This window comes from Phaseolus vulgaris, chromosome 9 (genome assembly GCF_051622355.1).
Source record: "Phaseolus vulgaris cultivar YP4 chromosome 9, ASM5162235v1, whole genome shotgun sequence".
Classification (NCBI taxonomy): domain Eukaryota; kingdom Viridiplantae; phylum Streptophyta; class Magnoliopsida; order Fabales; family Fabaceae; genus Phaseolus; species Phaseolus vulgaris.
The window spans coordinates 21,530,064-21,674,242 of record NC_143506.1 but is presented as its reverse complement, the minus strand read 5'-3'; the positions used below and the strand labels follow the sequence as shown (position 1 = coordinate 21,674,242).

The 144,179-nt window shown below is 31.2% G+C and overlaps 11 protein-coding genes and 1 long non-coding RNA gene across 21 annotated transcripts; 5 read left to right on the top strand and 7 right to left on the bottom strand.

Moving 5' to 3' along the window:
- The first annotated feature begins 6,312 nt into the window (after nucleotides 1-6,312).
- On the top strand, nucleotides 6,313-15,381 carry LOC137822957 (wound-responsive family protein). Of its 3 annotated transcripts, XM_068627995.1 has the most exons (14): nucleotides 6,378-6,857; nucleotides 7,885-7,971; nucleotides 8,098-8,190; nucleotides 8,329-8,405; nucleotides 8,861-9,464; nucleotides 10,487-10,586; nucleotides 10,702-10,793; nucleotides 10,905-10,988; nucleotides 11,590-11,715; nucleotides 12,176-12,310; nucleotides 12,397-12,444; nucleotides 12,846-12,947; nucleotides 14,778-15,044; nucleotides 15,111-15,381. In XM_068627995.1, the coding sequence occupies exons 1-14, from the start codon at nucleotides 6,684-6,686 to the stop codon at nucleotides 15,213-15,215; spliced, it is 2,094 nt and encodes a 697-aa protein (XP_068484096.1). In that variant the 5' UTR covers nucleotides 6,378-6,683; the 3' UTR covers nucleotides 15,216-15,381. The 3 variants fall into 3 exon arrangements, with proteins under 3 accessions (XP_068484094.1, XP_068484096.1, XP_068484095.1); XM_068627993.1 differs by having other exon boundaries at nucleotides 6,313-6,857; nucleotides 14,778-15,381; XM_068627994.1 differs by having other exon boundaries at nucleotides 12,179-12,310; nucleotides 14,778-15,381.
- A 5,769-nt stretch (nucleotides 15,382-21,150) lies between these two features.
- NADK2 (NAD kinase 2) lies at nucleotides 21,151-37,562 on the top strand. 4 transcript variants are annotated; one of them, XM_068627992.2, is made up of 8 exons: nucleotides 21,151-21,458; nucleotides 21,705-23,600; nucleotides 34,526-34,647; nucleotides 34,754-34,895; nucleotides 34,990-35,214; nucleotides 35,355-35,429; nucleotides 36,703-36,804; nucleotides 37,046-37,562. In XM_068627992.2, exons 1-8 carry the CDS (start codon nucleotides 21,261-21,263, stop codon nucleotides 37,247-37,249), a joined length of 2,964 nt encoding a protein of 987 aa, XP_068484093.1. In that variant the 5' UTR covers nucleotides 21,151-21,260; the 3' UTR covers nucleotides 37,250-37,562. The 4 variants fall into 4 exon arrangements, 1 of the variants encoding a protein (XP_068484093.1); XR_011083031.2 differs by having other exon boundaries at nucleotides 21,159-21,458; nucleotides 34,990-35,197; XR_011083029.2 differs by having other exon boundaries at nucleotides 21,159-21,458; nucleotides 36,407-36,804.
- An 869-nt stretch (nucleotides 37,563-38,431) lies between these two features.
- LOC137822958 (2-oxoglutarate (2OG) and Fe(II)-dependent oxygenase superfamily protein) lies at nucleotides 38,432-40,415 on the bottom strand. The gene is made up of 3 exons (XM_068627996.1): nucleotides 40,161-40,415; nucleotides 39,845-40,071; nucleotides 38,432-39,351 (listed from the first exon to the last, which is right to left on the bottom strand). The coding sequence occupies exons 1-3, from the start codon at nucleotides 40,260-40,262 to the stop codon at nucleotides 38,754-38,756; spliced, it is 927 nt and encodes a 308-aa protein (XP_068484097.1). The 5' UTR covers nucleotides 40,263-40,415; the 3' UTR covers nucleotides 38,432-38,753.
- Nucleotides 40,416-63,525: 23,110 nt separating this feature from the next.
- On the bottom strand, nucleotides 63,526-84,426 carry SECA2 (Preprotein translocase SecA family protein). Of its 2 annotated transcripts, none has more exons than XM_068628353.1 (31): nucleotides 83,976-84,426; nucleotides 83,694-83,898; nucleotides 83,546-83,610; nucleotides 83,310-83,430; nucleotides 83,106-83,197; nucleotides 82,846-82,911; nucleotides 82,678-82,742; nucleotides 82,493-82,580; nucleotides 82,279-82,344; nucleotides 82,051-82,166; nucleotides 81,361-81,451; nucleotides 76,769-76,852; nucleotides 76,587-76,679; nucleotides 76,398-76,493; nucleotides 76,198-76,283; nucleotides 75,696-75,774; nucleotides 75,456-75,569; nucleotides 74,666-74,764; nucleotides 74,524-74,587; nucleotides 74,122-74,411; nucleotides 72,976-73,031; nucleotides 71,368-71,485; nucleotides 70,699-70,779; nucleotides 68,241-68,320; nucleotides 66,595-66,649; nucleotides 66,444-66,513; nucleotides 66,132-66,321; nucleotides 65,932-66,055; nucleotides 64,423-64,497; nucleotides 63,944-64,349; nucleotides 63,526-63,856 (listed from the first exon to the last, which is right to left on the bottom strand). In XM_068628353.1, exons 1-30 carry the CDS (start codon nucleotides 84,138-84,140, stop codon nucleotides 64,185-64,187), a joined length of 3,159 nt encoding a protein of 1,052 aa, XP_068484454.1. In that variant the 5' UTR covers nucleotides 84,141-84,426; the 3' UTR covers nucleotides 63,526-63,856; nucleotides 63,944-64,184. The 2 variants fall into 2 exon arrangements, with proteins under 2 accessions (XP_068484454.1, XP_090151110.1); XM_090294984.1 differs by having other exon boundaries at nucleotides 71,368-71,478; nucleotides 83,976-84,288.
- A 1,205-nt stretch (nucleotides 84,427-85,631) lies between these two features.
- Nucleotides 85,632-90,308, bottom strand: LOC150025214 (zinc ion binding protein). Of its 2 annotated transcripts, none has more exons than XR_016515444.1 (7): nucleotides 88,533-90,264; nucleotides 87,993-88,048; nucleotides 87,037-87,309; nucleotides 86,706-86,942; nucleotides 86,444-86,563; nucleotides 86,188-86,326; nucleotides 85,632-85,994 (listed from the first exon to the last, which is right to left on the bottom strand). XR_016515444.1 is itself a non-coding variant. In XM_090294985.1 (7 exons), exons 1-7 carry the CDS (start codon nucleotides 90,154-90,156, stop codon nucleotides 85,983-85,985), a joined length of 2,451 nt encoding a protein of 816 aa, XP_090151111.1. In that variant the 5' UTR covers nucleotides 90,157-90,308; the 3' UTR covers nucleotides 85,632-85,982. The 2 variants fall into 2 exon arrangements, 1 of the variants encoding a protein (XP_090151111.1); XM_090294985.1 differs by having other exon boundaries at nucleotides 86,188-86,316; nucleotides 88,533-90,308.
- A 3,455-nt stretch (nucleotides 90,309-93,763) lies between these two features.
- On the top strand, nucleotides 93,764-97,063 carry APPR6 (Tetratricopeptide repeat (TPR)-like superfamily protein). 2 transcript variants are annotated; one of them, XM_068626979.1, is made up of 3 exons: nucleotides 93,764-95,785; nucleotides 95,877-96,235; nucleotides 96,602-97,063. In XM_068626979.1, exon 1 carries the CDS (start codon nucleotides 94,214-94,216, stop codon nucleotides 95,654-95,656), a length of 1,443 nt encoding a protein of 480 aa, XP_068483080.1. In that variant the 5' UTR covers nucleotides 93,764-94,213; the 3' UTR covers nucleotides 95,657-95,785; nucleotides 95,877-96,235; nucleotides 96,602-97,063. The 2 variants fall into 2 exon arrangements, with proteins under 2 accessions (XP_068483080.1, XP_068483081.1); XM_068626980.1 differs by having other exon boundaries at nucleotides 93,921-95,785; nucleotides 95,877-95,942.
- Nucleotides 97,064-97,661: 598 nt separating this feature from the next.
- LOC137822077 (keratinocyte-associated-like protein) lies at nucleotides 97,662-101,489 on the bottom strand. Its single transcript, XM_068626981.2, has 5 exons — nucleotides 101,351-101,489; nucleotides 100,168-100,326; nucleotides 99,521-99,572; nucleotides 98,528-98,594; nucleotides 97,662-97,910 (listed from the first exon to the last, which is right to left on the bottom strand). The coding sequence occupies exons 2-5, from the start codon at nucleotides 100,321-100,323 to the stop codon at nucleotides 97,808-97,810; spliced, it is 378 nt and encodes a 125-aa protein (XP_068483082.1). The 5' UTR covers nucleotides 100,324-100,326; nucleotides 101,351-101,489; the 3' UTR covers nucleotides 97,662-97,807.
- Nucleotides 101,490-103,404: 1,915 nt separating this feature from the next.
- LOC137822075 (uncharacterized) lies at nucleotides 103,405-104,694 on the top strand. The gene is made up of 3 exons (XR_011082916.2): nucleotides 103,405-103,712; nucleotides 103,841-104,394; nucleotides 104,485-104,694. It is a non-coding gene; the product is annotated as an uncharacterized LOC137822075 (long non-coding RNA).
- A 1,342-nt stretch (nucleotides 104,695-106,036) lies between these two features.
- On the bottom strand, nucleotides 106,037-107,287 carry LOC137822074 (general transcription and DNA repair factor IIH subunit TFB5). Its single transcript, XM_068626978.2, has 3 exons — nucleotides 107,148-107,287; nucleotides 106,714-106,762; nucleotides 106,037-106,473 (listed from the first exon to the last, which is right to left on the bottom strand). Exons 2-3 carry the CDS (start codon nucleotides 106,746-106,748, stop codon nucleotides 106,296-106,298), a joined length of 213 nt encoding a protein of 70 aa, XP_068483079.1. The 5' UTR covers nucleotides 106,749-106,762; nucleotides 107,148-107,287; the 3' UTR covers nucleotides 106,037-106,295.
- A 3,050-nt stretch (nucleotides 107,288-110,337) lies between these two features.
- Nucleotides 110,338-116,355, bottom strand: LOC137822073 (prefoldin subunit 6). Its single transcript, XM_068626976.2, has 5 exons — nucleotides 116,170-116,355; nucleotides 116,071-116,088; nucleotides 115,822-115,946; nucleotides 111,367-111,427; nucleotides 110,338-110,514 (listed from the first exon to the last, which is right to left on the bottom strand). Exons 1-5 carry the CDS (start codon nucleotides 116,191-116,193, stop codon nucleotides 110,458-110,460), a joined length of 285 nt encoding a protein of 94 aa, XP_068483077.1. The 5' UTR covers nucleotides 116,194-116,355; the 3' UTR covers nucleotides 110,338-110,457.
- Nucleotides 116,356-123,617: 7,262 nt separating this feature from the next.
- Nucleotides 123,618-129,931, top strand: LOC137820192 (Chaperone DnaJ-domain superfamily protein). Its single transcript, XM_068624114.2, has 9 exons — nucleotides 123,618-124,454; nucleotides 124,865-125,076; nucleotides 125,174-125,427; nucleotides 125,538-125,652; nucleotides 125,738-125,832; nucleotides 126,066-126,131; nucleotides 126,274-126,363; nucleotides 128,992-129,168; nucleotides 129,401-129,931. Exons 1-9 carry the CDS (start codon nucleotides 123,967-123,969, stop codon nucleotides 129,437-129,439), a joined length of 1,536 nt encoding a protein of 511 aa, XP_068480215.1. The 5' UTR covers nucleotides 123,618-123,966; the 3' UTR covers nucleotides 129,440-129,931.
- Nucleotides 129,932-136,566: 6,635 nt separating this feature from the next.
- LOC137822768 (amino acid permease 3) lies at nucleotides 136,567-138,941 on the bottom strand. 2 transcript variants are annotated; one of them, XM_068627762.2, is made up of 7 exons: nucleotides 138,824-138,941; nucleotides 138,470-138,590; nucleotides 138,121-138,354; nucleotides 137,930-138,029; nucleotides 137,607-137,821; nucleotides 137,375-137,514; nucleotides 136,567-137,297 (listed from the first exon to the last, which is right to left on the bottom strand). In XM_068627762.2, exons 2-7 carry the CDS (start codon nucleotides 138,588-138,590, stop codon nucleotides 136,644-136,646), a joined length of 1,464 nt encoding a protein of 487 aa, XP_068483863.1. In that variant the 5' UTR covers nucleotides 138,824-138,941; the 3' UTR covers nucleotides 136,567-136,643. The 2 variants fall into 2 exon arrangements, with proteins under 2 accessions (XP_068483863.1, XP_090152037.1); XM_090295911.1 differs by lacking the exon at nucleotides 138,824-138,941 and having other exon boundaries at nucleotides 138,470-138,702.
- Between the last annotated feature and the right edge of the window lie 5,238 nt (nucleotides 138,942-144,179).

Sequence of the window (144,179 nt, the reverse complement as noted above, 5' to 3'; positions counted from 1 at the left end):
GTATCCGCATGTGTATATAGCTTAAAACCCATTCTCTCTCTTCGTTGAATTCCCAGCATCACCACCGTTTCAGCACCGGCTTCATCACCCAATGTACAAATCACAGAAACATATTTCAAAATCAGAAAAGGGATTTTGTCAGAAACGATCGTGGCGCTGAATAAGGCTTCTGCTGTGACTAACCCAATAGCCCTACACCCTCAACTGGAAACCAAATTACAAAGTAGCAAATAAAAATAATTTTTATTAACATGGTACAATTTTATCACTTAATTATTTAAATGTGTAAAATTTTAAAACTTATTAAAATAGTTAAGTTGTATCACTTAAAATTTGAATACGTTAAAATCGTGTAATCTTTTAAGACGGTTACATTTCAAATATACTAAAATTGTATTATTTTGATAAATTTTTTCATAATAAAATGTATCACCTATGATTTATAATTTATAATTTTATCTATTTTAATAATTAAAATACAAAATTTTACTGAATTGATAAAAAATGGTCAAATAAAATGTTATGAAAAAAGAAAAATACCTCGGTTGTCTTTTAATGTCACTATTGTCTTTGTTTTTGCTTTATTCTTAAGGTTGATAAAATGGGTCAGACTCATTTTGGCCCGACTAGTCAAGGATATGCAAATTCGAAATAGTAACTCACCTTGTCATAGGATGGGTTGGTTCGCCACTTTTCAATTTTTTAATTTTTTTTCTTTTTTGTAATTTTTGTTTGTTTTTTTATCTACTTATTTTGGTTAGAATAATTAATATCACTTTTTGGACGATAAAAATATAAGAAAGAAAAATCAAATAAAATCAAATTTTAATATTCTAATGAAAGAAAGTTTAATAACTAACAAAATAAAGTAAATATCAACAATATTCAACTAATCAAATGATGTATAAAGACATTAATGTATACAAAGTTCTATATAAAATATTGATCACTACCAATTTTTATTCCAAAAATATGAGATTTCACTTTAAAAGTGTTAAACGCCAACTGCCTCGCCTCGCCTGTGGTCCACCAGATTGGCGGGTTAGGCGGGTCAAGCCAATATGGATTGGCGGTTCAAAAAGTGAACTCGCCCTGCTGAAATGATGGCGGGTGATGATATTTTACAACAAGTGTACTATGTTGTCAAAAGTAATAATTTGTCCTTAAAGACGAATATCAAATCCACAAGATATAGTTGAATAATCAAGTAAAATATTCACTAAATATAAAACAAAATAATAAAAGTTTGTTGAGAATTGTTATGATGACAATGATTAATAAGAAAAAACAAGTCAAAGAGTTTGTTACTTCAAATGGAAAATAGGGATTGAGTTTCATCGTTCTCACTCTTTTGTATTTTGATTAGCATGACAATATTGTGTCATTTGATTGATATTGATGTCGGTATAAAAATCATTTATATCGATTCATCGCATATAAAATTATTAAGATGTTTCCTAAATATTGATTTCTCGTATATTTATAAAAACAACTTATTGTTGTGATTAAACGTCGATTAACGTCGATGACATGTATCGTCGTCTTATTGATTATATGAAATGGAAAAAAAAATGATGATAAAAGTTTTTCGGGTTCGGTACAAAGTCAATAAATATTTGACTTGATTTAGTTACAAATGGAATGAATCTCTTTATTAAGTTGATTACGATCCACATTTCATGGCCCATTTTTCTAGTTATTTACAACTTACCTTTTGGATTGTGCATGAAGCGAAAATATATGATGTTCACTACAAAAAAAATTGTATATTGTAACGATTTTTTCGTATAAAGTGGCGTTTATAACCGCCTCAATATACGCTTGTGGTGGTTTCCCAAACCGCCATAGAATTGACCGCCACAAAGTTTAATGTAACGGTTTTATGTTACCCACCGCAACACCCATCACTTTAAACATAGTGTAAGTAGTGACGATTTTTATATGTAAGTAGTGTCAGTTATAACTGTCGCAATTTACAATCATTGAAGAAAATTCTGACACCATAATATACGTAAGTAGTGACGTTTTTAACTGACGTAATTTTAATATTGAATAAATACTAAATCTTTATTTTAATATTGACATAATACTGAATAAATTTGTGGCGGTTATTAATAATCACCATATTAAAATCGTCACTTTTTACACATTATTTTGTAGTGATTGTCTATGATGATATCCGGTTAAAGACAGATAGAAAATGATATAAATGTTTATCCAAGTTCCCTAATTAAAGATTTAAAGTTATTATGAGATCAAGATATTAAAGTATTTGACGGGTTTACTAATGAAACTTTCAATATGCATTTCATGTTATTTTGCACCTTTAATGACTTTCTTGTATATGAGAATTTGTTAAAGTACAATGTTAACGGTCATAATAAAACATATCCAATATGCAAAAAATATACATTGTAATTATTAATTTTTATTTATTTATGAATACATTTGTACATTTAATTTATTTAAAATGTTGTTTATTTTGCAGCAAGACATCAGAAACCAATTTCTTAAAGAAATAAGCAAGCATTTTCTACTGACAATCCTATATCCGCATTATTATAGGTTGTTGTGGCTATAAGTCAAACCCTATGGATGTTTCGTGGGATGTGGAATATTACTATTTTTGGAAAAAATAATGACATCCCACTATACATACACATGTTTGATGTATTAGAGGTTGTAGCTAGCAACCAGGAGCTTAACATATCGATCATTCCGGTATGGATGATGTAAGTCTCTTAAACATTATTTGATTTTACTTTATATAATTAATCATTAATTATGCTTTAATAATTATACTTATAGGATGTATGTATTAATGTCCGAAGTATGTATTAATGAGGGAAAATAGGATGTATATGGATCCCCAATTAATTAACCATTTGAGAAATAAGAAAGTTGAAACTCATACATACATCACCAACTACTTAGTTAGAGGGGGGCAAATTTAATTTGCACCTTATATTAATGAGTAAATATAATTTTTAAGTCGTCAATTATTAGTAATCCATCACTTGTAGTTATACTAGTAATTTTCTCAATGCAGGCGTCACTAACAGTTACTTGTTATATCCATAAATATCACAATGCTATGTGGTTCTTCTTATTGCACAAGAAGTCACTCGCTTACTCAAACAAATAATTGATTGGTAATTACATTATCAACTTATGTATATATATTACTTAAATGTTCCCTAACTTGTTTTTTTTTCTTTCTAATTTTTAGCTCATATAGTAAATATAACATTTTGAGAGGTCGAGTAAGTACAAAATCTCATAAGTGTACATGTTTGCACCTAAAGGTTGTTTGTAATTTTTATTAATTAATTCCCTATCTTCATTTGTTTGTGAAGTAAATATCTTTATTAAGTATTCATTAATATTAAATTATAGTATAATAAACAATCAAGAATATATGAGTGTTGTTCTTATATAATGCAACAAATTGTATGAGATAATATTAAAAGAAGTTGAAACTAAATAATCTCGTTTAACCAATTTTTTTATATAAAACAATATTAATTTATGAATTAGTTTTTTTTTTCATTTTTAACTATAAAAAATATATAAATCAGGTCATGCTAAAAACCATCTATTAAGACAAAAAAAATAAGAATAGAAAACTATTAGAATCTTGATTTATACGCAAAATTATAAACGACAACTTATATAATTTTCTATATAAACTTTGTTTTAACAACAATAATTTTTAAGTCACGGATAATGTTTTCCGCCCAGATCCACCGGTCGAAGCCGATCTTGGGTCCAAAATGAGGGGCAGCGTCCCGCTTTCGATTTATCGAATAAGTAAAATAACGTTAAAGTAGTGGTATTTCATTTTCGCTGTTTCCAGCTCCCACTTATCCTACACCTCTCAAGTCATTTCACAAAGTCGGACTAGAGTCAAGCTCAACAGGGTCTTCTTTCCCGCTGATTCCACCAAGCCCCTTGGTTGTGGTTTTGCTGGACAGTAGACAGGGACAGTGGGAATCTCGTTAATCCATTGAGTTAACTTGTAATCCATAGTCCATTTTAACACACTCATAGTTTGAGAATGCTCGTGAAAGAAAAAAATAAAGGCCAAATGACTTATACATGTTGTTGTTATAAATAAAAAATATTAATATTTGAATGTCCATTTTTTTTATTGAACATCCAAAATTCATGTAACATTGATACTTTGGATAGCAAAAACTTTATCAAATTATTTATTTTATCATTTTTTAACATATTACATTTTTTTAATTAAAAATCTATACAATTTAGTTTTTAGTCAAATTATAATAATTAAAAAAATATACTGCAAATTTAAATTAAAACTAAATTATTTTTTATTAATTTTATTATATTGAAGTTTTAATATTTAACATTTGAATATTTTTTGGAATGTGTGATTTAATATATAGGTCATTACAATTTACAATTGAAAGTTTAAATGACCCAATTCAACAGTCAATACATTTTAAAATTGAACATATAGACTAAAGAAGTTTGATAAGAATGATCTAATATTAATGGACTAAATTTATAGTAGAATATGACGATGAATTGTTAGATTGCATTTAGTATATTAAAAGGTGAACAAATATATCTCAACTAAATTTGGTATGAACAAAATTTAGGAATCAATATATTTTGTTTTAGATTTGGTATATTTTTTACTCACAAAAACAAGTTAGATGAAAATCAGTACTAATTGATATGATGGTAAGTATTTATGCGAACATTTTTTAAATATTAATTAATGTCTTTAATTAGATAATTATTTAAATTTAATTAAAAAAATAATAAAAAATAAAAGTATTAATATTTATTATTTGAATTATAATATAAAAGTATATTTTTTTATTTTTCTATTTTGATATATTATATATAATATATAAAAGAATAAACTGTAAACAAGTTGGCATGCGGTGGCTTGGAGGTGAGTTGGCAAACAAATTGATGATTGAATAATTGTATTATATTTTAAATTTATAATTTGAAATATAAATCTAAATTTTAAATTTATAATTTGAAATATAAATATAAATCTAAATTTTAAATTATAAATTTAAAATATAAAATTTATATTTAGAATAATTTGAAATATAAATTATATTTTAAATTATATGGTTTGAAATAACAAATTTTTTTTTTCTATAATGAAGAAGTTTTTGAATTTTACATTTTTAAGAATTAAAAAAAAATCAATAATATTGTGGTATATTCATATTCGTTTTAACATGAACCCTATCAATTTTTGTGTGGATTGAACTTTTGAGAACAGGATCTAGCCAAATCTGTCCTATTATGAACCATAAAAAATCAGAAAATTTGTCCCTGCCAAGATAATTTGACAAACATTTTTTTTCTTATTCTCAATTTTTAATTTTTGTTTATTTATATTTTTCTTAAAATGCCATAATTTTAATTAATGTTTTCCTTTTATTTATATCATAAAGTGCATTTGATTTTAAGATAATCGCATTTTAGAGATAATAATATTAACAAATTAGTAAAATTTAATACATATAAGTGAAGGTAGTATTTTCTTGTTTTAGACGGAAGTATGAGGGTAGTAATATACTAGACTAATTAATAATAAAAATTATATGAATACTAGTATATGAATGTGCATACCAAATAATAATTTTGCACAGAAGTATTATTAATTAATGTTGTCGACTTAACAAGTTTTGAAAGACAGTGAGAATAAAATACAGTTTTTCAGGAATATTTGTAAGTAACAATGTGAGATAAGATAAAAATTAATTAATAATTGTAAACATTTATATGGAATTTGGAAGAATTAGTATATATGTGTATATATTCCAATACAATGTCTTATGAACGAAGGACATTAATAAATATTTAATATTAAATAAGGTTAATTATGACCAAAATTAAAATGTACTACTTTATAAAAAGAAAGTCATACATTACCAAATAGATAAAAAAAACAAAAGTAATTTTTGCCTATAGTTTAATAACATGAGATTATTAGATACCTTATATTAATAACAAAAGTATTTCTCTTTGATTTAAATTTATTAAAAAATAGAACTATCTTATTGAATGATTTTTTCTTATTTTGTAGATTTTAGTAAAAAAGTTATCAGGGAAAAGAAGTGTAAAATATGTTAAAAAAATATGGCAAAAATCACTTAGTTTTTGAATTTATTTTATAGGATAAATTTAATTATTTTAAAATAAAAAAAACTTTTATATTTGATAATTGTTAGGTCAAAAAATTTATGAGTACGATAATTGTTTGGTGAAGTTGGGCCGAGAGAATAATAAGCCTGGATGAACCATTATCTCTAGTTCGAAAGCGGCATGTGATGTAACCAAACAACACTCTTGTTGAAAGCAGACACCTCATAGTTCATAACAGTGAGAGTAAAGGTATCCAAACAAAAAACTATTATAAAGCTATTCCAATCCAGTTTTACTTTAACCCGACCCGTTTCCTTTTCCCTCCCTGTTTTTTTTTTTCTCGGAAAAGAGCGAGCAAGAATTTTTTTACAATCAAACTCGAATTGCAGTTAAAACCCCAACAGACACACTCCATTTATTCGATTTTCTTTAATTTTCAGCAATTAATTTTTGAATCCCGCGCGATTCCCTAGTTCTCTGTATAATGTTTCTCCTCGCGCCCTAATTCTTGAATCTCTGTATCGTCGGTGAATTGGATTCCCATGGCGGAGGAGAAGAGGGCGTCGTCGTCGTTCGTGAAGAAAGGCGACCGGCAAATGTTCACGGTGGAGCTCCGGCCTGGCGAGACGACCATAGTTTCGTGGAAGAAGCTGATGAAGGACTCTAACAAGCCTATCGGATCCAATTCGGCACCGCAACAAGTCGCAATCGCTCCGGTGATAATTTTCTTTCATCTCGCTTGTTTTTCTCTCGATGTTGTTCTGACAGCACTGTCAATTCGCTGTCACGTCTGAAGTATTTTCAGCTTTCGCCGTTAGTGTTTTGCTTCGATGCTTTGCATTTTGGTGCGGTGTTGTTTTTGGATCGAATTTCGGGTTTGAAAGGGGTTTTTGTGCCAAACTGGAATTTTTTGCCCTTGGAAACTATCAATCCTATTTGACTTAAGTTCGTTATTTTGAATGGTGCTGTATTTTTCGTTTTACCCTAATGTATGTTCATATTCCGGTGTTTACTGGACACCATGTAGCTTATATGAGTTGCGTAGATGTAAAATGGTATGATCAATCTGAGCTTTAAAAAAAGCAGTATAATCCGAGTACTAAAATGTGAAACAGGAATGTAAGAGCAATTGTTCTGTAAGGTGATTCTTGATGTTTACGAGGTAGTTTCGGAGTTTGGTGCTGAACTTTATTTCAGTACCTTAAGGCAATAATATTGGTTCATAAGTTAATCATTATTATTTGCAGGAATTCTCCCCCTATTTAACAAGCATCTGCTTGTTTATCATACTTCCGGGGTTCTTCCTTCTGTGCATATTTGCATAATGCTGAAAATTTTATGATATCAGTTTTACACTTTCATTAATAGATACGGTTGGATTACTAAGATCTAGTAGTCTTTAATATTTGAGGATAACGTAAGATGTAGTGGTTAGTGGATATGTACTTGCAGTTGTAGATATGCTGTACTTCACCAGAATCTGACATACAGGCTATTCTGGTTTCAAGTTCTCTTGTTTTGAATTTTTTTTCTCAATTCTTCATTATGTTGTTTGTGATTGGTTTGGTAGGCTTTTGATAAGTTCTCATTTCATCCTTCCATGCACCATCCCCTTCCCACAAAATTATTTTCCAGGCTCTTTTATATTTTATATCGCTGTAAAATCCATCTTATTGGCATTTTTGAATTATGCATTGTCTTATGTTGCACAATTCTCAGAAGTCTCTGCCCATTTTTTTTTAGGGCGAACCTGTTGATGGTGAAGAAAACGATCCCTCTCAGCCTAACCGTTTCAGTGCTGTAATAGAGAAGATTGAACGCCTTTACATGGTATTTGCTCTTTATCAGCAGCATGAATTTGTCTTCTGAACCTTTGATTAATATTGTACATGTGTGTTTTTAAGTATTAATTTGTAGCTTCTCATTGGGAATAAATGGGATACCAAATTGTTTCAGGGCAAGGATAGTAGTGACGATGAGGATCTGCTTGATGTTCCTGATGATGATCAATATGATACTGAAGACTCTTTTATAGATGATGCTGAACTGGTAGGTATCTTCACATATTTATTTGGTTTATTTATGACTCTCTTGACCTTTTATTGCTGAGACAGGAATGGTACTCTTTTTGGTGATGGGCTTTTTGTTTTCATATTTTTTTATGCTCTTAAACTGTTCATTATGCAGGATGAATATTTTGAAGTTGATAATTCTGCAATCAAACATGATGGGTTCTTTGTGAACAGGGGGAAACTGGAACGCATGTAAGTTTTGCGGTTTTTTAAAATTGCATTTTTTTTTTCTTTTCAACCCACACAGGGTTAAAACAAATCATCGAAGGGTCACTTTCAACTTAATTTTTTTTTATTTGTTGATCAATGTGAGGTTGGTCCGTTGTTGTCATTTTATTGTATTTGCTTTTAAATAATCTCTCCTTTTTGCTGCTGACTATATTTATTCATCAGTTATAACTTTTTTGCTTTTTTAGACATCTATCAACATGCTTATCTTTATTAGATAATCTTGTGTTATAAGTTTTTTCTGTGTTTCTAACAACATTGACATGAATTTGTCTTATTGAAAACTATTTTTTTTTTCAACTGAGAACAAATTTGTAGAAATTTATTGAGTATATTTTGTTGAAAATGGGATCAAATAGAGTCTAACAACAAAATCAGAAATTATTCTTACTGATTGTTGTTCCTTTCTATGTTACAAGAAATGAGCCTCCTGCACTACCTAACCAGCAACCAAAGAAAAGGCGCAGAAAAGATGTATTGAAGAATGCTGGTGAGAACAATGATGGTCATGGATCAAACAAAAATGTAAAAGTTGGCAGGCCAGCATCTGGCAAAGCAGCTTCACTACAGGCAAAAAATATGTTAAATTCATCTGAGAATTTGGTTGCACACGATGAACATCATGAAGACTTGAAACTTTCGAATCGGTCAGATGTCTCTGGAATTATTTCGAAAAAGAAAACTGTTGATAGTAAACTGACATTGGACCCTTCAATCTCTTTGAAAGCACCAAATGATGATGTTCCTGGTGTAACAGATGCAAAAGATGCTGACAAGCAAAAGATAGGAGCTTTTCAATCTAAGAACATTAGTGATAAATGTAAAGATGGAACTGGATTGTTTGATGCATCTCATCAGAAGTACAATGAAAAAAGTGCTTATGCACATTCCAAATCCCAACCTGGAAAACCCCCAAATAGTATTGATGATTTGGAAAATATTATACGGACAAAAGAAAAAAGTGGTATGTGTGAACTGCCAGATCTTAACTTGTCTGAGGGAAAGTCTGCTACCCAAGCAATAGTAAGTTTTTATTTTGTTTGCTTTTCTATGCTCCCTTTTTCAACTTTGATTTGATAAATACTTGAATTAACCAGTGATACCAACAAAAGAGGTCCTCTGCACTGTATTACTTTCAACAATTGTTTTCCAAAGTGCATTCTCTCAATAGAACCACTTTCCATTGCAACTTAGGGGGCAATTTCAGCACTCAATAAAACCACTTCCCATTTCAATATTCAATATGTTTATACTCATTTGTTGTTGCTATTTATTATATGAAATCACTTGTGTTTGATTATGTTAGGTGGAAAATGATTTTAAGATAATCTATTTTGATTTCATTGCATAGAAGAATCAATTTTCATAGTAAAATTACAAAAATGGTGTATGAAGTTATTTGTGGTAGTTGATTTTATATTTAAAATAATAAATTGTTGGGGATAAAATGAGAAAAATGAATGTTAAGCAAAAGATAAGATAAGCTGATAGTGTTCAATCACATGCATCAAAACCTTTTACTGTAGAAGAAACCTTTTCATTTTGTATCACTTTGCTTTTACCAACATGCCAGATTTTTTAAGAACAGCTTTTATTCTTGGAAAAGCTTTTTTCTTCCAAATATATTCTAATCCAACTCATGCCTTGTGTCAGATGAAAAGAGAGACGAACTCCCCAACAATGAGCCAATTAATAGGGCAATAGAATAAGCATTGCTGATGCTAGCAGATGTTAAACATACCATGAATTAATTCTGTACTTTTACTGCTTCTACCCTGGCCTTTTACTATTTCTCTTGGTTGTCACGAAGCATGATTTTCATTTGAAATGACAGTTGCCTTATTTAAAGGATGTTGGCATACATGGGATGAGGTGTGTTATATTTAAAAGCAATTGAATAACAAAGTAAACTATCCTTTTAACTAGAACTTTTGAACTATACATCTTGTTTCAATTACTGTGATAGAGATAATGATGGTTGTGCTTATGGGTATATGTTCAAATGGTTTGTATCTTGGTCATGAGTTTATTTGAACGTTACGCAGAAATCTGAAAACATGCAGAAGAAAGAGGGTTCCAGTGTAAGGCCAAAAACTTCTATGCTTGAAAAGGCTCTTCGTGAGTTGGAAAGAATGGTTGCAGAATGTAAGATCGGAAATTAATGTTCACAATTAACATGGGATAGTAATTGTGAAATGTTTGCTTCTAATGCTAAATTTTACTTTTTTTTTTCCTTTGTTCCTTTAAAATAATGTTACAGCCAGGCCACCAGCAGTGGATAACCAGGATGCTGTCAAAAGGAGGTTGCCCAGAGACATAAAGCTAAAACTTGCTAAAGTTGCAAGACTGGCGGTAAGATGATACTTTCTTGATTTTATGCTTCTGTAGATTTATTCTATTTTATACTGTTTACTTAAGGATTTTGAACACTGAAATATTAATTATATGCTTTTGTTGCATCAGGCAACCCATGGGAAAGTATCAAAAGAGTTAATTAACCGTCTTATGAGTATTCTTGGGCATCTGATTCAGCTAAGAACATTAAAGGTATTGCAGCCTGAATAATATAAACTGCAACTTTTTAACGTTAGTTGTTTCAGTTTCCAACTTCAATCTCCCCTCCACTTCTTCTAGCTCACATATATAGTTGAAACCCAAAAGCTATTTCAAGTTCCATTGCTACTGTTTCTACGCTATTGTACATTTTGAGTTAATTTAATTATTAGGATATCATTTAAGAATAATAAAAATATGGTTTGTGTGCATTCTTGACCTAACCATTTGCATGTTTAGTTAGGATTGTACATTGAGAGACTTATTAATTTTGGTGATTTTCTGAGAAAAATGCTTAAATTTTCCTTTTCCGTTTTGCTTTTGTTTGAGTACCTTAATGTGATGTGACTATGAAGCTATCATAATATTATATTTCTTAACAAGTAATAATACTGTCAACTTTTATTTCAATTGGAACTGTCTTAACGAGTACTAAAAATTTCACCTCTAATTTATCATTTGTTTTTAATCTCGTAGTATCTTGATAATTTTCATAACTGATATTTATTTTTTTATTCAGTGTGGTTTAGGTATATTTAGGTTCTCTTAATTCCTGAAAGTACTTATTTTCTCATACAGTGTTTTTCTTCTGCAGAGAAACTTAAAAATAATGATCAGTATGGGCCTGTCCGCAAAGCAGGAGGAGGATAATAGGTTTCAACAAATAAAGAAAGAAGTTGTTGATATGATTAAGATGCAGCCCCCAACTCTTGAATCCAAGGTTTACTGTAGTTTCACTTGCTTTTGCTTCTTTTATCATATATTGGTAAACTGGCTTACATGTGTTGTATTTTCACATCATGTTCAATTCTGATGAATTCACATTGTCTAGAATATGTAGCTTGAGATTCTTTAAATTGTTGTGGTATCTGTCAGAATCATGTGATATGTTCTTTGGTGTATGTTTTGCATGTTCTTAATCATTGTAGCCTTTTTGGTTCATTATTATTGTTCATGTCCCCTCATCACAATTCATATTATGTATCCTGTCATCCTTTTTCTGGTTGCTCTTCTTAATGGATCATTGGAAATGGATTTGATCGGTTTTAGTTAGGATACTAAAATTTGTGTTTTTTATATCCTTTTATGTTTGCACTGTATATTGAGATTCAATTATATATTTGCTCAACTGATATTTTGATATTTTAATTTTGAACACATGGTGTTTTTGGGCACTTCAGCAGCAGCAGAAAGGTGAAGCATCTGGTGATTTTCAAGAATTTGGTCCTGATGGAAAAGCAATTACTAAGAAAAAGTTTGCCATGGATGCTGCATTGGAGGACAAGATTTGTGATCTCTACGATCTTTTTGTTGATGTATAGATTTGATCTATAGATATTTATCTTGAAATTCTTGGTTGTGATAAAGCTTTCTTATTGAACCTTGCTTGTGATTGCTGTAGGGGTTGGATGAAAATGCAGGTCCACAGATCAGAAAGTTGTATTATGAGGTGGTTCAAATTTTCTAATTCTTCCTCTCGATATTGTTTTTTCAGAGCTATTGAGTTGCTTGCATTGTATTTTTTATGCTGAGGCCCAAAATGTCAAATCAACTTGGTTTTTTATGTTCGTATATGAATAAAATGTTAGCAATTTTATTTTGAGAATTTATTAGCATTACGAAGTACACATTCAGGGAACTTTTCTTGACTACCACTTTTTTTCCCAACAAACAACTCTTGTCTTTCAAGGGGCATTAGTTCCGCTTAATAGTTAATGTGTTTAGTTTTTGCTGTGACTTGTGTGAAGTTAATCTGTTTCATTTCTAGAAACAAATATATATATATATATATATATATATATATATATATATATATATATTCTTAACTTTCAATTTTCTTGTCTTCCTCAGCTTGCAGAACTATGGCCCAGTGGTTACATGGACAACCATGGGATCAAACGTGGAATTTGCAGGGCAAAAGAGAGGCGCAGAGCACTGTACAACAAGCATAAGGTATGCCTTTTGCAGTTAATAATGATATTTTATATTACTGGAGCATTATTCAAACCCCACTTTCTCTCCGTAGAAGATTGTCTGTGCTCTAGGCTGTAAAATCCTATACAGGATTGCCACTTTGGGAACTACACATTCCTGGGACGGTAGTTAAGGTTGGTTTGCCAAGGTCATAATTTACCAAAGATCATTTTAGTGAAGGGAGATGTTAATACTTGGACCATAAGGTCCTGCCTCTAACCCTTGTTTATTTTTGTGATCATTTTTTAAAGTTTCCCAATTTTGAAGCTAGGTTTGGATGTTGGGAAGGGAAAATAAGAAATCAAAGCAAAACGTGAAGGCAAGGGAAGTATATTTTTTTTTTCAATGGGGTGGGGGGGTGTTGGAGGCTTGGATCTAGGTAATATAATGCTAGAAGGTGAGGGTCCTGTGAACCAAAATCCAGCCTTTTGTGGAGGAGAGAGGGAGACACTCATGTGCGTAGTCAAAATTGAGCAGCTGCATTCTATTTAAACACCAAGCTAAACTGAAACCCCACATGCACCTTTAAGATGAAGTTGTGTCTGTTAGCAGAACAGAGCTTCAAAACCCAAGGCCATACTATTCATGCTCATAATTCTGATTGTGACAGCCTACTTCTTGTTTAGAAGGATCTCTATATTTTATTCATGCTTTTTTCCTTTTGCTGTATTCCCCACATACAAGGTTTTAGAAATAAATACATTAAGATGGATGTCTGACCACACAAGAAAGAACAAGATAGACCATGATTGTATACAAGAAGATATTAGTATGACACTTATTGAGGACACTAAAACAAAATCAATTAAGGTGATTTGGACATGTGCGAAGAAAGCCACTAAAGGCTTCGGTGAGGAAGTATATTGCAGGGTTTTCAGCTTTGTGAAAACTAAAACGGGTAGAGAGAGGCTAAAAGGAACATTGGAGGAAATTATTAAAAGTGATCTCAGTAAATAGTATCCTTGAGAATTTGGTTTTTGATAGAGTCCCGTGGCATTGTGGTTCGTGTTGCTGATATCACCTAGTGGGATAAAGCTATTGTTCTTGTTGTATTGGAAGTTTTAGAAATGATTACCCATAGAAATTTGTAAATGAACATCATATAGGCAGTGGAAACTTCTGTCTCCATTTTCATTTCATGGTATCCTATTAAATTACATCTATCTTCTCTATTGGAAGGACATATCGCTTTGCAAACTATAAAGTTGATGTTAATTCAGACAACTGAGGCTGTTAGGCTTACAGAATTAGGTTGCTCCAAGGATCATGTTTCTTATTCTCATGATGCCTCCTAAGTGTTGATTTCTTTTAATTTCTCTTGAATGTTCATACTGTATACCTTTTCATTAGAGAGTGAATTTCGACCTAACTCAACTCTACAAAATTAGTTTTTACGGTGAAGTTTACACCAAGTTAGGTCTGGTCTGATAGTGAGTGATATAATAGACCCAACAGACCTTGTTAGGATAGATTTTAATATCATCTTAGAAAGTAGATTTAGGTCTATCACTCAAACTTATAAAACCTGTTTGTAAGGTAATGTTTCACTTATATATTATAATTTGGTCATATTTCTAGCTAACGTATGATCTAAACCTTCTTGCAAAGTACATAACATAAAAAAGGAGGAAATTGTCATGGTATCTTCAGTGGATTTTAGGTATTTTCTCCATTTGATAGGGAAAATAATTGTTGATTGAATCTTATTAAAAATGAAAGAATAACATTTGATTCTTTTTATGCCCAGATGATAATCAGGATTTGATATTAGTTGATTTTTTTCTCATGGGTTTACTTGGTTGCTGTCAGGACCAAGAAAAAATTAAGAGGAAAAAGTTGCTGGTACCTAAGCAAGAGGAGAACGTTCGATTTGATACCAATTCAATTACGTCACAGCAGATCCTACGAGAGAGATCAGCTCCTGAGTCCAGTAGTGGGAGCAAGCAAGTTTCTAATACAAGCCCAACTGGCCGGGTACCCAGTCCAATAAATGGTATAAAACAAGAAAAAGCAAAGGGAAGTTCAAGCAGTTCCCTGGATGATGCCAGGATTGCAGAAGGTGCGCTAACAAAGAAGGTAAAGAGAAAACCAGAACTTGAGTTGGAAGCACATTTAGTTCCTGAGAAGGTGGCTTCCTTGCAGGGAGAAGAAAGACCCAGGTTCCTAAAGCAACAGTCCTCAGGGCCACTTCCCAACAAATCAAATATTCACCCAACATCTGTTCCTGATCTTGAGCAGTCAAGCTAACGTGATATCAGGTAGGTTTAGAGGTTTACGAAGCCGAATGTCCCTTACTTTTTCTTTCCAATTTTCTTCTTATCCCCTTCTCTATCAAATAGTTCACTTGCTATCATTTTTGTAATTAAATGTCCTTGCAACGTTCTACGAAATATAGATAGATTTATTGCTGTTAGTGATGCACTGGCCAAGCTTCTTATTTGCCCTGACGCTACTCCGCATGCGGTTTTCTTAAGTTAACCATACATAACGTGTCTTAACCATAACGTGTCTAACAATGCGGTTGAGTAGAGAACGTTACATTAGCCTAGCTCCTAACCAAATATTATTGAAGGCAATTTGTATGCTTCAACAAAGAGCCCTCGTTAACCGAATTTTAGTGTAGTAGCTGTTACTTTTATCAAATTTTCTATACCTGACGAATAGAAGGCATATAATAATTGTCTATGTTAGTTGAAACCGTTGCTTTAAATCACCATTTTTCTTACGATGTTATAAATCGCAACTCTTGCATACTAGTAAGTATAAAATGTGTTGTTGAGAATGTGGAAGAAGCATGGTTAAGAGTATAAAAGAAAGTCAGAAGCAATATTGGTGGAAGTTATATTATCTTCAGTTGAAGTTTAAGTTTGGTTTGATCATTTATAAATTTTATGGGGTTGAAATAAAAGTTTTAAAGTGCTAATTTATTTTATTAAAAATTTTAATTATAAAATTATAAGGTGTAAAGTGAAGGGCTACGTAGTTAGGAAAATTGTAAGAAACGTGGTCACAACTTTAGAAAACGATGAAGTTACTTTTTGTTGCTTTTGTTACAGCCAATCTCATTAGTTGTTAGAAAACAAAGATAAACATTTAATTTTTCATTAGCTCCTACTCAGGTTTGAATTTTTTTATCATAACTAAATTTAGACTTGTGTACGCGGCTTACGAATAAAATTATTTTAGATTTTAATTTTAGCTGAATATGTTTTGATTTTATTTTTAAAATGTTTTGATTATTAATATATTGCATTTTATTAAAAAAATAAATACATAATGTAATCAATGTATGAAAAAGTGTGAAGTAGAAATGACAAAAAGTGTGGGGCTTCTTCTTCCTGCACTCCTATGTTTTTCTTCCTGCATCCTCGTAATGTGGTGCACTGTATTTGGCCATGTTCATCTTATTCATTCATCTCAAGTGCCGGTGGAGAGTCATTCCAACTGTGCGGAGTAAGGTGGAGGAGTGAGTTGCATTGTTGAAGTGTTGCTTAACTTGTAGAGGTAAGAACTATTTTTTTTTTGAAGCATGGGTGGTTATGGCGTTTTTGTGGTTATCGAAAATCGGGATCCGGAAGTATGCTATGAATTCATCAATTCAGAACTAAATCATTTTGTTTTTTGGATGAGGGGTGTTTTCGAGGTAAATTTTTAATAAATTGTTGCTTTCTGAATTGCTGAATCTGGAACCATAATTTCTATTATGGATTGGTGGATCCGAAATGAATTTTTTGAATTATGGATTTCTGAATCCGAAATATTTTTTTTTGAATTATGGATTTCTAAATCCGGAATGCATATTTTGAATTACGGATTGGTGGATCCGGAGTGGTTTTTTTGAATTATGGATTGGTAGATCTGGAATGATTTTTTTGAATAACATATTGGTAGATTTGGAATTAATTTTTGACTTATGGATTCATGGATTCAAAATGAAATGATTTAGTTTCGTTTTTTTAATTTGTAGAAGTATGGACAATAGTGAAGAATTTGAACAAGAATTATATGATGGGGTTTATGTGTGGGACGGTCTACATGATGATGATATTGAGAAGTCGTTATCTAACAAAACTATAGACAATATATCGAAGGGATATGAATGTACAAATGTGTTTACTACAGATGAGATAAAGTTAAGTTTATAAAGTATGTTTAGGTTGTTTGTTATTTGGTAAATGAATTAATAACTTTTGTAGATATTTCGTACTTGGGACGAGCTCTTGATGTGGGTTAGAAAAGTTGCATATCACTTTGGTTTTGTTATTGTGATATTGATCGAATACTTCAACGAAAGGAAAACATTTATTTTATTAGATTGTGAAAGAGAAGGTAAATACCGACGTGAAGGATTTACATGTTAATAAGAGTGAAACTAGAAAATGTGATTGTCCTTTCAGATTACAAGGATATATATATATATATATATATATAATTAATATGTTTTAAATTATATTTGGTAGAGATAGTTGATATAGTTGTGTGAAAGGTGGTCTTGTAATAATTTAACCATGTTTGAGTATTGTTGAATTGAATCATGAAACAATTATAAAAATAAGATATTCATAATTGCTTTGTTTGGATGAGAGTGTGAGTGAAAAGGGAAGGAAAGAATGGAAAAAAAAGTGTGGAAATTAGGTTGTTTGGATATAGGAAAAGTAAGTTAAAAGTGAGTAGATTTGAGTGAAAAGTTTGTAGATTATATGATTGATGTGAGTAAAATGTATTTTTTTTATAATTTATAAATTTACCAAAATATTCATGTCTTGAAATTGTGAAGGATTTGAATTAAAATAAATTTATATATTTGTGTTTGAAATCTGTAATCAAATAAAAAAAAATCATAAACGATACTTTAACTACTATTTCATAATATACCTATCAAATATTGTAACACTTTTCTTTTTAACTTTTGAATTTATTAAAAAATTAAAACAAATATATGTACCAAATGGAAATATATGAATTAAATATAACATTCACAACACTAATTCCAACCCATTTCAAATTATTAACATTCACAACACTAATGCCATGTTGCCTTTGTTAATGTTTAAGCTAATATCAAATTAATAACCCAATAATCAATGATTAACATATGTTACATTCTCATGCCAATAAAAAAAATTCACCTTATTTAATAGAAATAAGGGGGCATAATCGATTATGCATGGGAGGATAATGCATGAATTTTCATATTCTAATCAATTAAAAATCTAAAGTTAATTGATTACACATACAATCTTAACTGATTACAAAGAACACCCTAATTGATTACAACATTGGGCATACACGATTATGGACTCATGCCTAATCGATTATAGCTCATTTCACTTATACGTTCACTTTAAGTGCTTCAAATCCATGAATACAACCACATCCCATTCTCATACACATACAAATTGAGGGTCAAATTTGTAATTCGCAATTCAACTCAAACTTTTCATGCTTTTCTTCATAGTTAAGGGAGACATTCTTCTTTTCCCCTCTCATTTCTTCCTTTTAAAATCACTGTTAAATCACCACAACCAAGCATGAACAATAGTTACACTTTCTTATCCTTCAAATTCATTTGAACAATAAATAAGCCCAACCAGAGTGTAAGTTATGTATATTAAGGTATTAGGTGATGAGATGTTGATAGAAGTTTATACACAATACTTTTTTTTTTTATATTAAATGTGCACAATGAGCTACTCTAACAACATATAAGTTATCGTAGATGTCTTAGTAAGTTTTGGATATGATTTAAGTGTTAATTATGAATGAACTTATTTAATACTTATCTTTTGAAAGTCATAGTGTATTTTGATTTGGTTGTGGTTTCTTGATAATAATTATTTATGTGAGAGTTTATCTCATTCTTTAATAACCCTTGTTGAGGCAAATAATAAGTTATTTATTTTAATAGTTATTATAACACATATATCATATATATATTATTTTTATATTTTCATTATGTTAGCTTATTTTTCGAGTGTTATTCTATATGTTATGATTGTGGTTACTATATTTTTATATATAAAAACATATCATATTACAAGTTTTAAAAAGTAGTCTAGAATCAATATAGGAGTTTATTTAATATGTTATTGCATGCGCACACATATATAAAGTTTGATTTATATGTTTTTACTTTTCTTGTAATATAAGTATTTGCTTTCTAAAACTATTGGTAATGTTGATAAGTATGCTTTGTAATAGTATATATGTTGGGTTCATATTAATAAGAAGCAAGAAAGCACAAGAAAAAAATTAAAAGAAAATACTTTTATTAACACTAAAAGGTTTTATGCATATAATTTAACACAAGATACATAATATCGTCTATACACATAACACTCTCTCTATATAAAACTTAAATTAAGGTAATAAGAAAATTGTTAAGGCAACTAAGTCTAATAAATGTCTACACTAAAAGGTTTGTCACACCACTACTTGACGATTTTATGTTTCTTTCCGTTATGCAATCTAGTTATTGAATTAAGTCTTCCAAGCGACCATCGTGATTTATATTCAATCATCATAACTCTCTATTTTGACTCTAAATCATACAAGATCTCTCAACATTTTTTTTGTCCTCAAATGAAAAATTATATTTCAAAAGTGATATAAGCTATTTTTTAATTTTTTCAAAATATATACACAATAAAATTAGCGCTTTGGTTCAGTTATTAATTTTTGAAACTGAAAACTGAATTAATTGGTTTAAAAAATTAGATCAAAAGGAAAAAAAGAAGTAAGTTTTGATTATTTTTTTAATTTTTCTTGTAAAGTTACAAGGGTAAAATGTCTTGTGTGCCTTTATAAAATTTGAAAATATTAAATTCATCATTAATTTTTTTTCATATTAATTTCGTTCTCTAAAAGTAAAACATAACTTTATATTCTTGTTAATGATAAAAAAAGACTGATGCAGATAACACTTGAATAGGTTATTTTTATTATTTAAAATTAGCGGAAATACATGTCCCATTTTAGTAGGTGAGTTTTATCATTTAAAACTAGCAAATCCATATTTTTAAAAATTATTATTCATTTATATTATAATATTCTAAGTCATTATAAAATTATGTGAATGTGACTTTTTAAATATATTATTATTATCATTATGTAAAATTATTTAAAAAATGCCTATATATTGTTATATTAATGAGGTATATTAATAAAAATAAAAGTAGAAAAATTACATAAAAAAACATTTATGAAACAGTTTGAGAGAGAGGAATCTATTTATATATTGTTATAGATAATTTAGTTTAATGTATAATTAATATTATGTTAAAACTGTCATGGTTTACCTAAATGGCTCTAAACACAACTTTTTTTGTTTTTAATTCTAGGGAATCACAAGTTCAATATAAAAAATAAAAATAGTATTTATTAACATAATTTTCCAATTAAAATAAAAAACATAGTAGTTTGAAGCAGAGTTTTTATTTATTAAATCGTTGTTCGTTTTTTTTAAGTTACTGTAATTTTGAAGTGAAATTGGAACAAAATGCCTGAAAGGTTTTATATATAAAAAAAAAAGTGAATTTGGGACAAAATTGTTCTTTACCCCTATTGCCTATTGCTAACAACCTACATAGCGTAGAACATGGACATTTATACGACACAGATACGGATATGAAGATATGTAAAATCTCTAAAATGTAGGATACGGAGACACATAATTATGAATTATATAAATTGACAATAAAGATTTATGTGTACAAGTATGTTCCAAATTATTTTTTAGAGCGGAAAGATGTTTTTCATGACTGGTTTACAATGATTTGTTTCTTATTTTTATAATCATAATAACAATTTATACAATAAAGTTTGAATTTTGAGAAAATTAATGTATTTTTCCTTTTAAAAATTGTGTTAGAACCGTACTAGAATTGTCCGAAATCTAACAAATACTTTTTGAATTTGACATTTCACGGATACGTGTCCTACAAGTGTCATACGAATGTTGGTATCCAACACGAGTATCGAACATTGACACGTTATTTAAGAGGAGTGTATGACCTTCATAGTTAACTAGTAAACTTACCATATTTGATTACAGATAGTAAAAATATTATCTAGAAAAATTAGAAAGAAAAGAGTAATCAAATTTTAATTAAAAATTAATAAGAAAAGTCCAAAAAGTTGAGAAAAAAAAAGTAAACTTAAAAAGAAAAAAACAAGTGACATTAATTTGATGTTTTATAGAAAGGCAATGTCCATCCAAATCAAAGAAAAGGAAACAGAAACATTCTCTGATTCCCGAAGTGGTTCTTCTTTTGTTTCTGTTACCGAATTTCCATGTTGGCTCACACCCTCTGCACGTGCCACATGGTGTTCTCCGTCGACCGGATTACTCCCACCATGGTGTCTGTGTTCTCTGGCATTGATAATGCCAGAGTGTTGGCTTTCCGCTTCCAATTTCGAAGGAACACACACCTCCTCACTGCTCAACTTTCCAATTCTTTCTCCAATTTCGGATTTGATTCTCTCTCTCAGGTTTCTTTCACTCTTTCGCTAACTCCTCCTTTCATCTTTCCACTCATTCACAAATTTTAAGTGTTAAATTAAACCCCCATGTTCACAAAACATAAATATTTGACCACCCAATTGTGTTCTGTGAATAAATCATCATTTTCAAATCAAGGTATACGCATTCATGAATTCACCATTGCAAAGCTTTGTTGTCATGTAGTGGTATTTCTTTGTTTCAAAATTTTAAATGTTTTTGTCTGCATTTTGCAGGTTTTGAATTCCGATCAATCGCATGTTCCATCACGGTTGCCTTGGATGGGTCCATTTCCGGGTGACATTGCTGAAGTGGAGGCATATTGTAGGATCTTTAGGAATTCTGAAAGGCTTCATTCTGCTTTAAGGGATGCCTTGTGGAACCCGATCACTGGCGAATTTAGTGTTTCGTATGAGGTTCCGTCTGACGAGAAACAGTTTCTGGAGGATAAAATAGTATCTGTCATTGGATGCATTGTGGCCCTTGTGGATAGTGGGAGGCAGGATCTTCTTTCTGGAAGATCTTCGATTGTGACTCCCTTTCGTGCCACAGAGGTTGCTGTGATGGAGGATACACTTCCCCCACTTGCCCTTTTCAGGAGCGAGATGAAGAGGTGTTGTGAGAACTTGCACGTTGCTCTTGAGAACTATATAATTCCTGGCGATGATCGGAACTTGGATGTATGGAGGAAACTTCAGAGACTGAAGAATGTGTGCTATGATTCTGGCTTTCCTCGTGGGGAGGATGATCCATGTTCTTTACTGTTTGCAAATTGGAGTCCTGTGTATTTATACTCTTCCATAGAGGATATGGAATCCAAAGAATCTGAACCAGCTTTTTGGACAGGTGGGCAGGTAACGGAAGAAGGCATAAATTGGTTACTTGATAAAGGATATAAGACCATCATAGATCTCAGAGAAGAAGATGTAAAAGATAGCTTCTATCAAGCAACTGTGTATGATGCTATTTCATCTGGAAGAATTGAGTTGGTCAGGATCCCTGTTAAAGATAGGGCTGCACCTACAAGGGAACAGGTTGTGAGGTTTGCATCTTATGTTTCAGATTGCAGTAAAAGACCAATTTATCTTCATAGCAAGGAAGGAATTTGGAGAGCATCTGCCATGGTCTCTAGATGGAGGCAGTACGTGACTCGCTCTACATCACAGTTTGTTTCTAATCAAGCAGTTATTTCCAATACCATGTTATTGGATTATACAAATGGATCTGGAAAAATGCAGGACTCAATGATTGCCGAGTTGTCATTCCAGGAAAAGGATACCAATTTGCCGCAAGAGGGTGGAACGCATGGTTCTACTGGCTCATTTGACTTATGTAACTCTTTAAAGAAGAATAATGGGAAAACACAAAGCAATGGGGGCATAAGTCAACTTACTCCTGATAGTAGGGCCTCATCACAAGCCACTGGTGCTACTGGAGAAGGATCTTTTCCAAGTTTCTCCAGCAAAACCAGCCCTTTAGAAGCTCAAGTTCCTCCTTTTGATATATTTTCTAAAAAAGAGATGTCCAAATTTTTTGGAAGTAGGAAGATCTCAAAACCATCTTATTTCAGTTATCAGGTTAAAAGATTGGAATGCCTGCCAGATGCGAGGAGCTCTGAACCTAAAATTGTGGGTCCAGCAAAAAGTTCCAATGGGTCAGCTCGGTCACATAACATAGTTGGTAGCAATTGGAAGTTAGTGAATGTGAATAATTCCAGTTCTGTTTGGACAACAGTTAATGGGTATAGTGAAGGGGAAATGAATTACAGGGCTGATGCAAATATCTCTTCCACTGTGAACAATGATATTGATAATGTCAATACTAACTCCCAAAGGACTGGAGATGATAAAGATAAGGCTAGGTTAGCCTTACGAGATGAAGACTTGGGGCTTATTGAAGGAGACATGTGTGCATCATCAACTGGGGTGGTAAGGGTGCAGTCAAGGAAGAAAGCAGAGATGTTCTTAGTACGAACAGATGGATTTTCTTGTGCAAGAGAGAGGGTGAGTGAATCCTCTTTGGCCTTTACTCATCCCAGCACCCAGCAACAGATGCTATTGTGGAAATCTACGCCAAAGACTGTTTTACTGTTGAAAAAGCCAGGAGAGCATCTCATGGAAGAAGCTACAGAGGTAGTATTTTCTTTTTCTGTTTAGCTCTAAGAATCATCCAAGCCATCAAATATAGTTTTATTTTGTTTCCAATAGCCTAGATACCAAAGTTTCTAACAATGAAGTTTAGGGTCAAATTTGTGTTTGATATACATAGGGACAAGTCCTTTTGTGGGGAGGGGAGAGGCATTTAGAGGTGGGCTCAACGTAGGTGCTATGACTCTATGAAGGAAGGAGCTTAATGACAACAATTTATCTGAAAATGATTTAGCATCATACTTATCAAGCATTGATGTTCCTCTCATATCTACTCTTTAATTATATCTTTGCTCAAACTTGTATGTTCATTTATCCATTAGTGTGAAGAATCATAAGTATGTGGTAGAGCTTTATTTAGCCCAAACTCATTTGTATAGGCTTAATCAAGGTTATCCGACTCTAGAGTCTACGTATGTTTGTGGGAGCTATGTAGACTTGACTCGTAGACTCTTAAGAGTGCACATCATATGAAAATAAATAGCATACTAATTCAATTGTTCAACACCATAATTAATCAAAACAATAAACAATAATTTTGTAATTCTAAAATAACTAAGTTTAGCACGCATGACTACTATATAGGTTCAAACTAAACTACACCAAATAGATAAGTTCATATAATTACAAAACATACATCCTTGATGTCATAACAATTAAATAACTGAAAGTGGAAAAATATCTTCAACTTTTTCTCTTCAGTCCTCTACTAACATCATCTACAAGGTCATCGTCATCTTCTCCATCTTCATCACCATCAAGCTCTTCCTCATATGATAAAAGTGTGCACCATCAATATTGACATAAAAAACTATATTATCAAGATCAAGTGCATTAAGAGTTGGATCAGTTGAATTTGGTCCAGCTAAGTCAACATTTCCACTATCACCTTCATCTTGAACTTGCAGCCTTAACATTGTCTCCCTCTTTCGTTATCCATTCATCATCAGACTCAATATCATCAAATGAGAGAACAACAGTTTTTCTAATTTGTTTATTTTTCAGGTTTAGGATATGACAAAAACCAAGTTATTTATCTTTTTTTTTATGCAAATAGTTTCTTTTTGTATGAACCTATAAATAAATACGAATATTTAAAAACTATATAAACCAAATAAATAAAATTAAAAACCAAAAATAACTTGATAAACTTGAATTATCATTTCAAATGAGCTCCAATTACGCTCACACCTAGAAGAAGTGCAAGTCAAGCTCAAAACTCAAAAATAACAAACCTCTTAAACTCTGGAGTTCCATCCTCAATCATCTCCCACCATTCACTAGGACGCTTAACTTTCCTATGATCCCTTGCATTTTCTACAGAATGAAGTTGTTGCATATTATTTTTTTTCCCTTTCTTCAACATCCTTGACCAATCTTCACATGCGTATATACAACCCCACTTTCACCTCATGATCATCATTTTTGAAATTAGGTTCATAGTGCGAGTAGGGACTAAGGTAATATGTAGCTGCATGCAAAGGCATATGAAGTTGATTATCCCACCTCTCATTAATGATTTTCCAAACAAGTTCATAACTATGAAAATACCAATGATGTTATATTAGAAACAATTACAGAAATAAATAGTTAAATTTTCAATAAGAAAAGGTTATAAATTTTACCTTTTCTTTATATTATGAAAGCTAAATTTAATCTTCTTTTTTGCACAATCCATCTCCTCATATATAAAACCCATTGCAGACTTTATATCTCAATCCACTAATCAAAAGACCATCATAAGAGGGGCAACAACTTTGAGGAAAATGCTTACATTATTCCAAATCGACTATATAATAACATATTCATAACTTTTCTCCCCTCAATTTTTGAAGTTCTAAACTTGCTTGTAATCAGGGAGGTTGTTGCATGGCTTGTTTGTATGTAGTTGGTTCTAAATCATGTTGAGTAGTGGAGGTGTAAAGAACTTTGGGTTTGTAGATGCCAGCCTTAGCACGAGTTGTCATTGGATGAATATTAGTACTAACTATTAGGATGTGGTTCAGAAAAAGAAGGCATGGTGCCTGCAGAAAAAGGTGAGGTACTAGCAGAAACAGGTGAATTACTAGTAGAAGAATTGTCAAAAGTATTACTAGTAACATTATCATGAGCAACAAATGGAATGTTAGGTATAAAAGTAGAAAGAGAAACAACAGTTAAAGGATTAGTGAAAGTAACAGGAGGAGAAGATTCTGAAGAAATAGTAGGAAGAAAAGGATTATCAGATAAAGAATAAGGAAACAAGTACTCATTAAAAAGGACATGATGAGATAAAATAATTTTTCCAAAAGGTTGTAGACAATATAGCCTTTGTTACGAGTACTATTACCTAAGAACAAACATAGAGAGGAGCAAAAATCAAACTTATGCTGATTATATGGTCTTAAAAGCGGGTAGCAAACCCAACCGAAAACCTTTAAAAAATTATAATCTGGTTTATGTAAAAACAGCGTTTCATAAGGGCTTTTATTAAGTACAACAGATGTAGGCAGATTGTTAATAATATGAACAACAGAAGAGAAAGATTCACCCCAAAATTTGTGAGGAAAAGATGCACCAGCAAGTAAAGAAAGACCCATGTTAGCAATATGCCTATGTTTGCGCTCGATTGAGCCATTCTGGTCATGTGTGTGTGGACAAATGAGACAGTGATGAATACCATGAGAAGCAAAATAAGTTTTAAGAGATAAGAATTCTTTTGCATTATCAGTTTGAATTGATTTTAAAATGTGACTAGTTTGAGTTTCAACATACAACTTAAATTGAATAAAGACACTCATAACTTGGGATTTTGAGTGCAAATGATAAAGCCATGTATAACGTGAAAAAGCATTAAGAAAGGCAATATAATATTTGAATCCATTAGAAGAGGATACAGGAGAAGGTCCCCAAATGCCAATAAAAACCAATTGAAGCGGTTTAGTGTAAACAGTAAGAGAATCATTAAAAGGAAGCTGATGAGATTTAGCTATAGCACATGTTTGACAAAAGAAATCATGTTTGTGACATGTAACATTACAGAGTTTCATCACATTATGAACAATTCTAGAGGAAGCATGACCTAGCCTAGAGTGCCACAACTGAAAAGTAGAAGATGCAGGATTGAAAGTAGTATTGGAAACAGAAAGTTTGAGGGAACATTGTATTGTGGGAAACACATATAAACCATCTTTAACTCTTCCTTGGAGGTTATCTCCTTGGTGTCCTGGTTTTTAACAAAACAGTGGTTAGGAAAAAACTCAAAATAGACACTATTATCTTTTGCAAATTGAGAGACACTCATGAGATTCTTATTTATAGATGGCACATGCAACAAATTATGTAAGCGTAATGTGGTCATAGTAGTAGGATAACTTAGCTGAGACAATGTGGCGTATATTCATACCTTTTCCATTACCCAGTTGAACCACTTCAGAGCCAGTGTAGGGAGTTTTAGAAGAAAAGATATTACTGTCATGGGTTATATGATGAGTAGCACCACTATCAGGGTACCAAAGAGGGTCACTAAGAGTAGATGGAGTGCCCAACAAAGATGGCTCTCCAGAGTCATTATCTAAAGAATAAAATTGAGAAGAATTAGCATTAATATGAGAAGAAAGATCAGTGTCAAACCGATGCCAACACTCCAGAGCCGTATGACCAAACTTCTGACATAGTTGGCACTGAACGCGAGCGGAGAAAGACGAATTGGGCATGGAAGATGCAGTCCAAGAATTCTTGGGAGGAGGATGATGGCCATTAAAGTTGTTGTGTCTGATAGGGGGGTGTGAACCACGATTATGAGAATTATGGACCCATACATGAGTCTAGACATAGGGTTGGATGAAGACCGAGTAGACGCAAGATTAGCTTGAGGCAAAAGTTGATCTTGAGGTTTATACCATTCAATCCGTTCTTCATGAGCCATCCACAAAGCTTCAATATCTTCCGCCATGTAAGGATCAAGACAGGAGGTGACAATGATAATGAAAGATTCATACTCCTCCAATAAACCGTAAAAAATAGCTTCAAGATGTTCTTTATTAGTGGGAGACGAGCCAGTAGCAGCAAGCGTATCTACAGTCTTCTTAATATCCAAAAGATATGTAAATATGGATCGGTCACGCTTAGGAGCCTTCAATTGTGTCTTTAATTTGATGATTTTGGCACGGGTTTGAGAAGCATAATAAACATGTAATTTCCCCCAAATTTGTGATGCAGAGCGTAACCCTACCATCTTTGTCAAGATCGGTGTGGTCATGGAGCCAAGAAGCCACGCAACTAGAAGATGGTCTTGTTGTTGATGAACCAAAAACGCAGGATTAACCTTGTTGGCAGCAACATCGTCGGTGGTGAGAAAACGTAGAGGAGGAGCACAGCCGTCAAGAAAATGAAAAAGTTGAAGCCCATTGACATGAGCAAGGATTTGTTGTTGCCAGATTAGGTAGTTATCGTCGTCGAGTTTTAAAAAGAGAGGAACGAGAAAAGTATGTAGTTGTGTGGAGGAAGAAGGCATGGAGGTTTGAGAAGAGGCAGCAGATGAAGATGTAACAAACATGGTGATGAGGATGAGAACCGAGAAAAAAGGTGTAGAGAGAAAAAAAGATCAATGGTCTTGATACCATGTAAGGATGTGAGATTGAGTGCACATTCAAAGAAGAAAAAGGAAAATATTATTATTGAAAAAAGGTGTTTTCACCGAGAGGAGATAAAACAATATAATAACAAACCCACTAAAACAGACTAAAAGCTCTTCAATGATGCTTTTAATTCATGAAGACATGTTAGAGTCAAATAAGTCGTGACAAATCATGTCATATCAAGCTGTATCAAGTATCTTTATTTTTTGATCTTCTTCAACATGCTAATTAGCATTGCTCTATCATAAATGTTGATCATTCTTCCCATCTTGATAGTAAGTTGATGGACCTTCAGATGCTTCTCTAAATCTTCAAAGATCAAATCAATGCAATGGGCAGCTCATGGAGTCCAATACAAATGCTCTTGCTTTGAATCAACGATTCTTCAACTATCTTGAAATTTACAGCATTATCAGTAACCACTCGTACTATATTCTCCTCTCCAACATATTCCACAACATCTTCCAATATTTTAGAACTTTATTTGTGGTTTTTACGATGTCTAAGGTATCCAATGAATAAAGAAACACGGTCTATTTAAGGTTGTTTATTAAAAGGTTACAAATTGAATGTCCTTTTTCTATTTGTCTACCCATTAGACATTATTATGAAACATGTTCTGATTCCTACCTATACTCTTCAAGGATTAAATAAGTTTTCTGGACTGATTGTTTCAAAAGATTTTCTCTAACATCATGATAAGATGGAGGTTTATACCCAACATCATATCTCCTTATCGTGTCATGCACTTTTGCTAAAGCTAGATTTCTAATAACATTGAATAGAATGATAGTTACAGAAAAATTTAGCAACTTTAGCATCAACTTTTTCTTTATCCTATATTTTGTACAATTGATTTAAAGTAGTTTGAACATTATGACTATATTTTTCCTTTCTTTTATTTTCAGCATCCTATTACTACTTTGAGTGGTATTCACCCTACTAAGAATAAAGAAAATAAATATAGCATTGATATCCCTTGTGTAAAATACACACATAGGGTTGTTTATTTATAGATGAAAATAATAACAGAATAATAGAAACTATGGGCTAAACCCGTTACATTCAACACTCCCCCCATTCAGAATAAATTGGATGTACCAAGTTTGTTACAAATACAATCAATTCTAGGTCCCTATAAAAATTTAGTGAAAATATTTGCTAACTGATCATTCGAATTAACAAACTTAGTCTTCTCCAGATACAATATTTTCTCGAATGAAATGACAATCAATCTCAATATGTTTGATTCTTTCATGAAAGACGGGATTTGAGCTAATTTGAAAAACAGCCTGATTATCACATATGAGTGTCATTTGAGTGACCTCTCCGAATTGCATTTCTTTAAGTATTTGTTTAAGCCAAATAAGTTCACAAGTAGCCAGGAGCATAGTTATATATTTTGCTTCAACACTAGATCTTGCCACAACATTTTGTTTCTCGCTCTTCTAAGAAATCAAATTACCAACAATAGAACCACAATATCCGGAAGTGAATCTTCTATAAAACGGAAATCTTGCCCAATTAGCATCTGACTAACATACAGCTCTATGAAGATTACTGTGATCATATAGCAAGCCTTTTCCAGGAGAATCTTTAATGTACTTCAATATATGAATGACTGCATTCCAATGATCAACACATGGGGAATTAAAGAATTGACTCACCACACTAAACAAATCTTTAAGTATTTGTTTAAGCCAAATAAGTTCACAAGTAGCCAGGAGCATAGTTATATATTTTGCTTCAACACTAGATCTTGCCACAACATTTTGTTTCTCGCTCTTCTAAGAAATCAAATTACCAACAATAGAACCACAATATCCAGAAGTGAATCTTCTATAAAACGGAAATCTTGCCCAATTAGCATCTGACTAACATACAACTCTATGAAGATTATTGTGATCATATAGCAAGCCTTTTCTAGGAGAATCTTTAATGTACTTCAATATATGAATGACTGCATTCCAATGATCAACACATGGGGAATTAAAAAATTGACTCACCACACTAACTGCAAATGAAATATCAAGATGAGTAATAGACAGTTCATTTTTCCAATTAATCTTATGTACTTCTCAAGATCTAAAAGATGTGTTTGACATGAGGATCCATAGGTGTGTCAACAAATTTTGAATTCATTAATCCAGTTTCCTCCAAAGTATCTGATAAATTTTCTTTTGGGAGATAACAATACCATTGTTGGATTGTGCTACCTCAATCCCCAAGAAATATCTGGGTTTGCCAAGATCTTTGGTCTGAAAGTGGTGACAATTATGTTGTTTTATTTGAGAGATGCCATGGTGATCACTACTTGTAAGAACAATGTCATCAACATATACTATTAGATAAATACACCTAACACTTGACTGACGGTAAAAAAACTAAATGATCTACCTTACTGCGAGTCATACCAAATTGTTTAACAACACTACTAAACTTTCCAAACCAAATTCTAGGAGACTGCTTGAGGTCATATAAAGATTTTCGAAGATGACATACCAATCTAGAAGACTCCCCTGAGCAACAAAACCTAAAGGTTGCTCCATAAAAATTTCTTCCTACAAATCCCCATTAAGAAAAACATTTTTGACATTTAGTTGATATAGATACCATCTTTGAAGAGCTGCCATGGCTACGAATAAGCAAACAAAAGCCACGGGAGAAAATGTATAATTATAGTTCAAACCAAAAATTTGTGTATAACCTTTAGCCATGGTAGTAAGTATCGTGTAAATAATCGTTTTTGCTCCTGTATTGCACAATACAAGTGTGAATCGTTCAAAAAATTGCAGAATTGCGAATTGCTTCTATATCGTGCCTTAAATCGTGCTGTGCATTTGGGTTTGGTAAAAGCCCTAACTTTTTTTTACCATGAACTTGCTTCTTCTTCAATTATGATTTCCCTCTTCTCCTCCAATGGCCCAAACGTAGTGACGCATGGAGAATGACAACAAGAGCGAATGACGAAGAAGTGAATTGCGGAGGAGCGAGAGGTGCGGGCGGTGTCGGAGGCGTTGGAGATGCATACCAACTTGTGCTCTTTCTTATTCCAATTGTGAAGCGGCGTCCATGCGAAAACGAAGAGACAACTGCAGTAGCAGTAACAGTAACATGCCCATGGGAAATGAAGAGGCACATGTGTAGAAGACAACCCTAATGTTGTCACTTTCTTTCTTATTCTCTTTGGGCCACCAACCCAATTTTTTTTTTTTTTTCATTTAATAAAGGAGTTGGGCCATATAATCTAGCTCAATCCAACCATTATAATATTAACCTAAGCTGATTAGTGATACAACCACTCTTTTTGAATGTGGTTGTGATTATTAATTATATTTTTTACATGTTTATATGACTTATGTTATATTTTTTAAATGTTTATGAATCTTATGATTTGTGATACGAAACCATTTGCGATTTGAAATATAAGCTTTTTGATTCACGATACAACTACCATGCCTTTAGCCACAAGATGAGCTTTGAGACAATCAATAGTACCTTCATGACCAACTTTGATAGCAAAAATCCACCTACAACCAACAAAAAATTTCCTAAAAGGTAAAGGAATAAGTTCCCAAGTTCCACTGGTATGAAAAACACTTATTTCATCAAGCATTACCTAACGCCGAACAGGATGAGCTAAGACATCACTAATAGACTTTTGAATGCATATAGAAGAAATAGACGAAAGAAGGTTGAGATAGTTGATGGTAGCTTAAAGCAGTATAATGTGGAGAAGAATTACAGGTAGAACGTATACCTTTACAGAGGGCAATGGAAAGATCAGGTTCAACCATCAAATCCGGAAGGGGCAGAGAATCTAGCACTAGAACATAGTCATTTAGTGGACGATGGAAAGTATGATGACGATGGTAAACTTGAAGAGGTGGGGGAGGAGGGAAATCTTTAGGTACACTAGAAATAACAAGAGGATTAAAGACAACCAAAATATGTATTTGATCATATGGAGACAGGTTGAGAAAAAAAAGACTTAAAATAAAAAGAAGACCCAGTGAAGATAACATTTGCAGAACAGAAGTAGCGGTTAGGAGAGGGTGACAAACATTTATATTCTTTTTAAGTATGAACGAGAGATGGAGAATCCATTGTCATGCCAACATGTACAAATGTTCGTAGGTGATAAAGACCTTGAGACTCACATTCAGTGGCAATCATTCATCCCGAACTTCGGTCCTATAAACAAATAGAATCTTTGGTAAAAGAAATAACACACTCAAGGGAACGATTTAGACGACTAATGGATAATAAGTTGAAGAGAGACCCAGGAACGTAAATAACATTATCAGTAGATAAAAAAGGAAGGAGATGAATAATACCAACACAATGGGATGAGACCCTAGAGCCATTAGTCATGGTAAGAGATGGTAAATAACTAGAGGTAGACGTAGAAGAGAAAACAAAGATTTATTACCATGTGACACACGAGTCTATAACCCAAAGATCAAAATAATTGGAGTGAGTGATGCCGACAAAAGATGTACATGAATGTGCAATAAAAGCAATTGAACCAAGGTTCTGACGATCCTCATACCATTTATGAAATTCATTGAAAATAGCAGGCTAGCATGGGGTATCAGATGAAGTAGTGTCTACAATAGAATGTTGCACAGGAGCAGTTTGGGCAATCGCAACAGATTTAGGAGGATGACCATGTAAGACATAACACTTGTCAAATTTGTGGCCAACTTGCCACAATGGTCACACTTGTGATGCCCTTTGCCCTACTTGTGGAGGCAAGTGCGATCATTACGCCAAAAGACTAAAGCAAAAAAGTCATCAACATGAGGAGGTGTATTAGCGGTGTGTAAACTGGCATACGCTGAAGGGTAGAACAAGTGGAAGTAAAATTGGGCACAACAGGAGATCCCAAAATTTGATCATGGACATGAGAATAATCATCAGAAAGGTCATTTAAGCCCAATAACATGAAGAACTTGGACTTTTGGGAGCAACAACAGTGAGGAGAGCATGAAGTTTACCTAGATATTCAGCCACTGTACCATCAAGATGTTTGGGAGCAACAATGGTGAGGAGATTTTGACACGCACCATAAAGACGTTGAGTATCATTATTGTATAATAATTTTGCCTATTCCCAAATTTCTGAACATGTTTCATAAGCACGAAAAATTTGTTTTAAAGATGAGAAATGGTAGATTTGATAACAATGCATAATTGAGCATCAATTTTCAACCACCGAAAAACCTATTTTTCAGTAATATTGGGAACACATTGGGTAAGATGATCAACATACCCTTGACACTTAAGCCATAATTTAATATTTGAGATCCAAGTGTCAATTAATTTCATCCAATTTGTCAATGGAGAGATGAACATTGACATAATTAGTATACATAGACAGATCAAGTATAGTGGGAGAAGCCATAGATGGTGTTAGTGGCGGCGGAGTAGCGATGGTGGTTGGAAAACACAGTTGAATAGTGGGTTCACTAGAAAAAAATTAACTCCTAACCCTATGTTCTAGATACCATATTAAGAATAAAGAAAATAAATATAAGATTAATATCCCATGTGTAAAATACACATATAGGATTGTTTATTTATAGATGGAAATAATAACATAATAACATAATAGAAACTATGGACTAAGCCTGTTACATTCGACACACCCCTTCACTTTGCTCATCATCAAACTCTTCAATGCTATTTAACCTTCTTTTCTTCACTGATGCTTCCTTAGCCTTTGCCACAACTTTCATCATTACAATTTTAACTTCTTTTGTCAGTGAGGCATATGGTTCAAAATCATATCTAGTATCGGCAAGATGATGCTTGAGTATGAAAATTCCTCCATTTTATGTTTTCGCACAATAATTACTTTAAACTTTTTTTTCCATTTCCCACAACATCTACACTATGTTTCCATTCAACATGTGTCCTATTTCCTACAACATTTTTACTTCTAAGTCTGGGCTGGGAAGATGCATTGATATTAGGATCAGATTAATTTGAACTAGTCCCAGTTTTAGACATTGTAATTTTTTTTTTGCAACTAAACATGAAATAGAAAGAAAAAACTTCAAGAAAGAAAAAATAGATCCAACATAAAGAAAAATAAAATTAAAAACAGAAAAAATATATTAGGAAATAGGTGGTGAGTGGGCAAAAAATGGTCACCTCTCTGGAGAGATGAGATTGGGTAATGTTATTCTGAGCTTTATTTGATATTCTGACCGCATTTTGTTCCGAATTTTTTATAACTAGTTTGGTTAAATTCATTCTCAGTAGAGTTTATGCATCTAATCTGCAGGTTGCTTCTTTTCTGTATTACCAAGAGAAAATGAATGTATTTGTGGAACCAGATGTGCATGATATATTTTCAAGAATTCCTGGGTTTGGATTTGTTCAGACCTTCTATAGTCATGATACACGGTACTGAAGTTTGTGAATTTATGTGTAACAACTTTACTTTTTACCCTTATGTAAAATTTGTGTTTCATTAAATTGTTGATTAACATATCTAATACCTCTGGTTCAGTGATCTACACGAGAAAGTGGATTTCGTAGCTTGTTTGGGGGGAGATGGTGTTATACTGCATGCTTCAAATCTGTTCAGTGGTGCTGTTCCCCCTGTTGTGTCATTTAACCTTGGTTCTCTTGGTTTTCTGACTTCTCATAGTGTATGCTTTTCAAATCCATCATTTATTTCAACATAAAGAAATGTTGGTATCTTTTTGGCCATATGTTTGATGCAATTCTGTTTTCTGTTTCTAGTTTGAAGACTACAAACAGGAGTTACAACAAGTTATCCATGGTAATAGTGCACGAGATGGAGTGTACATCACTCTCAGAATGCGTCTCCGATGTGAAATTTTTCGTAAGGGTAAAGCTGTACCAGGGAAAGTATTTGATATTCTCAATGAGGTTGTTGTTGATCGGGGTTCTAATCCATACCTGTCAAAGATCGAATGTTATGAACATGGTAGACTTATAACCAAGGCATGTTTGATTATGTAATTGTTATTTGTGCACCAAATTTTCTGTTTTTTTTATATTTGGTGATTAGAGCTTTCACCATCTCTAAACACCTTTCGGAAGCAGTGTCATTCCTTCTATATGATGATTGGCATGTCTTTCAGGTACAAGGTGATGGAGTCATTGTGGCCACCCCTACTGGAAGTACTGCCTATTCTACAGCTGCTGGAGGTTCCATGGTAAGCTTGAGCTAGAGTTCTATTTGTTAGGGCATGGTTTGAGCTGTATTTTTACTAAATTAAATAGAATTGGTCCCTTGTATGTCTTTCCCTTGGAATGGTTTGATAAAATGTTCCATGTTGGCTAGTAATATGACCAATGTACTCCTTTTAGACTTGGACAATCCTTCCCTCACGAGCTAAGTTTTGAGATTGAAGAAGTTTAATCTTTCTAATATTGATAAACAGTGCTTACAAACACTAGCTATTATTGGTTCAAGCAATATTTCCTACTCTTTTCACACTCAGTAGATGAACATTGTACTGACACGTCATCTTCCTACTTTTACTGCATTGCCCTATAAGTGGCAGACTTGAAAAGAGAATATTATGAATGATTTTTTAGTCCAAGTTCTAATCCCTATTTACTGACTAAACTTATTAAAGGAAATATGAAAACTAATCCCTATTTATCGGCCAAGCTTGTAAAAGGAAATATGGAAACTAAACGTATTAAGGGAAATATGGAAAAAATAGGAAAGATAAAAATTTATCCTAATAATTACAACTATATTCTGAATAATATACAGGGAGATTATATCCTTAATTAGCACCTGTTTACAATAGGCAGCTTAAGAAATCCTATGAGAACCATTATTATGTTCTAAGAAGACTGGAACTAGTGATATTAAGTTCTAATAAACAATCTTTTCTTGTATGCTTCCGAATGTTGGTGACTGACATTTGACAAAGCTAAGTGAGTTGCAGATAACTGCTCCAAGATACAGTCCCCTTCTCTCCTTCAAACCCACCTTTTTGGTTTGCCTTCGTTTTGTAAAACAAGGAACCATATTAAACAGAGTCTGCCCTTCTTCCTTCTGGAACCTTTCCCAAAAGAAGTTTCATATAATCTATACTTACATTACACTATCTCATATAGAAAATGCTCTTCTTTTTATGTTTCCTTTTGCATGTGGCTTCTATCATGTGGAAAGTAGAACAGTGAACATCGCTAGAGAAAGGGACTCTGAAGATGTAACTGCAAATTTATTCCATTTGTTGATGACGAGATAAGTTATTATCCAAGGAGTTTGGGTTCCAAGTTTAAATTAGTATAGAAATCTCATAGAAGTAGTCTCGTATAGTTTCCTTTCCGTTAGTATAAATTCTTAAATTCTGTTTGTACACGAATCATCTAGTGGCATGGTATCTCTACTCTGTAACAGTATGAAATCGGCCTGAATTAATTATTTCTTTAATTGATATTCTTTTCTAATGAAAAAAAAAACTGCAGGTCCATCCAAATGTTCCGTGCATGCTGTTTACCCCAATCTGTCCGCATTCGCTCTCATTTAGACCAGTCATACTTCCAGACTCTGCACAACTTGAATTGAAGGTGAAGTTAGTTACAAAGTTGCACGTTTAATTGCTTATGATGTATGCCAAAAAAATGTTTCTCTTCAGATAGGCTAAATTGTGTCAGGCATGTATTGAAAAAGGCTACATGGTTAAGATAACATGGTAATGAGGATCAATGAATTTAGGGACACAATTTATTTTGTATGATTTGGAATTGTGGAGTTAACTAATTTTGGGTTTTGTGATTAGAATGAGTGACACAAGTTTATTGCTAACAGATTCCAGAGGATGCAAGAAGCAATGCCTGGGTTTCATTTGATGGAAAGAGAAGGCAGCAACTTTCAAGAGGAGATTCAGTACGAATATCTATGAGTCAGCATCCACTTCCAACAGTTAACAAGTTTGATCAAACAGGTGATTGGTTTCACAGCTTAATTCGCTGCCTAAATTGGAATGAAAGGCTTGATCAAAAGGCCCTTTAAAGCATATGAAAGTGAAGAGCGAAGATGCTATCTTCTCCTGTACATATTATAAATAAAATTGCACAACTCTGCTACATAGTGCTAGTTACTGCAAAATTTTGACACTGGCTTCTGTTAAGAATTATCCCATAATTAAGTGCAGATTTCATTATCTTTTTATTAGGATAGATTTGATATCTTTTAGTGATTTGATTTGTATAGTTTTAATTACTTATTATTTCTCTTCTTAATTAGGTCGTAAATAGTTCATAAATTCAGCTGTAATCACAATTGTAGACACATCTCAAAAACACAATCCATCTATTTCTTTCAACTGCTTCCCATCAGAAGATCGGGTTTGCTAATATTTTTTAACCATACTATTGTGGCTAGATGATGTTGTATATTGACATTTAAAGCTTGTAAATTGATATCAGAAGCAGCTCAGTGGTGGGTTTCGAAGTTCACCATTGTCTGCTAGTCTCCTTTTTTCCTCATTATTATACTCGATATGTTGATATATATATATATATATATATATATATATATATATATATATATTTGTAGTAGTTGAGATACTATTAATATTTTGCTGCACTTGCTAGACACTTCCCTGATCCCTATTCACGTAATCCTTGGATCTTTTCTCTCTATTTCAACATGCAATTACCGGCAAACATAAATTCTGCCATATTATGTACATGTTCATGTAACAATGGCCTCACTCTTGGGAAGAAGAAAAATCCAGAGTTATAGTTTCTGTCAACTAACTGGATTTACACTAACTTTGTCAAAGTATTTACAATTTCCTTTTAAGGGTTTTAAGATTTACAAGTTTTTAGTCATTTGATGACCTATAAAATCTGTATTTGTCTACTTCACAAGCAAAAGGTTGTAACTTGAATCAATTATAAAATTTATTATGTTATGATGCTTTGTTAAAGAAAAGGAAAATGTATACTTCGATATTTCCATAACATGCCAGTGCGTAAGTGGCAGCTACTTGTTCTAAAACTTAGTAGTTGATTGCGTTGAGAAAAAGAGTGAAAGATATATGCTCCGTGGTTGTCCGTTTTAGAGTTTATTTTTTAGGAAATATTACAGGACATGGAGATGGTCGCGTTTATTCTACTTCGTGTTAGTGATAATAACCGAAACCAGACCAAGACAACAGCATATTCAAAAGGGTAGAATAAAGAGAAGTTTATGGTGGACAACTTTATAGTAGAATTTATGTAATAGAACTATTGTACAATGCAAGCACAGATGGATGCACACTAGTTCCCCCCATGACATCAGGATAAGGCAAAATTCTAAAAAAGGGAATACTAAATACCCATGGTGGTTTTTGATTGTAGATAAATTTATGTAGAGAATGACAACCAAATGATATTCTTGCTACTATCAAGCATGTCTTATAGTATCAAGACCCGAAAACAAAGAAAATATGAAGTTTATAGAAAAGAAAAGAAAAAGTGGGGGGAGGAGCAAAAGTATTTTTTTATGCAGAAAGCAATTGGTTTTCTCACATGGCCCTAACAGCTTGGAACCTTGGTTCCTTCGGAAGGAACTTCTGCTCAGCATAGACAGACATGTAGTCACCAAAAACAAACTTAGGATAAGTGTAATCCACTTGTTGGTCTTCTTTTTCCACGAGTTGGGGTGCAGGACATATGGTGGCCTTGAGTGATGGGTTATAGAAGGAGGCAATTGATCTTCTGTTCCCATCTGGAGTGGCCAGAACCCTGTGCCAACAACTCTTGTATCTACCGTTGCTCAGGACCTCAATCTGATCACCAGTGTTGATCACAATGGCATTTGGCAGAGGTTGCACATCAATCCATTGCCCATCTTTGAGCATCTGGAGGCCACCAACCTTGTCATCTTGGAAGAGTAGGATGACACCTCCTGCATCAGTGTGAGCTCGCAGACCTTTCACAAGCTCTGGATTGGGACAGGGAGGATAGTGGCTCACCTTGGTGCCAAAGAATGCACCGTCTCCATCTCCACCATTCAGTGCCTTCTTGATGTATCCTTTGGGTAAGCCCAGATTCTCATCCATCACCTCCATCACCCTCTCTGCCAATTTCTTTAACTCAGACCGATATTCCGCCATGGTTTCCCTGTCATCCATATGAAAATTCAGTTATGCAATCATGTGGAAGCTCTACCTGTTGTGTCGTGACATGACACCACTAATTATTATGTTCCACGGTCATTGTCCACGGTTTTCAAATTCATGGTTTCCTTTCATGTCATCTATGTTTGGTGAAATGATCAATTTTAGTCATCAAGAGTAAGATGGATTGAATTCTGATTAACTCTAATTTGCTTGAAGTGTACAAAGAACATGCGTATTTTTAGATAAGAGGAAGTATGATAGAAGGGAGTGTGCATGAAATTATAGATGGTGTCCTTCCTTATATGAAATATAATATTTTTATGTGATGTCTGACTATTTTTCACATAGAGAGATATGAAGTTTTTCAGGCATTTTTTGTTTTTGTTTGAGTTTCTTGAAATATATGAAATATAACAAGTTTTTCAGGCATTTTTTGTTTTTGTTTGAGTTTCTTGAAATATGAAGAACTCTTGAATTGCTTCGTTTATATATACCTGAAGCCTGGTGTTCTTTCTGGCCACTCGTTATCATCAAGGAGAGTGATAACATCCTCCCAATCCTCATGCTCCAGCTTTTCACTTTCCTTCTTTTCAACTATATCACCAATTAGCTTCACTGGTGTGGACTTCTTGAAATTCTCCTCTCTTTCCAGCTTATAGAACTCGGAGGAAACCTTCCTCACCCTCTCAAGTAGCTCCTCTGAAATGCCATGGTTGATCAACTGTAACACAAAGCATGAGTGTTGATATGTATAAACATGTTTTAAGCATATTAGGAACCATTCTTTGAAACATAACTAGCGGTAAGTACCTGAAAAAATCCCCACTCTTCACACCCATTAGCAATCTGAGCCATAGTTTTGGCTCTTTCCTCTCCATTCAGCTTTGAAAAATCAATCACTGGAACTGCCATTAGATAGGACGGTGCAAAAAAGAGATAGAGTGCAAGTGTAAGAGAGGGAGAGATAACAAGTGTTGTTTGAGGTTGGCTAGTTCTTTTGTGCTGTGGTTTGGGTGGGAAGTACCTATGGCTATTTATAGCAAAACTTCCCACCTTATTGGATACATAGTTGGATTTCAACCAATAGTATATGTTCCCTTTAAAAGTAAGCAGCCGTTAGAATTAGGTCACAGACGGTGATACATTTAATTAAAATTTCAAATGTCAATGCTTGCTTTGGGAGTTACTGCTTGTTTTAGCCTACAAGTCTACAACAAGGGCCTTCACTTTTCAGGTGATGATGCATCATATTAATTATCCTACCATTAAAGAAGCCATTTGTTAATCACTCCAACCATGCTACGATTATTGCATAATAATAATTGATAACAGATCTGTTAGTAAATTAATAAGTATCAATCCGTGTCAAACACTGGTGTTTGACTTCATTTTATGTTTAAAACCAACCCAAGTACTTGCTCATTAAACCACTAGTAGCACTGCATAATTTATACTTAGTTAAAACCATACGAGTTATTTGACTGGGACTTAACATTCAGCAGTTTTGGGATAATTTACTTTTCCATTTAGTATTGATTCGTGTGAAACTGTTACCTTCTTAGTAATAAAGTATGAATAATTTATCCTTTAGCAGACTTTGAAAATGAAAATTTTGCGTATGGTTTAAATCTGTGCCGACTAATCTAATCATCTGTTGACTACACCCTATTGCTTTATAGAACTACTACCAATGAATTCACACATGATGTGGTCCTTTGTGACCATTGCCATTTCGAATAGTATACTGTTAATACACAGATTTGCAGGCATAGTTTTAGGGGTAAGGAAGGCAGGGTCAAGGCTTCAATATATAACTGATTACACAATCATTTACCTCTAATTTAATAAGCTTGTCAACTTCGTCAATTGACATTCCAGTATAGTTAATATTTTCCTTTTTGTAATTATTAAGCATAACATGGCAACATCAAAGCGCTTTAGTTTCCTCTTTGCCTTGCTCAATGATCCCTTGTAGATCAAAACTGGCATTATTGTATAGTGAATAATTGAATAGTTAGTGCATTATTGGGCCTTGATTTGATTCCAAATGTCCGAATGTTAGGATACATTTCTGAGCAAACAGGTGATATTGGCGTCTGATTAAGGACTTGGGTTTTACAAGCTTAACTCATCCACTGCTGTACTTGCAGTACTTGAGCATGTCAAAAATCAAAATTTGGTTGAGATTGCATTACTGGCATAGGCTTTGGAACCAAAATATAAACATGGGACCCTCATACTCTTCTGCCCTCCTCCCTTCAGTTTACAACATCATCATTATATTAAGACAAATAACTGTTTAGTGCCAGAACTCCAACTTTCATCCCAAACTTCAATCATTCATATTATTTTATACCTCAACCTGACCAGGCTTCTTCCTTTATTTTACCACGAAATGCTGCTGGAGCATATTCTATCTAAATTGTTTTTTTTAAACTTGTGAACTTATGAGTAAAACTATTTAACAAGAAGTTCGATAGAGGATAGTTTGATAAATATAATAAATAAACCGATAAATTTAAAATAACTTTTACATATTAAAAAATAGGTTTTAAACTTAGTTTAATTTAAAAAACGATTCATAAAATCAGACCTATACTTATATAATGAAGCAGTCTTATCTTTAATCGATATGGAATATCTACCTATTAACAGAAAATTGAAATAAAGGATTGAATGTGAAAATGAAAACAGTCTTTATCTTTAATTGATATGGAATATCTACCTATAAACTGAAAATTAATTGAAATAAAGGATTGAATGTGAAAATAAAAAATTCATATTAAAAAGTGAATGTTAAATCACAAAAACTGCTAAAAAATTTTAGAGACTGTGAAAATCTTCGCGTGAACAGAAAATTGAAACAACCTTGGATGTGAAAATAAAAACCCGATCACTATTTTAATGTGTATTTTAATAAAGCGATTGTTTACCAGCCATAGAGAACTAAGAGTGTAATATCTATACTTTAAATCAATTAGCATGATGTTATCTTGTCAGTATTACGTTATTACTTAATGTTATATCGACATATTTTGTTAATGAATTTATAGAGGACTCAATTAACGGAATTAAAATATCATGATACTAAAGTTATATAATTGTAATTTCGGAATAAAAGTACAATTCTTTTCTAATAACAATAATGAGAATGGGAATGGAACATAAGTCTTGATGTGTTTATTCTGAATTTTACAACTAAAACCAACTTAGTTAGTTAAAAAAGGTTTAAATATATTTATTATTCCTGTAAAGTATTTGTTAGTTTAAATCTAAGGCTTTTTCATATTGTCATTATTTTACTTTCATTCATAATAGTTAATGTAACCATAAAAATAGAAAATATATCACTAACTTATTTTTAATAAATAAGCAATATACTACATTATGTATCTACAATATCTAATTATCTTAATTTATAATATTATCTATTTACTTTATTATTAATTAATATTTTCTATTTTTAGTGTTAAACTAATTCTAATTAAAGATTAAAATTAAATAGTTAGCAAATGTGATAGAGTAAAAACTAATAAATATTTGTGCAAGAACAAAAATAGATGAAGTTATATTTGTAGGAATTAAAAAAATATATATTTAAGTCTGAAAAAAATATTAAGTCTTAAAATTATTACTACACATATTAATTGATCATTTCAAATATTTGCTTTGATTAATTTATAGTAATGTTTATAATAATAAATTCGATTCATTATATTATTATTTTTACATATAATCAAAATATTTAGTAATTATTAATTAATGAAAAGCCATTACCATACATATTTATTGATTGGATCAAATATATCGTTTGATTAATTTATAATAGTTTTCGAATTTTAGTTTCTGAAAATATAATTAAAATAAAAATGGTTTGAGCTATTATAATGTTTGTAATATTGTAATGTACATATTTTATATTAATGTTAATAAACTTTTGTATGTATAATATAAAATAAATATTATAGAAACATTGACTACACGATTTTCAAAGAAAAAATGATTATAAAAATTGAAAAGAAAATGATTATAAAATTTGAAAAGAAGATGATTGTTTATTAAGTAGTGAGAAACACTAATTAATGTTAACGAACCACTTGTGGTTTCAAAGTGCAATGATTATAAATTTTAAAAAGAAAATGATTAGATGTTAATTGGTGAGAAACACTAATTAATGTTAGCGAAATACTTGTGATTCCAGAGAACAATGATTAGAAATTTTAAAAAAAATGATTAGATGTTAATTGGTGAGAAACGCTAATTAATGTTAAGGAAATTTTGATTGACATATTTCATTTTGATAAAACTTTCTTTTACATACAAAATAAATTTATTTATTAAATTATCATGTTAAATTAAGTTAAAGTTGCATAATAATAATAATGAAATGGTCAAATAATTTATATTTGAATACATTTTGAAAAATCTACATTAAATTAATTTTAATTTATATAAATGAGATATACAATAATTTTATATTAATATAAAATTTATATGAAATAACTTTTAATCCTAATAATGAGTTTTGAAAAATACGATTAAATTAAAAGACATTCAACTTAAGATATTAGAAATTTCATGCATATATTTTCTTTCCACGAATTAATTTATCTTTGATTAGTTTCCACCGAAAAATATAGGTAGCCTTGGCCCCAATTACAATTAGAGGCATATAACTAATAGATTTGGGAACATGCACATCAAAATAAGTATTGTAAATCACTTTGCTTATTCTCGCAATTATAAGTATATCTTATTATCTTCAAATTCAAACAATATAGATTTTATTTATTTTAATTTTTAATACATCGTATTATCTTTAAAATAGTATTAAACAAACAAAATAAATGGTATAGCCTTCTTTTTCTTTCAATTTTGTTACGTATAAATAATATATATATATATATATATATATATTATTCTTACCTTGTTAACATTATTAACACTACAAGAAAATCATGAAATAAAAATCAACTTTAGAAACAAAAAATAATTAGTTACTATAGTGACTAAATTAGAGACAATTTTAGAAACTAAACAACTTTTGGTTTCTAAATTAGTTTATATTGTTAAATGGTTTCTAAATTAGTATCTAATTAGGTACCAAGATTTTTGCTACCAAATTAGAATCTAAATAATTGGTAGTTAAAACCTTGGTAGTTAATTAGATACCAATTTAGAAACTATTTAACAATAATAGAAATTAATTTAAAAACAAAAAAATTAGTATCTAAAATGGTCTCTAATTTAGTCACTATAGCAATTAATTATTTTTTATCTCTATAGATTTTTATTTCATGATTTCCTTGTAGTGGAAAGTATTTTCCAATAACATCTTCAATAACCAATCTTAATTGAAATATTGTTAAGGAGATGTTAGAATCCTTGGACACATTTTCAATGCACGATCTAAAGAGTTATATAACACATTTTGAAAGACACATTCGTATTCAACATGTATTGATAAAAGCAACCATTCGTTATCTGAATATGGTAATTCATGCATCTATTTTTTCAAATCTAATGCATAATTTTCTTTTAGTTGGTCAACCACTTGAGGTTGAATTTATGTGAGCACATAATTAGTGAAGTCAAAATATTTCTTTTACTTAATGAACTAACATGTTTAATACCTCGTTATATAAGTTGATAACATCTTACTATCCACACACACCAACAAGGAGACAGATATCAAATATTTATCATGTGTGTGTATGTACACACACACACACACACACACACATATATATATATATATATATATATATAATGATCTCACCTTTATCATGTTATCGCATACACATGTATATCATACATTAATCATATATCTTAATACATGTATAATTAACCGCAATTCATATATCATCATCACAATCCATTGTTGCTTAAACAAACTTATCTTACTTCAACAATCTCATTTTTCATAATTGGAAAAAATATTATTGTTTAAACGATCTCACACCGCTTTAGCGAGATATCTTTTAAGGGAAAAATTAAATTTGTCCTCTCCTAACATAAGTGTGAATATTCATGCTTGAATGTATATAACTTGAATGTCGTTTGAGCGATATACACATGTTAGACCAACTATTTCAGCAATGCTTGAGCTACCAACCATCACTTGAGCATCCTAGCGTGTATGCACGATCTTAATAAATTCAAAACCAATACACCATTATCACAAATATCACTTAAGTGCCCAACTTAACTAGCAATATTTTTTCAAGGACAGAGTTTTGCCTTAGTCCCTCACTCGCCTAAACAAAAAAAGTCATTTAAGTTATTCTCCAATTGAACAATGATGATCGGTGAAGTAATAAATCACACCTAACTTGAAATATCACTTAAACGATATTCAATCAAAGAATACTTGATCTCAACGTACAATAAGAAAATAAAAAAAAAAACTCAACCAACCTATTTTCCAATTCATTAAATACCCCCATTTAAGTTGTTCTCAACCTCTCCAGATTCCTTAACAAAATTTAAACTTCACATTATTCCCACTCATGCTTAAAGATATTCATATAACATCACCCATATATGTATATCTTATAACAATTCAACCATCAATCATTTACACATCTAAACATTAACTCTTCTTACCTGATGTAGCATGCCTATTAGTTAGAAGCTTCTTAACACTTTCAAAAATCTTCTGATCTTCATTAAGTTATTTAAACTGTCATACACCAACAACATACTTTTTTAACAAATCACCTATAGAATAAGAAAAGAATAAACTCTTTTGTAGGGATTAAACCACTTACCAAAAAACTCAACTTTAATCATCTATCTTATTCATCATCTCACTTGTTCCTCTCCACTTAAATTAACATTAAGCAGTTTTCTTCTAAACTTAGAAAGAGTTAAAATATCCGAGTTTAAGAAAGATCAAATTCTGAATGAATAACAAGTAAATATTTAACCTATATTATAAACTTTTTTATATTCTATTCATTTAAAATTTATCTCTTAAGGTAATCTTTCTTTTATAATTATATATATATATATATATATTATTCATATTGAAACTATATTAAATTTTATTTTTTTATATTTTAATATTAATTTGATTCAGAAAAAAATTTATATAACTAAATTATTGTATGTACAAAATTATTTATTTCATACATTTGGAAGAAATAAAATGTAAATATTATTATACTAACTCCAAAGACAATAACTCCAAAGAAATTATATTATTTTATCTAAAAAATATATAGAACATAATTTGGAGACTTCTAATGCAATGTAAACTGGGTTAGGTCTTGAGCAATTGGCATGCATGGTTTTGTTTTGGTTGGCATGGGTTTGCAATGCAATGTTATTACTTACCCTTTTGCATATTTTAGTTGATGTTTTTATCTTCTTCTTTCTTCTTTCTTCTTCTGATTCATACCCACTCATCCCATTTCATCATTTCTGTAACCTCTCACCTAGACGTGGGTCCCCACCTGTCCCTGTATACATTCATGTACCTATTGTATGTGCATGTATATATATGTATATATGCATCATGATTTTGCATTGGAATATTATCATGTTTGGTCTCAGCAACTATCATCATTCATTGATTGAACTCTTTTTTAGCAATTTGGATAGATTTGAAATTGTGAGATTGAATACTATGTTGCTTCATTTCAGTATATATCCTCAATAACACAAGGACTTCTCCTTTTATTTCATAATTGTGCATTTCTTATCAACACATATATATTTGATATTTTAATATTATTAGAAAGTTATTAAATAAAAATTAATTTTATAATTTTTTTTTATTGATTCTTATATTGATTAAATTAACTACTATTTTAGAAACTAAACAAATTATTAGTATTTAAATTTATTTTTATTATTAATAAATAATTTTAAATTGATATTTAATTAGCTACAAAGATTTTAATTATCAATTATTTAAATTCTAAAGTTGGTAACTAAAATATTAGTAGCTAATTTGATACCAATTTAAAATTATTTATCAATAATAAAAACTAATTTAAATACTAATAATTTTTTTAGTTTCTAAAATAGTATCTAATTTAATCCATATAACAACTAATTATTTTTTGTCTCTAAAATTAATTTTTATTCAATAATTTTCTTGTAGTCAAAATTTTTTCAGTATAAAAATACTTGCATTATATATTATAAATTTAAGTTCCATCTTTTAATTTGTAACTGCCATTTGAATTATAATTTTTTTAAATATATTTAAATAGCCATGACTTGTAAATGTAATGTTTTTGATAAATTTAGTGGAATGTTTTATATTATATTTATATGATGGAAACAACAAAATCATCCTAAATTAGTGGAGAATAAAACCTTCTTAATATATATCATCTTCTTCTATAAATATAAAAAGGGAATTCTCCATTATAATTATTTTTTTTTACACAATTTTTTTTATTCTACCCTTATTTAATATATCTCATCTTATTAGTACAATGGACTATTTTTTCATTTCATTATTAATTATTTAAAAAAATAAAATTATTTTTAATTTTTTAAATTGTTTTTAAATTAATGTTATGTAATGCAAATCAACACTCCCCTCTCTTCCCTTACTTTCTTATTTTAAGGCAACAATCAAAATAAAGAGAGCATACTCTCACCATACTCCTCCATTCTCACACCAAACCTGATGTATCAAATAAAATAACATTCATTTCCAATCACTATCTTCACTCCATTTGAAACAACTCTATTTTTTGGTAAAACCATCATTCTTTTTTATTTACCTTAACGTGAACATCATCCTATTCTCTGATTCCAAAATCACAAATGGAAGAAAAGAAAAAACTTAAAGAGAAACTCAAACCATAAAAGAAAAAAAATGTTGCTTAATCAAATTATCAATTTTCTTTTACATGTTATTTTTTTTTTCAATTTCGATTTATCCAAAATTATTTTTGTATGTATATTAAATTTTTATTATGATAAAAGTTAGAATAAGGAAATTTGTTTTACAAATAATGAAAATAAAAGAGATTATAATTTTAAACTCTTTAATTACAATAAGTACATCCTGTGGCTATAAAATGACTCCGGAAAAATAACCTTTTAATAAGAAAATATCTCTCCAAATGGATTTTTTTACTTATAAGAGGTTGACGTGATGGGATAATGTCATTTAACATTATATTTACTTATAATGCAATAGATAATTAATTGTATCGACAAAATATTGATTTACCATCAATTTTTCATTAAAATTTTCAAATTATACTGATGTACTAATGGTCATTTTTATTACGAAAAAAAAATGTGTATATATTTTTTTATTATTTTTTTTATCAATAAATAATAAATAGATATAAATTAGAGTATTTAACAGATGTTCAAATTCATATATAAAATATTAACAAAAATTATATAAATTTTTCAAAAACAATATTGATATTCCTCTAAAGATCCTACAAAAATGTATATTTAAGACCTATCCAACGTAACATACAAATGAATTATCAATACTGTATATTTAAGCCAAATAAATTGTAATTTTCATTCATCAAAGGATATGTTAACTCCTTACTATTTTTTTCTCTGTTTCAGAAAATCCTTCAAAAGTAAGTGCGTAATGTAATGTTTTCAAAAGTCCTTTAATGTACGTGATGAAAATTATTCAAATTTATGTACTTAATTTATTATTATTAAAAATCATTAAAAATTAATTAATTTAAAGATAAAAATAATTAATCATTTATCAATTTAAAAATTAATTTATATATCAATAATTTAAATTTACAAAATAATATTTAATTTAGTTAATATTATGATTAATTATTTTTATCTCTAAATTAACTAATATTTAATTAAATTTTTTTATAATGTATATATATTCAATGATATTGAATAATTAATTATTTCTATTTTCTTCTCAATGTTTGACAGATTATCCGTTCAAAGCTTTTTCGTAAAACTTTTTTTTATCACAAAAAGAAATTTAAAATAGAAAATTTTCATTAATAAATATTATTAAATTTGTTTCCTGTTTTGGTTCAAGAAGCAACTTGGAATTTTGCATATTTGGCCCATTCACAAAGGTAGATGCTTCCTCCGGATAATTTACTCTAAAAACACAAAATTAACAATAATAATAGTTAAGGCCCAAATAAACCCAATTATAAGAATATTAATTAAAACAATGGATTTATTTATTATTATAGTCCAATAATCTATGAATTAGGCTAATGAGTGTGAATAAATATATGCTCATCAATAAATATTATTAAATTTTTTGTAGAGTTAAGTATATTTTTCATATCCGTACAATTCGAAATTGATTTTAATTTTGTATTATTTATATATTATAAGTGTATGAATATTCTAAAATTTAAATTAAAAATGAAAATAAATATAGAGGAAAAATATATTTAATTTATTTTTTATTTTCAATACATTCCTAATGTTAACTCCAATAATTTTCTTTATTTAAGTTTCCCATAACCCGATCTTGACTGATGTAATATAACGCACCCGACTCAATTTTCCTTTTTCGAAGAAACAAAAATGAAAAGAACAACTAACAACTATTTTAAAGATATAATTATCACACTAATCTTCAGCTCTCTGTTACTTGTATACATATTTTCTATAATTTTTGTGGAGAAAAAGAATAAAGAGTTGCAATAATATAAGTATAATTTAAATAAAGGTAGATTGAAATGTAGGCAAAGTTGTAGTTAGAGAAAATCCAGGAGCTTGGTTAGAATAGTTATGGGAGTTGAAAGTGGAGACAAAGATTAGAAATCCAATTCAACCCTAAACTCTATCTATCAAAATTAAAGAAATAATAATAAGAAGAAGAACAACTTAGGTGCCTTCCCCCAAAATGTCCCATCTTCATCGGAACATGGCTCTCATTATCCAAGGTCAACACAACCAAACCTCATCTATATGTAAGGCAACACAAAAACTATATACACACAAATTTAAGTTACTTCCTTTAAATCTCCCTATAAATCACATTCTCTCTCACTTTGCAACTTTAAATTTAGTAACCCAATTTTATTAGTAATTAAGGTTGTGAAACACTAAGAACATATTTTTAACTCTTACAGTTAAGTTTGTATCTACAAGTATATTTAAAACATTACTCGGTCATACAAAACTAGTTCATAAAATAAGGTTGGTACTAATTTATCTATCATAAAAGTTTTTTCTCTAATCGATGTGATGTTCAACATTAAATACTTTTTATTTATTAAAATTTATTTAAAAATTTAAAATTTGTAAGTATCATTGTTATTTATAATGTTCAATCACTTTTACACGTATAATCAAATTATTAAACAATACAACAAACAAATAATACTACAAAATAGTAAAAGACATTTATTTAATGTGTTCAACGTCTCTTACTTATATATAACCTTGCGTTAGATTGATAGTGTCTATATACAAGTATATACTTCGTTGTGCATTTTAATATGTCATTTAAGATTTGTACATAAAATCTAAGAAATGTAATAAAATTTATTAATTCTAATAGAATAATTATAAAGTGTCTTATACCAGTCTACTTCACAATAGTGTAAATTAAATAAAGATTAGATGGAAAGAAGCAGTGTAATTAATAGAAGAACAGTTAATGTTATCTTAAAATTTGAAAATAGCTTGTAAATAGAAATAAATTGTTGTAAAACATGTATTTGAAAAAAATGTGTAAGATAAGTGAGAAACATGTATTGTAAGAAACAAAAATAAAGCACTTAAACAGAAGGCATTTCCTAAAAAGTAGAGAAAGAAAAGTAAAATCTGAACAGAAATAGATATAAAATTGAGAAGAAGAGAAATCCAATGGGCGAGAAGTAGCAGTTTTCCTTGAGCGGCTTCCATGGATCCATTTCACATTCTTCTTTTCTTTATGCTTACCACGTTATTCATATGTTTTCTCACAAACTATTACCATAATACAAACTCCTACTTTCTTATTATTTCTTTATTTTTTTAAATCCAACTTCATATTTTGACCTTATTTCTTTTATTCCTTTACCAACTTTCAAGTGTTCATCTGAATGTCTTGAATCCTTGAACCAAAGGTTTTAAATTATGAAGTAATTGCGTTTTTTTGAAATCTTCAGAAACTTCAATATTATTAAAATGTTGTGATCAAATGCGATGCAAAGACTGCAATTTTTTTGATGCTGTGACGACAATTACGGTTTCGGACTTAATATAAAACATGAAAGAAACTATGTGAAATTGGTTGTGTACTTTCCTTCTTTTCACATAACAGGTTATGTTCTCAACAACCTTTTTCCCAGGATATGTCTTTCTCAGATTTTCTGAACTAAAATCTTATGTTTTGTAGATAAAAAGTTATGATGAAAAGAATAGATTTTTCTAAAAATAAATAACAAGTATATATTAATTAATTACTAATAAAATCTAGAAATAGTTGATGTTGAAAAAATAAAAGTGGCAGAAGCACATGTTGTACCAAGCCTTCTAAAACTTGTAAAAGGTGTTGTGCTTCAATATGGGTGCATGGTGCAGAAGCAAGCTCAGAGTGTTGGTAGATTTTGTCAACTTGATTCAACTAGATTCACAATTTATCATATATTTTATTTTTTAACCAAGATTTTTTGTTTTCAAAGTGCGCAATCGATCCCGACTATGGTGTTGGTCAAATTATGTTTTTTTTAATATTATAAGTTCAATTATCAGTGTCAATTTGAACATCCATTTCACAATTAATAAGGAGTTTGAACTTAACAAAATTAAATGGAATATATGATCAATTTTTTACATAAGAAAATGCTAACGAGAGTAATTAAGTTTATGAGTACTTAGTTATTTTAGGTGATATCCATTTTTGTTTGTTTGGGTTGTTAATTATATTGTTTTAAGTTGAGGTGGTGTTTATTAATGTTTTTTATTTTTTTTATTAGATGATGACTAAGAATTAAATTACTTATAAAATGGTTTTATTTATTCATTCTTTTTGTTGATTAATGTAAAAAAATTTAAAATTTTGATGATATTAAGTTATTTATTGGATTATGGATATACCTAACTTGTTTCATTCATTTTTAAAATATCATCGATTTATTTTTTATGATAAAAAATATAATATAACAACTATTTTATGTGTTCTCAAAGAAAACATTATTAAAAAAATTATATAAAAATAATTAAAAAATAAATAATTATTAAGTAAATTAAATATTATTTTAAAAATTAAAAAAAATTGATATTCAAATTAATTTTTATTATTGATAAATAATTTTTAAATTAATATTTAATTACTAATAAGATTTTAGCTAATACTAATATTTTATTTTATCGTGAGTTTTTTTTCACTGTGAGACTAATAAACTTTTATGTTATTAATTGTACTTATTTTTTTTTATCGTCTCTAGAATTACGTCTAAAAATTATACTTATATATATATATATATTTATTGTATGCTAGATTTTTAATTTTTTTTAAAATTCTCTATATGATACTTATACCTATACTGGTACTAGTAGTTGTAAGTATAAGAATAGAAAGAGAATATAAAATATGTTTTAAGTTTATTAATTTTATTTAAAATTTATCTTAATTTTAAGTTACGGAATTTCTTTTCTGTTACTTCTAAATAACTTATTTTAGATGTTTTTTCATTGGGATTATAAATATTTTCTCACATACAATAATAAGTATCTTATTTTTTAAAATTAATTTCATATTTTAATCTTTAAATTAATATTATTTATTTTAGAACTCTTAAAAAATTAAAGTCTATGAAAAACACATTAGTATAAAAAGGAAGTATTTATGTCACTTTCTACATTGGTTGACTAAAAAACTGACGTAAAAAAATGTGTTGAGTAAACAATTTAGTTATGTTTAAAATCATTATATATATATATATATATATATATTATATGTTTTTTCATGGCAGTGCTAGTTTATCTCTAGGCTAGATTTTGTGTTTAGAATTTTTTATTGTATCACATTGGTGCTCCTCAATCTGTACGTCACTAAGATATATATATATATATATATATATGTGTGTGTGTGTATATATTAATTTTATTGTTAAAATTAAATTTATGGTTGATTTTTGGGATTTCAACTACGGGTAATATACATGAATATCCATTATTGATATTCAAATTTTAGAAACATGTTGATATTAATGTTGCATTAACTTTTTTCCATTGTTGTCCGATAACAGAAATAAACAACCTGCTACTGATATGATAACATGATATATAAATTGAAGGTAATTTTATTGCTCAATTTTTTACTATATTATTAAGGTTAATAATAAATTGAAAACATAGTTTTTGGTGTGGTTAATTTTATTATTTCATTGTACATTTCTCTACCAATGTATTATAGATCCTAGAAAGAACTATCTTGTTAATTATTTCTATCATATAATAAATAATGTAACTTATGTTTTAATTAATTATATTTTTAAATATTTTAATAATTATAATTAATCAAATTCATTTGTTCAGATATATCAATAAATTAAGTGTGAATTAAGAAAAAATTATAGATATATATATTTGTTATGACTCAATCCATTCATAAGTACGTGAACATAAAGGTGATGAGTTTTTGTTTATCTTTACTAAATTTGAGTACATATGTCAAATTTATAATTATATAATTAATAAGAAATATTCTTTTTAAGGAGTAGGTTGACCATGAACAGCTAATGTATAAGAGTTGGAACAATCGTAAAGTGTTTCATTTTAATTTTATTTATTTATTATTGATAAAAAAAATGTTTTGAAAAGAATAGCTAAGAATTGAATCCGTTTGCTTGTGAAAATATTAAAAAAAACAAAAATTTGGCCTTGTTATTTGAGTTTGTTAGTGGAAATATTGAAAATTTCACATTGTCTAGAAATAAAAACATACTATATAAATGGATGTAAACCTAACAAGTTTTACAAGGTTGTGCGTTAGACTTAAAGTTCACTTCCTAGTATGGTATTAGAGTAATGGGTGCACAGCTAACAAGTTTAAGATTGAGTTAAATTTAAAGTTCACTTCTTAGTATGGTATTAGAGTATCCTGACGAGAGTTTGTTGAGAATTTATAGATAGGTACAAACTTCACTCTTATTTTATGAATCAATTTTATAAGATTGATTTAAATTTAAAGTTTAGAAGAAAAAAAATAGTAAAAAATGATAATAGAAATATAATAGATAGTGATGCATTGGAAGAAGTAGAATACATTCCCCCAAGACAAAGTGTAAGGAAGAGATGAGGGTGTGTCTAGGGTTACATGGATGCATTGTATTTGCATGGCACTTTTTAAATTTGTGTGATAATTGGATTCCCTTGAAGACCTAGCTTCTATTTCAAGATCTCCCTCATTGTGATGGTAGAAGATGAAACTGTGAACACATGGTGCTGAGTAATAGTGTCCCTCACAAGCCACCCACCCACCACAATCAGGATCACAAAACAATTGCTCTAGGGTCCCTCAATATGCACATACATTATCTTCATCTATTATTTTCTTATTCAATTAACTAACTAATTACTTTATTAATTATTATGCCTTCTTCTTCCCCATCTTCATGAAATATACCTTTTCTTTTCATTGGTAAAAGATGGTTTTCAGCAGTTGCTTCTGATGTGATAAAGAATTGTTTATTTACACCAAAGTCGTTGCCTGGTCGGTGTTATAGCCACCTTTTTAGCAGGGAGAAGATGGTATGATACAGGAAATGTCTCATTTTATTACTTTATAATAACTTTTTAACTCAACTCATCTTTAACTATATTCTCATCGGAAATCCAATTAAACTACAAAACAATTCATATCTGTTGGTCCACACAATAAGGTCAACTCTTTTGTTTATCAAAATCCAGACTATACTATTATTAACTCTCACCACTTTCAACCCTACTAATATTCTTTATACTATACCACCCTAAACTCATTCCTTAATTCTATATTATTAACTTTTAACAAATTTAATTAACTATATTCATTTATTAAATACTCCTCGTTTCTTTTTTTTTTCACCTGTATTCTAAGATTTTTTTTTGTCTAAATAAAAAATACAATACAAATAATTAATATTATTTTAAATTTTAATTAAATATGTTTTTCGTCTCATACTTTCACACAAAATTGATTTTCATTTTTTTTATCAGTAAAGACTAAAATTAATTAAAATAGAGCATTTCATGAATGTTTTAATCCTTTTACAAAAGTACCATATGCTATAAGTCTTACAAACCAAAGATACACCATCTAAGCAAAGACTAAAAGCATATCTAAACATTCCTAATGCCTATTACTTAGTCATTTATGTGTAAAGCAACATCAAAAGCAATCTAAACGACTACTCTAATACTTCTTCTATGCTAGTCTGCTACACCGTAATGAATTCTTTCATTCTCTTTAAGAGATTTGTGCATAATGAACCACATAACCAAGAAAGATCCATGTTGTGCTTAAACCTACCTAATAGATCTTCACCTTATTGCAACATTTTATTCCTCTTAGTTTCCTCTACTCCCATGACAAAAATCTTCCGCTCAGCATGATTCAAACCTTATTTACTCAAATAAGAACTCAGACAACATCCCTTTCCTCCAAAGCCTCCTCCAATGATCTTGGTATCCTGATTTTTGTTCTTAATCCAAACTTTAGACCTTCAGGATACTTGTAGTAAGAAAACTATTAGAATAAATCATTGTATTTTTTTTAAGTGAGAAACGAATTTTCAGTGTGAGTCAAGACGACGTTAAAATATTTTATACTGACTCATCGTCGTTGAGGTAGATATTACTATATTATAATATAATTTACACTGAAAGTATTGAAAAAATCTAAAATTTGAACAACAAAAATCAAAATATAATTTTTTTTTCTAAAATATTGAATGTTTGAAAAAAAACGGAAGAAGTAAGAATTATTTATTTAATAACATATATTTGGAAATCACATGTATCTTTCCAACGTTACAAATACTTCCTCGAAATAATTTACATTAAGAAGTTAATAACAGTGTTGAAAATGTAAAAACAATTGTCCCTAAATTTTTTACTAACATTATAGAAATTAGTTACAATATTATATCAACTAAAAAATTATGATATTTTATAATATATAAGTAAATATAGAATTAAACTTGATATTATAATATTGAATTAAACTTTATATTTGATAGTTTAATTTTTTAATAAATAAATCAAGTTTGATTTGATTGTACTTTTAGTCTCTTGAAATGAATTTAATTTTAAATTTATTTCCCCGGCCGAAGGTATAAGACTTATTTAAATATTTGTTTAAAAACCAATTTTTATTTGAAAGTTTAATTAATTTTTAATTATGTAATAAACTTGACTATTTACAACTCAGTCTCTATTATTTTATTAAATATTTAAAATATTTTTTATTTTCATTTAAACATAGTGTTTGATTTTTGTCTTCAATGTGATTATTATTTTTGTCTTTAATGTGATTATTATTTTTGTCTTTTTGTATTCAATTCACCAATCAACTAGCTTTTTAGTTCTTCAATGTTCTTTAACTTACAACTAATTCTTTTCCTTTTCAAAAACCAATTCATTAGCAAGCAATAGAAAAATTAAAGACCTTCATTGTGGAGAATATAAAAATAATTTAAGTAATCTTATTGATGACAAAAATTAAATTGTAAAATACTTCGATAAAAAAAATATTTTAAATATTTATTAAAATAAATTTTTGTATAGGAATTTAATTAGAAAAACCCAAATTTATAAATTACTTAAAAATTATTAATTATTTATAAAATTTAAGATATTAAAGTGTTATTTGTTGATATTTGAGAATATCAACAAGTGGTTTGGATGTGAAGAGAGTTTGGGGTGAATTATGTAAACCTAACTAATCCATGCATAGCTTATAGCTGCTTAACTACCTTTTCTCTCACTTTTTTTTGTCTCTTCTATTATGGAAACCACACCACACCAACTCACCTATGTAATTTCTTTTTCCATCTTAAATCTGCATTTTTTTTTTCTTTTATTCTACCTTCTCCTATAATGCTTCTTCATAACAATTTATTTTCACTGTCATTTAATAACTCTACAAAAAAATTAAACACTTATTTATTCAAGGTCAACTATAATATAATTAATTAATACCACATTTATTTTAGTTATTATGTATCATTAAACTTTAATCTTCATCCTAAAAAATTATTAAATAAATACTAAATTTAAAGATAGAAAAAATTAATTACGATTTTAACTAAATTAAATATTAGATTAAAAAATTATTGATATAAATAATTCTTAAATTAATATTTAATTAATTTTAACTATCAACTTTAAAATTTAAATAATAAAAATTATTTTAAATAATAATAATTTTAAAATTTTAAAATAATATTTAAATTAATTAATTAACTAAATTTCATTTTTAAAATTAATTTTTATTTAATAATTTTCTTCTAGTTTTTAAGTATATTTTAATTAATATTCTGTTTCTCTTGTACCTATTTTTAACAGATCATGTTTCAGTTAATGAGTTGGAAAAGTTAATTGTTTGATTATTATTCACCTTTTCTTTGTTTTTTTACATACTTTTGAATGAATAAAAAGTCAGGCCTCTTTTAAAGCCAAGACACAGTCCCATGTTATATATTATCATTCAATTTTTTTATATCTCGTCATAAATTTGAGTGACTTTTTAGTAGTAATTTCTCTTTTGATTGCGTTTTTTTATTTAGAAGATTTAAATTACGATTTTTTTTATTAAATTTATTAAGACCGACAAAATATTTGTAAGAAGAATTTTATTAAATATAAGAACTTATTTAAAAATATTAAAACCGATAACCATTGCCACCAATAACTTTAGTAGCTATATTCTATTTATTTATGTCGATTCATTCAATTTTGTTTCAGGAAGAAGCAGTTTTTTTTTCTTCTTAATAAATACAACCTTATTTATTTCTTAGACTAACGGTACAACATTCTTAATTACTTATGACTGTAGTCAATAATAATTCAATTCTACAGGTGTAGGTAATGCCCATTCTAAGGTTAATATTTTATGTACATTCAATTTGGTTTATAATTCTTGCCTCTTGTTTATAATTGATGTACTTTATCTTATTTCAATTAGTACACATTATATATTATATATTTTTAAGTTTATATTAACAAATATTTTGTTAACTTGTGCTATATAAAAGTCAATTTAATTTATTGATTTTTAATAAAGTATGGCCTAACCCAAATGGTTTGTGACCCATCAAGAGGTTAGATTGGACAGTAAAGTTCTAGCATGCCATTAATCGACACTTGGCTCAATTTGGAGATGTGTTGGTTCATGAACAATCATGCTATCTAGGACATAATATTCTAACACTTTTTTTTTAAGTTTGACATTTTATAGATTGCTATTAATTCTGGGACGATCACTTTTGTTGCTTCTTTTGCGCATTTGGTTCAAAATATTAAAAAAAAAAAAGAGATGGATTCCAAAAATTTGTGTTTATTTTCTGTCTATTGTTATTTGTCATTTTCCACCTCAATTTTATTACACAGTGATTGTTGTTGTTCCTCATTTTGATCGTGTGTTATTTATTTTATGTCTATTCTTATCGTTTATTACTATAAATATACAATAAGAATTGGCAATAAGAAATGGACAGTGAGAATCTCATTACATCAATACATATTTTTAACACATTCGTTACTTATTAAAAAAAAAACTTAAATTTACAATAAATTTAGGTTATGATAAAGATGTGTAATTTTTTATATAAAAAATATAAATTAATATGAGATACTTTGAAGATATCACAACCCTCTTACAAAACAAACATTATTTATGTGTCTAACTTAAAAAAAAAATTATCACCACGATAAATATTTCAATAAGTAAAAGAGTTACTAACTTGAAGTTTATTTTTCATATATGTCTAAGATTTCAATTCAGTCATATAAAATTTTTTCTCAACATATACCCTCCATTATCTAAATATTATATTATTTCTATGCTCCAAATACATCATATTATTGCAATCCACATACTTTTCCACATTATATTCTATTTTTGATTTAAGTGAAATAGGTGAAACTAAAAAAAATTGTGTCATTAAATTGTAATGTTGGAAAAATTCTAAATCACTTTCCACCCTATATTCCTATCAAACCAAGTATCTTGTTTAACTATTTTTATTAAGTAACGCCACCACCATGATTGTTTCATGGGTATAATCATATTGTGGCCATCCACAATATGATATTTTGACAGTAAAACTTCTCTTCATTTATGATTTAGTCCATAATCTCCATAAAGTGAAAATGGTTAAACATTTAATATAGCTATAGGTTGATAGTTTATTTTTCATTATAAATTATATAGGTGCCAAGAATCTCTTCACATCAGCGTGAATAAGAAAAACACCAAGTGCAGGAAAACTTATTTTCAAAATCAGATTTCACAAATCTTCCATACGTCATTCCTTAATTAGTAATCTTCATAATTTAGTTTATTTATATTAGAGCTTATCTTATATAAGCGCTACTTGTTTTAATTTATTTCAGAGATTGTATGTTTTAGAATTTGATTATGAGATGATTAGGAATGAAAGTTTAAACACGGAACTGAGATCATTTAGCACCTCTATACTCTGTTTAGTTTAGTTGGATAAGCAATTAATTAAATGTTGACAAACAAGACCTTAACATGATCTTAATGTTTGTTTAAGGATAACATGAATGACAAATAAATTAAATTAGGATTAATGATGTTAAGAGACTTACATTGCTTCTTCAACTAGCTAATACTTAATAGGGACATAAACAATCTTTGTTTTTCTCTCACTGCCAAAAGTCAAGTCTGATTCAGCTACATAGTGCATTTTTTTTCATTTCCATACACAATCTCTGTGATTCAAAATGGTAATCGAATATTTGAATTCCAAATACTGATGGCGGAAGCAACACACAGTCACGAATCAATTCAAAAAAATAAACGACACAAAATTTAAGGTGGTTCGATCGCCAACTGCAACCTACATCCACACGGACAACTATTAAGTTCTCATTTCTATCCTGTCACACCGATTACAAGTACAATGATCTCTTTAAATAGAGATTATAAAAGGGACATAATGATTCAGCACACTCACTAAACATTGTGTCTAGTAAGCCCAACCCAATTGATCCTGGTTTCATACCCAACGATCTCCCACTTAAAGTCACGAAACAATGTTCATTTACGCTTTAACTATGTACAATGATTAAACGCACTCACTAAACATGGTGTCTTGTCAGTCCAACCCAATTGGTCTTTACTTCATATCTAACAAATACGTTATTCAATAGATTGATGACTTTATTATGATTTTTTTTTTATCCATATAAATATTAAATATATTTTTCTTACTCTGTAAATAAAAAAGGAAAACATCTACCCACTCTAAATGCACTTCTTCAATCATACTTAAATATTTACTTTACCAATTAACAATACAAAAATTACATATTATTTAAGTGAAATTCTAAACATAATTAAATTATCACATAACTATATATTGTATATATGAGTATTCTCCATGCAACACCCAATGGCTAAGGATAGATCCACGTATAGTACTGGGTAGTTCACTCCACAAACATTTTAAACTTTCTTAAGTACAGTACAAATACAATCTGCTTCAAGACTATAAATTGTTTCCATAATTTAAAATATGGTAAAAAAATTATCCAAAAATATGAATACTGTCTTTGTATTCTTTTTCACTTTTAATTAGACATATATTTTTTTTAATTTGTATTCACTTACTATTTTTGTAACGATAAAAAAAAGTCTTTCAATTGTTTTAAACCATCACTTTTATTTTTATTTGTCCAAAACTTTTTAATCGTCCATCAAACACTATAATATAAAGTTTATATGTGAACTCAAACTATTTATATTTACCTTCTACTTATTATCCATATTTGCTTCGCGTAATCAATCATCTCTTTACATCAATATATTATTTATGTTGGAAATGATATTTTAGTTTCTTAATTTTACCTTTTATCCAACAAATTTTCGTTTTGACAAATAAGAGAGTTGTATCGGATCAATTTTTTTGAGATATTTTACTTATTCATTATTTTTTAGAAAGGAAATTTTAAAAAAGAAATTTAGTTTAAAGTAAGAAAAAACAATAGACTAAAAAAATACTTAAAATGCATCTATGAAAAAAAAATCGAACCTAAGAACCTTATTTACAACTTATTTAATAAATTATTAATAAGTATTGCGATTGCATTTATATCTTTATAACGAGATAAGTACAAATATCTTTTAATTATTTTGTGAGTCTATAACTTTTTCTACTTTAAAATATGATATGTTTTTTTAAAAAATTAAATTAATTTTAAGCTATCAAATTACATTAAATTCCAATTTTTATACGTAATTAGTAAATAATCTTTAAACATTCAATTAAAAAAAAGTAAGGATGAAAAAAATAAGTTCTCTTTAAATGTCACATTAAAAGTGTAAGAGACCGAAATTCGGTCACCCTCACAGAGATTCGGTCTCTCTCACCGAGATTTGATCTCCTTGATAGAGATCAGGAAAACCTAGTCGAGACCATGAAAACCACCACGGACGGCCCGACCGACCGACACATCCATCCATTAATGTTCAAACCAAGGTCAGTGAAGCTAATATGTCATTAAGGATTAGGTAATACATCCATAAGTGCGATTCATTCCACTAATCAGGCCCAATAAGATAAGCCAATTAAAATAATATAAATAGCACACATTCCAAGGAGGAAGGTACGTCATTTATTATTGTGCACCTACCCGAATACCGATCACCCGCTTTACTGACTTGAGCGTCAGAGTGTCTTCCGCAGGTACCCCAACACCCGAGACTGAGAGTCGAAGGAGAAGCACGAAGACAAGAAGGACCACAGCCAAGCACCTAGCAACCTGCCTGGCCGAAGGAGGAAGACGAAGACTTTAATAGTTCTCTAGGTCTCATCTCCCTAGCAGCAACAAAAAGAAACAAAAAAATCAAAGATGAAAAATAACTAAGACAGTTATTTTTAGAGTAATTTGATTCTTTCTCATACCTAAGTTATTTTTAGAGTAATTTGATTCTTTCTCATACCTAAGATAATTTCTTATTTATATATAATTAAAGTTTAGGGTTTGTGGGACACCTTAAATTTCTGTATGAGACATTGGGAATAACCACCACGACAAGTAACAACTGGTATAGCAGCAGTGACCACAACTAGGTCATTTGTGATATAGCATAGCACTAGCCACTTGCTACCACCACAAACCATATTGAGGACACCTATTCACGAAACAAGTGTGATTGAAGACTAAGCATATCCCCCTATTGAAGATGCTACCACCTACTTGATGTCACCATTAACAGCATCTTGTATCCAATATGACCAGACATTTAGCCTTTAGCAACAGATTGTTGCTTATCCGTTTGGATGCTTGGCATGTATGCCAAAGGAAAAACAAACAGCGGAATAAGTAAGACAAACTAAAAGACATTGATCAGATGATAGTACCATTAATGAACTCAATGCAGTTAAAGGCTCGCATTGCTACACCATGAACCCAATCGCTATCCTAACAAACCCACACAAGCTTTTCAAGTTATTGCAGTTAAAGAGTCCCACATTTTAATGAATTTCACTTCTATTTCTCCCTACTCAATTAAGTCATCCAGCATCCACGCTAGAGCAGGTAAAAAATCACCATCGCTGTCACGTCCTATAATTCAATTAATGAGGTGATAAAAACCATATTAAAGGACAATTTTACTGAAGGCGAAAATAAGACCAAATTTTTTAAAATAACTAAATAATGTTACAGGGTAAAAATCATATTGATATTTTCCAAATAAAAACGAAGTAAAAAATAAGTTGATAAATGTTTTGAAGCTATTGTGATGTTGCTACACTCATTACTCTTGTGCATAACTTTGATTTTTCAATTTTTAATCCTCGTGACCTACAGACTAGTTCCTAAAATAAATAATGGAAAAGGGTAATTAATACTTCCTGTATACATCTCTATCTCTAATATGCAGCCCGAGCCAGAACGCAACAGTCAGCTGTTATTTAACTTTAAGGATAAAAAAATGGTTTATGACAGGGATACAAGAGGCGCGCGCCTCTAGTTGTAGCGCAGAAGAGAAATAATCTTTCAAAAGAAAAATGAATGAACTGCAAATGTAATTCATTATATTATACACATTATAGATGCTTAATGTTTTACATTCTGTAATTTTTTGTATAAACCCTCAGGGATAAAACATGATCCACAATGACCAATGCCAAAGAAAAAAATAATATGCTGGATTGTGCATAACATAAATAGCCTGGTGTTCTTTATGGAAGAACAAATTGGATGGGAAGGACATTTGGTCCGTATTAGGCATAGCTCTTGCTAAGCTCCAGGCACCATCAGTCCATCATGCAAACCTCATTTTAATCATGTAAACTAAGCAAAAGCATTGAAATAAATAGGATCGGCTTCTTTGATTGCTTCGCCTGTCAAAAATGGGAAGGGGGAAAAGGTTAAGACCGTTCTCCAAGCCTCAAGCAAAGCAGAAATTAAATTTTTTTATCTCGTGATACCTATGTAATAAGGTGTACGCTCATGACAACAGACGATTTTTTAGTGAGCATCTCCAGGTATATTCCTTGTAATTTTGACAAAGCAGGAGAAGGATAACACTGCTGGGAGATGAAGGAACCTGTGCTCCTAAAGCCATGTAACTTTTAAGCATCTACACCACGTAAACCAATTGACTAGTTGAAACAACATTAGCATTGTGCAAAAAATTGGCCTTGCAGAATTTTCTTGAACTATCAACTTTCATGATAAAAATAGTTCTTCGGATTCCATTGGAGATGTCCAATACCGCAGCAGTGCTTCTACAGTTAACCTCCGAGTGGCGCTAAGCATTGAGATAAAAAACCGACAACCATCAATCTTATACTCTTCAAGAGGATTTCTATGGCCAAAGCTCCTAATGTTCACCTGTCACAACTCTGAGATAAGCCTTTAGCTGGTAAGAAAGCCCAAATATTTATGAGAGCAAAAGGAATATTACCGCAGAGCTGAGTTTATTCATGTTTACAAGATGATCTCTCCAGAAACAATCAAGAGTTTGCAAAAGAACAGCTCTCTGTAACAAAAAATATTAAATAAAATAAATATTTTACTTTTTTTAAGATAGAGAAACTGAAAACTCACTAGACATAACAAGCAGCAACTAGAATACAGTGAGCCAAAACATGTAATAGAAAATAATCTTACAATGCATATGGTATCAATGCAAAATTTACCATTTGGACAAAACACAAAAGGTTGTCCAAATTTGCAAAGGAAAGAGCGTAATGTTCGTATACAGATCCCCTTAAATCAATAGAAAGGGAGGAGCATTCATCACAGTGAAAAAAAGTATCAAATACTAATTACTAACAACCATTGGGATAGTTTTATTCATTAGTTCTGTAGCAAGACTCTATTTCCTTTTCTACTTTAAAGGATAGGCAATGACTGTGTAGGACGGTAGGATTACTATTGCAGCATCATTTCCCAACAGTACAGATGTTGGATAATAACTTTGTAAATCTAATATCTCCAAGTAATTGTCAAAAATCAAAATTTCCTTGTGTTTACGGTGTAGATGTTTAGGATAGAAAAACAGTAGGTAATACTGATGAGCAAATGGTGTAAAACTTAAGGCACCCTCACTTCATTTCCTCTTAACTTAAGGTAAACTATTGTTCTAACTTCTAAGGGCTCTATGTTAATTTCCGTCCTAGGTCATTATATCAAAATGGTTCTTTAGAACCTATTTTCAATTTTTCATTGCCTAGTTGCAGCTGATAGTACGTAGGATCTGTTTGCACAAATTTATCTTGAAACACTTGAAAAAAAAATGAAACAGGTTTACCAAAAGCTTAGCTTATGCGTAAGTTAAAAATCAGATTTTAGAGAAAATCTAGAAAAAAGTTTCAAAAATTAACTTGTGCATAAATTAGTTTTTAGCTTCTTCATTTCAATTTTTCTTCTAATTTTTTTCTACTAGAAGTGGTTATGACTAATCCTAACATAGAGATACTACCTCTGATCCTTAATATAAAAGTTTAAAGCATAGTTTAAAAGAAATAGGTAGTCCTTTTTACAAGGCATTTTATAGTTTCTATGAAGCATTGAATTTCTTTTCCGTCTTTGTTCCTAATAAATATTAAGAATGTGTTTGTTTTATTAATAAATAACAAGAAGATGATTTTAAGTCATTAGGTAAATTTGTAAGTTGGTAAGATGGTAACACTGTTTTAAAAAATAAAGAAAATCAACTGAATTAATTATTTTTATTGGTCCATGTGATTATGTTAGAAGTCACTTATATTCAGGATCGGAGCGCACTAAGTATTATGTTTTAATATTGGTTTTGAAATCTTTGGATGCAATTGCACTGAAATGAAATGATCCGAGTACGGTACTAACACAACTTTTTGTACGATTGCAGCCATTTTTGGCGTTAGTAAATATACCGACAACAATCAAAATATTCAATTTCAAGAAAAAATAGTTGAATAGAATATCTTACCTCAATTTCCTTTGCATGTCTCTCATCATAACCAGACTCTTCAACAACATTTAAATAAGAAGCAATCAGAAAATCTCCAAGATACTTGCGAAGAAGATTAGAAGTGGTTTGGTACTTCCCATTCCTACATTTTGCTAATGATCAGTAAGTACTAGAACTCCATTAAACTTCTATAATCCACAGTAAATTAAGTAATTTACCCAATTAAATCATCTGTGCAAATAGCAAGCCATCGTCTTAATGATGAGCTCTTCCTGTGTATTCCCCTGAAGGCATTTGGAGGTGCTGGCATATTTGGAAGAGAAAAGTTTACAATATCAACTGAACTCACATCATTCAGTAGCCCAAGTGAATTAAGCAAAGTGTGATCACTAATTCCTCCAAAAGATTCTGCCAGAAACATTTGAGCGTATCTTTAGAAAAAGTAAAAGTTGATTTAGCCAAACACAGAAAGTAAAGAGATATTTGTGTAGATCAAATTGAAGGGTCATAGCTGTAGCAAACAAGCCTACCATGCAACAGCTTTCCACCAACAGTCACGAACTCTTTCAAGAGCTTACTCAAACCCCAGCTACGTGGATGCTACAAAATCCATTGAAAGCAATGGATTAAAGGAATTCATGAATAGAGATATACAAAATGCTAGAGGAAAGGTTGAACCACCTTCACTGGATCAATATTATTGAAGACGATCTCGTCAACCACTGCTTGCATGTACCTATAAGCAGTACACACAAATCTAAGAAGGGAGGAAAGAGCAGTAGAAAAGAAAATATAATTTCATAAGAATAAACCCCAATCACAAAAGGTGAACAAAAGTCAATAACTCTTATTTCATTCTTAACAGTCAACACCCTAGTAAGTAAAAGACCCAAGCTAATTCAGCATCCTTTTCTAGGCAGGTCAGGATCCCTAACAGTAGTTTTTTTTCTGGGATAAATGATTAATACTATTATGTTATAACTTATAAGCTGAAAGAAAAGGTCCAACACTGCTAACTCTTGTGCATTATATGATTAATTCACATTTTATATTACTTATTGAGCCCCAACTCAGACTCTGAAGGTAAAGTTATAATTTATATCATAGTATGATAGTATCAAGACAATATTAGTAGAGTATGGTTAGAACTTAGGTTTTTAATGAATACACGAAATTATAATTAGGATAGTGGCAAAAGCAAGGACATAAAAGAAATAACTGTTTCAGGCCAGGGTAGTGATTCATATCAAGAACTGAAATTGTTCATGCTCCAAAGAAATAGTAAAGACTTGGAATAGATATTTAGCTGGGAAGATTGAGTCTGACCATTCCTCAAATGAATTTCATCCTAATATTGAATAATAAAATAAGACATCAAAATGCAAGATTGTTTCAACAAATAGAATGAAACACAAGGGCCATTAAAGTTTAAACTAAAAATAAAAGAACCTGAAAAATAGCTAAAAATTAAAACGATAAAAGTGATGTGGCCTCATACCTATCAGTATAAATAACAGTAGAACATAATTGGGATTCCCTGGCAGAACAAGATTCATCATCCCTCACAGAATTTGGACTTTAGAGTCTAACTCAATTTTACAAAACCAACTTATAATGTGAAGACTGGACAAAATTCATGTGCTGTATTGAATTTTAATCCATATTTCTAGTTGATGTGAGATTCAACGCCACTCATGATATTACAATTAAGGCAACTCCCTAAGAGGCCACAGCTAAGACTGGATCAGAGTGACCACAATTAAGGAAAATTTCCAACATTCCCCCACTCCTCACACCCACCTAGGCTACATGCCTAGAGTGTGGCAATGTAGTTGGCAACAGTGGATCCAGAATAAGACTTGATTCCAACATAGAATTTGGACTTAAGATTTAATTCAGCTCTAAAACAATGATTTACAAGATGAGAAGTGTTCAAGCTTTATAAGCTCTATTCATGTCATGTCTCTAGTTGATATGGAACTAAACACTGCTTTTTGAAATTTCAATTAAGGAGGCCTCCAAAGAGGCTGCAACTAAGGTCGGTTACGGATGACCACAATTAAGGTGGCATTCCAATAACCTTTGATAGACATTATCAAATGGGATAGGCACAAGATGCTTGGCACTATAGGTTTAGAAGAAGGCTAGCAGTGAACTATAGGTTTACTAGATGAGCTGTATACAGTATTAATTACAAAACAGAATCATCTACTTTAGAGCTAATTAATACTTTACAGTCACCTACAGGGCAGTAATAATAGCTTAAACTACTCATCATATATGTCTTAAACCTAACAGCAACGATTGAGAAATTTAAAGGCACTCACTGGCGTATGTGTTGGGAACAGCTTTCATCATCTCCTGTCAGGATTAATTGCCTTAGATCATAAACATGCTTTCGTTGCACCTTAAAAAAGAATAATACAAAAACAAATTAGTTGATAATGATTTTGCAGACTTGAAGACAACTTACAATTCTGTTCTAGATAGATGGGTGACCTTTTATTCAACGACAAAAGAGCATGCTCGCCTACTTTCAAGTTTAATCTAACAAGTGTTTTAAAAAATTGAGATATATGTGTGTGTGTGTATATATATATATACATACATATCCACAGTTAAACGTTCGTGAATGTGACTCACATAAAGTCCTCAGAAATTTATTTCTCAATGATATTTTAATTTTAGATTCTGGTTACTTTATAAACAGGAGATGGCTCAAAAATTAGATATTGGGAGTAAGAGTGATGTCCCTTCTTAGATTTCTTTGTCCATTACTGCTCACAATTCTCCTATCAAAGATTTGTTTACTTTACATGATCCTGGAATTTCCATATTTTAATAACCCAATATGATAGATAAGCTAATAAACTTCAGCCCCTCTTGGCCTTACTTGATTGTGCTCTTTTCTTTCTTAATCTTGATATGAGAATACGAACCAAAAATTCTACTGTTCTTTTTCCAATATTACTTTTAGTTTCTCAAACCTTCTCCCACAAGCTTGCCTTGGATGTGCCAACCTGGAATTCTAAAGCTTCTTCTAAGGTCAAAACATTCTGTTATAATACTAATGACATTCTGCAGGTTAGATGGCCCATATTGCTTTCTCTCAGCTGATATATATGTCATGTAGATCGAAATCTGAAATTGGGCCCGTTTGTGATTCCTTTGGAATAAACTATTTTTTGTATTTTCAGAGTGTTTGGTTTGTACTAATTAATTTGATCAATTTCTATAGATTCCTTTTCGGGGATTTGGCAAGAAGAAGCAAAATGAAATCAAGTGACAAAGTGTGCCAAGGAAAATGTGTGTTGAACCCTGTATCTGTTTTATATTTCAGAGAAGATGATGCTATTACAGTAGTCAATAGCAGTATGCCGGATCAATTGACACCAAGTGAAAACTTTTGCACCTACACATGTTAATAATTGTCTATAGAACATGAAGTTAAAAAATCCAACTTTCAAAACGAAATTTTTGTAAAGCAAATCAAGTTCACAAAGTTTTATTCAAATTAAAAGCTGATTATTACTTCATGCAATACCTCAATTTTAGAGATAATGTGCTATTTAAAATACAAATAAATGTTCATTGCTAGATATCATACCAACAAATGTCCAATTCAGGTGAAAATTGACATACTTAATAACACAAAGATAATGTCAATGGTTTGACTGTTAGATTGATTATAAAAAGTTATTAAGTGGTATAAATTGAATTTTCTTGACACAAGGTATCCTGTCTTGTGGGTGTGAGACTATTAGTCTGTTCAATAACTTAATACCAGTTCCCATTATTATTATATATTAATTCTACTTAATAATTACATTTTTTTATTCATAAATTTAGCTATATTGATACGTTAGTGTAAATATCACACTTTCTACTATTGGTTAAAATTGATTGAAAACTACAAAATCACGAGTGAGACTCGTTAAATAAGTGAGACCCTCAAAATTGTGATTTTTAATAAATTTAAGAAAGTGTATTCAAAAGATTGTGTTCTTAGCATTTCTCTCTTAAATATTGTAGAGTACTTTATAGTTTTATAATAGTTTAACATATGATTAATAATGTTGGTTTTTATATTTTAGAAGGATAAGAGATATATTATGTGAAGGAGCTTCAACAATAATTTAATTCAAGGACTCTATATATAGAAAGAGAAAATGTAACAAAAATCAAATACTAACAATATTTCAATCTTCCTAAATCTAAAAAATAATATGATATCTTTCTTTTATCTAAGCAATGTTTTTAAAATTGAAACATTACAAAAAAAAACTTCTAAAAACTAGTTCAAATTCCAAATATTTAGGCATATATTCTCAACACTCTTCCTTGCCTTAATATCCCTAAAGGCTCAATTTGAATTTCAAATTTAAAATTTGATCTCTTTTTTATGCTTGTTTTCTTCCTCTTTTTTCTTGTAATTCTTATTCTAATATGAGACCACATCTTAATTCAATTTGATCTTCTTTAATGCATTTATTCTTTTATCAACTTCATTTTCATTGTTTCTTGTGGACTGTGATTGCAGTGCTATCGCGTGGTATTGACTACTACTGATACTATTGCAAGTTATTCTTAATAATTGAACAAAGCTTGCCATGGAATACAAGTCTGTTTCATTCCAGAATGTATTCATAATTTCAGTTTTCCTAAGTTGAATCAATATAGAATATGACAATAGAAGTTATTACTTAGAGTAGACAACATGTAACTAATTGCATAACCTCGCTGGAATGTGTGTTTTTGAAACACCTCTAAGTAATCGAAACATACCTCCAATACTTCATCAAACTCAACGAGGTTCTTTCTTATGCCAAAGAAGAATTTTTCTGCATTGATTTGCAGCGCCAAAAGCTATAAAAAAAGCATTGGAAAGATGAAACTCTTTAAGCACAGCATATGACAGACACATGAATAAAAAAATATGGGAAAAGAGACCACATGGAAAAGAAAGTATGTAAATAGAAGAACAATCAATATTTTATTGTATTGGTTAATAAAGAAGAAATTTATCATGAAAAAAGAGAAACAAAAGAGGAGAAAAGCAGAGTTAAGGGCCTGTTTGTTTCCAATTCTTGAAAACAGTTTTCTGATTTTAAAAACAAGAAAAAAAAATGGTTTGATGAATAGCTTCTGAAAGTTGTTTTCAAAAGTAATACTTCTTTCTTTCAGTTGTTAAAATAAAATAAAAAACTAGAAAATCTTATAAGTTATTTTGGTTTTCTACTTTCGGTTTTCTATTATTCATGTACTTCTTTGCACTATCCCGTCTTCTTTCCCCATTCCTAAAATCTAGAAATTAATTTTTAGTTTTTGAAAACTAGTTTATAAAATTACTTTTAAAAACTAAAAAACAAGAAAATGATTAAACACCCTAAATTCTTCTTAGACCAAATATTTACTTATCAAACATAATAATTTCAATAATAAATAGATAATAACCTGCTTTACAATGGCATCACCCTCAATTGGCAAATCCTCATCATTTGTAATCTTTGAGATGAGTCTCACAGCCCATTCAGTATCAAAATTGAACTTCTGAAACATCTCATCCTGCAAGCTATACCATGATGAGATAGTGTGAGAACTAACTGACATCACTTTATTAGTAAACCACACCCAGTAATCCTGCTCCCCTCAAAATTCAGTACTAAGAAGAAAATAGTATTCAATAGTTCATCCATAAAACTCAAGGTTTTTCCATTTTAAGCCAAAAATTAAGACATCAATCCAAATTTATACATCAATAGTTAAATAAAAAACAAAGTATATTGAAACTTCAAATGCACAGATAGAAAGAAATTTTAATTTGACCTTCCAATTCCTTTCAGATTTTATATCAACCAACAAAATTGTTCTTGAAACAAAAGTGTTCATTATCAGCCCAGAAATAAATCAGAAAATTTAATGACCAAGGTTATCAAACTCGAGAGTCTATCTCGACTCGTAGACTCGCAAGAGTTTACTTCAGATAAAAAAAATTAATAATAAAATTATTCAAAGTAATTAATTGCACAACACTAAAACAACCACATTTAGTAAATGCTACAAAGTATCCCAAATATTGTTGCACATATGCACTCCAACTAAAATAGAACTGTAGCCTAACTAAAAAAAACTACAGCCCAACCAAAAAAAAACATATGCAACCCAACTTAAAAAAAACTGCAGATATACACTCCTACTTAAAAAAGAACTGCAGTGTCTACCCTAATTTTCCCAACTTAAAACAAAATGTCTTGCTGCAAACAAAACAGAGGGAGCACGGTTCTCTCTACCCCAATATTAGATGACCACCGAAACACAGCACTGAGATACGATGAGGGGTTTGGTGGCATGAGGGTGAGTCATTCTATGGAAGAGTGGTTGTTGGGCTTAATTGTCGCACAACAAGGTGATGCCACTGATTGTGATTGTCAGCCAGAAAAAGCTCGCCAAAAAGTTGTCAGCTAGGAACAGTGACACTGGCTGCGGTGAACAATGAAACACAAGGGAAAAAGAGAAATACAAGTTTCAAGAAACTTACACCTATGAGTAGTGGGTCCACAAGAAAAACATGAATTAGGGTTCCCTTCTCATTAGACTAAATATCATGTTGAAAAGAGAGAAACTGAGAATGCATATAATTTTTGTGTGCTTAGAACACATCAGAGAGAGGAGCAACAAAAATTCAATAATATTCCTAATATCATCAATTGATCATAATATCATTAATTACTATATATCTATAGGATTCTAACACATCTACAAGATTATAACACTTCCCTTTTCCAATGCCTTGTTGCCATGTATTCATTTTGTCTTCAATTTACAATATCAGTGTGTGTGGTTTGGCATTTGAAACCTTGGATCCACGTTTGAGATGTAAAAAATGGGAGCTACTGAAAGTAGTTTCAGCTTGGATGTGGATCACATCACGTTTAATTAATTCAATGTCAAACCAAACATGCACTTATCACATCATCCAAAAAACAATTACAGCACCCAATAATCAAAACAACAGTTTGCCTATGAGTAAGATTGAGAATTGAGTAAGTGTACGATCACTACCTGACCATAAATCGTGTTGATCCTGGATCCCCTTGCCTTCCTGCTCTGCCACGCAGCTAGATAAAAGATTATTACAAGATGTGAGAACAATCGTGCTAAAAAATTATATTTTTACGAATAAATGGAGAAGAGGATAAGTTTTCCATGATTGAGGTACTTAAAATAGCTAAGTAGAACTTCAGTATACTGTCCCAAACTCTCGAGAAGCCCAAATAATATCCTATTGGACGTGTAGGTGCTAATATTTGTTAGATGTTTCAAATATGTCTACCCTATATGTTTTTTGTATATATACAAGTAAATAACACTTTGATACCAAGCTAACATTATTCATGATCGGACAGTAACTGTATATAAAAAATTCCTTGTATATAGCCAAATCAGTCAAGGAATCACATCATTGGAGCTGAAACCAAATTAGCCATGGATTGCCAAATTAGTTAAGGAGTCCGATCATAGAATCTGCCCTATAATTATCTGTCTGCAGAAGTTAAAGACACACAAGTTCAGAAAACAATAACAATCAAATGACATATGGTTATATCCAAAGTTAAATGTCTCTAACAGACTTCACATTATGCAGGCACTGTTCCCCCTTTCTGCCATCACACACAGTAAGGATTCTTTATGGGAAATAGCTTTTCCCAGTTCAAAACAATTTAACACTTTACTCCCTAACTAAATAAAGGATTTCACAAGGATTATATAAGAATGCTAGACTTTGACATCTCCCATCCATTAATCATCCAAAGCAAGCAATACAGAAAAAACATGTTGGAATGTTAGACTTTTACCATGCTAAGTACTGTAAGGACCAAGTCAGAGCAACAACCTTTAAGGAAACCATAAAAAAGAAAGGGTCAAAGGGTAACAGTTTAACAGGAAGTTAGGAGAGCTAGTTGATTCAGTTTTTCCCTATAAATGAACATCGTTTAGGTAGAAAGGAGACTTTCGGGAAATATTGTTGAAGATTACAGTGCAAAGAGTAATATCCTTTGGAGAGGCACTTGTATACCATGGTTCTTGGCTTGTAATGAGCTTTCAGAAATAGAGGAAATTCAGAATATTTTTCTCCTTGTGTACTTTTATCTCTTGTTAGGCTTTAACATTTTTAATTCTGAAAAGGGGTTCTTAGCAAGTACCCACCTGGTTATCTATTCTCCGGGACTCATGTAAAGATGTACCAATCACATGAAGTCCCCCAAGCCTTTTTACCTCGGAACCTTCATTCAAACAGTGTTCTTCACAATCCTTCAAAACTGACAGATAGGCTAGTGCTACAGTTGGACCAAGAGGGTAGACCTCAGATTCTTCATTAGCAAGCTTCTCCAGCTCTTCCAAACTATATGAAATATTCATTTCAATAGCCTCCAAGATAAAAGATTTAGCCTTCTCATATGTCCAACTTTTACCCTCACTTTTGGATACATATTTTGCTGAATAATTCATGTTGCAAAGAATACAACACAAGTTAAAAGCATGTAATTATGACGAAAATAAACATAATTTCATCTGAAACGAGAAAATTTCTCAAGTAGAACCACCGACCCATTAGGGTTGTCTTAGCCAGTAAGGCCATTGATGATGAACCAACCTTTATCTTTGGAAGCACCTATATCAAAAGATTCATTGAAAAACTGAAAGTTTAAATAAAGAAAATTAATATACAATAGGTAAAAGACATAATTACCATTTGTGAAATAGCTTCCTCTGCAAGTTCAATGTTTTTTGGATCCTCCCGTGTCAAAAATGAAATTAAGCTATCCTCTATAATTTCTCTGGCAAGCATCTATATAGACAAGGAAGAAAATGTATAAAGTCATTTCTTAGATCCAACTCATGTCAAATGGGTGGGGGGTGACAGCTCAGTTGCACTTTATTTCAGTTAGTTTGGAATGTGTGCAATTTTGGTTTCTCAATTTTTTTGGAGCTAATCCCCTACCCACATTGATTTCCTTCTACTTCCAATTATTATTTTCTATCCAAATATTTGGAGGTGTATAATGGAATTGGGATATGAAATATTGTGAAAGTTTAAACATATGAAATTGAGTGGAAACTTAACGAAATTTGAAGAATTTTATAAGATATGAACCAGGGTTTGATGAAAAGAAATTTAGGATCTTTTTATTTTGGGTGAAATTGATATTTTGGCTGCTGGGTTTTGTACAAAAAAAAATCAATTCAATTCAATTTGTAAATATTTTTAGTAGAAAAAGAGAATTTGAGGGGTTTGGATAGAAGAAACGAAAAGGGGACCAAATTTTATTAAATGGCTCGAAAAACCTCAGTAGAAACAAATCAGAGAATCCAATTTAGAGGGACCATAAATATAATTAAGCCAATAAAAACCACCTGCTTAAAAAAGTAATAGAATTTATTTTTTTTTCTAGACCATTTAGGCAGTCATAGACAAAGTATGCTAGGTCATATTGTTGTCACAACCTAGCCACAAATAAAAAACTTATTCGGAAACCTACTTTTGGATTTCCTCCGAGGATTATATCTGTGCCCCTGCCGGCCATATTTGTAGAGAGGGTAATGGCATGTTTCCGTCCTGCTTGTGCAACAACTTCAGCTTCTTTTGCAGCATACTGCATTAAATGAGGCGGAAGAGGGCTAGTCAGGTAAGCAAAACTTTAAAGTTGAAACACTAAGTCGTGGAAAAAAAAAGATAGCATATGCTTTTGAAGGTACCAACAATCTATAATTTCACAAACCTTGGGTCTAGCATTCAGAACATTATGAGGAATATTCCATTCCCTAAGCAGACCAGACAAAAGCTCTGAATTTTCTACACTGCATATGGAAAGAGAATGAAAGACAATCATTCTACAAAGTCGCAAGACTTGACTATAAGAACAGGAAAGCTTATGTATAAACATTTGCAATATATATCCCAGATAAGTAAAGAATCCAATGTAAATAGTCAACAATGACAACATAAGTATCATGATGATGGGGAAAAGGTAGCTTAATTTAAACAAAGATAGGTAAAGAAGAGCAAGATTTAAAACTATACCACTGAAAAGACATACACTGATACCAAGACACATAATCATCAAAACTTAAGCAAATTAAATTCCATTTGTTCAATAATAATGTAACACAAAGAGAAGATGGTTGTCAAGAATCAAATCCCCCAAAAGTTTATGTTCTTAGAAGAATGCAAAACACATCTCAGTGATAGACAGCATCCATTATTACAGCCATAATACTTACCTAGTAGTCCCAACTAAGACAGGCCGACCTTGTCTAAACATATATTCAACTTCTCGGCGAACTTGATCCCATTTCCCACGAGCAGTCTTGAACAATTTATTAATAGAAAAATCATACACTTTGTTAAAATAATGATTTTTGTCATGGAAAAATGATTGTATTGAAACTACAGATACTTATGAAGCCATTAAATGGCATACAGCAAAAGCTTGAATTGGTAAATCATTTCGAATATTAGGAAGATTTGTGGGCACTTCAATGACTGGCATCTGAAACATTTTTAAGAACTCCTTCTCCTGCAACGATGTATATTGCCATCATGAACTGATAAAAGCACAAATTGTAATAGTTAAACTTTAATGCAATGTCAGAACTATATAAATCTTTACTTCTGTTTTGGCAGTTCCAGTCATTCCTGACAACTTTGGATAGAGCTTGAATAATGACTGGTATGTGATCTGTGCCACAACAAGAGAATCTGCCTGTGCATGTTTAAACCTTTGAAATTTAGAATCAATTAATTATGACGAGAATTGTCATGATACAGAAATCAAAGAACCCACATATATACCTGAATCTTCAAACCTTCCTTTGCCTCCACAGCCTGGTGAATCCCCTCAGACCATCTCCTTTTCTCTTCAACTCTCCCAGTCAGCTGAGAAATTTTCAAAATTTGATTCATCATATTATTAAGAAAACTAATAGCAAACAAAAGAAAATGAAAAAATATCTGTTTAATTAATAAATGAAAATGAAAGATTCAAACTGTTACTAGAAATACAAGAAACAATAATGTATATAAAACTATTCATTTGGTTCAACCTGATAACTTGATAATTACTCCTCAATATGGCACCAAAGCCTCTAATGACCAAATTGTTAATAATTTTATTTTTTCCACCACTATTATTCATAATTAAATTAAATTCAGCACAAGGTAAAATCATCTCGCCAGCAGTCCAGACTTCAGGCCCAAGGGGCTCTTGAAAGTGGGAATATGTTAGAGATTATACTAAAAAAAGTTAATTCAATGCATTACCAACCAAAATATTTTTGGAATAGTTGGTCCTTGACAAAATATCTTAGCCAAGCATATTTACTGTTGAAATATTAAGCAAATGCATATATTTAATGTGCTCAAGCTTGAGTTGTTTTGCACAACCCTGTATTACATAGTAGAATATAGCCATCCTATTTTACAGTGTATAAAAACAGAAACTTGCATTTATATTGGGCATAGTTTTCCAAATATCCTCCAGTTTTATCATATAGTAACAGTACAACGGGTTTGAGTTGTCCTACAAATCAGACAAGGTGTACAAGCTCCAGGAAATGTCATTGATCATGTATTTCACTAGTTGTTAAACTTGAACCCAAGTTTTAGACAAATGTACACGAGTTTTAATTTTGTTAAGCGTTGTATCCAATTAGCAAAGAATAATGAATTATAAATTTAGACTTAAATATATTTGTATTCCTTTTAAATATGATTTGATAAACTATAGGAAAGAGCAAGACATTGAACTGAAACTTTTTTTCTAAGACAGCACAATGTTTTATTTATAGAGAAAACAAAATCAATACAACAAATAGAGGAGATTCTCTAATAATAAAGATATAATATGAGAATAAATAAAATTGTTTCTAATAATGCATATAAACAACAAACACTAAGGTAGCAAGTTAAATGCATGTCATGTCAATAATAAATAGTGACGAGGAGTAGGTATCATCTTCAAACTTTTTAAATTTGTAAGACTAAAGCCAACACAACATGAATAAAAGTGATAAACCAAATTAAGTTATATTTACAAATTACAAGGACTAAAAACATATTTTACCCTAAAATTTATAATATTATGAGATTACATCAACGGGATGGAATTACTGACTTCTTCATTGTGTGATGCATTTAAACTCTGGGCGTGAGGCCAACGTTGCTAATTCTCAACTGTATTATTTACTTTATTCTCTAGTACTCCAATTTTGTAATCTGCTCAAATATGAAGATAGCAAACAGCATATAAGCCGCAAACCCAATTTGCAGGTACCATTTCTCAGCATCAAAATAGCCTCTTTAAACCCATTCTATTGCCTTCAAAAGCGACCCACTTAGCCCTCAAACAACTTCAATAACCATTCATTCTCATCTTGCTAACTCTTAGAATTTGGGCTTAGACAGAAATTCACTCAAAAGCTACCTCATGAGGCGAGGGTTTCCCTCCACTCGCATACATTATTTTTTATCATATCATTAATCAATGTGGGATCTTGATTAGGACTTGGGTATTATGGAATGCCAAAGTTTCACATTGAGTAGTATGAAATGCTCAGTGGAGTATTTATGTTATTCCCCTTTGCTTTTGAGGGTAGGTTTCTCAAATACTTGGGTGCTTATCAAATCTCTAACACATTCCCCTTACACCAAAAATTAAACATTTCAAACATGAACTTTAAATATTTTGACATTTGTGAGTAGTAGAATAAAAACCACTAGAATAAGCTCTGATATAAGAGTTTGGGTTTAAACCTAACTAAACCCCAAAAACTAATTCACAAGGTGATGGTTGCCCTCGCTAACATTACTTTTTGCTGTATCAATAGTCAACCAGATATCCTACCCTTGGATCATAAAAAACCTAACCTAGCATATTCATATCATAAACTTTCAACTGTCCTAAATAACAGAAGAGTGTTGTCCCATAACAAGGCTGAGGCATGTCATAAATAAAATTCAAATCATGACCTACAATTTCATGAATCAGAAGCTAAGTATATCACATCCAATTAGGTTACAGATGATGTTTTCGGCATAACAGAAGGGAGATTTTATGTGCCTGCACATTAAGCAAGGGCGGACAATTAGTAGCCCCTAGTACAGTTTGTCACCATTCTAAAGAGACCCTTAGGTTAACCCAGTTTCCACTGTTTTTGTTTGAAATCAACATATCTCATACAAAGTGAATGCATATCAAGTATATACACTAAAGCATCAAGTCTGCTCACACTTCTTTAGACAATGCAAAATTTATAAAATCAAAGGTATATACTGCCAGTGAATTTAGAACAAAAATGGACTACTGTAGCATGTAAGATTTCAGAGTACAAAACAACAAGCTTGTAAAACAAAATACAATATGTGTATGCATACATTTGTTAAAAAAATAAAATAAAACGTTTTCTAGGATGTCAATCAGTACATTTTTCTCTACTTCAACTAATCAATTGCTGTCACTGAACCCCCTCTCTGAATCGTTGAAAGAAAAGTATCTTATTGTAGCCACGAGTTTCTCCTAAAATGAATTTTAGAAAGCAAAAGAACTGACATGTGGCCAAGAATCACAATCCATAACTGATGTTTGTCCCCCAAATATCCAGTTTTAAAATTAAAAAATCTACTACTTTGAGAACCAAGGAGGAAAAGAAGTAACTTCATTTCTCCAGTAACCTTGCATTGGCAACCAGTATGCCCAACAAAAAGTCATGTTACTCATGTTGTGTGTCTGTGTCCTACTACAATACAATTATTTGAATTTGGTGTCACATGATGGGCCGGGTATTGTTAGGACATGACCTCCTATTACAAAGGTCCATGAAAGAAATAAAGAAGAGAGAAATACAGCTATTTGATTTAATTCAAGTAGCTAAGAGTTTGTTAGTTGTTGTTATGGAATGTTGTATATACACACACATATGTATACATATATGCTTTTGCAAGTTTTGGGAAGGGTAGAGAAAATATTATAAGTGGGAGGAATCTGGACCCTCAAAGAGCCAGTGGAGCTGTATCTGTCTTTGTTTTGTTAATTGAAAGCATTATTCACAGTTCTCTTTTCCATCAAAGAATTCTCTTCTTGTAATCCTAAACGGAAATATCTTTCCACTTTACTTATCCACCCCATAACATCTTCTCCCTCAAAGACAAGAATATGCAATTGCCTCCATCTATGACAACTCTTAATTCCCAAGAACGCGTCTCCTACTGACTCCTCCGGTGCAATCTCATTTGAAACCCTCTAGTTTATGGTATTTACTGCACTCGCACTTTTTCCACTTCCCTCTTTCACAAATCTTTCAACAATCTTTTCCAATCGTTGTGAATCCTGTTGCACAAGAGGGGCATCCCAATACGCATCAATTTGGGTCAATCTTGAATCTAATCTTTCTTCAAATCCTTCCAGTAACTGAAGACCACAAGCTAAAGCCCTCCCCAAAGCTTCCACTCTTTACTCCATCATTCTTGTGTTCACCATGAGTAGCACCCACAGAGCCCGGATTGAGCTTTGATACTAGTTTATAGAAACTAGATCAGAAAACTCAAAAGAAGATAATTCTCAAATGGAAAAGAGAACTTAATTCTTTCAATTAACACAATAAAAATAGATACAACTCTACTGGATCTTCAAGGGTCCAGATTCTCTACCCATACCAAAACCCGCAAAAGCATATATATACAACTTCCCATAAAACAAGGGGTGGCAATGCGGGCTGGCCCGCCCTGCATAGGCCCACCCCGCACTTGGCCCGCCCTGCATAGAATTTGCGGGCTGATTTTTCTAGCCCGCCCCACATAAGGGTTGGCCCGTGGGCCTGTGGGCCAACCCGCATAAGAAATATTTAAAAAAAATTAATTAAAATTTTGATTTTTTTTATTTAGATGCATTAGGTAAATGGTCTCATAATATTATTTTCATGAGACATGCGTAGTAAGATGTTATAAAAATTTTGAAATGTCAAATATGAGGCTACGTGAAGAAAATATGGGGTGCAGAAAAAAATTTATACATTTTAAAGTTGTGCGGGTTATGCGGGCCAACCCGCCCCGACCCGCACTTGGCCCGCGCAGGGGGTGGGTTATGCGGGGCGGGCCTATGCAGGCCAGCGGGTTGAAATAAGCAACCTGCCCCACGTTTTTTTCAGCGTACCGCGGCACGGCCCGCCCCACTTTGCCACCCCTAAAAACAACTACAAACTATCAGCTACTTGAATTAAATCAAAATAGCTGTATTTCTCTCTCCCTTGTTTCTTCTTTCAAATACCTTTGTAGTAGGAGGTTGTGTTCTAACAGTGTCCCTGTGTCATTTTTTGTTGCCAATCTTTGCTTGCATACGTAAGTAAAATGTGCATAATATTAAAAGCCTAAAGAAGCCTTGAATGTATTACCTCATTGATAATCAAAGCCTTTCCATCTCTGACCATGTATTGCACATCTCGACGATAGAATTCTTTAGCTTTTATAGCATTCATCACAAATCTGCAGTAACTCAACTCTTACCACTCATGTAATTTAACTGATTGGACAGGAATTTACAATTCCAACATTTTAGCAAGAAACTTCACATGAAGCACCCCGTCTAAATAAATATAACAATTATGATCATAATAAATTAATCTAGATCTCAAGGAAAGTGTATGCACCCAAAAAATTATGATTACAAATATAAGTTGTAAATACATAAATATATAAAGCACATTTTACCGGGGTGTCATTTACATATATGTCGAGGGATCAGGAGGTTTTACTATATTAATGTCTAATTTTTCATGCTATTTTGTTTTCATTTTATTTTTGCTTTTTTAAGGAGGACAGTCCCTTTTCAATATTATTATTTTTAACTGAATAAATTTATTCTTTTGTCATTTAAAAAGATAAGAAAAAAACATAACAGGTAATTGTGATGTTAATGTTATACAATTCATCAAAAAGAGAGAGCATAATGGAAACAATGAATAAAGATATGCTGAGATTAATGCCAAACTACTTTTGGCCAAACAACCATTGGGATTACAAAACAAGTAAACACCAACCAATGTTAAATGAACAACAAATTATTAAAGTATAAGAATATTCACCTTGCCCAGGGATCATTTTCATCCCAAAGGTCATTAGTTTCTAAAGCCATTTCGGCAAGAGCAATTCCTTCCTCAGTCAACTCCACAGAATTATCTTTAAGCTCCATTTTGTAATGCTGTTAATAAAATAAAATCAGTGTATAGAACTATCTGAATAAACTGATCAGAATGGGAAAACGGAGAAAAACAGAGTAAATGACATTATGAAGTGCAAGAGAATGTACTCACAATGCCCTGTATAAGCAGTTCAGCTACTTTTGCAGCTACAGGGAATCGTGCAGCATCTTTACTAGCCTGCAAAAAAGAAGGAGAAGCAGTCATCTTTCATTGAGCTTGACCAGTTGAAATATTCTTTTTAATACTGCCAACCTGGTTATGAAAGAGGATGGTAATGATTTGGCGATCCACAACAAGAAAAATTAAAAATTAATGTTATGCCTACCTCACCACTGATTAACAAAGGATTTCTTCCCTCGTCTATCAAGACAGAATCCACTTCATCAACGATTCCAAAATGAAAGGGCTTTGGCCTGCTTTCATGTATAATAGTCAGCAGTAACCAAACATATTCCAAACCAAAAGAAAAAGAAGAAAATAACTTAGTTCTTCCCAAGTAATACACTCTACCATCTCATCACAAGTTGTTCACGATTTCCAGCCAGATTATCACGCAGATAATCAAAGCCAAGCTCCTAAGGTAAGAAAAGGACAAAAAGGAAGAAAGAAAATAATATAAGTAAAAAATAAATGTACATCTAAAAGCAAATAATATAAGTAACAGACAAGTGCAATTACCGAATTATTGGTATATGTTATATCACATCTGTAGTTGATTCTTCGTTCTTCAGCATTCATTCCTCTCTGTGCATGCAAACATCAGATCACCAAGTTAAAAGAAGGTCATGCAGTGCGTTTTCACAAATTGATTAATAAAAAACTTCATTACTAGACCCAGCCCATTCGTATATTACATCCATAAACATGTGCTCTTATCTATCTCACCACCAAACACATAGCAGATGAAAACAAATTTATCACCTGCAGAGAAAAATTACCTGAACAAGACCGACAGAGAGACCTAAGAAACGATGAACACGTCCCATCCATTCAGCGTCACGCTGAGCTAAATAATCGTTAACAGTTACCACTGCAAAGAAATCAAGAATTAGAGAAATTTATTTCTCGAGATGCCAAGTGCTGGCACCGGAAGAAACTCCCCAAGCTATTCAAGCTTCTAGAGTGTTGGCAGTAACACATACCATGAACACCCTCACAGGTTAGGGCATTTAGATAAGCAGCTAGTGTGGAAACCAAGGTTTTACCCTCCCCGGTTTTCATCTCAGCAATGGAACCATCATGCAGCACTGCCCCACCAATAATCTAACACCAACAAAATTCATTATTCAGTGCCCTAGTCCTGAGTGAGTCCAAGCCAAACATGCAAAAGAGCACAATATAAGAGATATACACACGCAAGTCAATGACAGAATGAAACCTGGACATCGAAATGGCGCATTCTAAGTTTTCTCCAAGCAGCTTCACGAACAACAGCGAACGCCTCTGAAACATTAACTACGATTCAATACAAACAAAGTTCATAAAACAATCGAGCAATGATGCAACAGCATAAAAGAGTAGCAAACCAGCTTGAATGTCGGCTAGCGTGGCCCCTCGCGCGAGCCGGCGGCGAAACTCGGAGGTTTTCGCGGCCAGCTGTTCATCGGAGAGCGCCTCAATCTGAGGCTCGAAGGCGTTGACAGAGTTCACGAGACGGTAGTAGTCGCGAACAACCCAATAATTCAAGCTCGTGAAGTCAGTGAAACGCTTATGAACACGGCCGATATTTTCCTACAAGGAATGAAGTGATGTGACAAGTGATTAAGGCAATTCGTCGAACAGGTATCGGACGCAGAGCTGAAACGCACCTTAACGGAGGCGACGGCGACGAGAGCGGGTGCACAACGACGTCGTCGCAGGCAAGGCCATGGAGGAACAGAAGGACGCGAGCGAACGAAGAAAGCGTTGGCGTTGGTATCGGTGGAAGTGATTCTCTGAATTGCGAAGAATGGTGGATACGAGAGCGCTGCCATAATGGTGTGTTGGTGTTTCCAACTTCAACGCATTAGCGCAATGCAAATGAGCACACGATGGTTTTCTTCGGTGGTGTTTATTACTGCCCGAGAGGACTCCGGTGACGGAAAAACAAACGCTTTGGCATTTGAATTATAAAATCAGTTTAATTTTAAATATGCTTTTGTCCTTATAATTTATTTTTATTTTATTCTTTGTAAATTTTTATTATGGAAAATGTTCCTATGAGGATGATAATTCTATCAAAACTCGATGAATTATTAGGTTCACAGTTTTTAATATAGTAAAGTCTTTGCGCACTTAATATTATTTTATGTTTCGAATAGCTAAAGCTTCCATATCTCTTCATATTGGAGTGAAAAAAATGTAAAGTATTTATACTTAGTTTCAAATAAAAGAAAAGAAAGGAAAGTGATAGGTTTTAATTAGTTACATTTTTACCTTTTGAAAAAAAAATGGCTTTTAAATAATGAAGACAAAAGTCAACAGGTCGATTATAAATAGTCAATGTTTATTTATTTAAAATATATTTAGTTTATTTAATGGAAAGATTTTTTGGATTATATAATTAGAATTCATTTTGTGAAAATAGACATTTTGGATTATATAGTTTAGAAATTTTATATAAATCTGAAAAAAGCCTCCAAATTTTATAATTTAAAATTTATTTTTTCAAAAATTAAATTTCGAATTACTTAATTCAAAATATTCTTAGAATGTGAAAAAAAAAAAAAACAGTACAGAAGAATGCCCACAATCACAAACGTATAGTAAAATGCTTCTACACTTTGTATACACCACACAAAAATCTTTAACTTGTGAAAATCGCATTTTGGAGGTGTCTTTGGAATGGCGCACAGATAGAAATCAGAAGGAGTAAGGTGAAAAAGCTAAGGAGAGTTTATGAATTATTTATTTTTTAACTGAAGAACAAAAATATAATTGCAAAAAATACTATGGGTGCAAGAACATATAGGAGAGTGCAGGAAGAAGCAGCCATAAAACTAACACCATCATCTTTCATTTATTAATTCACAGGTTTGAGCATACTGCTGCAAAGTTCTTTAGGACAGTGGAAGGCTTTTGATTTAGGTTAAGGGGTTTCTTAAACCAATCAAGTCTAGGAATATAGCAAATTGAAAGGTTATTGTAAGTATTTGTGTGGAAAGAGGGTAATGTAAATTCATGAAAACTAGACCAACGTTAAAAAAATGACAAAAACAACTTAAAGAAAATTGGTCGAAGAATCGACAAATGACTAATGAGTTAAAAACTGGAAAAACATGTCAACCAGTTTAATAAAATAATAATAATACATAATTTTAATCATGATATTATAATATTATTTAATTTTTATGATAATTATATTAATATCTGGTTCGACTTCGGTTGAAAATTTAAATCTTGGTTCAGTACTTTGAAAGGTCTAGTTTTAAAAACATTTACAAAAACCAAAAGGGAGAAATCATTTTGTACCAACAAAAAAAGTAGAACTAACTGGCGCGAAAATCCGCACTGAAACTTGGCATGTATTCTGAATCTGATCTGAATTATTTACTATAATATACATTACATTAAGTATACACCGAAACAGTTTCAAGTTATATACAAACCTCAAGAATCAAGGCCAAGGAAGAAATAGTTTAAAATATGTACTGAACACCTTTCAGTATCACTTGGATCATATTATCTGCATCTGTTCGAAAATGTGAATGAACAAGCACTCCAAAACCTAGCATCACAAGGATGATGCATAATTTAAGAAAAATAAAAAATATTTGGCTGCAACTTGAGCAGTCAAACCATGAGTTGAGCAGATGCACCCAATAAACTCTTACTATTTACTGATAAACCTGGAGTAATCAAATCAACAAAAGCTGTTAGGTGTAAAAGATTTCACAAGCATAAGAAAAATACAGAAATGCAGTGATAACAAGTCATGTTCTAAACTTCAAATTCAAAATTATTCGGCTTTTGCACAGAAACTAAAACCATGTCGAGGCCTGAATTTAAAAATTAAAATAATTGAATGAAGTGAATTAATACCTTAATAGACTTGTCAGCATATCCAACGTACAGTTTTCCTTGGCTGTATAATATAGCTGTAGCAACAGAGCTGTAAGGAATGGATCCATATGCTATGACATCCAGTTCAAACTCGTCTCCAGATAATTCCTACAATTCACTAACTTCTATAATGAATTTCTACGCTATTTGAATAATCAATATTAAATAAAGTATCATAAGCTGAGCAAATTGCCATGTAATTTCCAAAACAGAGCACAGAATTTTGCATTTCTACCTGTATATTAACACCTTTGTCCCAACCTCCTGTATAAAGACATTTTCCCTGCATACTCATTGCAAAAATGGCCCCATTATGCAATGTTTTGGAATTCATGAACACATCATTCCTCCAGACCTAAACAAACATATGATAAAAGAGATGTTAAACAATATTGACAGGAGTTAATTATATGGATCAAGTCCATATTTGACTTCAAGTGAGCTACAAAATTCATCATTAATCTTCAAAAGGGGAAAAATATGGAAAAATAAGAAACCTTTATGCATCCATTCTCATGTGCTGCAACAAGCAAATGCCTATCTACAGTAACAGCCAGGATAGACTTCATCTCCGGAAGCGTATCTTCCCCCAGAACTGTCAATGGACAGTGGTCATTTAGACTCCACAACCGAACTGTACCATCCCAACTACCACTGTAAAGAACCTCATCACACACAGCAAGTGTGGAAACTACAGACCTATGGCCAGTCATTGTGCATATCAAAGTTTCATCCTGGGAAAAGGTATAGAAACCCAAAGAATGCATTAACCAATGAAGTTTTTATTTTAGGTAGCAAATAAGCAATCAAAGAAAGAGAAAAACTCACCTTTAATGACCAAGCTTTAATTGTTCTATCTCCACTTCCAGTATAAAGAGAATGATTTTTGAAAACAGCCAAGGAGTGGATACCACTGAAACGCCAATCCTTCTTCTCATTCCATTTCCTCAAGGGATCTTGCCTAAGAGGGGAAGCAATTCCCCAAATAAATATGCCCCCTCCACTGTCACCACTTATGCACAATGGTTCTTCTTCATCTACATAAACTAGAGCCATGACTTTATTCTCATGACCTCTAAATGTATGTAAATGAGAAAGGTCCTACATAAATTTATGGTAAATGAGAAAAGCTCATTATAGCTGAGAGTCCGTGAAACAGCTTATACAATAACAACCACGCCAATCCATAGTAAAATATCACGGGCCTTCAAACTTTGTTATCATCATAAATAATGCTTTGATGTTGCATAACAATCTAGCACCCAAGAAGGTATTTTTTATTTATCCATGTAAGACAAAGAATGCAAGAATTCTAAATAGCACAAGGCAGGAAGGCTTGCAAAGTCTGTCCCGCTTTGTCATCCCTAAAATAAAGTATTCATGAAGCATTTTGTTTTATAAATTAGAATTCTAATATTGAAATTCCACTTCAGAGTAGACCTACTTAGTTATGCTTTGTATGCAAGTTTTAGCTTAAAGTTAAAAGGGAAGCCAGCAAATCACAAGTGGAAAAAAAAATCCCAACCATTTTCCTCTCTTTTCTTTTATTTATTTAGCTATTATCATTAAATATTTATCAGAAGGTATCCACTAATGGAGTCACATAGTGGGGAAAGAACCCTGAATAACTATTTTTCAGAAAATATCAAAGAGTTTTTTTAATTCTGACGCATTTACTGAAACGATAATGAAGGGATCCTTGTGCCAAGATTATAAATGAGATCATGCTATTTGGAATGTGCCCAGTCGAATGTTGACACATCATTTTGTTTTAAAATTGTTACCTGCAAGGACCATACGCGAACAGTTTTATCAAATGAGGAGCTGAACAAATACCCACCTGCAAAACTAAAGAAATACTCATCAGAACGAAATATAATTCTGCATTGCATAATCCCCACATTCTAACAGATCAGAACAGTACAAGTGAAACTCTGACCATGTATAATTGTATAGATGAAGCAGCCTAAATCCAGAAACTGAATAAGAGCTGAGTTTATAAGTTTCATTGAACCTTGTGGTTTCAAACTATTTTAATGCAATGTACAGAAAGCATGAGAAACTATGACCAAATCAATTCAAAAGCCTCACATTCAACTGGCATTCAAACAATCAAACCCATACCAAGTGTCAATTATCAAATAACTTATTTATCATTTGTTTCAAGGTCTTAAGCACACTTCAACCCACTTCAATATCAAAATGGAATGGAGTTATTATACACCCCATAACTATAGTCTTAAGGATATTGTCACCCAAACATTCAAAGTTTGAATATGTTTGGTAGAAATAGCAAAGTTTGAATATAAACTTAGAATTCACACCTCCAACAGCCAATCCACTGACGCAATCAAGATGGCCTCGCAGATCTTTGAGTTCAGTCAGTCCCCCAGATAAACCAGCAGCAAAGTCTTCATCAGACTTGTCTTTGCCATCTTGAACAAAATTTGGTTGACCACCAATTTCTTTTTCCCGCAACTCATGTTCTCGTGGTTCATCAGACCATTCCTTAGGCAACAGACACAGCTCGCCTAGAACCAAACAGTGACCTGCGCTATCCTTATTTTTTGTGACCTCTAAGTTACCCAGAAATTCAAATTGAGGTTTGACTAACGTATCCTGAATGGACTTCCTTACATCTACCACATCTGGACGGTTTCCTGGATTGACGTCCAAACATTTGCAAAGAGTCTTCCTCAGTGACAGATATTCAGAGCCTAGTTTGTCTTCCAAAAAAGAACTAACTTTCTCTACCCAACACACATAACTAGCTGTGCTATCACCACCATTTTCTTCAATCATTTCCAAGCTATTCCGAGGCAGCTCATTTCCAATAAGAAGCCACAGCAGTACACGGGCCAACGACCATACATCCGAGCCATACCCAATTGGATATCTCAAATGCCCACTATCTGGAGCAGATCTCCTCTTGTGCAGCAACTCATACAAAACCTCAGGACTTGCAAAAATCTCATTTTCCAAGCAATCTTTACACATTGCTTCTTTTTCATGTTTACCGGAAACAGCATGCAACTGCCTTCCCATCCCCAATACCTCATTCAAATCAACACAAATCCCACCGAGCTCATCAAAAGAGAAACAAGAAAGCCCCAAACAGCCAGCAACCAAACCCTCCAAATGCAAAGAAAGCACGGCTTCACATACACCCCTCCCAATCATTAAAAAACTAAAAATCCCACCTCCGTCCAACTCCAAACCACCCTCATTCCCACCAACAAACCCATTTCCCAATTCACCAAACTTGTCTAAAAGATTACCACTTTGCCTCTCACACACCATATACAGAGGCGCCTCCACCCCTTCACTCCACAACCCAAAAGCCCTGCACACCCTACTCTGCCTCACGGAAGCTTCTAGAATCCGTGCTAACTCCTCTCTCGCAACCTCGCTCATCCTCTCCAAACACTTAATCACCCAAGCAACATAACTAAACCTAAACTTAGAGTCATTCCCAGGAGATAAACAAACAATCGGAGCGAGACTCACGCAGCGGTTAACTCCGATATAAACCCTGCCCTTGGACGAACTGAGCTGGCCAAGACAATGATCTTCGGTTAAAACGGCGTCGTGCGGGAGAATCCAATTCTTCCATGCATCATAGAACTCAGGGGACCAGAACGAAGAGTGGTCGTAACCAGAATTGATCGTGGACCGTTGGTTGTGTCTGTGGGAATGTTTAGAAGGGGAAGGGGAATTTTGGAGGGAGAGTCTGAGGAGGTCGATGTTTTTGGGAAGAGAAGAAGGGCCTTGTTGAGAAGGATACTTCACGAGTTGGGTGCACGCGGGGCACCGAATAGTATTCGGGTACCGCTGCGGAAGCTCCGCGAGACAAGCTTCGCAAACGGAGTGCCCGCATGACAAGACACGAGGAATTGCGTCGCGGTCGTCGAAAGATTGAAGGCACACCGGGCACTCCGGCAGCTCCATTGCTGGCGGAGGTAAGCGAAGTTAGTAACTCAATTACAAAACCCGAAACTAATTATTCTAAACGATGTCGTTTGTTATGCGGGTTCTGTTTTTTATCTTTTACGCCTATTTTTTATGCATCATCACAAATTTCAGTGTTACGTTACCTGGCTGACCTGCCTCTGGTAGAAAAAATAATATTTAAAAATCTATTAAATATTATTTTTATGGAAAATAGTTTTTAAACACTGCTGCTGGCTGAAGATTTATATAGGATCCAATTCCTAAATTGCCCTAGGGTATTTGTCTCGTGAGTTTATTAAAACGACAATTGCGTGTTGCAGGAGATCTGAACCGAAACCGCTGCTTCCAATATACGGTGTGCTATTCCTCTTCCCTTTTTCTTTTCTTTTTTATCTATAAATAAAGTTTGTTTAGATAATATTTGGAAGAGTACTGATTTATTCACATCCTCTAACAATATTACAAATTTCAATGACGTGAGAGAGTAAGATTGTATGAGAATGAGCAGCGCGAACTTCAAAATAAAGTAAAAAATAATATATTGTGTCGGTTTTTAGAAACAACCGGTGTAATATATTTTTTTTTTTATTCAGAATGACCCATATTACATCGGTTAAGTCATCTAACCGATGTAATATATGTTTCATATTAAAAAAAAATTCATAAAGAGTGGGTGAGTCATAAACGTCACATAGGTAACTACTTACAGACACACGGGTAACCAGTTTTGCGTGTGTCAGTATATGTGAAGGAACTTGTAGCTGGGTAGTTCTGGTAGAGTTATTACACTGGTTAAGTCATCTAAGCGATGTAATATATGGTTCTTATTAAAAAAAATGATTTTTTTTTTCATAAAGAGTAGGTAACCTTAAACGTCACATAAGTAACCAATTTTATGTGTTACAGGTCATATATTATAATATAGAGTCAATGTCACACCCTCACCAAATGTCACGTCTGCAACGTCAATTAATGTCACGCAAGCGGTGTCAAGTCTGTGTTAGTGACAGAGTGTTAATAAAACATTTTTCTAAATGGAATTGGTTGGTATAATGATTGATGTGCGGTTGTTCGATTGTTTCTTTACTTTCTCATTATAAATCTTCTCTTCCTTAATTATTGATGTTCTCGGAGTTAATCTGGAAGAGATACTCCGACAAAGTAAGTATTCCGTATACAAAATTAAGAACTAATTAAAGTCTTACCTTACACCTTTGTAGATGTTTTATTTATAATGTTTAGTCATGAGTCATCTATTGTAATGGATCAAATCTATTATATATCATTGTTAGCTTTATTTTAAAGAGGTTCCTTGATTTCTCGAGATATTACCCAAGTGAAACGTCCCATATTTTAAAAGAGTTCTTAATTATGTTAATTTATTATAACTGTTTTAAATATATCATCAATCGGTTACAGACAACAAGTGACACTCTTTGTCTAGAACTATTTTCTGTGAACAATGCGAGACTTAGAGGGAATTAAATTGATTGATTAGATCTTGAATTCGTTGATGCCTCTGTTGTGCTTGCTTTGGGCGATTATTGAGTGGCATTCTTCATATCATAGACGACTCTTCTTGAACGCAGTGGCTTCTTTGTTTCCTTTTGACTAAGAGAGGGTGCTTATGCTGCATGTTTTAAAGTGCATAAACTACTAATTTCGTCCTTGAACTATTAACCTCTCGCATAAGTCGTTTCTAAAGAAATTTTTTAGTCCTAAGTTGATGTATAATAAAATTTAGGAATCAATTTTAGAGATTTTAATTTTTAGGATACTTCTCACCATGATTTTTCATACTTCTAGAACTAAAACAGTTATTTACACTTTAAGGAGTAAGATAGGATAAAAGGTAAAGGTAAAGTTAATACTTTGAAAATAAATTTGGTGTTTTACTTGTTTAAAATTAGGGGTGGCAAAGTGGGGCAGGCCATGCGGGTCGGTCCGCAGCTCGCGGTAAAAAACGCAGGGTGGGTTGACGTTTTCAATCCGCTGACCCGCATAACTCGCAGTCCGTGCGGGCCAGCAGCGGGGCGGGCTAGCCCGCTAGCTCGTAAAAAAAAAAAAAAATTAATTGACTTGACAGCAATGATCCAGTGGAGGAGTGACAACTTTGAGTGAAAAAAAATTAGGTTTTCACTCGAATCACAACGTAGTTACGTTGTTCCAAAAAATACACACAACACATGACGACGCACTCTTCTTTGCAGCGTCGCCGCTCGCTCCGCTTGCGACTCCGCGTGGCTTCGCCTGCAATTGTTGCGCACTACTGCCGCTACTGCCTCCACTCCTCCTCTATGTTAATAAAAAAATAAAATAAAATAAAATAAAAAACGGGACGGCCCGCATGCGGGACAGGTCATGAAAACTAGCCCGCATTTTGTATGCAGGGCGGGCCAACCCAGCTGGCATTTTTGTGGACCTAAGCAGGACGGGCCGGCCCGCTTTGCCACGGATTAGTTAGTTTTCATTTGACTTAAAATTAACATTTAAGTATATTTTTTGATAGAGTATGTTTTAGTGGATTATACTTGTAGCTCTAGAGATATGTGGCTGTTAGACACATGGCAAGTGTTTGTTTTAATTTTGGTTTAAGGTTCTTTATATACTTATGTGCTATTTCCATTTGCAACTGAACCTAAAAGCCTTAAACGCGTCGATTAGAATTAAAAAGTTGATGTAAATAATAAATTTCAAGGAAAAAAAATAGGATGCAAAATATTTCGTAATTAAGGATAACTATCCATACTTCAAATATAAGAGAATGTATCAGTTTTTCAAAACAATGTTTTTTTAGTAAATGCTTATGTTTCAAGTTTATGTAATTAATATTTTAACTTGTATGCTACTTAAAATAAATGTTTATTTTTTCTTACTAAAAATTATAATTCATAAATATTTATGAGTATGTATATTTTTTATTAGATTTAGATAAAGTAATTTAACTTATTAAAATTTTATGTAGCATCCAACGAAAATTTTAAAACCTCATTATGCCATTTTCACACATTTTCTTACGGATTTCAATATTTAGAGGTCATTTTTATATATTTTGGATTTCGAAATTCGGAAGGTCATTTTCATATTTCATTTAAGCTTTTGGATGATTATATCCAAAAGTGATTAATGAGCTTTGAATTTTCATATCTAGAATGGTGTGTTGTATATAGTGCCGAGGATTGAGATCCGAAACTCATTTATGTTTGCTTATGAATCTTGACATCCAGAAGGTCATTTATGCTGTCCAAATAAGTTTTCGGATGGTAAAATCTGAAAGTGACATATTAGTTCCAGACTTATATATCCAGAACTTTATAATTTGACTTACAGATATAAATATCTAGAAGACAAAAATTTAAAATCATTAAGGACAAAATGAACATTTCACGTGAGTGTATTAGACAGATCATAAATGATATGGTGCAGGAGAAACTGCCTTTCTGAAAATACTTTTCATTCTGGAAAAAAAAATGTGTTACGAAAATAAAAATTCAAAACACAAAAATCAAAATTCAATTCTGATAAAAATATTAGCAATGCAAAACTTTGTTTTGGAAAAAAGATCCAAAACATATTTCAGAAAAGAAGATTAGGATGTATCCTTTCCCCTCAACACTCTATTTCAAGAATGGTTATAAAATTTGTTATATTTTTCTTTATTAAATATCTTACTTATTAGTTTAACATGTTTTTTAATTTTTAATATGATAATACATCTAGTTTAATTTTATATAGAATGTTATTAAATTTTAAGAATTTTTGTTCCATTTTAACTATGGAGTTGAAAAAATGGTTTTGATGACAAAGTTGGGTTTGCAACAACATCTTTTCACCAATCCAATTCAAGATTCCGAACGCAACGGCGGCGTCACCACTATCAGCCACCATCAAACCACCGCGACCAGAAACTCTATTCACAGATACAAGACAGTCATTTTTCGGCATTCGCCACTTCAGACTTGAGCAATCACCACCATCTCGTTAGGGTTTGCAGATTCGCTATTGTGGAGCTTGCTTCAGGTGAATAATTTGCAACTCTTGCTTTGTCCACGCAATGATTAAGCTTTGTTCCCATAGAAAAAAAATATTATCCGAATGGGTGTTGTTTGCGAAAATGCACAGCACAAGTGAGGCGATTCAGGAGGTTGGAGAAGCGAGCGAGAGAGTGAGCAAAGTTATGATGACGTGTCCTACACTGGGACTTGACACTGCTCTTAATCAAACTGGAGTTAGAGTTTCCCCTGATTTAGTTGAAAATGTTCTCAAACGATTTGAGAATGCGGGCATGTCAGCATTTCGGTTCTTTGAGTGGTCAGAGAAGCAGAGAGGGTACTCACACAGCATAAGGGCATATCACTTGATGATTGAATCTTTGGCCAAGATTAGACAGTACCAGATTGTGTGGGACCTTGTTAATGCCATGAGGAAAAAGGGCATGCTAAATGTTGAGACTTTTTGCATCATGATGAGAAAGTATGCTAGGGCTAACAAGGTCGACGAGGCTGTTTACACCTTTAATGTTATGGATAAGTACGATGTGGTTCCAAATCTTGCTGCATTTAATGGTTTGTTGAGTGCTTTGTGCAAGTCCAACAATGTGAGGAAGGCTCAGGAGATTTTTGATGCTATGAAGAGTCGGTTTGTGCCAGACGCGAAAACTTATAGCATTTTGCTTGAGGGGTGGGGAAAAGCTCCCAATCTTCCCCGGGCAAGGGAGGTTTTTGGAGAGATGGTTCGTGCTGGGTGTGATCCTGATGTTGTTACTTATGGTATAATGGTTGATGTTCTTTGCAAAGCGGGGAGGGTTGATGAAGCTGTTGAGGTTGTGAAGGAAATGGATGAGAGCAATTGCAGGCCCACATCTTTCATTTATAGTGTTCTGATTCATACTTATGGAGTGGAGCACCGGATTGAAGATGCTATTGATACATTCCAGGAGATGGAGAGGAAGGGAATCAAGGCTGATGTTGTGGTGTATAATGCCTTGATTGGTGCCTTTTGTAAAGTAAATAAGTTTAAAAATGTGCATAGGGTCTTGCAGGAGATGGAGATCAATGGCGTTGCTCCTAATTCAAGGACCTGCAATGTTATCATAAGCAGTATGATTGGTCAGGGGCAGACAGATAGAGCTTTTAGAGTTTTCCGCCGGATGATCAAGTTATGTGAACCGGATGCTGACACTTATACAATGATGATAAAAATGTTTTGTGAGAAAAATGATGTGGAGATGGCTTTGAGAATATGGAAGTTTATGAAGTCAAAACAATTTGTTCCAAGCATGCACACCTTTTCTGCCCTTGTCAAGGGGTTATGTGAAAAAGGTGATGCTGCAAAAGCTTGTGTTGTGCTGGAAGAGATGATAGAGAAAGGAATTCGACCATCACGTATTACATTTGGGAGGTTAAGACAGTTGCTTTTAAAGGAAGGGAGAGAGGATGTGCTCAAATTTCTTCATGAGAAAATGAATGTTCTTGTCAAGGAGCCTTTATATGATTAAAAAGCATGAATGCAATTGGCAACTACAAACATATATCAAGCTTTGAATACTGATTTTGTTGTCAAAACAGTTTTGTATACTTGGGACTGCCTATTATGTAATACAGAAAGCAGACCACTTAACTTACTGGTAAACTTTTTCCTTTACTTTTCACACTGATTTCTGTTATTATATTTTTTATGTTGCTTCTTTTCTTAAGATTTTCCTTTTCATTTTGCAGGTATGCTGGTACTGCCGAGTACTTCCCAAATATGAAATACATTGATGATCAAACATTATATTTCAGGTCATTGCTCATGAGATCATAAGACCATTATCCACTAGATTTTCGAATGTGACTTGATGCTGTCTTGCATGTTATAGGAAAAAAGTTCCTCTAAAGTGACAATTTCTAAATTAGCATGGGTGTATTCACCCTTGAATTTTAGTGAGTTAAGATTTGATGCTTCATGATTGATGAAGTTTTATTGGAAAAAAATTGTCCTTAGCAGTGGAAAATATCTTTTAGTGAAGAAAAATCTAGCGCCAGTGGCTGTCCATGACCTCTGACAAATATCAGTGATGTCACTTACCCCGCTGGTAAAGCTCCCTTTAAAATTTACTTGTATTAGAATGATGTGCTTAGATTTCCAGTATGTTGTTTTTTGGGCCTAAATTTTCAGCTGTTAAAATGCCATTTGAAGTGGGTCTGCATTTCGTGATGTCACTTTGTTACTAGCTTATGTTGTATATAATTTAATAATGTTGTACATGATACAAATGTGTTAATTTTCTGCAAAACCGGAATCAAATTAGGCATTGTTATTGGGACTAGAAAATTAATTGTATTACACTTAGTTGGATTGGTTTTAATCCCTAGATTGAACCAAAATGACTTGCGTACCTCTGTCTTCTGTAGCTCTAATTTTTGTTATTCGTTTGTTTTTTGCTTAACAACTTTTACAGGAAGGGAACTTCTAAAGGCGGGGCTATTTCCGTTCGATTTGCCGTAGTTAGCCGCTATGCAATTTGTGTTGTGTCTTATGCCTGCACAGGCTTAGATGATGCTGATGTGCAGGTTTTCTTTATGCACATTAGAGATGTTGGGAAACACGATATCTAGAAGGTTAATGTTTGCTAGTTAGAAAAAAAATCCAAGACAGATATCTTACTAAAGAATTTCGGCTGTATGGTCTGGATTGCTATTTTTTGGATGGTATGGCTAAGGAGTTTAAATTTTGTCAACCTATAGTGCCTAACGGAGTTTATTGGGTAGATTTTGTGGGCAAAACATACTTTTGTACATCATAAGGGGTATTTTGGTAGGGTCGAATCCATGTAAAAGCAACAATAATCCAATATCCAACTATTTGATATCAGATTTGTACGTTTGACTATGTTTAGTGAAAAAACGATTTGCATGATTAATCTTTGTATTTTATGTAGATTTCTTGAATTGTAATCATGTTCAATTCCAATATTTCATTAAATTTTTCGTCGTACATTCGACGGGGGAAAAGTACAATTTTTTTTTCATGCGAAAGTTTTGCATTGAAAAAATTATATTGCTAATAAATATCCAAACGAAAAAATTTGGACGGCTTAGAATTTTTAAAGATCAATTTCCTTACGTTTAAATTTCCCTTAAATCCAAAAATGTCTCCCTTAAACACGAATCTCTGGGATGCATCACATCAGTTGCATGTATGCCACTCACTTCAAGGAGATGGGGAGTTCTTTTTCGCTCAAGTTGCTATGTGCTAAAAATATAAATGAACCCAGACCAAATGTCATCTTAGATAGAATTCCAAGATCCTGCCACAGTTAAGAAGTGGCACCGACTGATTTTGGCATTGCATACTTGGCAATGGCAGATATTGGCAGGGAACAAAATCCAGAACCATTCAGAAGTTGGATCCATCAGAAGTTTATATCCCTCGTTACTCATTCTGGCATTGAATTATTTGATGAATTAAACAAGCTCACCTGTGAAAAAATGACTGATCGGTTTTACGTTAGACGCAGATCGTTCAAATCATATATCATTGAAATTATAGAAATAAAAGTCAAACAAACTTCTAAAGCTCTCTTATAATTTATGATACTAAGGCTACAAAACTAATACTCTTGGATAATTTTCTAAAGATGCCTTTATAGGAAGAATACACATGCTTAAGCTCTTCCACTTTGCTTTTTAGTCCTGGTGTCACTTGTTGAAACAGCAGACCCAGAAATCTTGTTAACCTCGTACAGCAATCCAGCCGAGAACAGGAAACTGCATTTGTGCAAATATGAAGAACATCACCAAAGAGTTCATATGAAAATATGAAAATGATGCATTTTCAAGATTTTTAAATACTTAAGGATCCACAACTAGCCATCGTAATGCTAAGCTTGGATATGATTTCCTCTTTACAAGCCAGACCACGATAATGAAAATACTTTGCTACACCAGGCCATCATCAATTGCTACTATATTCTTCATAAGGATCCTTTTTGTTTCATTAAAACACATGTAACCTCTGAAATGTAAACATCCTTATGATTTTCTGCAATTAGCAAGCATATATTAAGCAGCTAAAACTAATGCAGACTCTCAGGACAGTGGTAAAATATGAAAAGCGATTTTCTCGAAAATATGTTAAATAGAAAGTGCACATCTCTGTTTATGTAGTTGATCTACCTTCTTTTAATAGAAAAAAGCGTCATGTACCAATAAGTTGTTGAGGTCATATAATTAACTAGGCTTTAATAACGTTTGCCAAGTTGCCAACAATATCAATTATTCTCAGTTTGCCCCACTCTCCTACTCTATTAAATACATCAGATACTGCACTTATCAGTGAGGTTCTTATTCATTCATAAGGCAAAAGAGGATCGATGGGAGCATACCAAGTAGTGATACAAACTCGGTGAACAGTGCTTGCAGCAATCAAAGCAACTGCTTCTGCAACTATGACTGAAAAATAAAAATTAATAGCTTCAATTTGCATAAACATAAAACACAATATTAGAAGTTCTGCAAGAGACACAACTCCTTATAGGAGTGAGACCTAGACAATAAAAATTTGCTGCTATTCACCTGCATGTGCCTCTATAATTGTTATTGCCAAAGACAAAATGTACATGAAAAAAATTTCGCCATTAACACACCAAATATAGATAGATTAATAGAGAAAAAAAAAACGGGATAAAAAATTAATAGTTCAAGATACGTAAAAAATTAAATTTTAAGGAAAAATCTAGTAATCATACAGTTTATTTTTTTACATAAGTATGTACACGAGCATATAAACTTCTATACAGTCAAACTTACTATACTAAATAATTATGAGACAAATGGTATGTAATACTGTAGATGTGCACATAAAAGGTATCACAATTTATAATATGGTAATTGTCTTCGACAAAACTGTCTATTATGACATCTTTTTTTATAAAGAATTGATATCTTTCTTTAGCCCTCTGTAAATGCTGGCACAATCTCGTTTGCCTTTTATAAATATTGGAGAATAATATAGTCTTCATATGTAAAACTGAAATAAAAAAAGCTCTCACAAAACAACAGGCTTGGACTTCTTTTCGCAAGCCAAAAAAGGGGAAAGGAAAGCATATTCATAACAGCCAAAAAACAGGCCAAATGCTGGTAGACAGGCATAAAAACTGGTGGAAACTAATAGCTAATGCACAAAAAGTGTATTACTAAGTCACTAACAAATAAGTGCCTTAACCTTAAGTAGTACGCTTCAAAGTTCAACATCACAAAATTGGAAGTTACAAACAGTAGTCATTCTGTTAAACTTGATTTTAAACTCCTTAAATTCCCTTGCTATAAATGATACCATTTGTCATTAATATTCACATTTCAAAACAATGTGTACTTACCAGCACCCCAACCGGTTTTTGCACCAATTGTTTCCTGAAAATTTCCAATGAACTGCAAACACAAATGTAATACCTTAAATTAACTTGAAAGATTTAGCCATGATGGAATTCTTGGAAGAATAATGAGTAGAAGATAATTAAGAGAAAACTACACAGATAAATATAAGAATTCACATGTTTCTCATTAAAATAGGCCACCGTGGTCCATCTAGCACTAGTGTGTGTGTGTGTGTGTATATATATATATATATATCAACCTACAAACTAATAGAAATAAGGACTTTCCAAAAATCTTATGGCTACACTTTACAAAATGTCCCTTCTCATAAAATTAGGAAGAATCATGCAGTGCATAATTTGTTGCCTTCTAGAGACAAACCGTTGTACAAGTATGTCTATGAATTATAGTGTATGCCCAAATAACCAAACAATAGTATCAAAAGGGCTGTAATGGAAAATGAATAAGTGATAAACGTTTTTTATTTTCTGATGTCATGAATAACTATTATGTTTCATTCCTTCTACCATATGATCTTATTACTCAGAAAATAACATAACATTATCAGCATATAAAGCTTCAAAGTGGACAAAATGTGCACTGATTGTGATTGAAGAGAAAGAAATCAAGAAACGGATTCAGAACTCACAGTTAGGACCACAAGAAATAGGAGAGAGCTGATGAAGCCTCCCAGTATAGTGAATAGTTCTGATGATGCTAGTTTCCCACGGTACATTTCTTGAAGGGAAAGAATGACTGTGAAGAGAAGAAAGGAATACAGCATGGAACTTCCAGATCCCGCCATGGCCTTCTCATTGCAAATTAAGCAACAATGAACACAGAAACAATTGTGAGAATAGCAGGAAAAAAATCACTATCACCTGTCACTCAGTTGCAAACGGAAATAGAACATAAGAATATAAAGTACCTTAAACCAAAATTAAAACAAACACTTGCCATGTGTCTAGCAGCCACATATCTCTAGAGCTACAAGTATAATCCACTAAAACATATTCTATCAAAAATCTACTTAAATGTTAACTTTAAGTCAAATGAAAACTAACTAATTCATGACAGAACATTCTTTTCAGTAGTATACGACAAGTCAAGCTCAATTAGTTTTAAACGAGTAAAACACCAAATTTATTTTCAAAGTATTAACTTTACCTTTACCTTTGATCATTTCTCTTAAGCACTCCTTAAAGTGTAAATAACTGCTTTAGTTCTAGAAGTATGAAAAATCATGGTAAGAAGTAGCCTAAAAATTAAAAAACCCTAAAATTGATTCCTAAATTTTATTATACATCAACTTAGGACTACATTATTAATTTAGAAACGACTTATGCGAGAGGTTAATAGTTCAAGGAAGAAATTGGTAGTTTATGCACTTTAAAACATGCAGCATAAGCACCCTCTCTTTAGCCAAAAGGAAACAAAAAAGCCACTACGTTCAAGAAGAGTCATCTATGATACGAAGAATGCTACTGAATAATCGCGCAAAGCAAGCACAAGCTTGAATGCCAGATTTCGCTTACAAGCAGCTGAAGCTACGAAGTTCGCGAACAACAAAAGTCAATAACCAAAGTTCAACGGATCTAACAATGTTATCAAGGCACATCGATCCCAAATGTATAATAACTGACCAAAAACCCTAACTCCAAGCTACGTAAGCCGAGTTTCATCAAATCCTAACAACAATTCGCCATTCAAACAAGCACAACAGAGGCATCAAGGAATTCAAGATCTAATCTATCAATTTAATTCTCTCTAAGTCTCGCATTGATTAACAGAAAACAAACAAGGAATAAGAGAAGCTTAGACGAAGAGCACACCTCAGATCGGAAGCAGCGGTTTCAGTTCAGATCTCCAGCAACACGCAATCGTCGTTTTAATAAACGCACGAGTCAAATACCTGAGGGCAATTTAGGAATTGGATCCATAAAAAGAATATTTAATAGTTTTATTTTTAAATATTATTTTTTTTCACCAGAGTCATGTCAGCAAGGTAACGCAACACTGAAATTTGTGTGAACTAGTTTTTTAACCCGTGTAAACTGCATACGATTATTTATTTATTTATTAAGTTTTAATTTTTTTAAATAATAAATTTTAGATATTACTTATAAATTAATTATTAATTATTAGTTTTTATAAAAAAACATAAATACTTAAATTAATTAACATTACATACGAGTATGTTTATAAATTTGATTAGCATGTAAAATAAGAATTATAAACTAAAAATATAATTTATATTATTTAAATATATGTATATATAAATAAAAATTTAAATAAAAAAAATTATAATACAAATATTAATATATAGAAAATAAACATCAAACCTATATAAATAAATAAAAAATCTAAATATACTAAAATTAATATAAATAATGCATAAATAGATCAAACACGTAAATAAATAAATTGTATAAAATAAATAATAATAAACAATTATATAAAAAAATATTCACCTTACAAGACGAATAACTCGAATTTTTATTTAGTATAGTGTTTCAAAAACAATTTTATCGTTTGAAACATATTGAATAATTTGAATATATGTATTTGATTTTTCGTTTGGTTTACTAATTGACTTTGTGTTCTTTATTCTGAACTCAATATAAGACAAAAAAAATAAAAAAAAACTTTCCTTTTGTTTTTCTACTTCTACCAATTACACACTTGCAATGAATTAACCTTTGACTATTTGTATTTCTATTTTGAGGAAAAGAAATGCAGGCTCAATTTGATTCTTTCTTCAATTGGTTGCTTAAGGCTCACAGTTCCTACCAGTGTACATATATTTTACATCCAAATATTTATCGTGACAAAAGAGGTTGAAAAATAAAAGAATTAGACAATGTATTGCTTTCCCATTATAATCAAACAATTCATTTTTTGATTGAAATTATGCTTAGTAGCAAGAATGCACCTGAATATCAGTTTTTAATTTCATATTACTCTATTTTAACGAGAATCAAACACAATTGCATTAAGAAAGATTCATGATGAATCTTCCAATTTTCATAAATTTTGACAGTCACAATATTAGTACAGAAGTGTATTGAGACTAAAATTACAACATTTGCTAACAATTACCTACAACTTTGCATGATACTGATACAACAATTTTCTATGCAGTCTATAACAATAATGATACTACTAAAAATACAAATGACAATTCATGCTACAAATTTAGATGATATTAATACTTTATTGTTGTTCATATTGAGTGTGCACAAGATCTATGAGTAAATCCATACTATACACTATTGATGTCTTAGATAACAAGTTCCAATATCTTCAAATTGTGTATGCACATAACAACTAAGTTTTTCAGTTATTATATTTTATACTTATTATTATACAAATAAATTCAAATACTTATTATACAAATGATTTTACCTAGCAGAAACAATTTTTTATACTTATTATACAAATTAAATGATTTTACCTAATGAAGAGCAATATCATAAGAAATCCATACACACAAAAAAATGTACCAGTATATGTAAAAAAACAATCCAAAGAAGAAAGAACAATATCATGACTGAAAACACAATATAGTACATAAAAGCAATACATTTGTATTTTTCAATCTTGTCAAGAAAGAAATAGTAGTCCAAGAAGAAGATAGAGCAATATCATGCTCTAAAGAAAAGCCCTCCAATAACTATTCAAGCATTTTCATATTGCATGATGAAGAGCATCTAGCATATATAAATACTAGGACTCCAAGCTTCATCAAAATTTAATTAGATTTGAAATTTGAATTTCAAATTCGATTACCTTGTTTATGTAGCTACTTTTCATCTCAAAAACCCCTTATTTTTTTTTTGCATTACTTTGTTTAGGTAGGTGCTATTTCTTTCCAAATTCTTAGAGTTTGCGGTAGACTAAACACTTCATTTTTTGCTTGCGTGAAAGAAGCAACCTAACCTTCTCTTCATAGCACATTTTCACTTTGCTATTTGTCTTCTACTTAGCCATGAAGAAGTTCCATGATTGAGTTTTGATTAGGCTAGGTGTCTTCCACTAAGCCATGAAGAAGCTCCGTAATTGTGACACATGTATTTTTTTCTCCTCCCAGCAGCCGCGTCCGTACCTCCAAACACTCTCCTCCAAGCATTCACCACCAGTGCCCTCTCCAAGCAACACTCCTCTTCATTCATCACAGATTTTCTTATTACAGAGGTTAGTAGTTTAGTGTTTGTTTGAATTTGGAACTGTTTTGTTGAGAACAGGACAAATTTTGATTTCTAAGGTTATTTTGCTACTTCATCTTTTCTAATAACCCCCGAAATGGCTTCTGCAATATTCAGAACCCTTCAAGTTCACCCATTTCTGCTTTATCCAACAACATTACTCACACGAAGAAATGGGGTTTATCATTTGAAGACGAAAGCCACACAATCCCAAACAGACACCCAACATCGGCAACCTCAGACCAAGATTTCAACAAGCAGCACCCAGTCCAAAAAGCTTGACAAAATTCCAAAAAACTATGAAGCCATCATTGGCATTGAAACACATGTTCAGCTCTCCACTCTCACCAAAGCCTTCTGTGGTTTCCCTTAGAATTATGGTTCTCCACCCAACAGCAGCATTTTCCCCATTTGCATGGGCTTGCCTGGTTCTTTGCCTGTTTTGAACTTCAAGTTCATTGAGTTTCCTGTCAAGTTGGGTCTTGCTCTTAACTGCAACTTGGCTTTCAACTCCAAGTTTGATAGGAAGCAGTATTTCTACCCCGAAATGACAGATAGTAGATCCTGTTGAAATTTAAAAAATGGTGGAGAAAGTGATTGCGGAGAATCCAAAACAAGTGGAGCAATATCGAGGAGGCAAAACTAAACTACAAGGTTTTTTCGCCGGCCAGGTATGTTTTTAGAGACAGTTGTAGAAGTGGAAGACATTTTAATGTTTTTTGCCCTTTCCATATCTCAGTAAATTCTGTTTCCAAATGCAGGTAATGAAATTATCTAAAGGCAAGGCAAATCCTGGTCTCCTAAATAGGATCCTCCTGGAGAAATTGAGTTCTAAGAGCTGATGATAATAGATTGTTATATCTACACTAGCTACTCTTGTGCGTAGCATTATTTCCATCTTGTTAAGTGGTGATCCTTGATAAAACTAATTGGAAATGACAAGTGATGATGAAAAGTTCTTGTGTTGTTCATTTCTAGCCCAATTAATTGGTTCTATTGGGTACATATTTTAGCTGATTTTTTTAAATAAACCGTGTATATTTGGAGTTCTAAAAGTGGTATAGGACTTGTGCTTCAACGATTGAGACACAACTGCTCCATCCTATTTTCTTCGGCAGGGAACACAAGCATAAGGATAAGTTTTCCAAAAGCATGTGATTTATATCTACATGTCCAATAAATTTATGGCTTAAAAGTTTCTTTGCATATCTCATGTATTTGGATTATATAACGAGTATATTTTGGTGTTATTCTCTTGTCAAAATATCTCATGTATTTGGATTATGTAATGAGTATATTTTGGTGTTATTCTCTTGTCAAAACAATATCAAGAGCATAAATATTTGATTTCATTATCATCCATATCCATAATTTAGCAATGTTTTTTGTGATCCATAGACTAGTTTCTGTATTACGAATATACTTAAGAATATATATACACACACTCGTGTAAATTGTTCACTTGAAAGCTACATCCTGTCTTATTTATCTTTCTACATGTTTTTCAATTTTTCTGTCTTCTCACTGTGTGATTAGGGATTGTAAGAGGACGAGTGCAAGTTTTATTATTTTTATCCTTCTTGAAATAAAGATTTATCTTAATCAGTATGAAATTTTTATTTTATTTTTGTCAAATAATAAGTATAATTATATTCATATTTAAATTAGTCTTTTATTTTTTTTACTAATAAAGATTATAATATGTTATCAAAGAAATTAAACTAATAATAATAAAAAAAAATTAGAATTGCATATTTTTTCTTTTGAACTTAAATCTATGTTGGATGCTCATCAAAAAGAGATTTATGACAAGAAGTTACTATATTATAGTAAAAGAAATAAAAATACATTTGTTAGAATGGTTAAGAGAAAAACAAAATTAAAACTATCACACTTTTCAGAATCCAAGTAAAAAAGGCACAAAGAAAACAACAATAGTTATATAAAAGTCGAACAAATTCATATAAAAAAATGGAAACAGTTCCAAGGGAAGTGCTATAAAACAATAACTAAGTTGAATAAACAAAACTGAATTGTCTGCTTTTATTCTAAAATGATTCACTTTGCATAAAGTTTTCAACAAACATTAATAGGAGAAGAAAGTAAAAGAAGTAAACAAGTCAAAAAAATCAATGCATGTCAGAATCTTATCTATTTTCTGTAAAAGTTATACGTAACTACTTAATTTCAAGTTATAAAAGAAAAACCATGGTTTTACAACATGCTGCTAATATGCAAAGTTCGAATTAGTCCTTAAAATAATGTCACTTCCTGTTTCGAATTTTTGTAAAGATGTCTTAAGTATAATCCCTATTTATGTAAACAAGCCACCAAAAGAAGATATTCTTCAGAAACTGAAAGGAATTATTTGTAAACAAACATCACATAAAACTAGTAAATCTAATCTAGTTAGGAAAATGGAGTTGTGGGAGCGGGAACAAGAGAGAACTGATAACATATCATTTTTTCCCTGCGTACTATGACAACTTTAAACAACATTAAATGCTCCTACATATGCACTGAACCCTCTCTGGGAGATAGAAATTGAGAAGGCCAGAAAAACTATACGGAATCAAGTAGGCTTGACATATGTGTTGTCCTCTCTAAACTTGGCGATTTGACTTCGTATCATTAACTCAACATGAGGTTGGACAAACATGTGGGTGCTATCCAAGACATGTATAATGAACTTATCAGATGCAGGCAATGAAGCATTCATATTGATGATATATTGTGCCATGGGAACGTCACTGCACAAGAAAATTTAGCTAATTATTGATGCAGATTACAGGAGTGAAAGGAAAAATTACTGGAAATTTGATGCCCCATTAGTGACTTTTGTTAACATAGTTAAAACCAAAACTTATGGCAAGGAGTTTTCTACCCTGGTGGAAGGAAAAAAAAGTCCTATAGTTATAGTACGTAGAGATTCCAATAGCTAGATGTAAAAATAATCATTTGAATATTTGGCATACAGCAGAAGGTAATACCAGGAAATGAAGACTCCTTTAGTGGCATTGACCATGGTGTACAAGCTTCCTGGAAAGAAAACTAAGACAAGTTACAACAGACACCATAACATTCATCATCATTATAGATAGTAATTAATAACTATACAGAGCTAAAAGTGCTTTTCGAATCTTCTCTCAACGTACTTATCCAAACAACCCATAGTCTGTCCCTCGTGATTTTCTTACAACAGAATTCATGTTACCGAATCAGAACATTAATTTTTCTTTCCTCAGCAAGTCCAATCAACTACTATGATCATAAATTAATCTAATCCTTCCTTTAAGATGAAATCAAAAGAATTATATGAATTGAACTGGGTAACTTAAAATTAGGTATGAAACGATGTGATCTTAAATGAAAACAATGGAAAAAAGGATGCAAAAGTTTGGTATCGTCGCACGAACTTCGTTACCTCAGTTTTATTTTTTTTCCAGAGTTGGCACAACAGCTGAAGCTCCCATCAGCAATGGCGAAAATTGTGGTAGGTTTTACATGGGAGGGAAATTTTGGGGAAGAAAACACGCAAGCTATTGGACCTTCCAGGCCCACGTGACACATAGAAGTTTCTTCCTACACTCCACTTATTTCTTTGTAACACTCATGTTTTTGAGAATAATATTTTTGAAATTTATCTTTTACATTAAACCAGTTGCATCTACATTTGAAAGTGTTTATTTTTTAAAATATTTATATTTTATATTTTCGAATTGTGAAATTTAGAACATATTCTAAATAGTACATTCTAACATATATATTTTAAATATAAAAATATATTTTAGAAAGATTGTTTCTTTTGTAGGCATCCAATAACCTTCTCTATACTTTTATTTATATTAATGAAGAGTTAAAAAAAAATTCTACTTAGTATATCTTTTTATGGAGATTTTAGTAATTTTATCTCTTTTTAAGTTAATATTAAATTAGTGGTGGACCTTTAAAATTTTGGATTTTTTTAATTGTATTTTTAGATTTTATGTATAATATTTAAATAAGTATTTTACCATCTGTTTTGGAAATTTGAGGTTGTGCTCTAGTACGTTTTTGTCCTTAAAATATATCTTTGTAGATTTGAAAAGAAAAAATATATAAATTGTTGATCTCGACTGATGTGAAATTATATTGAGTTGGAACACTTTTAATTTTTGTAAATTCTTTATTTAGGTTTCAAAAATTATATATGTTTTATATTTATATCAATTCGTTGAGAATTATTTATGTGTGATGATGTGATCGACGGTTAGGTGCCTTTATGTGTAAATGGAATATAATTTTTTTTTAAAATAAAATTTATAAAATAAATCTGTATTTTACCCCTAAATATAGTCTTTATTTTTTTTCTAGATCGTCCTTTGAATTTTTTTAATTATCCCGTATAGTTGAGTAATTTAAATCTTTTAATAACCTTTTTATGTCTTATCCTTAATGCACAAACATGAGTGAGAAGTAACTAGTTTTGTTTCAACCAGTAATTAGTGCTCATAAAAAACTAAAATAAAAAATGACATTTTTAAATTTCCAATTAATAAGTTATAGATTTTTTTTTTTCTTTTTGATTTGAGTAATAATTCCTCCTTGTAAAAATGCATTTAGAGTTTTTGATATTCGGTATAATGTTAATATGAAGTCTGCAGTAATATTAATCTAAAACCCACGGTATAAAATAAGTTTAATATTTAATTATAAACTTTAGTTATAATGTAATACACACGCTAAGTTTTTTTTATTGTTGTTGTTTAATGATTTTATTAATTGAATGGCGCAACTATTATTTTGGTGACATAGCTTACTTGTGTTAAAAAAATTGAAGTTTTTTTTATTAATATAAAATAATATTGTGGTTTATGTAAAACAACAAATAACTTTTATAACCTTTGTTGAAAACGATAATCAAGTTGTTATGTTCTTAATGACTTTCACGTTTTTACCTACGACGATCAATATCGATTGTTATTATCATCAACATTAATATAAATAATGAAAATATGAATTATCATTATCACCACCATTAATAAAAATGATGAAAGTCGTGAGACTCTCCATTGCTTTTGTTGTCACCTATAATGATTACGAGACCATAATCATCACAACCAACACATTTCAATTAAAATAATAAAAATTACTTGTCAATTTACATTAACTACAATATCATTTTATATTAATAATAAAACACTCACCTCATCTAGCTAAAATAAATTAAATGACACAAACTCAATTTGAAAAATATAATTTTTTTTTTAGTATTTAATAAACCAAACAAACTAATAACAATTCAATTGAAAATAATTAAATTTACGACAGATTTAAAACTGTCTGTCACGATTTCGTATACATATATGTATAGTTTTGGAGTTGATTTTGACTTTATGTATATATTTTTGGTGAAGTCTATTAATAACTTAATGAACTGTTTATATTTATAATTGGTGGACATTTTACAAATGTTAAAGAATTAAACACTATGAATATTATGCTTGGAGAGGAAGATAGATTTTTACCCCAATTAACTGTAAGTCTCCATATGTCTACGATTTTCTTTTGGAACAAAAACATCACATGAAAAGCACCATCAAAGAAGTAATGCTAAAGTAAACATAAACCGAACATGAAGGTTTTGCAATAAAAGGCAATCAATAGAACACGAGAGCATCCATCTGACCAATACCCAAAGACAGGATCATTTTCACAAAATTAACCTTCAACAACTTGCTCCCCATTAACATATAAAACTCGTATTAGGCATAAGGAAAGGTGCAGAGCCCAAGTCTAAGTCTAGTTAGTGGCATATACAACTCGCATTAGGCATAAGGAAAAGTGCATATCCAAACTCTGTCTAGTTAGTGGTTACACTTGCTTAAGGAAGAGAGACACACCTAATAAGATAGCTTCTAATATGATCTTTAAAAAAAAGTTCAATCTTGTACCGGTCGAAACTGGACGAATACTGGATGTTCCGATACTCAGTTTGCACCAACCAACATGATTAAATCCATTAAAAACAATCGAATGAATGTTAGAGGTTTCAAAAATCGATTTGCACCAACCGACATGACTAAATCCATTAAAAGCAATAGAGGATTAACAAACATAAACAATGATCAAACATTAGATAATGTATTCTTAATTATGACCCAAACACTAATTCGTCCTAATAATAATGAGTCTATGATAATCATATAAATAATCACAAATATCGAGAAAACGATACGTCATTATCGCGTATGAATTGCACTGAGCATCGAATCGAATACAAAGAATTTACTTGAGCGTCGAAATGCCTTTTGCAGATACTGTCCCGATCGAAAGCTTACAAAGGAGTGAAAGGCAATATAGGAGGAGTGGGAAGAGTGATTCAAGGAAGAGGCAGTTGCTTAGTAAAGTGAAGAAGGAAGGAAGGTGGCCATCCAAAAAAGAAGAAAATAGTTCTCTCGATCTCTCTCTATGCTAGAAAAAATCTCATTAAATCAACTTCTTCTTAAGTAATGAGTTGATATGGTATTTGTTTTCTCTATCATGGGTTAGTTGGGAACTTTCTAGAGGAAAATTGTTTGGGTGATTCTCCCTTGCACCATTAAAATTTTTGGTCACCCCTCTTCATTCCACAATAGACTCTCCAAAATATAAAAATTGCATTCTGAAAAGTCCATTCCAGCACAAGAAATACAAATGCACATCCAACCTTAGCACAGTTAAATTACAATGTTGGAACAATAAGTGAGGGGAAACTATGCCTTTCCTTTCCCAGCCTGAACAGATTGAATCCTTTGTTGCAATTTTAGTATCTGCAAGAATGACAAAAGAAACAGGAGATCAGTCATTTATAGGATCCATCTGGCTAAAAGAATCCTTTACCAATGCATGAAATTGGATCACTACATAATAAGTAAACCATAACACATATATCCATTCAAGTGAATCCCTAATATACTGTAATTTTTGTTCTCTTTCACAAGCAAAGATTTTATCAACCAAAACAGTGCACATGAGCACTTTATTTAATTTTAATTTATTGGGCGGGATCTAGAAGTAACAGGGTTGGAATTAAGACTACCCTTAGATAAGATGGAGAATATGCAAAATGATATTAGGCAGTGGAATATTTGGTCTCTAGAATCCAGCAAATATTATTCTGTAATTCTTTTCCAGAAGTTCCTTTTACACACGAAGAATTGTATCTAGTTCATCTAGTTTCGGAACTAATTTAATATTTATCAAATACTTCTTCTGATGAATAGTAACAATTAACATATATAATTAACCAATTTTTCATTTATTCCTTACAATCATATAGTAATAAGTAATGTTAGTTATAAGACTACAAACCTATGAATTTTCAATTTATCTAAATTCGATATGAATAATCATGAAGATGACATCATATAGTTACCAATTTTGATTTATGACTTCTGTATTTCATAAAAAGTTATTAAGTGTAGCAAATGTCAAAAACTTATTGCTGGAGTAATTTGATCCTTTCCCTAGTAATAAATACATTTTTAAAATAAATCAAATTTTGAAATTTGGATATTGAAATGACAAGCAACTTAGCTGCGTGAAATATCAGATGCAATGACAAAAAACAGGTAAAAGCAGAGATCAAAGATAAAAAAAGTAAGGAAGCAAGCGTTACAAACCGTATCTCTCTTGCTATTTTGTTTCTCTTCCAAATCTTGAACAGTGGCATCAAGCCGCTTCCTGTCACAAAGAGACACTTACATTTGTGATAACAATAAATAAAATTATAAAATCCTTAGGATACTAAAACCAGCTCAACAATAAAATGAAAAGGATGGCAAAAAAAAACATAAACAAGCCAGCAGCAATGAACAGTATTAGAAATAAGGGGAAGAGAGGACATTGAGGATAAGTGCAGGACAAGGTAATGCATCTATCCATGTCATAAAATATTTGGTAATGTATTTGTGCATGTGTTAGGAACCAAGAATTAAAAAGAGAAGAAAAGAAAGGTTTTTATTGAATAGAAAGAAAAGAACAAGAAATAGGATAACACTCTCTCCTTCAAGGGCTTCCCCTTCACAAAGAGCTAAAGCTCAATCTACAAAAATATTACACACTGCCCCTCCCCCTCTCCTTTCTTATTTATATCTAACTAGCAAATCAAGTAACTAACTCATGACTATTCTAATTCTAACTAACTCCTCCTCTATGTGTAACCTAATAATACACTCTTCAAAAAACCAACCTTGTCCTCAAGGTTGGAACAGTGGAACCTTGTCTCCGTGGCTCATCTTCAACACCATGATCTTTATCTACGCTTCCTGGAAGTATTTTGTGATATTGTCTATCTTAGGGAGGGAACCCATTGGCTACTGCATGCAAATTCAGGTCTGGAGGCTTAGGTGGTGGTGGGAATGAGTGGGGGTTTTGTATAAAAGTCTATGCACCCAGTAAGTTGAAATTCCAAGATTCTAATGTCATTGATGTTCTAGCCACCTTCATTATCAAATCTTGATCCCACAATGATTTCTTATGCATATGAAGTAAATCTGAATTTGGGAAAAAATGATGTTTGGTTGCATCTCCACCTTCAACTTTCTTACTGGTTAGCTCTATAATTGGCTTATCTAGAAAAAGATCGTTACAGCACATAGTCTTCACTTTCTTTATTGATGCATCCCCTTATGCCCTTATCATTTCAGTTTCTCTTGCAAATCTCACTTCATTGTTGGTTTTTTCTTCGCTGCAGAGGGTGTGATTCTTCATATCTGAACCTTCTCCCACATCTTGGGTCTTCTTCTCTTCATCATTAACAGATTTCTCTTCTCCCTCCGACATGTTGTCCCTTTTCTTGATGTCCCACAACAATTCTTTAATTTCTTTCGAGTCTAGAAGGCTTTCCTTCAAGAACTTGGTGTCCGTTCTAACAGATTTCTCTCCTCCCTCAGACATTTTGTCCCCTTTCTTGATGTCCTACAACATTTATTTTATCTCTTTCAGGTCCAGCATGCCTTCCTTCAACCCCAAAATTTCTGCTCTCATTTCTGTACCGACCAGGTCATCGGGTGTGATGACGTGTCTAGCACGTGACTATGTGGGGCGTGCTCAGCAGAACACGTGGACAAGAGAAAGATGAATAGTTCAGAAGTGAGCATAGTCGCTGATTCGCGGAACTGGCGTTCTATAGTAAACATGGTCGGATGTCGCCGGGGTTGTGTGTCATCGACGTAGTAGATAATGGAAGATCAAGTGGTCTGACATCGCCACAAGGAGCACATCGCCGAATCTCCCAGTAAGCTTAGTTAAAGCTGCTGGAGGCTCAGAAGAGTAAGTTCAAGCGTATAAGTTCAGTAAGATGATTGTTGCGCCGGCATGGGACGTGAAGGTCGTGTGGGTTGAAGGGAACAACTTGCCCATCAGCGACAAGATTCCCAGAGTGGACATTCGTTGGTGGCAAGGTTTCCTCAGCTAGAACATGCATGGCGTAGCAATAAGGAACGTGCCACTTGCGACAAGCGATATCACAGAGATGGTGCACTTTGTTGCATCCGATACTCGCCTTGTCAGGTGGTGTTCCAGAGCGTATTACGTGCTAGATTACTCCTTGAATAGGAGACTTAGCCGCGCGACTGGTTACTACACAGAAATAACGCTCAAGTTACCCCAACCCAGATGACGACACGTGTAGGGTTGGATGCTACCTGTTACCCCAACCCAGATGATGACACGTGTAGGGTTGGATGCAATATAGAGATGACGCTCGAGTTACCCTAGCTCAGATGATGACATGTGTAGGGCTGGGCACTACCTGCTACCCCAGCCCAGATGGTGACACGTGCAGGGGTTGGATGCGAGCCACGCGTCCAAAGCGTAACTGCCTGGAGAGAGAAAAAACCTAGCTATAAAGGTAAACTTAACAGAATTTGTAGAGGTACGTTTTCATTACGGCTCATTGTTTTGGGTTGAGTGCACTTTAGTACGGTTCTGCAGAGTATAGTTTTCTCTCAGTTTTTGGGTGTTCTTGTCACTGACTTGAGCGTCGGAGAGCCACCGGCCGCAGAGGCGCCACCTTGTGTTTTTCAGGTTCTCATAGAGGCTATCTGTGGTGTGGACTTGAAGGGCACGTGGTGTCAAGCTGGTGAGGAAGAACGTGACGAGGCATCGCTCTTGCGCTAGGTCAACCGGGAGGATCAATTTCCGAATTCCATCTCCCCTGTTTGCTGATAAACTTCTCTACTGCCGCCATTCTCGGTTCCATCTTTTCTTCCTCACTCTCTGTTTTTCAGATCCGGCAGGTCGGACCAATTTGTTAGGAACCAAGAATTATAAAGAGAAGAAAAGAAAGGTTTTTTATTGAATAGTAAGAAAAGAACAAGATATAGGAGAGCACTCTCTCCTTCAAGGGCTTCCCCTTCACAAAAAGCTAAAGCTCAATCTTCAAAAATATTACACACTGCCCCTCCCCCTCTCCTTCTTTCTTATTTATATCTAACTAGCAAATCAAATAACTAACTCATGACTATTCTAATTCTAACTAACTCCTCCTCTATGTGTAACCTAACAGCATGTTTGCTGCCTGCCTAATACAAGCCTACTCTTTTGTTTGGGCATGGATCCAGCTGCGTAAAGAGGTGTAATAAAACAAAAAATAGGCTGAATGTTCAAAGTACACTATTTTGTGCCTAGATATTCCAAGCACAGCCCACTAATAGTATTTCATTTCAGTATAGTCTTGACTTTAGACATAGAATCCATTGTGACAATTCTAGTCAAAAAGCTATGAAGTGACAAAGATACACATTTCAAACTGGAAAAGTAATGTTAAGGAATTTACAATCTAGAAGTGTCGGGATGGAAATTTCATGTCAATGGAGGTTAGAAGCCTTTGATCAAAGTTCTTAATTCAGTGGATTCAGAAGAGAAAACAGCCATGGGGTTCATTTGGAAAGGAATGCATCAGGAAAAAGATAAGATACAAAAGGTAAGCTATTATTGTCCAATGGTTAATGTTCAATATCAAAGTTTTGTTTTGGAAACTAATTCAATTTTTCCCATTCCTTAGCTATAAATCATTAATGAAAAATGAGACAACCAACTACACAGGCCATTGCAGTTGTGGGTTATAATTACCTGAAGACTGCTTTAAATATAGTCCTAGTTTAAAAGCTGATTTTGAAATAAATTGATCGAGTGAGGACTTTATGATTTCCTACAAATGATGGTTGGAAATATGGAAGAAATAAGTAAGATTGATAACTAACCTGAAGATTTAAAAGTTAACTGAAGATTTTTAGTAGTCGTTGTAGAAACATAACTCAAGAACAATGGTATCACATAACAATGAACATCTAGAGCTGCAAAAGTTAACTATCCATGTATAAAGCTTGACATGCAGTTCCACCATTTCTGAAGATAGTTGGAGTGCCTTTAGGATGGTAAAATTGATATTTATGATGTATTTTGTTCTTAAAATTAGTTAGTAAAAAGCGTTAATTAAGTTTGCAACTCTATTCTAATGTTGGAACTCCAATTTGACAGCCTTCCCCTTGGCTGCCCTTTACAATAAAAGACAGATGGAAGAACAACCAAATAAAAAAAATACTAGGAGAAAATGCTTATTTGTTTCCACTTCCTAGTAGCCTAAAATCCACCTCTTACAACCTATCCAAACTATTCAACAGTAGCTGTTTTTAGTCGTTTGCCATTACCCATCCTTGATGTTAATAGCTTCATATAAATAGCAGAGACCTCAAGTTTACCTTTTTTCTTTTCTTTTTCAAACTTTAACTTACAAAAATCAAGCCTATGGACTGGACACCAATTAGTTCGTTGATTTCCATTAAGATCTACAACCACAGATAATAATCATATCAATTGGAAAACAATAATAGAACTCAAAAACCATTCCATTTTCATCTCACACGTAGTTTCCAAGTAAGAGCAAAGTGTTAACTGGTATTCCTCAGGAATAACTAGGTCATTTTACATCTCACAATAATAAGGGGCATACAATAGCAACATATTTTAACTATATGATGAAACACAACCATGATAAGCTAATCATATGAATTGAAACCACAAGTAATAAACCCAATACCCATAAAATAGGAGGGAGGAAAACACAAGCTTACAATTCAGCGGAGATGTATTCGATTCTCTTGCGGACATTTGCATTGGCCTCAGCCAAATCTTGCTTAACAAGTACTGGCCCAATCAACTTATAAACATTTGCGTCTTCTCTCAACAAATCAAGTTCCTTATGAAAACAAACACACAATCGGTGAACACACAACTAGAACAGGAAGAGCCAGGGAAACACCATACATAAACAACAAATAAAAAAAAATATGATTTTATTTCGGCAAGATAAAAAAGGGTACCTTAAGGACGAGCTCGTTCTGCGAAAAAGAATTCATTGCAGGAGTTAGAACAGTGAAAACAAATAGAAAGGTAATAGATAGGAGGAATAGTGAGCGTGCCCTTTTGAAGCTTGCTGAGATCATTGGCTTTGTTCTCCAAGTCGCGTTGAAGATCTCTGAGGTTGGACGAACTCATCGTGGTTCCGACCTTCTTCGTTCGGTGCCAGTTGCAAAACACCAATGGCTACTGCTTTTGTGGCAATTACTTCCTACACACTGCACCCAATTTCACTATGAAAAGACGAAAATTTCTTTAGATAAAATGGAAGTATATATAAAAAATTGTATATTTTGCTCTAGCAAATATAGAGTATTTGTAATGCTGATAATTTCAGCTTTAATTAATCTTCTCTTGAATTTGTTCAAATCTATATATGAACTAAATTATAGGAGTTTTTGTATGTTTCCAATATTTAAATTTAAATTTTGAAGAATTCTTATAAGTTAGATTTAGATATTACATACGCGAAAGAAATTTAAAGAGATTTTTACTTGAGAAAAATTATTGAACTACTCTCAATCTTATTTTTTTTCAAATATTTTTTAATATATTTAATTGTGATTTCAAAGTTATTTTATTGTTATTTATACTCTATTTTTTTACTTTTTAGTTTAAATTATATATATATATGTTCCTTTTGTGATATGGAAATGAAAATAGTGAGATAAAAAATCTTATAAATAATTTATTAAAGTAACAAAATTTATTACATTTAATGAGTTTTCCCAAAAAAATTAAACAGAAAAAATAATGGAGAACTAATTTAAAAAAGAAATATAAAGACTACATATAAAACATATATAAAAAGTTATATGAATAAGTATTCATTCAAAACAAAAATGCTGATATATTTTTAAAAAAACTATTTATTAAAAAAATGCTGTGGTTGTTTCTGTTTAATCTCCCTTTAATGTGAATATTTTTTACCGATAAAACTATTTTTCATAAAAAGAAAAAAGTCCAGAGTATGCGAACTTAAAAATTTTAATGTTATATTATTAAGTAAATTTTAAATTATTTGAAAAAATTCAATTAAATATTTAAAGTAGAAAAAATATATAAAGTCTTTTCATTTTATATTTTTTATTTAAATATTGTGATTAATGACTTGAAATTATCATAAAATTTTAATAAGTATAAACATTAATTTATTTTTTACCATCTCAATTATACAATTATTAGAGTAACTCTTACAGCTTTATCAACATTCAATTATTTCTTAAATCTTAAATATTTTTATTCACTCATTCATTATGTTCCACTTTTTTCATAAATATACAAAGTTTATGTAATTCAAAAACCCACAAGAAAATAAATACATCAGACTTCATTACTAAATTCCTTGTAAAATTATATCTAGGTTTAGGGTTTATGTGGATGTTTTGTTTATAGAAAAAAAAAAAGTGAAAGGATATTTGTTATTTGGATTCAGAATTTTGTGGGAGAAAAAAAGTATGATATGATAACAAGACAATAAATATAATTTAATTTCCCTGCAAAATGAAAAGATTTAGAGGGAACACCAATGTTATTTTTGAATGTATTCTTATTTATTTTATTTTTCTGTAGTATTTTTTATTTTTCATCACTGTAAGGTTTTTTATTAAAAAATAATTTTTTTATTTATTTATATAAGATGTGATTTACTTTTTAATTTTATAGTATATGTTTAATATTTTAAAATATTACAATCTATTTTTATTTATTTGTTGTTGTGTTTATATTAATATATTTTTGTGTATAATTATTATGTTTAAGAGTTATAATTTATTTGATAATAATCTGTTATGAAATTAATTTTTATTGTTAATTACATTATACTTTTATTGTTGTAGTATTTTTTATTTTTCATTACTACATGGTTTTTAATATTAAAAAAATAATATTTTTTATTTATATAAGACTTGTTTTTTTTTTCAATTTTATACTACATGTTTAATATTTTAATAAATTACTTGAAGTTTTTTTTATTTAATTTATTAATTTTTTTTATAATTATAATTTTTAAACCTTATCTATTTATATTTAATACATATTTATTTTTAATTATAATTTTTAAATCTACTAATATGTAAAAGTTGTTTTTTTTAAAAAAAATAACTTATTCTATTATTAAATTTTTTTAATAAATAAGAATAAATTTATAAAATAACATTTTAAACTTTTAAAAATATTTAAAACTTTCTCATAAGTCGCATAAATTTTCCTCACATCGAGACTAAGTATATCAATCTAAAGAATCTCACATTCTTCAAACTTTATTCTCAAATCCTCACATCACAAATCTCCTTTTCAATGTAAACTCACTCTTAGTGTCTTTTCTTCAAAGGTGCGCATTGTAGGGTGAATGAAGGATAGTGAGGGTGGAAAAGAAGAGTGACATTCCTGAATGAATCCCTCTCTCATACGCAGAGAAAGAGGATGAAAGCTGCATTAATAAATTGATTTTATCCGATTTTGCACACCATCATTTCTTATGTGTTTTGTATGAGTGAATATGTATTAGTTTCACACTCTAAATTTATTTTTGTTAGCATAAAAATTATTTGCAAATAATAATATTTAAATTATTTTTAAAATTTATGATTATAAGTTAATATATATAATATTATTTCTTTTGAATAAAATTATATTGCTAAGTTTATAATGTTATGTTATGATAGATTAATCTGATAAATACTTATATCAATATATAAAATTAATACATTACGCTGTTAATATATATATATATATATATATATATATATACTTTATCAATATTTAGAAAAACTTATTTTCTTCACATTATTTTTAATAAAATATGTTAAATGAACTTCAACTTATATTTAATCAATTTTTAAATAAATTATTTTATCAAAAAGTATTGCAATTTATGATTTGTTTTTAATAATTTTTATACTATCAACATTATAACATTATGCATGCTGTTTTTCTCATGTAAAAACTATTTTTTTACATTCAAATAAAATTAATTATCTTAAAATTATTTTTGAATAATTTGTTCATAAGAAGATTTGATTTCATTTATAATAAATTATAACAAATATATATATATATATATAATCAACTATCCATATAGTTAATTATTTAAATAATATAATATTTTGTACTTGCTCCTCGTGTTATACTAATAACTTATTTTTTAGACACTATATTAAAAATATATTTTAAAATGAAACGTGAGACAAAAATAAGTAATTGTTCAGATATGAAATTTATTTTGTAAGTTTATAAAAAAAATATATAATTAACTAAATTTTACACAAAATGACTCTTATTTTATTTTTTAATTATTTTTAAAAATAAGGATAGATTTGTAAACTTGCATTTTTAACATTTTAAAAAATTAAAAAATTTCTCACATTCATCAAATCACTCACAAATTCACTTTACCATACCTCAATCCAAACAATCTCATATTCTTCGCGCTCTCCTCTCAAATACTCATACATTCACTTCCTCAAATCCTCACACATCTTCTTCCAAATTTAAACACAACCTTAAACCAATGTCATCGTCTAAAAAAACATAACACAATAAGATAAAATATTAAAACTATGGCCAATGCACATGCATATAAATTTAAATACATCAACAGCAAGTTTTATTCTATTTCTTCCACAACCCTACTACTATTAAAAAAACTAAATTCTAATTAATATAATAAATAAGCAAATGTTTGTTAAAAAAAATTATTAAAGATGTCTCATTAAAAACGAACAAATGATTCATTTTAAACACTTTTTAAGATGCATAAGGATTTCAATTCCATAGGTCAATGTAAGTTTATTTCATAAATAAATATAAAAAAATTGTGTTTAGTGATGTAAAAACTTGCATCTAACTCCTCGCTACCCATAATAAAACAAGAGCGTCTCCTATTAATAATAGGTATTTGTGTTCAACATATCATTTATACCTCAAATAATCCAATTTCAACATTACATATATAAATTAAATGTGTTTATATATAATTACTCAAATTCAAAATATTTTTATTTTTAGGGTTTAGGGTTTAGGGTTTACACCCTCTTTTATATGGTCATGTATCAAAGATTTATATGATATGGTCCTTGAAAATACTTATTGGATTGTGGGAACATGGGTTAATGTTAATTTCTGGAATGACATTTGGTATTTTCTTATATGTTTATCCTTAATTGCATGTATTCCTTATTCCAATAGGCTTAAACTTTCTTCTAAATTCTTTGAGGCTTGTAATGAGAGTTATTGACTTCTTCCCTCTCTTTTGTATGATATACTAGAGTTTTCGAGTTTGGAGAATATTGTTATTTCTCAGGAGAACGATGTTCCTAATTGGATGTTTGTGGATTCTAACATTTTAAATAAGAAATTTGTTTTCCTTTTTCCCCCTCCTCCTGGAAACATATATGATTGGAGCAATATTATTTGGTATTCTTCATTCCCCTGCTAAAACTTTAGTTTTATGGAAACTCCTTCATAATAGGTTGGCTACTAATCTTGAGGCTCAACAGAGAAGAATGATTTTATACTCCATGTGCTTTTTAAGTAAATCTCACTTGGAGTATACTTCTCATCTCTTTTTTTAATGCTCTGATGTTGTTTATGTTTGGATCTGGCTTCAACAAGTTTTTCTTGGGATGACTTTTTCTTCTTTTATGGACCTTATATATTTTATTAAGTCTTTTGAGAGCCCTTTTTAAAAACTGATTAGAATTGTTGTTGTCTCATTTTCAGTTTGGATGATTTGGAGGAGGATGAATTATTCCAGATTTCAACAAGAGATTAATACCCATTTTTCCATTGATTTTATCAAAAACTACATTCTACATGTAACTCTTCTAATAAATCTATGTATAATGATATATCTGGCTTTTCTACCTTGAAGTTCTTTGGTATCATTGAAGATTTTTTGGTATTGGTACTAGGCCTAGAAAAGTCTCAAAGCCTACCCAAGTTTTATGGAGTTTTTGACTTGTTGGCTGGATTAAATTCAACACTGATGGTGTTGCCAGAGGTTCTCCTAATCTTATTGCTTGTGTTAGGATCCTTAGAGGGAGTTTTTTGCTGGCTTTTCTTCTTTCTTGGGATCCAATCTTCCTTATTTGTCTAGTTTATGTGAGTTATCATTGTTATTAAGCATGTTAAAAAGGTTAATCATAGGCGTTTTGTGGCTTAAGAGTGATTCTACCTTTGTCTGCATTTTCTCTTTCTTTCAGGCATCTCATTCCCTTATCTATCTACGGTTTGAATAAATGTTTGTAGTCATTAGGTATTAGACCAGGGGCTATGGATCATATATGATACAATAAATATATTTTATTCTCCATTCATGGTGTTTTGTGTATACTAGTCTCTTTACCTAATGGAAATCAATTGAGTGTCAATCTATCCGGTATAGTTAAAATCTCTCCCTTACTCACTTTGACCAATGCTTTATAGGCACCTTCATTTCAAGTCAATTTGATCTTTGTTTCAAGATTGACCACAAACCACAATTGTTTAATCATTTTTCAACCTTTTGTTTGTTTCATTGTTCAGACACAACCATGGAGAGTGATTGGTACAACTAAAAGATCACACAATCTTTATCAACTAAGGACTTTGAGTGTCCATCAGGTGTCATAAAGCAAAATTTGGACGAGTATAATTGACACCGACATTTCATATATTCCTAATAATACTGTCAACATCAATAAATCTTTTGTAGATACTGGTAGTGCTAAACTTTGGCATTTTAGAATGAAACATTTGTCTCATGGCAAGTTGAAAACTTTGTCTTCATATTACCTAATTTTTTTATAGGTTTTGTTGATCCTTGTGATACATGTCATTTTTCTAAACAAAACAGACTACATTTTCCTTTTAGCTTTACTAAATCAAGAAAGTTCTTTGTTTTGCTTCATGTTGATATATGAGTCCTTTGATTCATGTTTATGTTGAAGGGTATAAACATTTTTTAACTATTGTAGATGATTTTATCCGATATACATGAATTTGTCTAATGAAAACTAAAGCTGAAAGACACACATTTACAAAATTTGATCAACATGTTTGAAAAGTAGTTCAATACTCATTTGGAAGTATTAAGAAGTGATATGAATTTCGTATGATTGATTTCTTTAATCGAAATTAGATTGTTCATCAAGCTACTTATGTGGAAACACCTCAATAGAATAGTGTTTTTAAATGTAAAAATCAACATATTTTGAATGTTAATTGTCATTGATTTTTTAGTGTCTTAATTATCTCTTTGTTTTTGGTCATATGTTATAAAACACTTTGTTCATTTAATTAATAGAACTCATACTCCTCTTTTATATAATAAATCATCATATAAAATGATTTACAATATAATACCAGATTTATCTCATAAAATTTTTTAGTTGCCGAGCTTTCAATACTACTAGTGGTGTTCAAAGAACAAAACTTAGTTTTAAAACTAGAAAATGTATTTTATTTTTTACAAATATGTGGTAAAAGATTTTTTTTGTCTGTATGAATAAAAAGAATATTTTTGTAACAAGATAACTCTATTTTCTTCCTTTTCTCATATTCATTGTTTTTTTCTCTACAAGAAATATATAAAACTAATAAATCATTACACCAATGCATCAATTAACAATTTCAATACCAATGTCATATTCAAATCAAATGAAAACTCAACATTCACCTATTATATTTAAACATTCACATTAACATTTCAAATAATCACACTTTATATTTAATCTTCTTATAATTCAAAATATTTTCATATACCTTAATTCCCGTGTTATTAAAGGAATTACTCCAAAATCTTAACAAAAATTTTAATTGCTTCCTAAAAAGTTTGATTCATCAATAAAGTATATAATTATAAATCTATATTAATTTATATACACCTCTCTCGGGATTAGATTTCACATCATTTCTAAATCTATATATGCAAAATATAAAAATAAATAATTTAAGAATTTAAGAAAATATAGAAACTCACTTAAAATAAAATTTTATTAAATTTATATTGCTTTACTTTTTACTTTAATTTGATAAAAAAAAGAGTTTGTTCAACCAAAAATAGAAAAAGACAAAAATAAAGTGAAAAAAAAGAAAAATAATAACAATAAATATAGAAAGATAAGACATAACAGTTTTACAAAATAATTATCGTATTTACTTCTTCACATAAAAACTATTAAGTTTATTTTTATACGTATTAAACATTATTGTTTTATTCTTTATAACTGATATATCTCTTTACGTATTCTTAACGTAGTTTATATAACACATTACTAATTGAGTTCTTACATATAAAAAAAATCGAATTAAAAATGTATTCTGAATATAGAAACTAAATTAAAATTATATTACGTAGAAAGCTGAATCGTTAATTAAGAGTTTCTTAAGATCATGTTTACTGATTAAATAATTACTAAGACCTACTACTATTAATTTAACCAAATATTTTAAATAAAATTTATATGTACCTGCCGAAGTGGATCCATCAATCACTATGATTATAATAGTAAAAAGCAAGAGACAAAACGACACGGAAAGAAGCGCGTGGAATTGTGCGTGGTCATCACTTCCAAACAAAATTACAAGGATCCAACCGACATCCTCAACCTTACATCCTGTTTCCTTACATTTCTTCTCTGTCTTCCTTTCTCTTCCATTCTCCCAATTTCATTTTCTTCTTCTACTCTTTCTCTCAACCATTTTCATTTTTTTTTACTTTCAGTTTTTTCCAGATAAAATCTCTGAGCGGTTTTTCTTCCTTCGGAGAAAACAAACAATAACGATCAACCAGTCTATTCCGTTCTGTTTCAGCTCTTCTCAGCTAACCCCAAATTCAATTCCATTGCTACAATCATTCTTTTTCTTCTAATTCAATAATGGACGAGTTCGGTGTTTTGACCGAAAGGTTTGGTCTCAAACCGCAAGGAAAGTCCGCTCCAATGGCGAGGGCATCAACAAAGCGACCTCCAATTGTCGCGGATTCCCAAACACGCCCCAATTCCAAATCCACCCTAAATGGATCCCCGTCTCCCCAAAGTTCCCCTCTTGATTTCAATTTTGATTACGGAGTTTTCAGCAGCAGCAGCGGCGATAACAAAACGCAGCATTTCGACAATATCTTCGGCGGAAACGCCAAATCCAATGGCGCTTCGTTTGACTACGATTCCATATTCGCCGGATCTAATAAACCGGTTTCCACGTCGTCTTATGTGGATGACATATTCGGTGGAATGCATGCGAAGAGTGTCGGCGTTGATGATCTGCTTGATAAGATTGGTGGATTAAATACGAACACCAACAGTCCAAACTCCAAAACGCCTCATTCTGATGATTTGATCCCTGGCTTTGGTGTTTTCAATAATGGGTAGTGAAACTTTGTCTTTAATTTCTTCTAGATTTGTCGCATTGATAGTTTAAACAGCTTGCTAATCAATGTCTTCCTTGAGAAATTAAAAGGAATATTTTTCTTAGAAATCACATAAACATCTTATATAATTACAGTGGAGTGTATTTTTATGCATCCTAATAAATGTATTTTTACTTTTATTCCTTAACTGGTGCTTTGCTTCTGTCATGATGTTATTGATATGAAGTGGACTTTGCGAATGATGGAATCTATAGGAGAATCTGATTGATCGACCACCTTTAGTGTAGTCTTCCTTCTAACCGCCTTTTTTCATCCTTAATATTTGAATTTGAGAGCTGTTTTTCATACATGCAATCCTTTTATTTTGTATTGCACTTTTAATGTGTGTCAATTGTTATATTCTTTAGTGTTGAGATGAATAAGCCAAGTGTCACTCCGAACAAACCTGCTGCCGTGTCCCATGATGATCCCTTTTTGATATTTGAAACCGTTTCAAGCTCGGCGTCTTCAGAATCATTCCTGGACTCGCTAGAGCAGATAACTAAGTTGAATAATTCTAAAGGGTCAAAAGGAAGCTCCCCAATATTGAAGTCCCACCCACCCAAGCCAATGAGTAAAGGTGCTTTTTAAATGCATGAGCTTCAACACATGACTAGCAATATATAACCTTCGTTTTCTTGTATACCACTGGCTGAATTAGCTGGTTTTTGATGCAGTTAAAAAGTCAAATCTATCATCTATTGATGAGTTTGAGAGTTTTGCCATGGGTGGGGCACGGACTAATGCTAGTAGTAGAAATGCCAATGTTCACGCTCCACAGACTAAACAAAACTTGTCAGCTAAGATAAACAATGGTAAAAGAGTTCCAGATGTGAAAGTGAGTCAGTCAAATGACGTGGATGATCTTGAATCCATCTTCAGCATGGGCTCTCGATCAAGCAGTGCTCCAAAGTCAAGGACTACAACTACGGTAAAAGCTATTAATATGATTAGCTCGAATGATTTTCAATACCCACATACTATATCCAGTTTAATTTTTGTGGCTGATGTGTTACTAAGGATCATGTGTATAATAACCAGATGAAGAATAAAGGGAAACCTGAGGTGTCACCAAGAGTTCCATCAGGATCCCCAGCCAGTGTGATGAAACCTCCCGCAGTGTCCTCTTTTGATGACCTGTCTCTGATTTTCGGTGGTAAGTTTTTTTTAAATTTAGTGATTTCTACTACAGTGAAGTGATCTTGTGGTCAAAATATCATTTATTTTTATTTTTTTTGTAGGCTCCCCATCATCTGAATTCCAGGAGGTTGAAGGCGAAACTGAGGAAAGACGAAAAGCAAGATTAGGACGTCATCAGAGGGCACAAGAACGAGCGGTGTGTGTTATTATTATTTTATCTCTATTTCCTTTAATAAAGAAAGGGAAGCTCATCAATGCAAATTATACATCATCTTCTTTAGCCTATAATGATGTCTACAGTGACCAGCATATGATATTTTTGCATACGCTTCCTTAAAAGAACATACGGAGTCTTCCTTGTTCATAACATTACAGGTTTTATTGAAATAAATTCTCATTGAATTTTTTTTATTACTGTCATATTTTCAGTTAAAAGCAGTGGCTGATATGAACCAGCGTGATATTCAAACTAAGATGGAACAAGAAGAGAGGCGGGTAAGCAAGTTTTTGTTTGCTTGTTTAGATTTGTTATTTATTTCCAAGTGGAATCACTGTATAATATCCATAATTTTTTTGTTTTTATATTTTATATATTTGTCAAATTTTCTTTGCATGACTTTTTATTTTAATTTGGCAGAGAATTGCTGATAGTGCGGATATTCAGATAAAGCGCTGGTCTGCAGGGAAAGAAGGCAACATGCGGGCATTGCTCTCATCGTTACAATATGTAATACTCTCTTACAATCATTACTATCAATTGATAATAATTCATTTCACTTTAGTGCTTTTTAATATACCTCTTTTGCACTGTAATTTGATTAGCATTCTTAACAAATATCTTGAGCAGAGTGATTAAATACCGCCAGTACACAGTCTTAAAATTTGGAAAAACCATAGTAGTCAATCACAAATAGTGGCGAGGCGTAGCCAGCTCCAAAAAGGCTATAGCAAGATTGAAAAAAAAACCTAAATGATCAAAGTTAACTACACATACATATCAATAATAACAAATAAAGGAATTGAACAACCCAAAACCTCTATTATAGAACAACTAAATATTCAAATTCAATTACAAGCATTTTATAGGTATCATCATCATCATCTACAAGGTTACCCATTGATAACCATACTCAACCAACCAAGCACTTGTGAACTCTCCCTTAAAAAGGTTAGTTGTTAGTTGAGAAAGACCTTGGCACTTAAGTACTCAAACATCTCATACTACTCGATGTGAGACTTAACACTTCTTAATATAAAGTCTCTGTCATAGGATTGAGAGTTTATGTCCTTACAGCTGCACTATATGACACCACTTGGTCTTTCAAGTAAACCCTCAGCAGGTAGCTCTTTTTGAGACATTGTTAATAATAATAAACTCTAACCAATTGATAAGTATCCAAGCAATTGGGGAAACCTAAAAGGGTAGTTGCGTAGCAGGGAGAATCAAGCCACTTACAATCCATTTGAAGCTTATCTGCATCGTCTTTGCAGTCAGCCTTCCAATGCATTTATACAAACCCTCGTTAGTTTTTGGATAATTTTTTATTCTTGGATTGCTGTTGAAGAATTGGGAATTAAGATAACAGCTTTTGCATGTAATGGATGATGAAGTAATAGTGAAAACCCCCTTATACTTGTCTTCCTTTCCTTTGAAGGCATCTTTAGTAGCTTTAAAAATTTGCACAAGGAGCCTCTTAGCCTTGATAGTATCAATAACATTGCTCCAAAAGGTAGGCATGAAACAATGCTGATTGCTCTTTTTCCTCATCTTTGCTATTTTGGACTTCATCACTAATTGATTGAAAGCGAACAATTCTGTAATTGTTTTTCGTTTTAATTTTTTTTAATATGCTACCCCTTATTATAATGTAAGGAATGTTGTGCCAAACCTTGTATTCCATATCTATTCTAATCGATTCAAACTTGTTTTTGAACCTCCTCGTAGTGTTCAAGGCCAATGAGTTGTTATAATAAATCTTACAAAATTAACCCCTCTTTGTTATTCTATTGACCCAATCTTTCCAATGCCTTGTATAAAATCAACACATTGGACAACACATGGAGTCCAAAACAAATGTCATCTCTTGGCTTGGAATAATTTATCTAAGACTAAATTTCATAAAAAAAGAGAGCAACAACTAACAAGTAATGATAAGAATCAAAATTGTTAAAATGGAACTACTTGGGAATTTTTTATCAATTAAAACATAATTATTTCCGTTGTTTGGTAACCACTTGGACAGCCTTGTGTCCTCCAATCTCCTCGGAAAGACTACCAAATAATAGCTCAAATAACTTCTCTGTGGTCTTCCCATAAACAGATGCATCAACAATCTTCACAAACATTAGTTGGATAATTCACTAAGAATTTATCAACAACAACAATATTATATCATTAGGTTAGGTGGATTACATGAATCACAACCATTGTGCTTGGTAAAAGACAAAAGATTCAACGCAATCTGGCTTGACCAATTCTATTCTTTCGATGTCCTTCTTGGTCTTTCTATGCTCTTCTTCACTGGGGTAAAAACCATCTAATCTACTCTTCTAACTGTTGCCTTCCTTGGCCTTCTCTAGACATGTTCAAAATCACTTAATCTAGTTTCTGTCATCTTTTCCACTATTAGTGCCACAACAATCTGTTCTAGTATTTGATCATCTTAATAAGGTTCCATTTTTCTTATCTGTTCATGCATCAGATATAATTAAGCTACTACACTTTTTCTCTTTCTAGATTGTGCTTTTTCTTCCGTGTACTCATCCCCTTTATACAGAGAAAAGCTCTACACTCGTGAAAGCTTGGAACCTTTAGATTTGGGCCATATTTCCTATATTGTCAACCGTTCACTTGAAGCTTTTTGAGTGTGCAACGTGCTACAATGGATCTACAGCACCACCATTACACAACGATTAACTACAATAAACAGAATGAAACAAACCATTTTGTCCGTTCTCCATGGTGGAACAATTGCTCTTCTTTTCTAACTTCATGTCCAATTCTTTTGTATCTTTAAAATGAACAACATAAAACAAAACTTGTGTTCTGTCTTGTTCTGACCTGTTTATCCAAAATCTACCCATGTTTCTTTTGGTAAGGAGGCTAGAAACTTATGCTATTTGAAATTAAATTTAAATATATATTTGAAATTAAACTTAACCGGGATATATAAATAACTATTAGACCTTTGGTTAAGTGAAGGTTCTGCTAGGTCTTATTTAACAGGAAGGTAATGGATTGTTCTCGTGTCTTTTATTTCCTTTTAGTGTTAATTGTTAATAAATTAATATTTTACTAAACTTACGACATTTGTTTTATTTCACGACTCCATCTTACCATTGAGTTTATATGCAGGTTCTTTGGCCAGAATGTGGTTGGCAGCCAGTGTCTCTCACAGATATGATAACTTCCGCTGCAGTTAAAAAAGTGTATAGAAAAGCAACTTTATATATTCACCCAGATAAAGTCCAACAGAAAGGTGCTACCCTGGAACAAAAATACATAGCAGAGAAGGTTTTTGACATTCTTAAGGTACGCTGGTGAATAGTTATGAAGAAATAATATTCTTTACCTTCAAGTCTATACCCATTTTTTCCCCTCCTAAATGTCATTGTAATTCTACCATATCCGATTTCTACTTCTACCAGATATAATATACCCATACAATTCCACAAGAAATCATGAAAATTAAACTTATGTTCTAATTGAAAAATGATAGCAGTGATACTTTTTCTTATATTTATTCTTCTGAACTTGAAAACAGGAATCTTGGACCAAGTTCAATGCGGAAGAGCTTTGTTAAATCCCCCCTCTGCAAATGTTTTTTCCAAAATCAATAGATCTGTTAGCACTTTGCAGTGTTCTGGTATCGGCTTGTTGGCTTGCCTAGCTGATGCCTGATATATTTGTTTTTATGCCGTTGAAGATAACTGCATGAATGGTGTGGCATCATTTGGCAGCAGATTCATTTTCCTCCATGACATTGAACGCTCTGCAATGAGTTACGACATCTTTGTTGTAAGTAGTAATAATGTTGATGGATTCAGGTCAATGTACAAATTCTAAATGCTCAAGCTTCCCTAAAAATTCAGCCAGCTCCCAAATTGTGATGACAAGGGTATACATACCTTATATTTAGGTTACTAGAAATTCACAATTGCTCGCTTAATATATCGTGGGAATGAGTGATAATTCAATTATATACTTGTAACCTCTCTTTTGTACGAATAGAAAAGTTTCGATTGATATTTTTTTTGTCTTCATCTGAATGAATGAGATTGCTTGTGATTTTTTATTCCTTTTATTGAAATGTTAATAGTTATATAAATCCAAAGCATTATCACTGAGGTTTGTCTATTTATGATCCACTTGATATAAATTTAGTTTTTGAATTCTATAATTTGAAAGTGAATAATGTATATAAATGAGAGGAATTCTTATTTTATATGCCAGTTATGGAATTGAATTAAATCAAAGTTTATATTTTAATAGACCTGTTATAAACCTTTCTAACCATGTTTTATTATCTTTGGGATGTTGGAACCATGTTTTATTATCTTTGGGATGTTGGAAGTGTTTTATACATGTGGGAGTTGGCCTAATGTGAGATAGCTTTATGCACCAAAAACATGCACTTGAGCTCATTTGTTACCTAAACTCATTTGTTTCGTCATGCTTGCAATAATTTTGCTAATGCCGAAAACATTGAGACATTTTCTTTAAAGGATTAAAAAAAATCGGTATTGAATTAATGATGGGTGAAAACAGCAAATAAGAATGGACCGTTTTCTTAAATAAAACATATTAAACAATTCCAGATCTCTGAATTTTTTTTCAGTATTTTTGGCTTTTGAAACAATCTCACTTTTGAAGGTAAAGTTCTTGTACATGTTTTTTAAGTTCTAAAAAAGATTGAGTATAAATAAAATATAATTAAAGTAGTGATTTAGTATAATGGTAAGCGAATGACTTAGTTGATCCTTATTGTGTTATTTAATTGAAAAATAATTATTTGACAATGAGTCCTTGCACTAAAATACAAATCTCATGTGGCGAGGCGGTGCATTGAGGTGGTGCATGGTGAAGGTAGTTTTGTCATTATGCAATACAACAAAAAACGAAAAGTTTTTTAATTTGAAGGGGTGTTTTAGTCAATGTGTGTTTTTGTAATTAAAGTTTGCATTACAAGAATAGTAGGAATGGGGAATTTTAATAGGTAGAGGAAGGTGTAGAAGAGAGTTTTGTTGTTGCTATTAACCGAGAAGAGTAGAACGACGAAAGTATTTCACAGGAGTGAACATGAATAATGACTGAAGATTTTCGCTCGCAAATGTTGGTAAGGTTTATTTTTGTTTTATGGTTTATTTGATTTTGTTTGGTTTTGAAGAAGGTTATTTTTGGTTTGTTTGGTAAGGTTGTTTGTTTTGTTGTTGGGGTGATTGTGGTCGTTCTGTTTTTAACCACTTCTAATGGTCTGCACTTTTTTTAGTTATTTATTGATTTGGTTAGTTTATTTGAAAATGTGGTGGTCGTGGTGTGTTGTTTTGGTTGTGGTAGTGGCAATGGGTAAGGTGTTTTGTATTGTGTACTTTGTTTTGTTTTTTTATGTGTGGATTATGTTTTGTTTGTTTTGATTTTGATAAAATCAATAGTTTTTGAAGGTTTGAAAAATGGCAAAGTTCAAAAAAATTCTCTCGTGGAGGAAACCAAATGAAGGTACGATTGTTTATAATGTTAGGTTGATGTAGTTGAAATATTTTTGAAATCTACTAGTATTGAATAAAGAATTTGTTGTTTTGTGTTATGATTTTGATTTTGTAGTTAAGAGTTAGACACATAATGCACACTAAAGAATACATCAAACAACGTTTAAATGGATAGTTGAAGTAGAAAATGTGTTGTAGGTGGTCAGTTGATACTAATGCATTTAGGATTAGACAAAATTTAGTTCATTTTTCTGTTGTGGATGTATGTTTTGGATTAGGATTGTAAATGTAGATGATTTTTGTAAGTTTTACACATTGCTTGCATTAGTGTTTTTTGTCTTCCTAGGACTTCTAGGAATTTTATTTTCTTTTTCTTTTAAAGTGTTAGACAATTTAGATGCATTCCATCTATACAATTGGGGGGTGCAGTTCATAATTTAATAGTTTTAAATTTGACACAGGCATTTGAAGTTTATTACTAGCAAAGTTATGCTTGTGAGATATATTTGGTTGGTTGTGTTGTTGTATTGCAGGTTAGTGAAAATTTTATGACAAGTATTTTTGTAATGAACTTTGAGGTTTTTTGATCATGATGGAGTCTTTTTTTTTTTTTTTACCAAAATGGGGTCGGTGTCAAAAAAATTACAAATCTGGGGCAAGTTGTGTCAACTTGGCATGACTTCTGCCACGTCAACCTAGGGTCGTGCTAAGTTGGCACGACTTTGTCCACATCATTTTTTTTTTAAAAAAATCTTGTTTTTAAATAAATATATATTATAATTATTTAATTATAATTAAAATTATAAGTTATGTAATATTTGAAATTAATTTGATAAATAAATTTTTTATGAAGGAATAATACTTAGGTAAAGAAAATGAGGAAAGTAATAATCAAATTTGAATTAGAATTTTATTATCAAACTTGTTTATGCGGACAATTGCTTCTATTGTGACTTTCGGTTATGCAATATGAACATTTTTTTTGTTTTTCATATTTTTTATTAATCTAATAACCAAATTAATATATTACATTACCGTCAAACATGATTCATACACAATTATTCATTATTTTATTGCTTAAAACTAACACCCTTAGAAAAATTATGTATCAAATTAATTTTAAACATTACATAACTTACTACTCAATATCTAAATAAGAAAATTTTACAAGAAAATATATATATATATATATATATTATGACGTGACAAAGTCGTGCCAACTTTGTATGACTTCTACATATGAAGTCGTGCCAAGTTGACACGACTTGCTTAGATTTGTAATTTTTTTGAAAACGACTCCATTTTAGTAAAAACAGAAAAAAAGGCCCCATGACGGTCAAAACCACGAACTTTGAATTATTTTGAATGTCAATGATTTGTGTATTACTTTTTTTGAAATAGTTGTGGGAGGTTCACCTTCTATTCTTCCAATTGGATTTGAATCCACTCAATGATGTTTAGGGTTGTGTCTTAAGCCTCATATTTGACCTAGTTGGGCTTGGACTACGTGACTTTTTGCATGGGCATTATTGGGATTGCCTGAGTGAGTTGCATGAAAAAAAGGCCCAACGTTACTGGGGTTATCTCGCCTGGGCGAGATCCTCTAGGGGCTTCTAGGTTGGACGAGCTTGGGTGAGTGTTGGTACGTTCCATTTTTCCCTTTTTAGTTTTGTCTAATCTTCTTTTGCCCTTTCATCTCCATTCTTCCCTAAAATCCTGAAACTAACACAAATTTGACAATAAATTGTTCTAATTCAAACTATAAACACAAAATATGTAAAAAAGTTTAAATTCATAAATCATGAGTTATATTATGATTATTTTATTAATTAATATCTATAAGTGTTCCTATTTTAATATGAAATATTATTGAAATTTCACACTTATTAGTGATTCAATAGTTGATGAGAAGTTAACAAATTCTTTCTAGGATATATTTTAAATGATCATGACACCATATAGTAAATATTTTTGTATTTAGAGAAGAAGATTACCGGGGATAGAAAATATCCTTCCTTTTTTCACTTCATGAAACGAAGGAGTAACTCAATTTCCACTTTTTTTAACTATAAATATTTTTGTAAATGTTTGATCCATTTTCTCCGTCAAATAAAAAAAAATAAAAAAAACACTTACATATGTATTAATGTTTTTTAAGCGGTGGGATTTTTCATAATTAAGGTAAGACCTTAGTGAAGAATTGGAGATACCTTGTTTGCTTTGTTTATTTTTTTAAACATGGACGAGTGTCTCAACAACATGAAGATGACAATTAAAGGTTAACCGAAGTGGTGTCTCCCATTATATTTTCTTTGAACTGTGCAGAACTTTTTTTTATAGATTTTTCTTATAAATATTTTATGGAACTTATAAAACTTATAAAAAAAATTCTAAAAAGATATTCATTTCTTATAAATATTTTAGAATTTGACAGCAGAAATTTCACAAAATATCTTTCATCTGGTATCATTTCTCCCCTCAGAATAAGTTTTGTTGCAGGCAAAGCAGTAATGTGAGGAAGAAAGCATTGATGAACATTTTTCAGTCTGTTGTTATAAAATGAGAGAAAATCTGTTCTTAGCTTTCCAGCTAAACATTTAGTAGTGTACAATAATTGTTTGTTGGTATCTTCCATAAAATTATTATGTGATGAGGTAGTCACTGAACAAGATAAACCTAAACCTGCTGTGTCTATCAAACCCAAAAAACCGCATTGACTTCCTGATGAGCATGTCGTTTCTGGGAAAGTGGTATCGATTACTCAGCTTTCCATTCATTTTCAAATTTTTTTTATTATCTATATTAAAAATTTCGAGTATTTCTGGCATTAATATCTGACAAAATTCTAAATAAACTACAGTCATTTTATTTAACAACAGTCTTACAAAGAAAATATTAAATCAATCTCAATATTGCTCATAGTTAAGGAATGTGATTATTAATAATGTGGTTGTATATTAATAATAATAATAAAGAGTGATAGTAATATATTATCATTATTAACAATAATACTAAAAATGATAGTGATAATAATTAAAAATAATAATTTTCAATGAAAGTGAGCTGAGAGTGATAAAGATATGTTTTTTTTTAGATTAGAGTGATTTGTTTCTTATAAACGACAAACGCATTTTTTTATATAGTTTAACACAGAATCTTAATAGAGTTATTCATTCAAATTTGAATTAAACATCATCAAAATTCATTAACACACAAATGAGATCTGATCAACTTGATTTCTTAACATAAACTTCAATCATGTGTAATAAGTTATAGAATAAAATATAAAAAGTAAAATCCAGAAATCTTTTTAGCATATACTTAGAAATAAACTTATTAATGGAACTTAAATTCTTTTAATACATTTATTTCAAATCTAACAGTTAACTAAGCCCTTTAAAGTAGACCCGGTGACCACTTTTAATGAGAAATTTGGCATAATTATAAACCTTAACCCCTTCCATTCATTTTACAGATACTGAATTTTGAAGTAACAAATCCTGATATCTTATTGTTTTTGTATCAGGAAGGTCTCGTTCTTAAATGACATATGATGCATTCAGTTAAGGCAATTACTACTACAGATAAATGAACTCAGAGTTGGGAAATTCAGAGGTGGTGGGGTTGCAGAGTTTAATGAACAAAATGGTCAGATGGCAACACTGTTCCTTAACTTCAGTCCCTTCATTACTTTTTAAACACTGCCCTCATCACAAGTTGGCGTCTGCACGCAAAATGAAACTCACCCTTCGTGACCATAATGCAATGGAATGCACTATGATTATGTTATGCATGCCATAATATATATATATATATATACACACACACAGAGACAAAGCTTTTGATGTTTCCTAGTCCTATCTACTTTCAGATGACTCCATTAATGATTAAAGATCCATCGCTTTCAAGTTTGATAACACAGTGAAAGCGGCTAGCGGTGGAGTGAGCCATAAATCCTTGTCCGAGGCAAGAGATGGAGAAATAAAGGGATACGTGACAAAAAAGCATGGAAGTTGGCATGCATATATAGCTGTGTGCGTGTGGATGTGGCGAAAAATGACAGACTTCAGATGATTCAGATAATTATATATACATGGCAGATATCAATCATGCAGTGTCGAGTGAGATTAATGTTATTGCATGGAGATTCCACACCACCGATCACACCAACGTTGTCGCATTCTTAAGCTTTTCAAATCAATTTTATTCATGCACGCACCTACCTAATCACTTTTTTTTTTCAACATCATGACATGTTTGAATTTATGGTGACACTACATTTGAAATTTGTTTCTTTTTCATTTATGAACTTTTTATATATGGTTTAAGCTTAGTTATTCGTTAGAACAAAAATAATTAGTCTTCAAAAGGTGTATAAAAAACGTGAATTTAGAAGAGTAAAACAATTGCAGAAAGTAAAGAGTTTAGTAAAAGAAATTATTGGTGAATTTGTCGAATAATCTGTGTGAGAGAAACTAGGTTGTTATGATTGAGTAAATACCGTTGGGTTTAATGTAATAAAAAAACTGACATAAGAAAACGAGTTTTAAGAGGACACAAATCCTTCCATTTTTATTGTCTAATTAAAAGTTTTTATCGTCTTTCCAAAAACACTAAATCGCTTCAAAATCAAACAAGACAAAAAAGAAAACAAGTGAAAAAAATCTTAAGAATTGTAACTAGCAAGTTGTTCCTAGAATAACAAAAATAGATACAAACATATAGACAGATGACAATTGCAACAAAACAGTGCAAAAAATTAATTGCAGAGGTCTAGTTTTTAGTGTGTTATTATAGTATTTGTCCATTTAATCTCTTATTGATATTATATATAACCATAACTATACACTTTTAAAGTTTTAATTTTGAAATTTAATGATTTTTATTTTTGTTTATTATTTTAAAATTAACGCATATCTAAAAGAGAAACGGATTTTGGCATGTATTACATTCATTATTTATAAATATAACTACTAAAGTTGCAGAGTGGTTCAAGTTTTAGTGAATATTTTTCTTAACCTTGGATCTTTAATTAGACAGATATTGTATTTCAATCTCCCAAATTGGGACTTACAATTCTTTGTCCCCCAAAAACAGCAAAGAAACTTGAGGAAAACTTCATTAAGACCAACTATATTTATATGCTTTTATTTTTGAACTGGATTGATACCAAGTTACAAAGTAGAAATTAAGTAATTAACAGGCCTACTACGCCATAACTATATGAACAAGAAAACTGGTTGCATAAATATAAATTACAGAAATTTTCAGATATTTCTAGGAATGGAAATCATAGTTTAGTCAATAGTTGGTCTTGAAAGGCTTGTAAGTTTTAAGATCAAAGACAATCCCAGCAAGAGAGCCAACTGCAGCACATAAAGTGACCAAAAGGCAAGAAATGTTAAGTATTTGAAAGCAGATCCACTTTGTACTCCACTTTGGTATTCTCTTTTGAACAATGTACATCTCCACTGGGAAATACACTGCAAGGGGCCAAAATCCCAGAGCTCCAAGAAGTCCCCCCATGTCATTGAAGAATGGCAGCAGCATTGCTATTACAGTGCTTATCACTACATATATTGTCCTCCAAACCAATCGGAAGAGGTTCAGCTTGTAGGGACGCAAACCAGGTACTCCAATTTCAATTTCTTTCTTCACAAAATCACTGTCTGGGAATCTACTTGCTACGATTTTCTCAACGAAAGCAAAGAGAGGCTGTGAGAAAACTTGGTATGAACCAACAAGGTGGACCACAATGGCAGCATTAGCAATGTCAAGGAGCCAGTATGGGTTGTAGAAGCCAAAACCAGTGAGAAGGTTTCCAGGGCTTAAGTCTCCAAAAGCAGCATACCCAGAGCACCCACAAAGCATGTAGAAAAAGGTGGTGACTGCAACACCGATCAAAGCAGACTTCTTCATTGTTTTTGATGCTGATGGAGGGGATTTCACTGTGTCCTGTTTTATGACATTTTACATAGCCCTGTTATTCCACACCTTACTTCACTCTCATAATTTAACTAAATGAATTATACCTGAATTTCTATAAGGATGAAGGAGTATGAATAGGCAAAGGCTATGTTACCAACAGCTTGCATGGCTCTCAAAATTTTATCAGGTTTTGTCACAGTACCAACAATTATCCCGGTTACGCCTCCCTTAATTCTTCTGTTTCCTGTTACATGAGCAATATATGTCAGATTTCTAACCAGTGTTTAAATATAAACAAATCATCCTCATGGGCATGTGAATAGAATCAATTCATACCAATGACTTTTCCAATACCCATGCCTAGTCCAATGGTGGAGTACGTGACGGACATGACAGCAGCTACAATGGAGAGCCACCATAATTGATCGAAGTCTGGAATTTGAGAGAAAATCATCTCCACAATACCAAACGAAATCATGTACATGTTGCTGTTCATACGACAGTGACTTTTCCCTCCGTTCTTGTGGAAACAATCAGATCTTTCGATTGCCCTGTTTGATAAGGCACAAGCCAAAAACAGCCCAATTATACTATATAACTTTCCTTGGATATATAGGAGTTAATTACACATTTCACTATCACTAAAGTCTCAAACTTACATCATGCTAATGGAAGCCGCTATAGTGTAACCGATGGAGATTCCAAAAAGGTTAACATACTGAACTAGTCCACACATCTTGACCTTAAAATCGTTGCCACCTGAAGAAACACAGGCACAAAAGAAAGGTGCTAGGATAAAAGTGTGAAGGAAAGAGAAGTTAATGGAGTAAGTTAGGGTGGTGAGTTATACCAAAGTTGGAACGAATAGCATCCATGTAAGTGTAGTTTCTCTTGCCAGTGAGAGGGTCACCCGTACGATAACAGTCGGTGAGAAGCAGGGAAGTGAAGTAAGTGATGGCAGAGAAGAGAAGCATGACAGCAGGACCAGCAATCCATCCAAGCTGAGCTATAGCCCAAGCCAGAGAGAGAACTCCAGATCCTATCACTGCCGTTATTATGTGCGCACTTGCAGTCCACACTGTTCCTGTGCTTGTCATTGTCATCCACACCATATAACATATGTATCAGAGGAAACAACATTACAGAATACACAAAGGGTGTAGCATTTTAGTATGAATAATCATGGTTTTACTATGTACCAGTTCGTTTGGGGCGACCATCATCATCGAAGCATTTAGAGTCTCCTTGTTCATGCATGTCAAGGGAGACGCTAAATGTTTCCTGATCAGATTTGCTGCCACGGCCATCCATGCGAACCATCTTTGTTATAACACAATGAACAACAACAACAACCCAAGTTAGGCTTCGGAGTAAAATGTCAGAGTAAAATGAAGACTAAAACAGTGTGCGCTGTGTGTGTGTGTAGTGAAAGGTTTAGAAATTGTGTGAAAGAGAGAAGAAGGGTGGTTGGTATTATAATGAGGTAGTGACATTTATGTGTAATAAAGGTTAACTTAACTCAAATGCCCAGAATCTGAGGGAGTTTGACAAACCTCCAAAGACTGAAAGAGTTGGTGGTTCAGGCAAAAATGGTGATCCTGGAAGTCAAAAGAGAGAGTGTAGGAATACAGAATATGAAATCACGTGTTTATGTTTATGCAATAAAGAAGGCGTGACGTTGTGGTATATATAGAGAGAAATATACCTTCACCATCATAAATGATATATAATAAATGATAAATTTGTAATTAAATTAAAATACACACATTGATAATTTACATTTTTATCACATTATAATTTTTAATATTATAATTTTAATATTTTTTATATCATTTTATTTTTAAATTTATCATTTGTTATATATTTATTTCTAAACTATTACCTCAAATGTATACAATTTTATAGATTGTTAAAGTATTATTTTTCATTAAATTATATGAAAAAGGATAATTTAACAATAATAAGAGTTGTATAATTAAATTAAAATAAATATATTGATAATTTAAATTTTTCATACAATCACATTACAATTTTTAATATTATTATTTTAAATTTTTATATCATTTAATTTTAAAATTTATCTTTTGTTATATATTTATTTCTAAACCCATCATAGATTGTTAAAATATTATTTTTCATTAAATTATATGAAAAATGATAATTTGACAATCATCAGAGTTGTATAATTAAATTAGAATAAATACATTGATAATTTACATTTTTCATACAATCACATTATAATTTTTAATATTATTATTTTAATATTTTTTTATATCATTTAATTTTTAAATTTATCTTTTATTATATATTTATTTTTAAATTCATCACATCAAGAATTGTATACAATTTTATAGATTGTTAAAGTATTAGTTTTCATTAAATTATATGAAAAATGATAATTTGACAATTATGAAAGTTGTATACAAAATTGATTTAAATATAATATATATAATAAAAATAAATTTATAATTAAATAATATAAAAAAAATATTAAAATAAAGTATTAATAATTGTAATATGATTATAAATATTATAAACAACTATATTATGGGGTTTTGATTATTCAGCCACCAGAAAGTGCTGGCAAAAAAATGTCCTTGTAATATCTCCGTGTTTAATAAACGACCAAAAAGAGGGTTTATATATAACTTTTTCCTTTTTGTGAAGTTAACCAGTTATGATGTGTTTGTTTCTGGTTAACTAAGTAAGGAACATTTATCTCTATACTATTTTTTTTTCTTTTATAGAATTTTCTTATAAACTAACAACTTGTTTTTCTTTATAGTTAAGATTCACTTTATTAGTTGCTAAATTTAAATACTTGAGTAAGGTATATTGATCCTATCACAGTTATAAAATTGGTGTCTAAATTTATGGAAATACTCTGTTTTCTATTAACACCTCACCTTTTGTGGTTTCGTAAATTCACTATCTAGCACAATTTACACTTTTATTTTTTCATCTATCATCTTTTTATTTTTATTTCTCTATTTAGCACCCTTTTGTTTTTATTTCCCTATCTAACACTCTTTTATTTTTTATTTTCCTATCTAGCACAATTTCAAAAATAAATAAATAAATAATAAATTTTAAAAAAATTGATAATTTTAATTTTAAATGCATTAAAAATAAATATTTTAAATGTTTAAAATAGTTAGAAATATAATTAATGAATAAAGAAATGATTTTTTACAAAATAAAAATAAAAAAGTAATAAATTTAAAATGTTTAGTTTAAAAATTATTTTTTGTTAAGAATGAAGAAGATAAAAAATTAAACTCTACAACAACATAAAATTTGAATCTATAAACATAAATTAGTATTTATGTTTATTATTATTGATGATGTAATCATGTTAATTTCAAGTAAAAAATACATATAAAAAAACCAAGTTGAATAAAGACTAATATGAACATAAGAGAACAACGAACAAAAAAATGTTCATATTGTCAAACACCAGGACACACATAAAGAACTTGTCCAACATTACTTGATTGTGCACTTCTCGTCATTAATTATGTTTCATTTCACACAAACTATTTAATGTATCATTGAAGAAAATATTAAATAATGATCATCTTTCATTTATTTTCCTTTTTATGATCAACATATACTTATTTAGTATCGCCTTATATCTCTTATATTTATCTTATTTAGATTTTTTTTTATATCTTTATCTTATTTTGTTTTGTCTTTATTTTATATCTTTTATGTTTTTAGTTATTATATTTTTTCTGTTATTCTTTATTTATTTCTGTTTTTTGTTTTTATTTTATTGTTGTTGTTTTTATTTTCTAGACTTATTTATTTTTGCATTTATCTTTTCTCATTTTTAAGCATTAAGTGTAACATTTGCATTAGTTTTTTTTATTAGGATTTTGCATTTAAGGTAGACACTTCAATATTATTTGTGTGTCCACTATTAATTAATACTAATTGACTTTGGTTTTTTTATAATCATGTCCTGTATTTTTACTTGAAATTAACATGATTACATCATCAATAATAATAAAAATACATACGAATTTATGTTTATAGATTCAACTTTTATGTTGTTGTAGGGTTTAATTTTTTATTTTCTCCCTTCTTAAAAAAAATAATTTCAAACTAAACATTTTAAATTTATTACTTTTTTATTTTTATTTTGTAAAAATTCATTTCTTTATTAATTAATTATATTTCTAACTATTTTAAACATTAAAAATATTTATATTTTAATGCGTTCAAAATTAAAATTATAAAAAAAAATTATTATTTATTTATTTATTTTTGAAATGGTGCTAGATAGGAAAATAAAAAACAAAAGAGTGCTCGATAGTAAAATAAAAACAAAAGAGTGTTGGATAGGGAAAAAAAACAAAAGAGTGTTGGATAGGGAAAAAAAACAAAAGAGTGATAGATAGGGAAATAAAAGTGTAAATAGTGCTACATGAGAAATTGGGGTAAATTCTCTATCTAGCACTATTTATATTTTTATTTTCCTATCTAGCACCCTTTTATTTTTATTTCCCTATCTAGCACCCTTTTATTTTTTATTTTCCTGTCTATAACCATTTAAAAAAAATAAAAAATAAAAAATTATTATTTTTTTGATAATTTTAATTTTGAATGCATTAAAAAATAAATATTTTTATTGTTTAAAATAGCTAGAAATGTAATTAATGAATAAAGAAATGAGTTTTTACAAAATAAAAATAAAAAAGTAATAAATTTAAAATGTTTAGTTTAAAATTATTTTTGTTAAGAATGAAGAAAATAAAAAATTAAACCCTACAACAACATAAAAGTTGAATCTATAAACATAAGTTAGTATTTATTTTTATTATTATTGATGATGTAATCATGTTAATTTCAAGTAAAAAATACAGGACATAATTATAAAAAAAAAACAAAGTCAATTAGTATTAATTAATAGTGCACACAAAAATAATATTGAACTGTCTACCCTAAATGCAAAATCCTAAAAAAAAACTAATGCAAATATCACACTTAATGCTTAAAAATGAGAAAAGAAAATACAAAAAAAAATAAGTCTACAAAATAAAAACAGCAACAATAAAATAAAAACAAAAAGTAGAAATAAATAAAGAATGACATAAAAAAAATAATAACTAAAAACATAAAAGATATAAAATAAAGGTAAAACAAAATAAGATAAAGATAAAAAATATAAAAAAAATTCAAATAAGATAAATATAAGAGATATAAGACGATACTAAATAAGTATATGTTGATCATAAAAAAGAAAAATAAGTGAAAGATGATCATTCATTTAATATTTTCTTCAATGGTACATTAAATAGTTTGTGCCAAATGAAACATAATTAATGATGAGAAGTGCACAATCGAGTAATGTTGGGACAAATTCTTTATGTGTGTCCTAATGTTTAACAATATGAACATTTTTTTTATTCGATCATGTTGTTCTCTTATGTCCATATCAATTCTTATTCAACTTGGTTTTTTTTTATAATTATGTCCTAAATTTTTTACTTGAAATTAACATGATTACATCATCAATAATAATAAAAATAAATACTAATTTATGTTTATAGATTCAACTTTTATGTTGTTGTAGAGTTTAATTTTTTATTTTCTTCATTTAAAAAAATAAAATTTAAAACTAAACATTTTTAATTTATTACTCACTACAAAAAATATGTTTATTAGCATGGGTGAAAAAGGGACATTAGCTATAATAAATGGACGCAAAAGTGTAGTTATCATTAAAATTTGGAAGAATGTTTTTTTGCGTAGGCCTAACCTACATGCTCCCCACACAAATTTATATTTTATATTGTTTATTTAAAGAAGCGTGAACTTAGAGGCCACATAATTTTTAAACAAGCATGAGTTTAGCCTACATGTTACCCACACAAAATTATATTTTATATTGTTTATTCAAAGAAGCGTGAGCTTAGTCAACGGATTGACCACATAATTTTTAAACCAACATGACTTAACCTTCATAATTTTATTACATATTTAAATTTAATTTTAAAAAATATATATATTATGTTTGCGTGGGCTTAACCTACAAAATTTTAAATTTTTATTATTATTTATTATTTATAGTTTCAGTTGTGACCGTTTGACCCACACAATTTTTTTTTCTTTTTTTTAGTTTATGTCCATATTATCCACGCTTACCCACACTTTATTTTTTATTTTTTTTTAATAATGAAGGCTTGTTGGACACTATTTAGGTTCCTAGCATCACCTTCACTCTCTTTTGGAGCTAATTTTTCTTTTTGGTGTAGTGACTTTTTTATTTTTATTTTGTAAAAACTCATTTATTTATTCATTAATTATATTTCTAACTATTTTAAACATTAAAAATATTTATTTATTTATTTTTTAAATAGTGCTAGATAGGGAAATAAAAAATAAAAGAGTGTTAGATAGGAAAATAAAAACAAAAGGGTGCTAGATAGAAAAATAAAAACAAAAAGATGTTAGATGGAAAAATAAAAGTATAAATGGTGCTAGAGAGAGAATTTATCCAAGAAATTAAGTCAGCTTTTGTCTTCAAGTATAAAAAATAATAACTATTTCCAAATTCATTAATTGTTAACTTCTTTGTATACCATCAGTTTATTATAAAAGTTTCTCACATAAATGCATTTATTGGGTCATTAATGAATTCCTCATTAACCGTATAAACCATTCTTTAAAAATAGTTCATTAATTAAACTATCGGTAATGTCATCAAATATAAATACTGATTAAATTATTTATCGAATGCTTATCTCTAAATAAAAAATGAATTTATAAAATTACTAATTTAAATTAACCTATTTTAGTATTTTTATTAATATTTATGAATTAGATAGTAACAACTAATTTTAAAGACAAAAAATAATTAATTACTATATTGACTAAGTTAAATATTATTTTATAAATTAAAAA

Excerpts from the sequence above, each read along its gene's own strand:
- LOC137822957 (XM_068627993.1), top strand. The coding sequence starts at position 6,684 with ATGGCGGAGGAGAAGAGGGCGTCGTCGTCGTTCGTGAAGAAAGGCGAC. Across the intron at positions 10,989-11,589 it reads TTCAGCTAAGAACATTAAAG|AGAAACTTAAAAATAATGAT; the intron begins GTATTGCAGCCT and ends TTTCTTCTGCAG. Across the intron at positions 12,311-12,396 it reads TCTACGATCTTTTTGTTGAT|GGGTTGGATGAAAATGCAGG; the intron begins GTATAGATTTGA and ends TGATTGCTGTAG.
- NADK2 (XM_068627992.2), top strand. The coding sequence starts at position 21,261 with ATGTTGGCTCACACCCTCTGCACGTGCCACATGGTGTTCTCCGTCGAC. Across the intron at positions 34,648-34,753 it reads TTCTATAGTCATGATACACG|TGATCTACACGAGAAAGTGG; the intron begins GTACTGAAGTTT and ends CCTCTGGTTCAG. Across the intron at positions 35,430-36,702 it reads CAGCTGCTGGAGGTTCCATG|GTCCATCCAAATGTTCCGTG; the intron begins GTAAGCTTGAGC and ends AAAAAACTGCAG.
- LOC137822958 (XM_068627996.1), bottom strand. The coding sequence starts at position 40,262 with ATGGCAGTTCCAGTGATTGATTTTTCAAAGCTGAATGGAGAGGAAAGA. Across the intron at positions 40,072-40,160 it reads AAGAGTGGGGATTTTTTCAG|TTGATCAACCATGGCATTTC; the intron begins GTACTTACCGCT and ends TTTGTGTTACAG. Across the intron at positions 39,352-39,844 it reads GAAAGAACACCAGGCTTCAG|GGAAACCATGGCGGAATATC; the intron begins GTATATATAAAC and ends TATGGATGACAG.
- SECA2 (XM_068628353.1), bottom strand. The coding sequence starts at position 84,140 with ATGGCAGCGCTCTCGTATCCACCATTCTTCGCAATTCAGAGAATCACT. Across the intron at positions 76,853-81,360 it reads AGGCTTTGATTATCAATGAG|CTGACTGGGAGAGTTGAAGA; the intron begins GTAATACATTCA and ends AAAATTTCTCAG. Across the intron at positions 74,412-74,523 it reads GGCTAAGACAACCCTAATGG|CAAAATATGTATCCAAAAGT; the intron begins GTCGGTGGTTCT and ends TGAATTATTCAG.
- LOC150025214 (XM_090294985.1), bottom strand. The coding sequence starts at position 90,156 with ATGGAGCTGCCGGAGTGCCCGGTGTGCCTTCAATCTTTCGACGACCGC. Across the intron at positions 88,049-88,532 it reads CAGTGGATTGGCTGTTGGAG|GTGGGTATTTGTTCAGCTCC; the intron begins GTGTGAATTCTA and ends TTAGTTTTGCAG. Across the intron at positions 86,564-86,705 it reads ATGAGAATGGATGCATAAAG|GTCTGGAGGAATGATGTGTT; the intron begins GTTTCTTATTTT and ends ATGTTTGTTTAG.
- APPR6 (XM_068626979.1), top strand. The coding sequence starts at position 94,214 with ATGATTAAGCTTTGTTCCCATAGAAAAAAAATATTATCCGAATGGGTG.
- LOC137822077 (XM_068626981.2), bottom strand. The coding sequence starts at position 100,323 with ATGGCGGGATCTGGAAGTTCCATGCTGTATTCCTTTCTTCTCTTCACA. Across the intron at positions 99,573-100,167 it reads TATTTCTTGTGGTCCTAACT|TTCATTGGAAATTTTCAGGA; the intron begins GTGAGTTCTGAA and ends TTGTGTTTGCAG. Across the intron at positions 98,595-99,520 it reads AAAAACCGGTTGGGGTGCTG|TCATAGTTGCAGAAGCAGTT; the intron begins GTAAGTACACAT and ends TTTATTTTTCAG.
- LOC137822074 (XM_068626978.2), bottom strand. The coding sequence starts at position 106,748 with ATGGTCAATGCCACTAAAGGAGTCTTCATTTCCTG. Across the intron at positions 106,474-106,713 it reads AAAGGAGTCTTCATTTCCTG|TGACGTTCCCATGGCACAAT; the intron begins GTATTACCTTCT and ends TTTCTTGTGCAG.
- LOC137822073 (XM_068626976.2), bottom strand. The coding sequence starts at position 116,193 with ATGATCTCAGCAAGCTTCAAAAGG. Across the intron at positions 111,428-115,821 it reads GAATACATCTCCGCTGAATT|GAAGCGGCTTGATGCCACTG; the intron begins GTAAGCTTGTGT and ends TCTTTGTGACAG. Across the intron at positions 110,515-111,366 it reads AAAATAGCAAGAGAGATACG|ATACTAAAATTGCAACAAAG; the intron begins GTTTGTAACGCT and ends TCATTCTTGCAG.
- LOC137820192 (XM_068624114.2), top strand. The coding sequence starts at position 123,967 with ATGGACGAGTTCGGTGTTTTGACCGAAAGGTTTGGTCTCAAACCGCAA. Across the intron at positions 125,653-125,737 it reads CCTGTCTCTGATTTTCGGTG|GCTCCCCATCATCTGAATTC; the intron begins GTAAGTTTTTTT and ends TTTTTTTTGTAG. Across the intron at positions 126,132-126,273 it reads TGGAACAAGAAGAGAGGCGG|AGAATTGCTGATAGTGCGGA; the intron begins GTAAGCAAGTTT and ends TTAATTTGGCAG.
- LOC137822768 (XM_068627762.2), bottom strand. The coding sequence starts at position 138,590 with ATGGTTCGCATGGATGGCCGTGGCAGCAAATCTGATCAGGAAACATTT. Across the intron at positions 138,355-138,469 it reads TGGTCGCCCCAAACGAACTG|GAACAGTGTGGACTGCAAGT; the intron begins GTACATAGTAAA and ends TGACAAGCACAG. Across the intron at positions 138,030-138,120 it reads TGCTATTCGTTCCAACTTTG|GTGGCAACGATTTTAAGGTC; the intron begins GTATAACTCACC and ends GTGTTTCTTCAG.